Source organism: Rousettus aegyptiacus, unplaced genomic scaffold (genome assembly GCF_014176215.1).
Source record: "Rousettus aegyptiacus isolate mRouAeg1 unplaced genomic scaffold, mRouAeg1.p scaffold_m13_p_12, whole genome shotgun sequence".
Taxonomy (NCBI): Eukaryota; Metazoa; Chordata; class Mammalia; order Chiroptera; family Pteropodidae; genus Rousettus; species Rousettus aegyptiacus.
The window spans coordinates 11,508,554-11,648,283 of record NW_023416287.1 but is presented as its reverse complement, the minus strand read 5'-3'; the positions used below and the strand labels follow the sequence as shown (position 1 = coordinate 11,648,283).

The window sequence follows — 139,730 nt, the reverse complement described above, 5'->3', positions numbered from 1 at the left end:
TTTGAGCATTTTCCTCACTGGAGGGCCTTTTGGAATCCACGTGGGCAAAAGAGAAGAGAAAACCAAGACGACAAACAGAAACAACATGCTGTCGTGTCGGCCGCATCGTCGCAAATGTGGAGCATGAATATTTCATGTGGTTACAATCTCCTTCCTACGTGGAGCTTGTCAGAACGCGGTGATGACTTAGGCAGTTTAATATCGACTCCTGCATCTACATGGGAGAACACAACGGCATGGTCAGATGCTACGCAGCCCGAAGTAGCAAGAGTGCGAGACTTTCGGTCCTTCTTCGGAGGCGGAGGCTCCCGCCTGTCCCCTCATCCCTGCACCAGGAGCTCGAGTCCTCTGGAAATGTCCACATGCCCAGGCTGGCCTCTCAGCCACGAGTCAGGTGTCAGGGGGCTGCCAAGTGGGTGTGGCTCCAGAAAGTGGAGATGGAGCCAGCGGCCAGTGGAAGGTTCTAGGAGGCTGGTTTCAGGGCCATGGAGCAGACAAAGCCAACTACAGTGAACGCTGTTATCGGTACCCCGCCTAGGTCCTTTGATTGGCCAATGCCCATCTCCCAGCCTTCGGGTGTTGGCTGTGCACTGTGCACAGCTGCCCACTGTGCCCCAGGCATTGCCCTTGACCGGGATGTGATGCCCCAAGCCCCAGAGCTGCCCTCAGCTCATGACCAAGCACTGCGGCAGCCAACTCTGTGGTACCATCTACACTCCAGAGAGCTCCTGGTGGGATCGGGCTGCAGCAGGTCACCAGCTGCAACGGCGTCCTTGCTCGGCAACTTCCCCGCCCCACCCCGCTCACCACCCTCCGCTTCTGAGTGAGCGCATCCCTGGTAGATCACTCGATCCAGAATCCCTGCCTCGGGCTCCGCGTGTGTGTAGGGAAACGGACCTGTGATGCCAGCTGGGCACGATGGGGCCACATCAGTAATGTTTCCCTTTCACTGGCTCCGGCCCTACCTGCGGATGCAAGACTTTCAGCTCCTGGCACTAACCCGCGCCCGGCCCAAGGGGGAGCGAGGGCAAAGAAGTCCTCTCCCCTGGGAACCGTGTCTGCAGCATTCTTTCTATTCCGTCCTGTGATGGTGTGGCCACAACCCATGGAGCCACCAAGAGCCCAATGTCACGCCCCTGTAAAAGCGCTGAGGCCTCTGCCACAGATGTCCTCCACTCAGCCCCTGTGCTCCCAAAGCTGCCGCCCTGGGTTCCACAGCCTCATGAAGGACTGGGTACCGCTGCAGCCAAGGCACCCCCAATCTGCCAAGGCCACGCTGTGCTCTGGGCCCGCCACACCTCAATGACACACGCTATTGTCTGGACCCTACAGCAGTGCCCCTGACATTGTGAGGGCCCTCAGGTGCGGCCGGCAGCCCGCCCATGGTCCATGGAGCTGGCCCAGAGACCAAAATGACTTGCCCTTCCCAGTGCCAAGCGTCTGCTTCAGGCTCCTCTATCTCACAGCCCCCCACCGCCTGCAAATGCTTCAGAATCTTCACGGGAGACACAGGCTGGGCAAAGGCTGAGAGCCGCTCAACCCAGAAGGACGGCATGGCTGGTCCTAAAATCACCCAGCTGTAATCCGTCCCTCCAGGGCCCCACACATATGCACAACAGATCTGGCCTGCTCTTATAGATTCGGAGTTGTTTTTTGTTTGTTTTTTAATTGCCCAATACATCAGTTATTACTTAGCTCTGCTCTCCAAATTGCCCCAAACTAATAACCCCCAAACCCACCAAACGTTGAAGGGCCATTCAGAAGAGGCGGTATGGGTGGCGGCGAGGAGGGAGTCGGGGAAGGGCACAGCCTGCCTGAGAGAACATCGACTCTGCTGCCCACATGTTGTAGGACCTTGGGCAAGTTTCTTACCTTCTCTGTCTCCGCATATGGAACTTGGAGAGAGTAACAGCCTCCTTTTCAAAGGGCTGTTGTAACGAGTTAACACATCGAGTTCTTCACACAGTAATTATCACTATTATTATCTTGTTGTTATTTAATCTCCACACCAGAAGGTGAAGTTTCTTGTATCGTGGACTAGTCAGGACGTGGTAGGTTTTGCCACAGTCACAGCAACAACTCCTGACATCTCGGCGGCTCAACACAATAACCTTAAAACTTCATTTCCTGCTCACTCTGCCCTACTGTGCTGTGGATCCACTGCTGCCTTCCAGGGACAGGAAGGAGCCAGCCGGAGCACAGGGCAGACAACGGCCGCTGAGAAGCAGCGAAAAACCAGTGAAGAAGTTCTGGTCAGGAGCGAAGGGACAGAGGCCAGCTGTGATCTGGCTGCTACTCTCAGCTATGGCCTAAACCGTGTCCCCTCAAAATTCACATATCGAAGCCTAATCCCCAGCTGGTATTTGGAGGTGGGGCTTTGGGATGTGATTAGGTTTAGACGAGGTCATGACAGTGGGGCCCTCAGGTGGCATTGGTGCTCTTATAAGAGACACCAGACAGGGTCCCCTCCCCTCTCCTCCCCTCCCCTCCCTTCCCTTCCCCTCTCCTCTCTCCTCTTCTCTCTCTTTCTGACCCCAAATGGGGACACAATGAGAAGGCCGCAGCCGTCTGCAACCTGAGTTCTCACCAGAAGGTGGCGACACCTTGATCTTGGACATGCGCCCCCCAGAACCGTGAGACAATCGATTTCCGTGGGTTAAGCCCCGTCCGTGGTATCTTGTTCTGGCGCCCATCCGAGCTCACTCATATTCCCTCAGAATTAGCTAGGGCTCGGGGGGACGCGGAAAGGGGGGCAGGACCCATGGCGCTTGGAGCACGCAGGGCCCGGCAGGGCTCAGCAGCGTCAAGTCGCGACTGTGGGACACAGACGCAGTAATTTCATGCTGTCTTATAACGCCAATTAGCATCCACACGGGAGGGAGGATGTTCATTTTCAAGGTCCTTGATTTCAATTTCGAAACTTCAGTACGACGTGCACGCACTTCAGAAGTCAGACTGCATTATGCGGCTTCTAACGACGCGGGGCTGTCCCTTGCTCTCCACGCCTCCCAGCTCCTGACGGCGACCACGACCCGGTTAGCTGCTCTCTGTTATTTAACGAACACCTACTGCTATTTCTTGACTTACCCATTTTAAATATTATTTATGTGCACCTTTCATCTCCCATCTAAGGAAGACCTACAGCACTTACTGAGGGCCTACTATGTGCCAAGCATTTTACATACCAAGTCCATTTTAATTATCACGACAACCCTGCGAAGTAGTTGTCAGTGGCCCCATTTTACCGGTGAGAACACTGAGGTGCAGAGAGATGGAATAATTGATCCCAGGACAAGTCAGTGGCAGAGCCGGGGCCCGCCCCCCCCCCCCCCCGAGTCTGCTAGCCTCCGTACTCACGCGTGAACCACGGGGTTCCTCAGCCTTGGCGCTATGGACATTTTGGGCTGGATAATTTTTTGGTGGCGGAGGGAGGAGGGCAGGGAGAGGCGGGGTCCTGTGCATTGCAGGATGTTGAGTGGCATCGCCGGCCTCTGCCCACTAGATGGCAATAGCATCCCCCTCCCCCAGACATTGCCATGTGACCCCTGGAAGGCAAAACCACCCCCAGTTGAGAACCACACGTATCGGAAGCTTTGGCTTCCGGTGGCTTCAGAATAGTGCTGCCTTAGGCTAGGACACCGAGCGAGCGTGGCTGGCATCGGCCTTTTGAGGATCCCTCTCCAGCTGCTGCCTTCCCTACAGGATGAGGGGTTCGTGGAGCCAAAGAGACGTGCCACCTGGAGCGCTCCACCTTTCTGAACCACATTGCATTTTCAGGGCCTACGTGGGCCTGTGGCCGGTTTTCCTGGCTGCTGGAGTCTGCACTCCTACTCCTGAGAGGTGGCCGAGGGTGTCGTCGATGGGGGAGGGAGGTAGACAGAGCCGCACATGCGAACTAAGTGGTCTGGACACAAATGTGCATGCAAGCTCCCCCCCCAACCCCCCTCCCCCCTCCACTGCAGAGGATGCCGGAGGACGGGAGAGAAGGGTGGTGGGCTCCGGGCAGGGGTCTCTCTTGTCTTCGACTCAACCCGCAAATATTAGGGCCAGGCTGCTCCAGACCCTGGCTGCTGGCATCGCTGCTGAGAATGTGGTTCTAGGTCACACATTTCTGACACATCAATTTGAGGAATTTTTTCACTTCCTTTTGAGGAAAACAGAGGAGTTCATGCTCGTACACCTCCGTCTTTGCCTCTCCTTCCTGTCCTCCCAGTGAAGCTCCATAATAAGTGTGGCCGAATCAATAATCCATGTTTACATCATTATTATGGTATAAACCATTATTATGGTATGACTGATGGACCGACCTGTATTCTTTATATTTCGCCCTTGAATAAATTCTGGTTTTGGTTTTTGTGCTCCATGTGCTTCATTTTCTCCCATCACTCATTCTTCCCCAAATCTCACAGAACCAGGAACTCGATCTGCAGATAGTCAGATACTCAATGTTCCGATCCGCTCCTTTTAATGTTACTTAGCAAATCCCTTTGCTCTGCTCTGCTGCGGGGTCCTCTCCTTCCTGGATCCCATCCAGCCCTCTTTCTTGTTTTGCTTCCTTGTTGTGGTGGAGCACATCTGGCAGTAGCTTTCTAAGAAATGAATCTGCAGTTCTACAAATGTTTTTACTCTCCCCTCACACTTGGTCGGCTGTTTTAATGGGTGAAGGCACCTAAGTTAGAAGTAACTTCCTCTGCAAATTCTCACAGCTTTGCTTCATCGCCTTCTGGTCACCAGCATTGCTGTTGGAGAGTCTAACGTCCCTCTGAGTCCCACTTCTTGGTACGTTGCTTGCATTCTCCCCTTTCTCTGGTACCTTTCACGTTTCCTCTTTGTCTGCTATATCTTGAAATCACACAAGGCTGTACTTTTAGGGGGGTCATTTTTTCATTCCAATCTGAAGAGTGCTAGATGGCCTCTCCCCTCCAACTTCTTCTGTCTTCCTCCTAGACAGTAGCGATGAGGATTGTGGTCAAGTGGAGAGAGCCCGCCTTGCCAAAAAGTATTTAAGTTCGATGTGTTTTAAAGCACCGTGCTGGCCAATACAAAACAAGTTTTCCTGGAAAATGCAGCCTTCAAGCATCTCGTTCGTGCCTTCCGTTGAAGATAGGGGCTTTGAAGGCGGAGAGACCTAATTCTGAATCTTAGCTTCTTATCTGTAAAACGCAGGCATGTTTCAAATCACAGAGCTGTTGTGGGGAGCACATGAAATAATGCGAGTAAAGTGCTAACTGCGGGGCCTGACACATAGTAAGTGCTTAATTTATAGTAACTGTTATTATTGTAGTGAATCAGAGAACAGTGATGGTGATGAATTTTTTTTAATAGAAGCAGCTTTCTCTTGAGCCAATTAAAAGGTCACTGGTGTGGCAGTATCGCCATCTGGTGGTCAAAATTGAGAACTGCAGTGCAGTGTAGCAGGCCTAACAGAATGGTTAGGAGCCAAATTAGACTTTAGGGTCAAACGATGTTATTCATCGTCCCAGGAAAGGAAGCCAAGAAGGTTTGAGATGTGAAGGGACAGAGACAGGATTGTAACCACGGACCTGATTTCAGAGCTATTGCACCAAACCACACCACTGTTCTGCTACAACGTAGCGCAGTGCCTGACCCACAGCCACCTGACTCCACTGAATGTGCAGTCGCTCTTCTCTTGGTAGACCAGCAAGACAGAGGCAGAGAGCTGGGGGAAGGGAGAAGAAGCTTGGCTTCTGTGGACACCGTCAGAATTTTGCACAAAGAAAAAAATTAAGTTTATTTTAATTTCAGCATACGTGCAAATTTTGTGTTGTACAGTTTAGGTACCGTTTTTTATTTTGACTGACATATTAGAGAGTGTTCCATATAACTTTTTCAGGCTTGAGGCCTCCAAAGGGTGTCATCTGGCTGGTTTTTTGTTACATGCAGCCAAAAGCATCCTGAGCATCTCTCCCAGCACAGCTGGATCCTCTGTGGGTCCCACAGAGATTGTGAAAATTCCCTTCTAGCCACGAATCCCAAATCTGAATCCCACAGCTCCTGGGTCCCCAATATTTCTCTGCCTTGGGAGAGTCCTGCTGAGACCCCAAGACAGTTGTTGGTGACCACAGGCCCCGGAAATATCCCAAAGGTGGTTTTAAGTTTCCCCGTGCTCGAGGACGGGACATACTGCCTAGAGCCGCAGGTGGCTGATACTAGAGGAGGCGCCAGCCAGGCTGCACTGCACCTGGGCCACTAGAAGGGCACCTGCCTCTGATCAATGTCACCTGACGCCCAGGTTCCAACTAGGGCTCAGGAATGAGCCTCCCTTTCAAGCCATCCCAGGCAATTCTAATACAGCTAGCCCGCTGCCCCCCACCCCTCACTCCTGTCTTATACACACACACACACACACACACACACACACACAGAGCCAGTCAGTCTGCACACCGGCCACATGGCTGGTTGCCCACCCCCTTCCTCAGTGAGTTTTATCGAAGCCTCTACAGACTAAAACGACTCCCTCTTCATTCCCACTCCCACCCCCGACCCTTGGGCTCCCTCCAAGCCCATCCTTCTTCCTGGGCATCCCTGGATTATTCCGGGGTTTTGAAAAACTCCTTACCACCCATCATACACCTCATTTGATTCTCACGACTGCACTGCCTGTGAAAGCAGCAATGGGCAGAGATTGTGGTCTCCTCGGCAGAAGAGGAAACTGAGGCACAGACAGAGGCAATGACTGACATGCAGCAAATCAGCAGTAGCACTGGGGAGAGAACCAGGACACCGGATCACCACATCATCCCGGACCTGCCTGAACCCGAGCCTACAGATGGGCGGGAACCCTCCCCCCCAACCGTCTCGCCAGGGCTGCACCTTTGGAAGAAACTTAACGGAAAGTGTTTATTCACGTGTCAGAACGACTGCTGTCCTGCCACTGACTTGTGTGACCTTGGGCAAGTCTCTTCTCCACTCTGAGCCTCTGCAGAGTATGAAGACAAGCTCTGGGTCCCCCGCCGACTGGGAGATTCCGTGACTATTTGCATGGGGCCTGAATCATTTCCACTCCCTTGGGGCTTCTGGGATCTTCGATCAAAATGCAAGATTACTCACAGTACTGTAGTGTAAGCGCAATAACGATACAGGTCTCCATTTCTCAAGTGCTTTCTGCAGCTGGGCTTTACATAAGCTTCGGTGTTTAATGTAATCCTCACTACAAACCCAGGAGGTATTATTATCTTCCCCGTTTTGTAGGTGAAGAAACTGAGGCTCAGAGAAGTAAAATGGATAAGCAGGATTGCAGCCAGGAAGACCCGACCTCAGAGGGCAGGCTGTTTCTTCTACCATATGTTACTTAAGCAAGCTTCTGAAAGTCAGCTCTAGAGATTCAGGGTCTGCCCTAGAAAGTCTGTGGTCTTAGAGCTGCCCCTCACAAGGCATTATGGGAACTACGAGAGAGAGATGGGGCCTGGACCAGCACGACCCAGAGGCCCCCAGCCTCTCTCACCCTCCCTCAGCCAGTCCCTCGTCCTGGGCCCACAAGCAGACACTGCAGCCCCACCAGAGCCTGTGAGCAGATGCAGATTTATTATTGCACAGACTGCAGCATCCTGAACCCTCGCCCCAAACCAGGCCTGGGAGCTCTCCCCTGGGCCAGACCAAGAAACCTGGAACCCATCGGCCCTGAGCAGCACCCCAACCACCCCCCCCCAAAAAAAAAATCCCCTAGGAGTCCAGAAAAGCCCAAACAGATGCAGAGCCATGGGCCTTGGCCAGTGGAGGATGTGAGAGTCTGCAGGCTTCTCTTTGCAGAAATGCAGTCCAGGATTCCAGCCAGCCAAGAGGAGCCCCCAGGTCCACAGAAAGAAGGCAGTAGAGTAGCTCCCCCTCCAGCTCTGCCTGTTTGCCATCGCCACATCCTTCCCCGGGCTTGAAGGGGCCTGAAAACCCGTCCCCTCCATCCTCCCAGGGGCAGGGGGCCACCAGCCCTCAGTCTCTACCCACCCCCAGTGGGGACAAGGGCCCAGAGTCCCAGTGTGGTACTGAGCTTCTGTAATGAGCTACATGCAAACACCCTCTTCTGCCACACAAGCCAAGGGGCTTATTATTACACACACTGTGCCGGGCGGGAGCCCCCGACTTGCTCCTCTCTCCCTGGGAAATGCTTGGTGACAAGCAGCCTGTCCTTAGCACCAGCCTGAACATCCATCTGGGCCCAGGGAAATCCGCCTGGTCTTGCAAGCGCTCCCATGCTCACGCTTCCCTGAGCCTGTGGTGCGCCCTGGTCGGGGAGGTGGACGAACCAGCTCATGGGGCATCCCAGGAGCTTTATCTTACCGGTCCCAGGACTCCTGCAGGGTGACCCCTCAGCATGCTGAGAATGCCAGAGGCCCTAAATGCAATGCCAGCCTCAGGTTCAGGCACACACAATAAACAGGGGGCCAATCCTATGTGCCCGTTAGCCTTTCTTCGCACCCTACCTCCTGGCCACCTAGTCAGTGGCTTCCCAGCCAAAGACCACAGTCCCTAGCATCTCCCTCTCTTCTATTGGTCCAGAAGGGAAGCTAACTGGACCAGTGGGAGCATACCCAAACCGAGCATGTCCGTTTCCTCTACCGTCATTCAGAACAGCTGTAAGCAGGGGACAGAGTGTGTGCTGGGTCAAGACCGGGAAAGGAAGGGCCTCGGCTCTGTCTGAGAGCATCTCCCTCATTGCTCAGCACAGGGATCGGTTACTCCCTTTGCTTGCTTGGGAGGCCTCAGCCCAGCAGCCGGAGGTTAAAATAAAGCAGGGGAGAGGTAGCAGGAAGGGGCCTGGGATTTAATATTAATATTCTGGTTTGGTGACTTCTCCCAACACACACACAAGCCCGGGGAGGGGGTGACCTAGAGGCAGGAGAGGGAGTGGATAAGGAAGGGGACAGGAGCAGATCGGGGTTTTCCCTGCCCCAGGTGGAGAGCTCGAGGAGGGTTTCCAGCACATTCTATTCCTCTGGGAACCTCCACCGCGCAGCACAGCACCACAGGAGGCCTTAAAAGTTTGCAGTGTGTACGTGAGCTGGAACCCGGGCTCCAGGTCCAGAGGCCAGTGCTCCATGGCCACCCTGCCTGGCACTGTGGAGAGATGGATCTTCTCATCCTCGGCAGGAACTCCTGGCTCTGCAAGAGAGAGCAAGAGGGTCAAGGTCAAGAGAGACAGAGGGTGCATGGATGCTGGGCCGGGTTCAAACCTCAGACCTGATCTTCTCTGAGCCCCCAACGTAGCTTTGCCCCGCAGCTCTGACTCGGTGGGATCAAACGCGCGCCCTCACAAGCGACCCGCTTTATTTTACCTCTGGATGTTGCCTCTGCTTATTTGCAAGTGCTGTTCCCTTTGCCTGGCTCACTGTTCCCCGCCTTCCTCCTCTCCCACTGTCAGCTGGCTCACCTCCTTCCCTCTTCAGGTCACTAAGTCTTCAGTCCCTGGAGTGATCATTCCCAGATCCCCTATGAAACAGACCTGGCAGAGCGCACCACTCACCCAGGGCATCGCCTACCAGACTAATACTGTCATTGGCTATTTATACAGTGACAGCACAGGGATTCTGTCTCCTCTGGGACTGAGTTAGATCCTCCAGCCCACACTAAACTAGGATCAAGAGATGGAGGCTTTAGTTGCGGGGGGCGGGGGGGGGCAGTGTGGGCAAGAGGCAGAGACTGTTAGCATCCCCGAGCACAGGATCTGCTGTGTAAAGGCTGGTTCTAGCAGGGGAAAGATTTTATTTGTCTTGTAGATACTTCACTCTGAGACCAGTGAGGGCCACTTTCCTTCAACTCAACCCGCTTCACCTCTTTCAAGGGACCTTAACCAGAATCCCCACCCAGCTCCCCCTTAGAGAGAAAACCAGGTGATGGAACTAATTCAGGAAGAGAGGACTGAGGGAGGGGGTAGGGGCTGAGGGGCAAGAGAGAAAGTGTGGGCAGAGGGAAGAGGGTCATCTCAGGTGAACTCAGCTCGGAGGGCCTGTGGGGAGGGAGGCAAGAATTGTTTTGCTTGACATTTGAGCTGCAAGACTTTTACAGGTAAGTTGAGGGTTTCTTCTCCTTGTGCTCGCCCCATTTTTAAGGGCAGGGGTGAGTCCCTGCTTTATCCCAGCAGAGCAGCTGTCCAGTAACTGTTGGTCAAATGAATGAATAAGTGAATGAATGAGTGAGCAAAGCCCCCAGGGCTTACCTGAAAGAGCAGGTGCTCCTCAAGTGTTGATCTAATAAGAGGGGTGTGTGGGGGAAGGGTATGACCTATCAAATCTAGATCCCTCCCTCTGCTGGGGATGGGCCTCGATTAACCACAGGACCAGGGTCCGGGAGGCAGCGGGCCCTTCCTCCCATCACCCAGGTGCCCAGAACTCTACAGGCTCCCACCCCCACCTCCCAGTCGCACCTGGTAGACGAGGGTCAGGTCAGGAGGTGAACAAAGAGGATGGCCAGGCCAATGTTAAGCAGGATCACCATGCAGATGAGGATGGTGTTGGGGACCTGGGAGCAGTGGAGAGAGGCTGCCTGAGTCCCCACAACCTCTGAACCACCCCCAAACTCACCCAGATCACAACAGGCCGAACAGAGGAGCAGGAACTTCTGGAAGGACCTCCCTAAGAGAATCCCCCTATTTTGCTCACCACAGTGTCCAGCTGGAAGGATTCTTGGAAACAATAAACCAAACAGCTCAGGGTCCAGAGAGGGCAAGGACGTGTCCCAAAGCACACAGTGGGCTGTGTGAGGCCTGGAACCCAGGCACTCGCCTTCCCACTAATTCCTCTGGGGTCCCATTCGTCAGTCCCTCAGAGCCTAGCTTCATGCTTTGTTGCTGCGGTTCCTGGCTCCCAGCCTCCTATAAGGAGCTCAGAGGTCCAGGATCCAAGCCCCGCTGGGCCTTTCCTCCACTCCCAGGAAGCCCTCCCTGCTGCACCTTGTAGCAGATGCTACTGGTGCCCAGGCCGAATCCCCTGGCCCAGCTGGTGCACCCATGCACCCCGCCCCTGGGTGCTGAGGGCTCCCAGACACCTCCTTCTCCAATAACTGACCCCTGCTGACCGGAAAGCAAGCAGGTACAAAGTCAGGCCTCCTGCGCCACAGTGGAGGACTCTGCGCTGTAATTTATGCTCCCAAGTCACCAGGGGATCAGGCTACACTTGACCCAACCCACATCTCTGCTGGGGTTCCCAGAAGTGCCATCACCCTACCCCCAAAATCACACACGCAGGAATCCCGCCTGGAGCCCAACCACCCATAGGTAACCCGACCTCGGCCACCTGCTTGTGCCCACAGCCTCACCTCCTCCACCTCCACGTCAGCCTCGGCCACCAGCGCTGCCTCCTTGCGACCCTTCCTCTTGGCCCCGCCCTTGGTCAGCCCTCGGGCCTCAGTCTTACGGGCCTTGGCCTTGGGCTCGGCCTTGGGGATGATGGGCTTGGGCTCCAGCTTGGCGGGAGTCTCCGGCGCGGGCTCGGGGACGTGCAGCGTGGGCGGCTCCAGCGGGGCGGTGGCCGGAGACGGCGGCGCGGAGTCGGATCCGGAGACCTCGGGCTCGGGCTCATCTTCGAGGGGCGGCGGCGCGGGCGGCCCGGTGCGCACGGCGTAGCTGTGGTAGCCCCGGTACAGCGCCACCTCGGGCTCCTGCGGCGGCGCGGGCGGCGCCTGCAGCGCCTCGATGGCCATGTGCTCGGTGGGTGGACGCGCCGGGCTGCGGCGGCCCTCGGACGGCGTGGCCGGCCGGCTGCCCTCGGGGCCGGGCTCGCCGTTCCAGGCGCCCGGGCTCAGCAGGCCGTCCTTGGTCGTCCCCGGGCGCGGCCGCTTGGGCTGCGGGGGCGTCCCGGCCGGCGACCGGGCGCCCCCCTCGGGCCGCGGGGTCTCGCGCTCGTGCAGCTGCGGGCTCTCACGGGGCAGCTGCGGGAGGCCGGCGGCGCCGGGGCCGCGGTCGGGGGGCGCCAGCAGGCTCTCCGAGTTCTCCAGGATCTCCTGGAGCAGCCGGCGCTTCTGGTATTCCGGACCTGCCACGCACAACACCGGGAGGTGGGTCAGAACCCGGGGTCCGCTCCCGGGTGATCATGGGCAAGCTGCTTGACCTTACTGAGCCTCCTTTTTTTTTTTTTTTTTTTTTTCTCAGCCACCCATTTATTTACTCAGCCATCTACAATGTGCGAAACACTGTTCTAAGCAGTTTCCAAATATCAACTCATTTAATAGTGTTAATATCCCGAAAGGTCCATGCGATTAACCTCCATTTTACAGATGAAGAATGGGAGGTTTACCCCAAGTCGCCCCACTGACAAAGGGCAGAGCCAGGACTAGCACCCGGGGAGTCTGGCTCCAGACCTCACGGTCCTCACGGTGCCACTGGTCTCTTTCCATTCCCTCATCTGAAAAATGGGGCTGATCATACCTATTTCATAAATACTAATAGAAGGATTCATTGAGTAGGGGAAAAAAATGCATGTAAAATGCAAGAGTTCCGTGCCTGTCACAGTGACAGAGGCAGAGGGGGCCAGCCAGTGTCAGCTCTTCCTGGGATCAGCAGGGGGAGCGCTGGGACCAGAAGTGACCTGCCCTTCCAGGCACGGGTCTGTGCTCCAAGCTCTTCCACCTAGGCCGTCTACCCTTGGTCTCCTTGCTGCGGCCAGAATAATGTTTAGAAAACAAACCTAATCATGCCACTTACCTTAAAACCCTTCATGCAATACCCCATCCCAAGGGACTCCCTCCAGTCTATCCAAGTACAAGTTCTGTATCAAAACTGGGAGGCCCACCTTACTTGTCAGCCTCATTTCTCAGAGAGAAGAGACAGCCTGGAGTGGGACCACTCTACCACTGGTCACCTTCCCCCACCTTGTCCTGCTTGTCCCCTCCTTGGCTGGCCCTACCTGGCTGGTAGAAGTCTGGAGCCAGCTCCCTGGCCAAAGTGCGGGCAATGTTGGACTCTTGGTTGGCGGCCAGGGCAGCCTGTTCTGCGGCCTCAGCTTTGGCCTTGGCATGGCTTGTCCTAAGGAGACAACATGGCAGAGACTCAGGATCCTTCCAGAGAACCAGCCCTCTGCCTCTTCTCCCCAATCGACCAAGAGACACCCTGGACAGAGCATTCATTCACTCAGGCTGTCAATGAATATTTGTTGAGCCCTGTAGCCCAGACAGCTGTGCATTTCCCAGATTGTTTCCTTTTTTCTGGGCACACAGATAGACTACATTTCCCAGCTTCCCTTCCTGCTAGATGTGGTCAGGTGACTGAGTCCAGGTCAATGCATTATGGGAAGATGTGATATATGCCATTTCCAGGCCTGGACCAGAAAAACCTCCCCTGCGAGCCTCTATTTCTTCTTATTCTCCTGGTCCTGGTAAAATGCAAAGGAGGCCAAGGCCCCAGAACAGGGTACTTAGCTTCTTTTGTGTCACAAAACCCCTTTGGCATCTGGTGATGCCTATATATCCCTTCTCATAATAATGTTTTAAAATGCATAAAAGACATAGGATTACAGACGGATGGAATTATATTGACGCACTGTTATCATAATACTTAAAAGAATGAACTGGTAATATAATATGTCCTTTATTAACACATCAAACAAAATAGCAGGTCTATTAACTACTATAATTTTAAAGTATAGATAAGCATAAAGGAAATTTCAAGGATACCTACAACAATAGTAATATGACATAAAAATACATGTGATTTCTATCAGTGACAAAGTCACAGATATTGACAATACTGCTGTAGCTTATTGCCTGTTTCTATAATTGAAGAAAATGCTAAATTTCAGTTTAAAGTTAGTAAAAATAAAAAATGTAGTTTTCCTATCTGTTGTAGATGCTTTTGATGCACGGCCCAGATCCCTTTGTTAGGCAGATGCACCCACCCTTAGGTGCCGTATTGGCTCATTACTGTCTCAGAGAATTGCAACCAAAAGAAGCCACCTCATTCCAGAGGTCAAATCCCCACCCCTGCCTCAACCCAGGAAGCCCAACCAATGACCGATGACACTGACCCACCCTCTCTTGCCCCCGAGAGGAACCAACTCTGTGGTACAAGTCAGGCTCCAGAGACCCTGTGGGATTAGGCTGAAACAGACACCAGATAAGACCACCACATCCTTGCTCAAATACTTCCCTACCCAACCCTGCTTCTTTCGCTCCCCTCTCCTGCGAGTCTTCTCTCATTAAATCGTGTGCACAGAAATCTCCATCTCATTCTCAGCTTCCAGGCAATCTAACCTAAGGCGGCATTTAAGTTCACAGAATCCCTGAATTACATCCACAGAAACCCCTGTGGACTCTGGGTTAAGACATACAGTGGAAGGAAACTGGACCCGTAAATGATTATTGCAGAGAGTGATGTCCCCGCCCACAGTCCCACATTGGAATATGGAACATTTAAGCATTAAATTTAAACAGTAAATGTGGAACATTTAAGCCTAAGCCTTAAACATGTATTGTGTTAAGTACCCGAGATTCTGGGGATGTTTGTTTCAGCTGTTAGTCTAGCCTGACTAATAGAAGCACCTACTAAAATATTAACAGCCCCATTAATGGATGGGCCAGGCACCATTCTAAAGGAATTATGAAGATTATCTCATGTAATTATCACGATGGCTTAGGAAGCCGATGTTATTATTTTCCCTATTTTACAGAAGAGGAAGCTGAGGCACAGAGAGGTTAAGTAACTTGCCCTTGGTCACAGAGTCACTAAGAACAGAAGCTGAGAGTGTGACCCCAGGCAAGATGACTTCAGAGCCTGTGTGCTTGAGTGCTGCTCTGGGGCATGTGCCTCATGTGGTCAGGAGCTGAGGACAGAGATCCCTGTGGACAAGACAAGCCAGTCCCTGACCTCACTGTCAAGTGAGGAGATGGGTAGTAAACAAGCAACAAAAATGATTTAATAAAATGCAATTAAAGAGTAAGTATTGCATCGCGATTGTGAGAGGTGCCATGAAGCAAGAGGAGAGAAAGTAATGGACATGTAAAACAGAAAGATTTGACAGAGATCAGTGGTAGAAGTGAGGTAGTCGGGGAAGGTTTCTTTGAGGGTGCGACATTTAAATCGAGACCTGAACACACACAAATTAGGCCCATTAGAGGTGAGTTGGAGACGGAGAGCCAGGTAGAGGGAAGAGCATGTGCAAAGGCACTGAGAGGGGGTAGGAGCTCGGGGCCTCGGGGGACCGAAAGCTCAAATCAGCGTTCACGTATGGAGATGAGTTAATTCCTTGGGGAGCTGATGTGCCTGTGTCTCCATATCCGTCTTCGTCCCCAGCACAGAACTGGGTTCCCAATGAGGGAGGGAAATTTTATTAAGCTCCTGTCACGTACCAAGCAAGCCCTTTACCTGCATTATCCCTTTCAACCCTCAAAACTGCCTGGAACGGTTTTTGCTATCCCTATTTCACAGGTGGGGACACTGAGTCTCAGGTTTCTTGCTCAAGGATGCAAAATAATAGTTAACACTTGCAAAGTATTTACTACATGCTTTACAGAAATTACAGAAATTAACTCATTTAATTTCCCCCTGATAACACTATGTGGCAGATGTTATTACCATCATCCCTCTTTACAGAGAAGCAATCCAGAGAACAAGAGTGTTTTAAGGATCTCACCCAAACTTACACAGCCGGCAAGTGGTGGGGTGAGATTTCGAACCAAGGCATTCTGGGATCTTGACTCTGTGCCCTTAACCGTAGGCTATACTTCCACCCAGCCGTGAGTAGTGGAGTTCTAGCCCAGAACTGTCTGATTCCCAAGCCCCTGCCCTCTCCACTCTGCCACACGGCCACGATAACGTCTCCTGGAGGAGAGAGCATTTCACAGAATGAAAGAATACATTCATGAACACACGTGAGCACACATGCACACAGGTATGGACAAGGAGGCGGCGCGGGGAATAGTGAGGAGCATGGCTTTGCAGTCAGCAGGCCCGGATCTGAATTCCAGCTCTGCCGAGCCCGGGGCTAGGGTGAGGCGAGTGAGACATCCACCTCAGGCTCGAAATTTAAAGGGACACCAGCAAACTCGGTACTCGAGATAAATATGATGGTTTTATTTTAATACGATCTTTTAATATGATATTTTTAAAAGTCTAAATTAACACCAAAAAAAAAAAAATCCTTGATGAAGAGACTATTATCAAAATTTAAATAAAGTTCGGATCAGACCCAGCATGAGTCATTTTGCTCACTTCGTCCCCCTGTCAACCTCTCTGGGACTCCAGGGCCCTGGCTGAGTGGCTTGGCCTCTCTGTGCCTCAGTGTCTTCATCTATAGGATCATAATTCTCCCCCTCTTGGAGGAGCTATGAAAACTGAGAGGCAGCTTATGAAAGTGCATCGCCCAGGATGGGCTGAGCGATGGGGACGATGGGGGCGATGGTGGAGGAGAAGGAGGAAGAAGGCACGTTTGTGACATCAGAACTGTGTGTGGTGTAGGCGTAGCCCCAGGAACATATCGGCTTGTCCACGGGTATGTGTGATTGAAAGTTCTAAACTTTTCAGAGACACTTCCCTGGAAACCTGAAACCCCAGGTGGGGGGAGGAGGGAATAGGCTGGGCAAACCTTCAAACTGAGAAAATGTCCTTTTTTGGTAATGTAAGCTGGGTGAGGCTTGTTTCCTGGTGCCCTGGGAGGACGCTGTGCTGCAGGACTTCTCAGGCAGGAATGACAGCCTTCGCGCTGACCCCTGGAAGATTCTGGGGGTTCATCTGTGGACCCTTCGGGGAGCCAGAACAGGGGTTGAGAGCAGGGCGGACACACAGCCCAAGGAAGGAATTCCTCTGCCCATGTCCATCGGTCTCGCAGACTGATCCCCTTATCGGCCCCCTACCAGTGCCTCCGATTTCAGGACTGGTTCCCCAGCACCCCAGTCTTCAAGCCAGGAATTCCAGTATTCTCCCGCACCCTCTTTCCTCATCTCCTTTCGATCACCAACCCCTGTCTCTTGTGATCTCCGCCTCTTGAATTTACCCATCTCTCCATTCTTCTCTCCCTCCTCCTGCAAAGCCTCCACCCCAATCACTGCCTCCAGACTCGTCCCTATGACCAGTCACGCTCAGGGGCACCGTGGTGTGGTGAGCTTGTTCAACTTATACATCCAATAGCATTGCCTCTTGCTTAAAATCTTTGTAAGGCTTCCTATAGGGCTCAGAATAAGTCCAAACTTAGCACAGCCTTCAGGGTTTGCTAGATCCTGGGCTGAAGCAGTCTTGATAGGGTCTATCTGGCAGCTCACAGGGCAAAGGGGAGGCCAAACTGCCGTTGCCCGGAGGCTCTTGCTTCTAGTTCAGTGGCACTCAGAGTGTGGTCCATGCCCCTCTCCCCAGACCCCTCATCTCCTGTGAGCTGGTTGGAAAGACAGATCCTCAGGCTCCACCCTGGACCTACTGAATCAGAATTTCTGGGGGAGGGGGTGAGCCCAGGAATCTGTGTTTTATAAGCCCTCCAGATGCTCACTAACATTTGAGAAGCATGTGTTGGACAGATAGAGAGAACATCCAGCTCTGTCTTGGGCTGTTCCCAGCCTGCACAACACCCCCAGGAGACCCGAGTGTTTCTAAGCACCAGGATCCCTCCCTAAGTCCAGGTCCTGCTAGGTGAATGCAGGAACCATTTCTTCTCCTGGGACCAGTCACTGTTTGCACTGATGTCTCTGGGGGAGGCTCTCCTAGGAGGTCTCTGACTCTGCTGGGGAGCAGGGAGGGAAGGAGCAGTAACTGGGGCAGGGGGAGGAGCAGGGATCAGTCACACTTCTTGATTTCATTCGGATTATCTTTTGTCAGCAGGGTTAAAAATAAGGTTGGCGGTTGGGGAATAGGGGCAGGGCAGGATCCCCGCAGAACCACTTCTGAGAGCATCCACCCCCTCCTCTGCTTCATTTCCCCACCCCTAGGCCCCTACGCCTGGTTATAGCCGGCCTTGCTGTCCAGGTGTCTCCCTCAGGCACTGACAGCTTCGTTGGGCCAAAGGGGACACCCGCTGGACTTATCCCTGATGCCATGCCTTTGCTCAGGCTGTTCCCCTGCCTGGAATACTCTTTCCCCTCCTTCCACCTCCCCTCCCTAAAGGCCAGCTCAAGATCCTTCTACATATGGATTCGCTCATTTCATGCAGCTTCGTGGAGTACCTGCCACGTGCCAGGCATTCTTCTCGGCACTGTGTATACAATAACAAACCAAGCATCAGAAAATCCCTGTAGAGCTCAAGAGTCTCTTGCAGGGAGAGAATTACGGTGACGAGCCAAATCCAGCCCACTGCCTGTTTTCATACTGCCCGTGAGCCAATACTGGTTTTTATATTTGTAAATGGCTGTTAAAAACAAACCAGAAAAATAATACTTTATGACACATAAAAATGATGTGAAATTCAAATTTCAGTGTCCATATAAGTAAAGTTTCCATTGGAACATAGCCACACCCATTTGCTTATCATCTGGAGTTAAATAGTTGTCACGGGCCAAAAATGTTTACTGTCCGGTCCATTATGGAAAACGTTTGCCAACCGATGTTCTAATGCATTCACTCAATGACTGCCTCTCCCGCTACTATTGTTAATAACATTAATCTGTTCTTTGTTGTGCACTCTGTGTCCAGCTCTGTGCTAGGGCCACCTTTACACATGATGGCCTCAGAGAGGTAGAGTCGCTTTCTCCAGGTCACACAGCTAGAGAGTGAATCTGCCCAAGCCACTAACTCTAGGCCAGGTCCTCTGTGTGCTGGGACCAGGATGGGGCTGGCAGGACCCGGAGGCCTGACGCAGCCTTGCCAAGTCAACAATGCAGCATCTCAGAAAAGCAGCAAATGACCAGGGGTGCGGAACAAGGCCTCTGAGCCGCGTGGTGGAGTGGCTATGAGGGGGCCGACTCTGGCCGGGTTGCCCGGGTGCAGGTCGTGGCGCTGCTCTTTATATTCTTGGGCAAGTCTGTGTCCCCTGAGCCCCAGTCTTTTCATCTGTAGAGTGGGCATAAAAACAGCACCCATCTGGGAGAAACGGTGTAAAGAGTAAATGAACGAACAGTCGTGTCATACGGCTCTTAGAAGAGTGGCCAGGATGCAAGAAGTGCTATCGAGGTGCTTGTTACTAAAATAAATAAGAAGCACAGGTTGGTTGGTTGGTTTGTTTTGAGAAGACTGAAAGAGAAATCCTGGGTATACTTAATGCCACTGATTTGCTCACTTTAAAATTAAAACAAACAAACAAACAAAAAACAACAAAAAAAACACCCTTCAGAACGAGGAGCCCGTGGTAGATCTGGAGGCCAAAGGCAGATCATCAGAGTCCCCAGCTCAGGCCCCTGCCAGCCTCTCTGGAGACTGCCGAAGTGGATGACTGGGGCAGTGCTACCAAGTGTCTTCCTGAGGTGGGGGATGCCTCAGATGCCACTGCACCTCCCTCTCCCGAAATAGCCCCTCACTCCGGCCCTGGCTGGCCACAGCCATTTCTTCCAGAACAATCAGGATCAGAGCGAACCCGCGGAGGAACCGCAGCTGGCATGTCCAGCTGTCTTCCCGGATCACTCCCGAGGAGAAAGCACCCTGCCCGCCTAACGTTCTGACTGACAGGACCTTCCTTCCCACCCCAGCCTCAGGACTACATACATTTGGCAAATGTGCACTAAGCCCCTGCCTGGAGGCCCCTCACCGGAGGGATTAAGGACACAAGCTCAAGTCCAGATTGTAGCACCAGCCAATTCTAGGCGTCTGACCTTTGCTCTCTGGCCTTAGTTTCCTCAGCTGTGAGATGGGGATAATGATAGTCACCTGATGAAACTACTAGGAGTCTGAAATGAGATAACACATAAGTGCTTAGCATAAATTAAACACATAACAAATCTTAGCTATCATTATTATTACAGGTTTGTTATTTTTATAACAATGCTTTGCAGCAATTCCCTTCCAAAATTCTACAGACTGCCAACCAATCAAGATGTAAATACACATTCTTGTAGAAGGATGTGTTATCTAAATATCGTTTCAGAGTTCACTCACATTGTAGTATGTGTCAGTACTTCATTCTTTTCTGTGGCCAAATAATGGTCCATCGTGTGGATAAACCGTATTCAGTCGACCTGTTCATCGGTTGATGGGCGTTTGGTTTGTTTCCACCTTTTCATTACTGTAAATACTTCACATACAAGTTTTCGTGTGGATGTATGTTTTCATTTCTCTCGGGTATACCTAGAGGCACAATTGCCGGGTCGTATGACAACTCTATGGGTGGCCTTTTGAGAAACTGCCAAACTGGTTCCAGAGCGGCTGCACCATTTTACAGTCCCATCGGTAAGATGTGAACATTCCAGTTTCTCCACGTCCTTGCTAACACTCGTTATTGCCAATCTTTCTAATTTTAGTCATACTAGCAATTTGTGAGATGCCATCCTACTATGGTTTTGATCTGCATTTCCCAGATGGCTAATTATGTTGAACATCTTTTTATGTGCTAAATAAATATCCATTTACACTTCTTCTTAAAAGAAATGTCTATTCAGATCTTTTGAATATTTTGAAATTTTTTTTTGTCTTTATTATTGAGTTGTAAACTTACTTTATATATTCTAGATAGGACTCCCTTATCAGATACATTATTTGCAAACATTTCTCCCATTCTGTGAGTTATTTCACTTTCTTGATGGTGTTCCTTGAAGCATAAAAGTTTTTAAGTTTAATGAAGTCCAATTTATCTATTTTTTTCTTTCACTGCCTGTACTATTAGTGTCATAGCTAAGAAGGCTTTTCCTAACCCAAGGTCATATAGATTTACTCCTCCTATATTTTCTTCCAAGAGTTTTATTTTTTTACTTATTATATTTAAATCTATGAACACCGGTTCTAATAAGAAAAAACAACAACAACAACAAATAACAGGAAACAACCTCAGGGTTCATATTGCCCTCTGATGCAGGTACCATTTCACAGATGAGGAAACTGAGGCACAGAGAGGTTCAGTCACTTGCCTATTATTATTATAATGAATATTGAGCCAGACATGGCTCCTGCTCTAGAAGAACGTGAAGTCTGGTAGGAGAAATAAGACAAGATGAAAGGTCTTGGGAGTAGAGCAAACAGAAGGCTACAGGGCAGGAGAAAGCCAATCTGGTGGGCCACATGTTCATAATTTGTATTTTATCACTTTCCTATTATATATTATAAACATAAATGTATAAAATATATAGTTTAAAATAATATGGCTTCGTCATCAAAAATTTGGAAATTTAAAAAGAAAAAAATTGCTGTTATGATTCTGCTATTTTGAGGTGGTTAGGGGAACAGTTGTATGAGCGTGACTTGCAAAACTCCTCTGTGCTTTGACTTTTTTCATCTGTAAAATGGGGATATGAATGACCCCTACCTCATAGGGTTGTTGGGATTACAGAGCAAATTAATGTACATAAAGCATTTAAAACAGGGCCTGGCATACAGTAAGCTCGATGCAAGCCTGTTAAACTTTGAGGGGGCAGAACATGGGTTCTGAGTCTCGGGGGCTGTGCCACTCCCTCAGGCCCTACAAAGAACCTCCCCACCTTAGAAGCCCAGCCTGAAATCCTCTTCCAGATCGTGTTTTATGGTGACCCTTCCCTCTTTCTTAAAGAAGAGTGCCAGATTAGCTAGGAAGTCTCCTCCATGTATGACAGAGTGTGTGACCCTACCACCCCAGCCTAGAAACGGGGAAGCAAAGTAACAGAGTTGCTGTTTACTGAGTGCTAAGTATGTGCCAGAAATGCGACCAATGTGGTCAGCCAAATAATGGCCCCAAAGATATCTCTGTCTTCATCCCTGAACCTTTGAATGTGTCTTTATATGGTCAAAGAGACTGTGCCGATGTGATCGAATTGAGAATCATGAGATTTGGGGTTTGCCCTGGATTATATCGGCAGGCCCCAAATATAATCACAATGTCCTTATAAGAGGAAGGTGACCACAGAGGTGACAGAAGGCGATGTGATGATGGAAGCAGAGGCTGGAGCGCTGCACTGGGAAGGCAGAGGAAGGGGTCACACGCCGAAGAGTGGAGACGGCCACTTAGAAGCTGCAAAGTCCAAAAATCAGGTTCTCCCGTCAGAGCCTCCAGAAGGAACGAGCCTTGTCGACGCCTGGACTTTAGCTTGGTGAAACTGATTTCAGACTTCCGGCCTCCAGAATGAGAAGAGAACAAATGTGGGTTGTTTTAAGCCCCACCCCCCATTTGAGGTAGCCTGTTACAGCAGCAACAGGGAACTAAAACAATGTGTGTGATCCTACGTCATCTTCTAGACAACCCACTTTGCAGGAGAAGAAATGAAGACTCAGAAAATCATCTGCCCAAGGCTCAGCGTCACAGCCAGCAGGAATACGAATCCGGGTCTTTCTGGTCCCAGAGCCTTTGCTGACCCACACGTCTGCTGTGCTGCTTAAGTTCAAGCCCAGAAGGGCCCAGAAGCTGGGACTGGTCATGGCCTAGCTTCTTCTCCGCAGGGCGTTGAGAGGCCCTGAGTTCTATGGTCCCAGCGTTCACCCTGCCTGTCTGAGAGGGCCCCAGGCTAGTGGTTACCAGCTGTGATAGCCACTGTTTCTCAAAGAAAGACTAGTCTATCAGGTCCTAGGACTCACCCGGAAGATTATATGTGATTGAGATCTGCCTGTGCTTTGGCAACCAGCCAGCCAACAGGGAGGGGACCTCAGGCCTGCTCCCTCTTCTCCCTACATAGGACTGGGCCCTGCAGTCCAGCCTGGTACCTACCTGTCAACCCTTTGAGATCTTCTGAATATGCGTATAGTATATCTATTCTAGAATAAGTAAATAACATAAAAATTTAAAAACCTAGCACCTATTGGTGCCAAGACTTTTCGAGGTATGGTTTCATTTATTCCTTACAGAAACTCTAAGGGGTAGGTATTATTATATCCACTAAATAGACAAAGAAACCAGACTCCAAGAGGCAGCACGACCTAGGGGCAGCCACACGGCAGGAAGTGCAAGGGTTGGCGCTGGACCCCAGGTCCTGGCCTGGTCCCCACGCCTGTATCGGCCCGTGCAAGACGGACCCTGGGGGGCGTTCCAGTCTAACCTGCCACACTGCCCCTGAGACGGAGGATGAGGACTGAGTTCAGATGAGGCCCCTGAGCTGTTCCTGCTCTATCTGATGTTCTCTAATGTCTTTCTGGAGCTGGAAGGCTTGACTGAGATGGACCAGGGTGATATTAAAAAATATCTAACCAATGCTATGGGGGTGCAACCAACGAATGAGAATGATGTGGAGGTCCCCCTGTTGTGCCAGGTGGTTGACCATTCAGGTGCTAGGTCCTGGGGAAGACAAGGACCTGGGCAAAAGGCCGGTGGATAGGACAGTAACGGGGCATGGGGTAGAATCACTTAGGCGCCTTGGGGAAGCCGCTGGTTACCAAATGGTACGAACCGGAATGTTTCAGACCTTAAATAACGGGCATGACGTTACTGGGATGCCCAGCTGGATCCTAACCCTGGATGTAAGCTTTCCTTCTTATGTCCTGTATAGTCCAGGAAGCCTTCCCCAGAGGCCACCCCCAGTAAATTTGATCTTGACTGCCTGGTTAAGACTCCACAGTGCCCTTCCCAGTGCCTGAAGGGTAGCATGGATACATGTATACGACTTTCATGTTCTAGCTCCTGCCAACCGACTCCAAACTCAGCCCTCCAGACAGCCAGAAAATTCCTGTCCCTCACGCGTGCCTATTGTTCCTACCTCTGGAGCTTTTACACCCCCCGTTTTCTCTCCTGGGAACTCTTGTCCCCCTCTTCCTTTATTTCTTCATTGGGCGAACTCTTCTTCATCCTTCTGGACCCTTGCTGGGGAAAGCGTACCATGACTGCCAGCTCTCTGCTCTTGCAGTCCCCGGCACGTAGCTGTCAGGTCACATTATGTCCCTCCGAGTAGTCTGTGAGTCCTGCAATGTTCCCTAAGGTAGATACCACTATCAATTACCATTTTTACAGGTGCAGAAACGAAGGATGAAAAGGCTATGTAACCCATCCAGCTCACAGAGCCCGTAAACGACAGAAGCCAGAGATTCCAGTGTGGTAAACACAACAGGAAGAGAGAAGCGTTGGTTAGCGTTGGAGTCAGAAGACCTGGTTTCAAAGCCCAGCTCCCCCACCTCCAAGTCACATGACCTTTGCCAAGGCATGGATCTGCGAGTCTCAGTTTCACTCTCTGTAAAATGGGTTAATAATAGCACTTAACTACCACTAGAATTGTTGTGAGGATAGAGCAAACTATGGCATGTAAAATGTATATCTGCTCAATCATGACAAGCATTTACTAAGCACCTACTGAGAGCTCGGTCCTGGGCTAGATCTCAGGGTACAGCAGTAAACAGAAGAAACTCACCTCCTGGAGCTTTACAAACTAGCCTAGCACAGCGCCCTGCACATAGTAGGTACCCCATGAAAGGTAGCTACTATTTTTGTTATTATCACTTAGAAAGTGATTTTTCTCCCCAGGGGCTGGGCTTCCCACCCTGGGGTTCAGGGTCTGCTGGCACTGAGCTGACATGCTAAATGCCCACAGAGTTGGCTTGGGACATGCTGTGCATCCCCCAACCTCAGCCCACCCCGCCCGGTGAGCCAGCCTGCCATGGCATCCCACAGGCCCAGTCAGCAGACATCTCCTGCCTAAATAAGGACAAGGCACCCAGGAGAGCTTTCTGTGAGCCTGAGGAATGTGACAGCTGAGCCCTCCCTGCCCAGCACCCTCCCCCGCCTCCGGCCCCTCCCCAGGTGGGGCTCCACTATGGCATTCCAGCTTTTTCCAGAGCAGCCCCCTCTGTCCCTAACCCCTCGCACCCCATTCCAGGCTGCTCTGAAACTGATAAGGAGCCTCGGAAAAGAATTCCAGGCAGCTACATCTGCTCCTGGGGGCTGGCATCCCGGCTGCCACAAGGACTGGAAGAAGAAACTGCGGGGAGGCGGCCAACGCCTCGGTTGGAATAGCATTTCCAGAGGTTTTATTTGGCTCCAAGCCCTGTGCCAGGCATGAGGTCTCCGAGATTCTGACTCCTGTCTTCCTGTCACAAAACCACGTCACAGCAGTCATGACTGGGATAAGTCCATGGCCCCTGGTGGATTGGACACTCCTAGCCCCGAGCATGGGGTCAGGGTAGGCCTCTTAGAGAAGTTCTTGCTGAGGTAATGGTTGAACAAGAGAACTCTGGCACCAGATGACCTGGGTTCAAATCCTAGCCCTGCTCCTCCCCGACTGTGTGACCTCGAGCGAGTTACATAACTGCTCTGTGCCTCCATTTCCCCATCTTTGAAATGGGAGACTAACAGCACCAACCTCATAGGGTTGGGAAGATTAAATAAATTGGTATTTGCAAAGTGCTTAGAGCAGTATGAGGGGTTATATCCTCAGGCTTTGTTTAGGGTGACTGGAGAGCTTATCATTCAAACCAGGGCACCCAAGGGTGAAAGGGAGGCCCTTAATAATTGTACCTAGCAGGAACCAGGGTTGTCCCAGGCACACTGGGCTTGCGGTCATCACAGCCTTGACACAAAGGCACCAGCTGAGGTTGAAGACAGCTATATATCTGTCATGTTGTGAGTTCCAGAGCAATGAGCACCATACCCCTCCCCCACACACATAGTAGGTGCACATGAGGGCTACTGAGGTTTCGTTTGAACAGATATGACCTTCGGTTCCCAGGAAAAATAAATAACTCTTACGATGAAAACATTTAAAACTGAGACTTGAGCTAGAGGCCAAGGAAAAATTAAGGATTTTAATGCATTAATTAAGAAGTATTTATTGAGCCCTTCATGTGGGTTCGTGCCTGGGCCCTTGGGTGATGAGGTAATGGGGAGGGGGAAGAGGTGTCTGAAAGAGCAAAAAAAAAAAGAAGCAAAGGGTTCTATTCTCGGTGACCAACCCTTGTTGGTTAGATAATGGGGAAGGATTTGAAGACAGGGCTAGAGATACAGACAAGACAGCATCAAGGAGAGGGGTTGGTGGATCTGAGGGATGTATTCACAGGAGCAGAACAAATGGGGAGAGAGCACCGTGAGGGAGAGCATGGGGAACAGCTTGAACAAAGGCAGAGGAGTGGGCAGGAGGGGGCCTGTGGGCAGGGGAGGGCATGCCGCGATGGCTAAGAGCCAGGCCCTGGGACCAGATGCCAGGGTCCAAGTCCCATCTGCACCTCTTAAGCACCAGCTAACCTCTGGCAACTCATGTGACCCTGTTTTGCCTTATTTCCCACAGCAGTAAGCTGGAGCTAATGATACCTTCGCCCTTCAGGGTTGCCCGGGGAGCAAATGAGAAGGGGCCTGTGATATTCAGTTCAGTTCGTGGCATGCTGCAAATGTAGAACATAAAGTCCATGTGGGAGGGATATTTGTCTGTTTTGTTCATTGATGAATCTCCAGCACCTAGAACAGGATCTAGGCCATAGTAAATGCTTAATAAAAATGTGTCGAATAAATAAGCAGTAGCCATTACTATTATTATGATCATAAATATTATGCAGCGATAGTCCTGGCTTGGCTGGAGCAGAGGAAAATAAAGGAGACTGTTTTATAGATGAGGAAACAGGCCTGGACAGGTGAAGGGATTTGCCTGAGATCACACTGCCAACAAGTCACAGAGCAGGAGCCGACTCCTTGGCCAGGCTCTCCAACCCCACCTCCTTCCGTCCTTCTTCCTGCCTGCCTTCTCTAAGCATTTCCTAGGCGCCTACTTAATGTAGGCATACAACAATGCAACAAGGAAATAAAAAACTTGGAAACCAGAATTCTGGCCATAAAAGCTAATAGAGAAGATCTACAGGAAAACGATCCAGTTTGGAACGTGCAGGCTTCTGGAATAGGGAGTCCAGAAGAAAAAGGAGATAGCGCACTTCCCTGCAGACGGGACCTCTGAGCTAGAGCTTGAAATTCAGTAGAGATGGAGCAATCCAACTGGGTGCTAGGAGTGAAGACTGTCCCCACCCCTCCAGGCTTCTTACAAGTGTCCTCTCCTCTCCCTGTGAGTAGTTAGTTCTTGGAAAATGCCAAAGTCTTACGTTATATTCTGAGGCCGTGGTCTTATTTTTCACATCCATGTGAGCTGGTCAGAGAAGAGAGGAAAGAAGAGAGGAAAGGCCGTTCTAAATAGAGAGAACTGAAGGAGCCGAGGCACAAAAAGGTGTGAACACACATACACGCATGTGCATGTATACACACACGCAGCACACACACATATGTGGATGTTTAAGAAACTGAGAAAAATTCAGCCTCACAATGTCACGAGTGAATGAAGAGACAGGATGGAGGCAGATGATGAAGGATTTAGAACCCATATTCCGGAAGCATGGCAGAGACCAGCTAGCAGTCCCCCAAACCTTCTTCCGGTTTCCTCTTCTTCCCCAGCACACACCTAGACTATGTCCCAGCCTCCCTTGCAGGAAGGCGTGGCCACGTGACTGGATTCTGGCCAATGGCAAGTGAGAAGACATGACGTGGCCTACTTCCTAGCCTGGCACATAACAACCTTCCACTTGCATCCTTCCCTTTTGTGTTTTCCCTCCTTCCTGGCTTGATGCAGAAGAGCATGATGACCTCGGAAGCCCGGTGTTGAAGACAGCAGAGTCACAAGATAGAAGGAGGCTGTGTCTCTGAGTCGTTGCTTGAAGGAGAGCTGCCCACTGATGAGGCCCCCATTTTGGACTTTACATGAGCGAGAAATAAACGTGTGCTTGACCTTTTCTACATCTGTGTGTTTGTTTCCTACAAACAATGAAGGAATGGAAGAAGATGAGGGAAAGATGGCAAAGGTGGTTCTCTGGCCCTCCTGCCTGCTCTGGGAGGCTCCCATTCCAGTGCTCCACCGGCAAGCCTCAGCCATTTGCCACATGAGGACAGTGAGAGGAGGGACATTTGCTCTCTTTGGACACAATTCTAGAAGCATCTGTTAGTCTAAACACCTGTCCTTCCTTCATAAGAGCCCCTCAGACCCACTGAGTCAGTCACTGACGAGCATTTAGTGAGGGCCTACTGTGTGCAAGGCCTGTCTAAGCTTAGATGCCTCTCACCCAGGACTCCATAGAGTCTAGTTCCTGGAGCACAAGTCCTTCTGAAGATTGGCTTTCCCTTTCTCTGAGGCTCTGGGAGGACAGAGAGGAGAAGTCTGCCTCTCAGGCCAGGGTCTCTAAAGTACGGAATGCTTACCACTGGTAGGATCGAAACTGATAGGGAGTGCTGGGACATTCATCGAGTATCACTGATCCTTTAAATTTAAATTCAACCATCCTGATTTCCCCAGTGAGAAAGTCTCGTTTTGTGCTTATATGTCTTTAACGCATTTCTTACTTTCCATTTTTTAACAGAGAGCAGAGCAGCAAGTAGCTTTGATTCGAGCTTTTAGTGAGCAACAGTACTGAGGGATGGTTTAATGATGTTTGCATCATTGTATTTTTCTCTTGTGTGTGTGTGTGTATGTGTGTGCATGCACACTGTTTTTTCCCTGTATTTTTTTGTGTATGTCTAACTTCTCTTTATCTAACACTAATTTCTATTTATAGTAATGAACTAAAGTTCTTTTGTAAAAATAAATGTAGGTTTAAAAAAGTCGAAATCCTTTTTTTAAATAACAACGCAATAGCAACCCAGATGGTACGCAGATACGGCCTGGCTCAGGAAGGTACCTCAGTGACCGGCATTTGGGAACTCTGCCTCACCTCTGTGCCTTTGCCCATGCTGGTCCCTCTGCCTGCTCTTCCGTGCTGACCTCACCGGGTTGCCTTGGCCTCAGTCGGGGCTGAAGTCATCCTCCAAAGAAGCCACGGCAACAATAGCAGCACATGGCTGGGGCGTGGGAAAGGCCAGACCAGGAGGCAAATCTGGGACGGCTCTTTTTCCCAAGGACAAGGCAAGGAGAGCGCAGTGCTCATGGAAACAAAGACCCACAAGGGACAAGACCTCATCCAAGGTCATTCAGCAGTGAGTGGCAGAGGCTCTCTCATCCTCACAAAGTGCGGACGGGATAATAAAATGGGACAACACTACAGAGAGCTTTTGATCAGAAACTGTACGTTGGGGGGATTTATCCTGGAAATAGACTGATTCATGGGTGAAATGATGAGTGTACGGCTTGATCTGACATAGCTAAAGTCTAGAAACTACCCAGACGATTCTGTTCAACAACAGGGGCCCGATTAAATAAATTAAGTAGGTAATGGAATACTACACAGGTATTAAAAAAAAAAAACCAATGAAGTTCTTTATTTGAAAAGATACGGTAAGATTACAGCACAGAGAAAAAAAGCAAGGTTCAGAGTAGTGTGTATAATATGCGACCCTTTGTATAAGAAAGAGGAAAATAGAAATCTAAATATGCATTTGCTTAAGTCAGGTGGAACTGTACGAAATTGCCATTTTATAGGCTAACTATTAGCAATTTCGTAAGTTCCACCTTACTATATGCGTGAAATCACTCTAGAAGGGGAGAAACCGCAAACGAAGGTAGCCTGTGGGGCAGAAAGTGGCAAGAAGAGGACGGGACAAGGAGATGGACTTTACATTTTCATAACTGTGGGATTTTTAACCAAGTGAACGTGTAATCTATTGAGAAAAATAGAGGAAGAAATCATTCAGGCTCCAGCATGGCTTTTCTGCCACACGATGCTTGTCTCTCTAACCTCCCCAGTGGGGGTGGTCAGGGAAGAACGGTGCAGCCCGGGAGCCCAGGGTGACTGCCCAGCTTAACCTGTGACAAATTCCCTTCTCAAGATCTGCTCTGAGCATTTCCGACGCTCTACCTGGTGGGTCAGAGCTCAGGGGCCCCCACCTTCGGCCAGGGCTCCTGGCAAAGCTATAGCAATTCCTGTCGGGTTATAGTTTTGGCAGTGGGCTGCCGTGACCTTGAGGTAATACCCCCTTCCCAGATAGGGTTGCAGGAGCCAGGCTGATGGGGACAGCGCTTCAACAGTAACGTGATAGCCCCTGCAAGGGATGTGGTTTGGTAAAGGTGGCTTTGGAGATGGATCCCCATTGCAGCCCCTCCCTCCATCCATGGCCCCTCTCCACATAAAGAGAGAAGGTCTCCTCAGTGTGACTGCTGGGATTACGGAAACACCACCACCATCCCAGCAGACCTCACTCAGTCTGAGCGCTGGTTCTTCATGCACCAACACCGGAAGGAATCACTGAAGTACGAGCCATAGTTATAATGATAAAAATGACAACTGCCCCCATTGAGTGATTACTGGGTGCCAGGGATTGTGGTTGGTACTTTATGTGGGTTATCTCATTTTGCCCTTACAAGACCTGCAGCAATAAAAACTATACTAAGTTCCACCACATTCCACATCTGGGGAAATCGGGGCTTGGGGAAATGACTTGCCCAAGAAATCAGTGTTGTCTGACTCCAAAATCTGTGCTCTCGATCACTACATGATGTCTGTACCTCTGTTTCTCCATCTGGAAAATGGAGAAAGTGAGAGAACTTGTGAACGGAGGCTGAGGGAAGGGACTGGAGGAGTTTAGATCAGAAAAAAAAAACTCTTGGGGCTGTTAAGATGACAATATCCAAATACCTACAGGGATGTCAGGGGCAGACATTGCTAGCTGCTCACCAAATATCCATTCTCTCCTTCTTCCCCACTAAGAGCACCTTGTTTAGAAAAGATCAGTGTCTGGCTAAAAATGTTCACCTCCCAGACTCCTTGCATCTGGAGAAGGCCGCATGACTCATCCTGAAGAATGAAGTCGAAACCCCCGAGTGGGCTCTACTTCCCCATGAAGAGACACTGTTGCATTTCGACCTCTGCCCTGTAATGCAGAGGTGAAGCTATGGGGGCCATCTTTGGATAAAAGGACAGAAGCCACACTCTAAAGAAAGCAGGAGGGAAAGACAGGTGGAGGTGGGTCCCTGAGGGCATCGTGGAGCCCTGCCTCTCTGATCTTTTTATGAGACGGTAAGCCCAGGGATTCATTATGGGTGGATTCTGTTATCTGTAGGGGAGCACGGTTCTAACAGATCCAGTCCCTGAGGGCAGAACTGGGACCAGCGCTTAGAAGCTACAGAGAGGCAGAACATTCTGCTGGCTTTAGCAAATCCAAAAGTCAAAACTGTCCAACGTCAGCCTGGACTGTCTCAAGAGGTGGTGAGTTTCTGATGCCTGGAGATATGGAAGCAGTGACTAAAGGACCGCTTGGCAAGGGTGCTGGGAAAGGCATTCTGACATTGTCTGGGGCTGGACCAAATGGCCTTGCATGCTTTAATCATACCCACTTTGGGAGGTGAGGAAAGGACCCCAGGATCTGTGCCCAGTTATGTGTGGGCGAGACTGTCGTCCTACAATGAATGACCTGCAGGGCCCTACGGAGGCACGTCCACTAGGATTTTGAGCAATGAGGGAAGTGGTCTATATCTGCGCCATCCAATACGGTGGCTGTCAGGCACTCGACACGCGGCTCCTGCGACTGAAGAATGGAACTTTTAATTCATTTAATTTCAAGTATTTAAAATGTAAATTGCCCCCTGTGTCCAGAGCGTCCCACGCTGGCACGGCGATCTGTCCGTGCGCCAGCCCACACTCTCTCTGTCCTCTTCTACCGTCCTCCTCGCTCACTCTACATCAGCCATGCTGGTCTCCTCACTGTCCCTAGAACATGCCAGGCACGTAGTCGCCCTGGAACGTTCTCCTTGCTCTGCTCTCTGCGGGGCTGTTCTTCCCCCCAGATGCCCCCGCGGCTAGCTCTTTCAGCTCCTTCATGTCTGTCACTTTCTCAACAAGGTCCACCCTGACCATTTATTTAAACAGGCAGCTTGCTTCCTGCCACATGCTTTGCGATTTATCGATTATGTCCGCCATGCTGTCTGCCTTCCCAACTAGAATGTCAACCCCACGAAGGCCAGGATCTGTCGGTGTTCTTCCCCAGGAGCCTAGAACAACACTACCTGGCACATAGCAGGTGCTCAATAAATACTTGTTGAATGTGTTTGAAGGCTTCAATGAGTCACATGGAGGGTGCCTCCCATTATGAGATGTCGGAGACCTAACATCAGTCAGTCAGCAACGCTCCCTGACCTTTGCCTCACATATGTGTTATATGCATCGTGCTAGGTGCCGGTCGCCTGGCAATGAACGCGGCAGACAGGGTCTCTGTTTTCAAAGGGTGTATGTACATCCTAGTAGTGGAAATAGAATGAATAAAGACAATGGGGGGGGCAGTTGAAGCAGGGGCACACCAGACACAGGAAACCCAGGCTAGAAAGGAACTCGAGCTTCCCTGAAGAAGAAACATTTGAGCTGGGTGAGGCCCAATGAATGAGATGGCGCTAGCAAGATAAAGAGTAAGGGGAAAGCATTTTAGGCAAATGGACCAGCACGTGCAAAGGACCATGGGTAGGAAAAAGCATGGCCCTTTGGAGCAACTGCAGCCGAAGGTGAGAGGAGGCTGGTGTGGAAAGCCGGAGCCAGACGGGAGAGGTCGTATGGCCAAAGTAAGGAAGCTGAAATTTTTCCTAGAGGCAGATACACTTGATGCCCTCACCACATCTCAATCGACCCCTAATTTCTGTGGAACGGCTATGGAGGGCTGCTCCCCTGGCACTGCCAGTATCTCAGAAAGCTTTCCGCTTTCTGCTCAGAGGCTGCTCTGAGGCTGCAGGAGGCCCCTTCGCCCGCACCGCAAGCGCAAGCACACCCAGAAGCATGGGGGAGTTCATGCTCCCAGGAAAATCTTCAACAAACGGGGGACTGGAGCAAGCAGATAATGCTTTGCCCACCCTCCCCCCAATCCTCCAGGTACTCAATCTGGGGAGTGCTCTGTACCGAGGTCCCAGCCCTGCGACTTGCAGAGATGCCTTGGAAACACACACTTGCATTGGCTTTTCCTTCTTCCCTATCTCACTCTACCCACTCGCTTCCTCTCGGCTACTTCTTCCCGGCATCACTTTCCAACTCAGCTTCCTGCACCCGAATCCTTGTCTCAGGCTCTGCTTTCAGGGGAATCCAAACTAAAGACCACATGAAAGTTTTGCTCACCAGAGTGGCATGGTCAGGCTTACATTTTTTCAAAGCTCACTTCAGCTGTCGTGTGAGTAAGAGCATAGGACAGAAAGAGGAGCTGAGCGGGGGCCCTGACAGTGACACAGTGAGAGAGGTTGGGGCCCAGCACTGGGCTGGTGGCAGTAGAGGCAGAGAGACGAGACTGGAAACAAATAAGGGGCACTTGGTTGCCCCTCAGGACCAGAGGCTCAGCGGGAAGGTGGGGTGACGTGGAGGCTTGGCCTGGGCCTGCCTGGCTGTGCCAACCAGCCTCGCCAAGTTTCATCCCTCAGCCCTGGCCTGGCTCCCAATACTTGTGGCAAAAGTGCTATTTTTAGAGAGCTGGGTGTTTACTTGAAGGATTTGAAGGCTGGGCTTTATTTTTAACTCCTCTCCCAATGGCAGGGCCCCACTGGTATGGACTGAGGAAGTCAAGTGGAAGTTGGACTGGGCTTTGGACGCCCAGGGGAGAGAAACGGCCTGCACACAGCGGGGAGGATGAAGCTCAGAGGTGAAGCCTGCTGGGCTCTCCGTGTTCCATGCACCGGAGTCTCGCGGTAAGAAGAACGATGATAAAACTGGCCAAGGCCTCTCCTTCCCGAGCACCCACTGAGCTCCGAGACCACACAAAAAGTTCTCTACATACATCGTCTCACTTAGTCCTCTCCATAACTGGGGAGGCAAGGTCGTTACTATCCCATTCTACAGACAAGGAAAGTGAGGCTCAGAAAGGACCAAGGACACGTGGTCAGCAAGGAACAGAGCAGAATTTGTACCTCAGTTTCTCAGTCTCCGCAGCCTATGTTCTCAACGGCTCTGCCATACGAAACTATGGCCAGGCGCCAAGGTTGAGGCATGAACATCAATGACTGGCAGGTTAGTCACCTGAAGTGTTGGAGGTCAAAGACTTTCTTGTCCAACAGTGGTAAAGTGGGGGTGGGGGAGGTGGTGAAGCTGAGATCAGAGAATCTGAAGCCTCACTCTGTCAGTTATTTGGGCACTTGGGGATAGTTTCCTCATCCGTGGAATGGGTTAATATGATAAATGGCACCTCCCTCACGAGAGTTAAACGAGATGATGCAGTAAAGGGAATTAGCACAGGCCTGGCACCCAGGAGCGAGAGCAGGGCACTGGGCTGTACCCGGCCCTGTCCCAAGCACTTAACCCACTCGTATGCCCCAGGAGGCGGGTTTTCTCACGATCCTCATCTTAAAGATGAAGAAATGGAGGTATAAAAAGTTTAGCGGAAAGTCATCTGCCCCTGCAGCCAGCAAGTGTCTGGGACTGGAACCAGGCATCCTGGCTCTGCGTCTGAGCCCTCGAGGCCTTACCGACGGCAGTCGCCATCATTCTCGTTATTACCGATATTCCGACACCTCTGTCTGGGCCCTTCTGGCATTGACCTCTGAGTCCCTGGCACTGCTTGGGGCCAAGCATTGGCTTCAACTGGTCGGACCTTTCCCTGGGACGTGGGGAAACCCTGGCATTGGGGACAAGGGGTATTTTTCTCACAAAGGTGCAGGCTGTTGGCCTGTCTGTTCTGACTCTGATATTTTGGCTAAACGATCCAGCTGGAGAGGCTTTGGAGCTGGACCGTAGCAAAGTTAATAGGTCTGGGGTTCGGGGAGAGAAAACATTCTGCCTCCCGGAACTCTATCCCTTCCTAGCTGCTGACTTAGTAAATGTGACCCAGACACCAACCCAGGTTGTATAAGAGCCCTGTGGCCACGCTCTTCTCTCTGCTGTGACCTTGAGTTGTGGTCCTTTCTTGGCCTCACTTTCTCCATCTGTGAAATGAGCACATTGGGCTGCGTCCTCCTGAAGGTGCCTTCCAGCTCTGACCAGCTTTTTCTGGGGACCGATGGGAGCTTGTGGGATCTTTTCTCTGGTTCTCCACTCTCCAAGCTTGGGAGGCCTGGCTCCCCCAAACACATTGTCTTTATATTTGAACATCTCCCTGCTGCCAAGGAAGCCAGGCAAGCTTGCTCTCTCCCCAGACCTCTCAGCTCCCAGTGGAGTCACAGCTGCCTCGTGTATGTCACAAGAGTCCTGCTCTGACAACTGGGACATTCCACTCACCCAGGTCTTCAGTCTCTGGGAGCAAAAGGATTTTATCCATCTGGTAATTCTCGCAGGAGGGATGTGATAGAGGGCAGGAGTCTGGGGTTGGGGACCCTTCCAATGTTTCAAGGCTGTCCCCAGGGAGTTTAATCCCCCTCCGTGGAACCCCCATACCCAGGAATCTCAGGAGGAGAGCCAGGAACATGGAGAATAAGGGCAAACTTTTGCCTCCATGGGCATGGGCAGTCAAAGGTCGTCACTGGGTTAATAGAACACCTGATTGTCCTCAATTTGTCAAAGATGCCAAAGACTGATAATACACAGTGTTGGCAAGGGTGTGATAAAAACTGCCCTCTTATACAGAATTGGGGTGTGTGTGTGTGTGTGTTTGCGTGTTGGGAGCGGGTAGGTTATAAATTAGGTGCCACTTTTGGAAGGTTAACTGGGGTTTTGATAATAATTACAATGCAGATTGTTTTTGACTCAGCAATTCTACTTCTTGAAATTTAACTGAAAAAGTAGATTTGTGGAAGCCGGGACGGACAGAGATGTGGGAGTCCCTCAGCAGTCTAAAACTTGTGCCCTTTGCAATAGTTATTATTTTAAATGCCTATTGAACATATGCTGGGGGGGAACATTACATAAGGGTAGTTTGGAGTTTTGCTTGTTTGTATTAACCCACTCAGTGGTACTGTTGACCTTGTCAGGAGAGAGACCACTAAACTTACATTGTGACAGTGAAGGTCAGGACTCGACCCTTGTAAAGACCTGGGTTAATCGGCATTATATTTCCAATGTGTTCCAATGATGCTTGATGGTGTCTGACAGGTGTCTGAGCCATCCCTTTAACCAGCTCCATGAGCAAGAATATGATGTTCACCGAAGTCTCGTTTGTAGTCATGAAAACATGAAACGGTTTCAATCTCCATCAAGAGAGATCTGGTTAAATAAATCATGGCGCATCTGAACTGTGAAATATTATGCAACTGTTAAAAAGAATAAGACAGATCTACATGCATAAAAGATAAAGATCTCCAAACACTGCAAGTGCAAAAAGCAAGCTACAGAACATTATGTAGGTAGTCTGGTTGTGGCGGGGGGAGGGGGAACCCCACAACAGCTAAATGAAAGAACGCTCTAAGTGCGTTGTTAGCAATGGTTTCTTTAGAGGTGCGTCTCAGGTGGAAATAGGAGGGATTTTATTCGTTTTTGACTGTTGTGAATTTCCTTAAAGTTTAACAAGGATGTTGTTCCGAACAATATAAAAAATGAGAAAAAGAAAAGAAAGAAAAACAACGCAAAGAGAAAGGGAGAAGCCGACTAAATCTGCGTGGCAGAACACTCCGTGCGGGGCCAGAATCTCAGGTCTAGCCATCGCTGGCCGTGTGTCCTGGGATACATTTCAAAAATCTCTATGTGCCGCAGTTAGAATTAGATGAGTGAATTCAGCTGAGCGCTGAGACTAGTGCCCACCACATAGTATATTTGAAGCTCTTTAACCTGGCATTCAAAGCCCGTCCTAACCTGGCCCAGCCTCATCTCTAATCTCTTTCCCCACCCATCCCAGCATTCCCAATGACTCACAGCTCCCAAAATACACCACACACGTTCCTACCTCCATGCCTCTACCTGGAACGACCTTTCTCTCCCTCTTCTCCAATTGGCAAATTCCCAATCAGTGTCAGCCGCCACCTGCAGGGAGCTTTGCCAGACCACTCCTGGGGCCGTCAGTGACTCTGCTCTTGCCTTCCCTTAACCCGCCACTGATGATGTTGACCCCTGTCTGCCCTCGCCACTGAGCCAGGAGTCCCCCAGGATGCTGACCACACCGATCCACTGGGTGTCCAGTGCTCCAGCACAAGCCTGGCACAGAGTAAGTGCTCACCAAAGCACTTGGGGGTGGGGGGAACAGCTCAAGGTCAGATCACGGTTAAGAGCACTCTAGAACCAGGTCTTCTGGCTCTGGAGTCTCAACTCTGAACTTTGCCATTACTCAGCTGAATGACCTTGTTTGAGATACTTAACCTGTCTGCGCCTCAGTTTCCTCCTCTGTAAAATGGGAATAATAGTACCTTCCTCAGGGATGTTTTAAGGATTCATTAAGTTAAATACATAAGGTACTTAGAATCTTGCCTGGAGCCCAGAAATAAGGACTATATGAATGTTCGCTAAATAAAATCAAACAAACAGGCTCGAACACGAGCAATTAGCAAGACTCACCCTCAGACCCAATCCAGGGCCAGGCCCTCTTCCCCCTGGGTGGTCCACATATTCCGGTGCTGCCGGAAATGTTGTCAGTGCAGGTCACAGCTTGAAATGGCCCTGGTTCCACCCTTCTTGCTGGTCAGGAACAAACCCTGCTCAGGTGCCAACGACTCTTTCGCACCTGTCAATCTCTTGCCAGTGTCTCTTTTTATCAAAAAAAAGATCAGGCTTCGGGCTCATGTGCCTTTGGAATTAGTAGTTTGACCTTAGACTTGAATAACATTGTTCTGTTGTCCGAACTTCCTGAGATATTGGCCTCCCATTTTCAACAGTGACTCCGATGTCTTTCTTTTCAATAAATGTACATACGTATTTTTAAGTAAATTGATTTAAAGATAGAAATTAAAAGGGTAAGTAGAGATGGTACGGGCATGTAGCAAAAATTGGGGTTGTGGCGTACAGAAATGCAAGTTTGCAAAACAGAGGTGCGGGGTTGGTGAGAGAAGAGAGGGCCTTCCCTCGGGGCGATTTCACTCTCAGGGTAGACTCTCAGATCGCTACAGAATGACATATGATTAATAACAACAGCTTATACCTCCCTGCACGCTTTCAAAGCACAGGCCCTTTACATGGCCTATTTCTTTTATTCTCTGCAACAATACTTTGAAGGAGAAATTAATGTACTTCCTATTTGAAAAATAAAGAGGAAAGTGAGGCCCAGAGAGGTGAGGCAACTTGCCTAAGGTCACATAGCTTATAAGAAGCTGAACCCAGATTTAAACGTGGGTCTGTCCAAAGCCACAGCCCAAGCTCTTATGGCTACTGTATCTCAGTTACTGAGAAATTCACCTCCCAGTAACTCATAAAGCCAGCTCTAACCCCTGTATTCAATTAGGGAATATCCTGGGAAGGAGATAGGTGAGGGGATGGAGGAGCAGAAGACAGGTCAGTTGAGGGGACGCTGTCTTCAGGACCACACTGATTCCATCTTGGTACACAACCCAAGATGTTCTGAACCTCACTCCCTGAGGCAGCCGAGAACTCCTGCAGGCCAGCCCTCCCTCTGCTGCGGGGCACAGTTAGAAGAATTCTAGACAACGACAGTAACAATTTACATTTATTGAGCGCTTCCTGCTCCCAGCCCTGTGCAGAGGGCTTCATATACAGTCTCTGATTTAACTCTCGTGAAAACACTTCGAGGTAGGTATCATTATTCTCTTTTCAGAGACTAGCGAATCGAAGTCTGGAGAGAAGACAAGATATGGTAAGCAAGAGGCAGAGCCAAAGCCCTACTCTTAACCACTCACTGTGCGCCTTCCAGATGAGAAGGGCGTTGGCATGACAACCAGGAGAGTTTAGACACCTCCCCAAACCTCCCAGCTTCCTTCCACGGCCCAGTATCCATGACCTTAAAAGGCGTTACCAAAAGAGTTCTTAGCCACGAAATCAGAAGACATGAGACTACTTCCCCATCAATCACTTAGTGACTGTGGGTATCTCTTTATCCTTTTCTGGACCTCGATTTCCCCATCTGGTCAGTAAAGGAGAATGGACTATCTCGTAGGGCCCTGAATGGGTCTAGAGCAACACCATCCAATCAAAATATGATGTCAGTCACACATCTAATTTTTTAATTTCCCAGTGACCACATTCAGAAAAGTAAAAAGAAACAGGTGCAATGAATTATAATAATCTAACCCAATACATCTAAAATATAATCATTTTAACATGTAATCAATATAAAAATTATTAATAGGTTACTTTAGATTCTTTTCTTACTAAGTCTTCAAAAGCCAATGTGTTGCATACCTACAGCACTTCTCAGTTCAGATCAGCCACATTTCAAGAGCTCAACAGCCACATACAGCTCGTGGCTACCATATTGGACAGCACGGTCCAGAATCTTTTTGAATCCTTAGCCCACTTTAGAGGGACAAGATATCTTGGCTTCCTCCCTTCCCTCTGTCCTGATCCTCTGTGGCCCAATTACTCACCAAAGTCCTTGGGAGGGAGACAACCCTGCATTTCCTCCTAACCCGAAGATTCCCTTAATTGGAAATTCAGTCTGAGCTTAAAACCCAGCCAGGCAGCCACCCCCCTCCCCTCACTCAGCACCAGCCCTGTGGGCTCACAGGATGTATTCTTCAGACACACGAGGAATTCAAATGTCCCCTGTGCTCCCCTCCCGGTAGCACAATGTGGAGCAAACAGAATACCACCTTCTTACTCCGGAGCCTCGGTTCTCAGCTTGGGCCTAACAGCCTTCTCAGGAGCTCAACAGGTTCATGTTCAAGGGCAAAGGGCTCAGAGAGAAAGGACAAGGAGGGCAGGGAAAGTAAAGGGGCAGAGAGGGGCAGCATTTTGCCCCCAGCAGGGGAGAGCTTGGGGAAATCCCTCCTTATCCCCAAGCTCCCATTTCCTCGTCTTTGAAATCAAACATGTTAGATGATGACAATGACAGCTTTGACTGCTGGCCACTCTGCCAGGCATTTCATAGGCACAGAGTGGCTCATCTACTCCTCAAAACAGCCCAAAAATGAGAGACGATCCAAGGTTCAGAGTGGCGAAGCCACTTGGGCGAGGTCACACAGCTCTTCAGTAGATGAGCCAGAATTCTAATTCATAATTTTCTGACTCAAGAGCCAAAGCTCTTACCTACTCTAAGCTCTGCCATGTCCCAGGGTGGCCCATTGTAACTATATACACTTGGCATAACAATTTTAAATGTTCCCTTTGAAAGAAAGGACAGATCTTCCTTACAGAAGAATTCCAAATATTGTATGTCAATACTCCCCACCCCAAAGGTGGAGCTTAATTCCAGACCCTTCTTCGTCTTGGGCATGGGCTGAAATTAACATCTGGATTTTTTTTAAAAAACAAACAACAACAAAAAAAAACAGAGTGTGAAAAGGGGGAAATGGTAACTTGACAGCAGAGAAACCTGGCAGACACCACCTTAACCAAGTGATCAAGGCTAGCGTCACTGGTGATAAGTCATGCTGAAATCATGTGCCCCTGGTATGACGCAATGAGAAGGGCACTTTACCCGTATGGTTTCCTTCCTCGAAACCTATAACCTCAGTCTAATTATGAGAAAAATATCAGATAACCCGAACTGAGGGACATTCTACAAAATACATGACCAGTATGCCTCAAAACTGTCAAGGTCATGAATAAGCCAAGACTGAGAAACTGTCATGACCAAAGGACACTAGGAAGACTTAACTAGTAAATGCAATATGGGATCCTGGAGGGGATCCTGGGACAGAAGAAAGACTCTAGTGGAAGAACTAGTAAAATTCAAACAAATATATTTGACAAATATATTATTGTCATGTAAGAAGTTAACATTAGGAGAAACTGGGCAGGGAATATATGGGAACCCTCTGGACTATCTGTGCCATTTTTCTATCAATCTAAAATTATTCCAACATATGAGTTTTGCTTTTTTAAACATGCCCCCTTTAACTCATACAAGTGTCCAGGTTTGGACAATGAAAAACATGATCACCTGGACCTAAGTCTGGCTTTGCCCCTGACCAAGAAGTTTTTAAAAAATTACCCATACCATCATCATCTCAATGATACTAACTGCACGCACATTCATAGCAATTTAAAGTTTACAAAGTTTAAAGGTAGCAAGATGTGCTGGTTGAAGCTTTGGAATCAGAAAGCTAGGGGCTGACACCCTGGTTCTCCCACTTGCTTGCCAGGTGGTCTTGGCATATTACAGTCTTTCTCTGGGTCTCAGGTTGAATTCATTATAAAATGAATTCATTGAATGACAACCAGGACAAGTAAGGCTTATTGAGGCTTTGCTACGTGTCCAGTACTACAACAGATACTGTGATATGTCACCCAGTTTCCCCTTCAGGACTGAAAGACTTATTTCTTCACCACCCCCCACTGCTGTGCTCAGAGTGCTGCCGGCTATCAGCCTTGCCCAGGGATTGCCCTGGGCTGAAGAGGACCATCCAGCCCCAGGTCATGCTCCTTTTCGGAGAGTAGCCTGCATCCAGTGCAGAGGATGTAAAGGTCGGGCTCCCTCACCTCACCTTGGACAACCCGGAAGGTTGTCTCCACTGCAGCACACCCTTGTGGTCTGCTGAGGCGCTGGTGGAGACTGCACTATGGCCCACCTCCCTCTGCCATAGTGCAGTCCTGCTTACTACCCTTCCCCACAAGTGTTGATACTGAAAGCACTCTGCAGAAACTTCCTGCACACTCATTTCCAAAGACAGTGTCCCAGAAAACTTGCCCCACAATCGGACTGAATCCCCGGATCTGCACTATCTTTCTTGACCTTCAGACCAAGCCCACTGTAATAGATGACACAGCTGATGTTGAAGAAGAAAACCAATTTGGCCAAGAACATACAACTAAGAAACGGCGACTCCACAGAAGGGGAAACTGAAGCTCACACAGGAAAAATGATTTGCCAGGTCTCTGAGCTAAAAGACAGCAGTAGAGCCAAGATTTGGCCCTAGGTTTGCATAATTCTAAGGACCACAGCGCCACAGCCTCTAGCCCAGGCCATTCAGAGCGACCAGCAGGATTGCTATAGGCACCGGGGCAAGCGAGCGCCTCTACCATTGTCCTGCCACATCACCGCTGTCCCTGAAGCTCTCTCCACATTTGCAAAAAGGAAATAATAACAGTACCTACCTCATTAAAAACTTGTAAAAATTAAAGGAGTTAAGATATGTAAAGACCTCAGAATGGTGACTGGCACATACGGTGCCCTCTATAACTGGTAGGTTAAAAACAAATCACGTAAGCAGCGTAAAGTTGCTGTGAGACGTTCTGAGAAGCCGATGTGCTGAGTGAGAGGCGGCCTGTGGCAGGAGGCTGGGCCTCGCCAGCTTTCAAAGTGAGTAAGACTTGACCTGAGCTCTGAAGGAGGAGTAGGAATTAGGAGGCTATAAGAAGAAGGAAGAGCAGTTCGGGCAGAGGAACCAGAAGGAACAAAAGCCCTCTGGCAGGAGAACTAATGAAAGGTGATACAAGGCCAGCATGACTAGCACAGAGAAAAATCCAAGTCCAGGGCAAGAGTGGTACAAAATGAGGCTGCACAGGAAGGTAAGAATCAGATTATAAAAGGCCACTTCCTACCTGAGCAACTCGGGACAAGTCACTTTATCTCTCAGAGCCTCATTTGGCTCATCTGTAAAATGGAAATAGAAATCGTATGACTCCTATAAGGTCCTTAAGGAGACTGAATTAGCCAATATTTGTACACCATTTAAAATCGTGCTCTGCACACAGAAGGGGCTGTAAATGTTTGAAGACAACATTAGAACTTTTCCCAAAATACAATGAGAAGACATAAAGACATCTGAATATGGATGAGAGGTGAGTGCTGAATGCATAGGAGGGTGGATGGATGCAGGGCTGGTAGGTGGGTAGGTGGGAATGGTTAAGTAAAAGGAATAGTGGATGGATTGATGGATGGAAGTATGGTTGGGTGAAGGAGGAGCTTGAATGGACGGATGATGGATAAGTGGTCGGGTGATCGGGTAGGTGAGTGCGAGCGCATGCTGTTACAGTGGATAGAAGCATGGCTGGATGGTTGGGCGGGTGGCTCGATAGATGGAAACGGTTGAGTGAATGTGGGTGGTTGGGGGACGAAGGAATGGATGAGTGGTCGAAGGGCGTCTGGATGTTTGGACGGTATCGGGTGGGTGGATAGGTGGTTGGTTGGTTGGTTGAAGGATTGGATGGTTAGTCGGGTAAAGGCATGGAAAAGTGCATGAGTGGATGGGGGTAGATGAGGAGATGATTGGGTGGATGGGTGATTGGATGTTAGACACGCCGAGTGACTGAAGGTGGCTGGACAGAGGTGTTCAGTGATGGAGGGGCCGTTCGGGTATGTAGTGGAGAAGTTAGGCGAATGAGGGGATTGGGCGAATGGATGGATGACTGGGTGGTCGAATGGGTAGTTGGATGGATCATTTTGGTGGAGAGATGGTTGTTCAGGCGGCTATTAGAAAGGTTGGGTGAATAGAAGGGGTAAGTGTATGGAGGAGTTGGTGAATGAGTGGGTGGGTGGGTGGGTGGATGGACGGACGGACGGACAGGTGACGCCAGATCCTGAAATGCAATCAATCCTCTAAGAGTCACGGAGGAACCACTGACGGTTAAGGAAGCAGAAACCAGCTTGGAGATAGGGCCTCCTAGGTGGCCCGGTCCCAGAACCTCTTCCCTGAGAGGGCTCATCCCCTCTGCGCCCAGCCCGGGGGTCCTACCTGGAGGCGGCGATCTCCGCCTTCTGGCGCGCTATGGCGGCGGCGCGCTGGGCGCCCTCCATGCTGTGCTCCACCTTCTGGCGGACCTTGCTGCTCTTGAGGGGCAGCACGCGGCGCTTGGTGCCTTTGACCAGCACGTTGTGGCGGTATTTGCCCTCTTCGCGGTGGCCGTCGGGCAGCGTGGTGCAGCCGTAGCCGTGGCGCAGGTTGTCCAGCCACTCGCCCTCGTAGCGGAGGCCGCTGGAGCGCTCGCTGACGCCGAAGCCCGAGCGCTTGTCGTTCTTCCACTCGCCCATGTAGGTCTCGGTGGTGGTGGCGTCGATGTCAGCCTCGAAGGGCGCGGCGTCGTCGGCGCCCTCCGCGCCCTCGCCCAGGCTGGTGGTAGAGGCAGCATCGCTGGCGCCCGAGCTGAGGTCACTCTTGAGAAAGCTGACGCGACTCCGCTGGCTGCCCAGGGACGTGCGCGACTCGGCCCTCCGCAGCTTGCCCAGCAGCGCGCCCCGCTGGAAGAGGCCCCCGCCCTTGGGCGCCCGCGTGGCCGCCTCAGCGTTGGCCAGCAGGCTGAGCGCGAAGCCGCCGCGCGGGATGGCGGGCGAGGGCAGCGGCGGGCCGTCCGAGGCCGGGGAGGTGGGCGAGTCCGGGGCCACTGTGCCGTTGCTGTGCTCGCTGCGTAGGGACGAGAGCGACGTGCGCAGAGGCGAGCGCACCACCACGGCCATCCCGTAGGGCACACTCTGGCGCACCCCGTAGCCGTGGCGCATGCCGTTTGTGAACTGGCCTTGGTACGTCCCTGCGGGTGAGGAAAGGGCGCGTCAGTGGGCGGCAGGACGGGCCCCTGCACAGTGACCAGGGCAGGGGTGGCCAAGGCCATCTGAGGGGCAAGGAGTTGCAGTTATGGAAGCAAGCGAGGTTCTGAGGGTGTGAGGTTACCTGAATGTGCAAGAACATAAGTGGGCAAGCCAGAATGAGTTTACATGGTGGTGTGAATATTTCTGTTGGTGGGAGCATGACATGGTCACAGGTGTGCAAGACAGTGAGGCTGTGTGAGCCAGAGCATCAATGTGTGAAGTTATGTGAGCAGATAAGGCCCTGGGAATGTGCAAGGTTGAATTAGTGTGCAAGAACATTAATGAATAGGCCAGAAGGAGTTTACATGGTGGTATAAATATTTCTGTTGGTGGACACACACCAAGGTCTTTAGTGTGCAAAACAGAGCAAGTGAGTCAGTTTTAAGTGTGAAGCAGGATGAGCAGGTGAGGTTCTCTGAGTGTGAATTTAAATGAGTGTGCACAGATTTTGAATCACACAAGGATATAAGTGGGCAAGACAGTGAGTTTATGTAGTAAAGTGAATATTTGCATTTTGGGGGGCAAAATTAGCTTATGTTAGCATTTGAGGTCTTGAGTGTGCAAGGAAAGGCAAAGTTGAGTGAGGATTCAAGACTGTTAGAGGGTAAGTGTGTAAATTTGGGTAGCAGGCAAGGCTCTGTCTATATATAAGGTTAGATGCATGTGCATGGTTATAGTGTTCAAGGTGATGTGAACGTCCAAGCTCATGAATGAATAAGGCAATGAGTTTGCACAATAGTGTGAACGTTGGAGAACCTGGGACTGTGTTGAAAAGCATGAAAGAGCATGAATTTGTGCAAGGCCATGTATATAGAAGACTTTCATGGGCATGCATATCAGTGTCTTTTGACCATATGAGATCATGAGTGTGCAATGCAGTGTGTACACAGTGGGATGAGTGCCCACTGGAGGTGACATTATGGGTGTGTAAGAAGTTCTGAGTGTGCCAGGACATTTGAATACTCAACCACAAAGTAACATGAGGCATGCTAAGAAAAATGAGTGTGTGAGGTTGTTAGCATTAGTGAAATTGAGACCACATAAGACCACGTGTATGCAGGAGAGTGGTGTATACAAGGAGATGTCAGCAAAGGCCTTGCGTGTCCATGGGTAAGCACGTGCACTCCTGGGAACAAGGCTCTGTAAGTGGGCCACCATGTGAATTAGAGGTAGCGCAGTAGTGGTTAGGAGCACAGACCCCAATGCTAGGCTCCTCGGTCCAGATCCTGCCTCTGCCCTTACTAGCTGTGTAATATTGGGCAAGTGACTTAACCTCTCTGTGCCTCGACTTCCTCGTCTGTCAGAGATAATAATTGCCTCTTACCTAAGGGTCGTTCAAGGTTTAAATGACCTAATACTCTGAAAAACTCTAAAAGAGAAGATATATGATTGATATTGTTGTTCTACAAAGTTGAGCTAGTGTGTGAGATCACCCGAATTGTGTGAATAAATTGACACAATATCTCTATACCCTGCCTCCAACCTACTGTGCTCACCTCCTCCAGGCGCCATCCAAAACCCCTTTGCATCATCCCTGGTGTTTTTATACCTGCCATCTATGTCCGGCTGACCCCCATCAACATACCCTGTATCATCTGGTGTTTTTATACCTGCCATCTATGTCCGGCTGACCCCCATCAACATACCCTCAACCCCTTCCCCTCCCTTCTATAGGTCCGCATGGCAGCTTGGAGATGGAAGCCCCCCTGATGTTACACAGCCACCTCTAGCTCATCATCTCCCCTCGCCTCCCACACACCTCTTCCGCTTCCTTGGTCTTTCTTTGCCAGGCAGCACCACTGAGAGCCAGTTCTCTGCCTTCATCTTCATGCCTCTAGTATGCCGAACAGTGTCTGGCACATTGAATTGGAGCAGGTGGTAGGGAATTCAGAGTCTTTGTTTTGAATACATGCTGATACTTTCCCCTGGTTAACCAAAACGACCAAATGGTCTTCTCATCGAATCTTGTTCAGGATGGCTGGGTAACTGAATAGTCAGCAAGTAAGGGACCCCTAAGCTCGATCCGACAGCCATGCTCCCATCCAGGCCTCCACACAGGCTGTTCCCTCTGCCTGGAACTCTTTTCTCCAGTAACCTACAAGTCTTTGCTCAATAAGCCGTACCCTGACCACCCTATTGAAAATTGCAATCTGCCCGCACCCCCACAAGCACCCAGATATCACTGATCTACTTTTACTTTATTTCTATAGCATTGATCACCTTCTAACATATTATATGACGTATTTATTATATTTATTGCTTTGCTCCCCCTGCTAGAATAGAAGCTCTATGAGGGCAGGGATCTCTCCTGTTTTTTCTCCAATGTACCCCTGGCATCTGGAACAGTGCCTGGCCCACAAATACTCGCTGATCGATTGGCTGAACCTGTCCAGAAACTCCATCTCATCGTTTGACCTTGAGCTTCTCTTCCCATCTTAAGGCCTCCATGGCTGCATCAGTAAATGACTTGTTGGCTATGAAGCTAATTAAGGTTTGGCTTAATTTTGACACATAGGGCTTGTAGAAATGGGGACCCTGTGACTCTGGAAGGGAAGGACAGCACATCCTCATGACCCTGCACTGCCTAGTCCCTCCCAGCACAGGCTGCTCCAGCTCAGGTCCCCACTCCTACCTCGCCCTGGCCTTTACACCATGAAAGGCCCTGTTGAGGACCATGCACAGTGCCAAAGGCTCACTTAAACCTCTCAACAGTCCTGTGAGGTGGGTCCCATGATGATGCTCGTTTACAAGAGAGGAAGTCAGTGGTCTGAGAGGTTAAGCGACTTGACCAGGAAAGCAGGAAATAAACTCAAATCTGACACCCAAAGCTCATGCTCTGAGTCCACTGTTCTCAACCCTGACTGCCACATTAGAAGCTCTAAAAATAACATAGAGATCCCTAGGCCTCACCACCAGAAACTCTGCTTTAATTTGTCAGAGAGGTCTGTACCCTCTGTACAGCAGGTAGAAACAGCCAGAGGTAAGAGGGACATCAGGGCCTCCTCCCTTCAATGACCAGCCACAAAAAAACCACCAGTCATGGAATATCAGCTAGAAAAGGGCCAAAGAGAAACTGAGAGAGGCAGAGAAGGGGGAGAGCACTGGGCACAATCCAGTAGAGGAGGATACATATATGATCTCAGTTTCACAGGGGGATTGATGTTCAGAGAGGTGATGTGGCTTGCCCAAAGTCACACAGTGAGGAAGGAGCAGAACCGGAATTTGAACTGAGGCTTGACTCAAGCTGCGGAAATGGGCAAATGGGATTGTGTGGCAGGTGCAGAGAACGGAGAAATGAGAGTCTGGTGCAAAAAATGAAAAAATGAGGACATGGATAGATGGAAAAGTGATATGTTCCATTGCCCAAGTTCATTCACGTGTGGCCACAGTTGCGTGGGAGGCAGAAGGACAGAAAGAAACGTGGAGTCAGAGACAAACTGGTTTCAAATATCAGCTCAGGTGGGGAACCTTGGACAAGTTCCTTCTGATATTCAATTTCCTCATCTGGAAAATAGAAAAATAATACCTGCTTTCCAGGGTTTTCAGGAAGATTAAAAAAGAGACAAAAAAAAAAAAAAAGAATGGGAACAACGTAAAAAACGTCCATCTCTGGTGAATAAACTGTGGTCAACCACTCAGTGAATGCCTGTTATCAGTAAAATGTTGCAGACTGCTCATGCACACAACATGGATGGATATCAAAAAATTCTCAGTGAATGAGGCCAGAGACAAAAGAGTACAAACCGCATGATTCCAATTGCATGAAAGTCTAGAAGAACTAACCTATCGTGACAGAAAGCAGATTTGTGGTTACCAGGGGCTGGAGGCAGGAGGGATGCACTACGAAGGGGAATTTTGACTTGATGGAAATGTTCCAGATCTTGATCGTGCCAGTGGTTACACAGGTGTGCACTTGTCAAGAGGGTACACTTAAAAGTATACATTGTATCACATGGAAATCATACCTTGATAAAGTTGATTTGATAAGTAAATAAGTAATTTGTAAATAAACTTTTAAGAAGGAAATAAAAAAAACCATTCAGTATGGAGTCCTGAAGATATTCCTCAGGAAATCTCATCAGCTCTACTTCCCATGTGAGTCTAGAATCCAGCTGCTTCTCACCGTCCCCACTGCTACTAACTGGTCGTCTGACCCGCCATGGTTTCTCCTGGATTTTCATGATGGCTGCTACACTGGTCTCTGCTTCTGGCCTTGACCTCATCTATCTATTCCTAGCATACCAATCAGAGGGGCTCTGTTCAAGTATAATAAGTCAGCTCATGACACTGCTCGGCCCCTTCTCACTCAGAGGAAAAACCAAAGTTCTTAGTCACCCACGAGGCCCTAACTGATCTCATCCCCATCACTTCTTTGTCCTCACTTCCTCCCGTTCTCTCCTTTCCCTCGCTCTGCTCTAGCCACAAAAGCCTCCTTGCCGTTCCTCCCACATACTAGTCATGGCCCTGCCTCAGGGCCTTTGCACTTGCTGTTCCGTCTGCCCGGAATGCTCTTCCTCCAGAAAGCGTCACGACTCCCTCCCTTCATCGTCTTCAACCTTTACTCAAATGTCCTCTCGCTGAAGCCTCCCCAACCATCCTATTTAAAATCATAACCCCTACCTGAGGTTTCGTGTCTCCCTTCTTTGCTTTCCTTTTCCTCATAGCATACCTACTATAACGTAGATTTTCTTTTTAGTTTCTTTACTGACCATTGCCCTCACTGGAACGTAAGTTCCATAAAGGCAAGAATTTGTTCTTTTTTGTTCACTGCTATATTCTCAGTATCTAGGATAGTACCAAGTAGGTATTCAATAAATATTTGTTGAATGAATGAATGAACAACCTTCATTCCAAAACTGTTTATTCTCTCTCCTTTCTGCTCAATCCATCTGAAAACAGCTCTGTGAAAATGACCACAAAGGTACGTCATGGTTTCCATATAAGACTCACCCAAAATGACACAGCTAATAAATACACAAGCAGCAAAACTCACATCCATGTCTAGCTTTGCTCCTTCAACTTGTCTCAGAAAAAAGAAGAAAAAAAAATAACATGTAAAGGGAAAGTGGACAAGCAAGCCAAAAAGATGGAAAACTGGGGAAAAGAGAAAAGACATCTAGTCTCTGGGTTGGACAAGTTTGAAATTAAATTAACCCATCTACCTTTAGCTTAAATTTGGCGTGAGATGGGCTGACATGGTCCCTTTAAGCTCAAGAAGAACTGAGATTGCAACAGGAGAATGGTTCTTGGCCATCAGTTGGGAAGGAAATGGCCAGGCTATATTAGGAAACTTACAAGCAAGTGGCAAGAGGCACAGACACCCAGGGGAGGCTTGGAGTGACGAGGCCCTGGGAAGGGGGAAAAGCCAAGTACTGGGGCCATCCCCAGTCTGACTCTCTCTAAGACAGGCTAGTGCTCCCTAGGGACAGGAAGGACACATTCAAAGAGGGAGAGAAGAAGGACCACGCCTCCTGACACCCTTTGGGCTGGTCCCCTCGCCTGGTCTTGAAAACACTGCAGGGCTTCCCAATTCCCTCAGGGTAAGAGCAAGATTCTCAGCAGCCCGCCAAGCCTGCCCCCCTCTCCTGACTCACTCTGAACAGCTCTCCAGTCATGCTCGCCCTCCCACCTCAGGGCCTTTGCACATGCTTTCCGTCCTCTTCTTGGCATGCTCTTCTCCTTCCTCCTCCAGTTATTCTATACTAAACCAGAAGGGCAACTGCAGGAAGAAGGCAATATTCAGATTTTATTAAATTTAGGACCCTGGTCGGAGGGACAGGACTGTATTGGCCATGGTTATGGCCCTCACCAGCCTTTACCAGTATCCTAGTAACTGAGTGAAGACCTGAATGTGCTTGGCAACCACTGCCAATCACTACTGAGAAGATGTGGGTCCTGCCCCTGGAAGAATGTATCAGTCAGAAGATACAGATTCATCAGAACTGTGCTAGATGCTGGGATCATAGCAGCAACAACCAGACATGGCTCCCACCCTCTTAGAAGCCAAAGTCTGATAGGAAAGGCTCACAGTGAATGAATGATCATAGTTATCTAACTGCAATTGGGGAAAGTGCCAAGAGGAATTCAAAATGACATGACGTCATGTGGGAGGACGCAGGGTGGTGTAGAGTTCAAGAAATCTTCTTGGGTGATGTCACATTTAAGCCCAAGCTTGAAATATCAGTAGAAGTTGGCCAGGGGAGAGTTTTAACCTTAACTCTGATACTGAATAGTTCTGAAATGGGCCTAAATTATTTAAGTCCACTGAGCCTCAGTCTGTCCTTCTGTAAAATGGAGGTAATGAGACCTCCTTCGTATGGTTCATTCCTTTGAATTCAACAAGTATTTGTTATGGATCCTGCAATCTTGATGCTAGGTGCTGGGGATACAGTGGTAAATAAATAGACGTTGTCCTTACCCTCGGAGACTTAGAGTCTAGCACCAGGGTGGACTAGATTTAATCGACCGTCACACAGATAAACTGCGGCCACAGCAGTGGTCCAGAGAGTCGATGGGCCAGGTCTTGGGTGGCACCAGAATGGGGAGGGTCGGTTGATCAAAGATGACATGAACTAGTTGTGAGGCGTCTGGCATGCAGGAAAAGTGCTCAGTGAAGACTAGGTTTCTGACAGGTCAGAGTCTGCTCAGAAAACCTGGCCCAGAGAGGATTAACTAGAAAGATGTAAAGGAGCCAGATAAGACCAAGAACTCAGAGGGGGAGAACGAGAGCAGCTCCAGCCTTCTGCCTCGGTCGGCTCGCCCGCAAGAAAGCGGGCTCGTGTCTGGTCACACTTCTGACTCAGGGAAGCCTCGGAGCTTTCCTACTTGGGAGGAAAAAAATGTGGGGGTCTGTTCAACAGCGAGACCTGCCCCCACACTCCCTAAACACGCATGACAGCGTCGTTTCTGGAAGCCGCATCTATAGTACAAGAGCCACCCTGCAGGATAGAGATTATGACTTAATCGATGTGGATACTGGAGACTTTTTAAGCACCGCAGATGATTCTAATAAGCTGTAACAACGCTCCACTGACCTCCAATTACCCAACATGCTCTGTTCCTTCTCTCAAATTGTTAACTGACGCCCTTAGCCCCCCAAGGTGCCCGGCTGGCAGACCATACTCCAGGAAGTCCACATACTTCTTAGCCACATGTGGGTCGTATGTTTACTTAAGACTGTTCCTAAACCTGTTTACTTCTGTGCTTATTACTGATATTATGTGGTTTATCAATAGTTGTTATCTAAACCAATGGGCTATCAAATTTTAAAAAGGGTTTTATTGCTCTGAAAACAAACCGAGTGCTTTTGGATGTCCATAAAGGAGAGTCCCTAAAATAGTGCCCTCGAATTCAGTATGAATACCTATACAAGATTGGTAATGAAGTTATAAAAAAATCTCAACATTTTCTACACTCAGATTGTTTGGCAGATGTCTTTAGCTTCTCACTCCACTTTAAAGAAACCAACAAAAACTGGAAGTTGTAGATTATGTATTATAAGAATGCAAGAGAGGAGATGAGAAAGCAAGCCATCAGCTCAACCTGGTGAGGTCAGGAGAGCAGATACTGTGCAGATACTGTGGGCTACCCAAAAGCAGTTCTCTCCTTTGCTGATCGAGCCCCAATTCTGTTCCAGGGTCCAGACTCAGAGGAAGGTCCAGGGGTAAATCCTGATTGCTCCAAACTGGCATCCAGTTCTCTCCATCTTGCCAACTATTAGATCAGATATGAGCATCTGATGAAATTGGGCATTGAGACCTAAGGAAAAGTGGGCCAGAGGGGTGGGGCGAGGGAGGCGGGGAAGAGTTCTTAGCTCCCATAAAGACGACTATGCAGAGAAACATACTCCCTTCTGCTGCTGGATGTTGCTGCATGTGAAGGTGACCGCTGGAGCTGTGGCAGCCATTGTGGGACCATGAGGTGAGCTAGCCGACCACAAAGCTGGCACTCTTTGGGCGGCAAAGCGTGAGTCCTTGTTGATATTGTTGAGCCTCCAAATTAGCCAATCCGGAGACTGCCCCACCTCTGGATTCCTGTTTATGTGAGATCATAAATATCCTTATTGTTGAAGTCTGTGCTGTCCGATATGGTAGCCACAAGAAAAGTGGTTATCGAGCACTGAATTTCAAAGAATCAGTACGAAAAAGAAGGTAAAATATCTTAGTAGTAACTATATATTGGTTAATGTAGAAATCATAATACTTTGGATAAGGTGTTAAATAAAATATATTATTAAAATTAATTTCACCTTTTACAATAACTAGAAAATTTTAAATCACATATGTAACCCATATCATATTTCTGTGGGAAGTGCTGATTTAAGTCATTTGGAGTCAGAGTTTTCTGATACCTACGGACCAAAAAAAAAAAAAAATCCTAACAGATTGTAGGTATTATCGTTCTGATTTTACAGTTGGAAAAATTGAAACAGAATTTAAACGACTCGCTCATGATCACACAAGCATAGCAGTTGTTGGAGGTCACAGGCAAGTATCCCAACTGGTGCTTTCTCCTCTGCACTGCTAAGAATCTGAGAACACCCCTTACAAGTTAAAGGCTCAGAAGTCCTCACCCAAACCTCAGCTCTGATGCAAGCATGACCGTTTCAGAAACCCAAGGGAGGTCTAAGAGATCCCGAGTCCACTGTGAGGCAGAGAAGAAACGTGTGGGCCAGAGCAGGGACTCCGCCTCCAAATAGAGAATGGACAGTGAGAACACCACCTCTCCTGGCCAGTGACACCTGCCTATTTCTAGGAAACTGTCTGAGGTCCAACCGTCGGTGTCCCTGGAGAACTGCACAGAGATGGAGAGAGAGGAATCAGGACTAGCCCCTCCCCAGGGGTCCCTACTGCCTGTGGCAGTCCTTAGCTGACAGTGTCTTGCTGACCTGGACCCAATTTACCTTCTCATCTTTGTCTTCCCAAACCTGTCAAAGCCCCGTTGCAAAGCCACCTCCTTCAGGAAACCTCTCCAGGCCACCTTCCTTCCTCCAAACTCTCATTGCTTGAGATGTTCATCACTTCTTACCTCCTGTGGCAGCTGTCTTGTCTGTATCTTGCTTATTTTGTCTAACAGCCATCCCTGGTCCTTCTCCATGTCCTCTCGCACAGTCTCAGACATTAGCGCAAGATCGCCAGGCAAGACTACAGAAGCGTCATCAACGGATTTCAGACAGGGTTTAAGATAGAGCATGGCAGGTGGGGAAGTGAGCATCAGAGGGTCCAGGGGTCAGTAGCTCCCGTACACGCACACCTAAATCAGACCAGGTAAACCGGGAATGCACTTTTGGTGAACATGCTTGCCAACGCCACAGACACCCATACAGATCCTCCCGAGTATAGGGCACCCACCCTAGCTTGGGTCTAACCCACCTGGATAAAGACCATGGACCCTGTGTCCTGGAGAAAGCAATTCAAGCCTGAGACATCTTTAGGGGCAAAATAAGGAATAAAGGAAATTGCTTGGGCTTTAGAAACAGATAGATCGGGTTCTGAATATCCCTTTAATTCCCCAGCTCCTCTTTATCTCCATCCACCCATCCAGTCCAGGCCACTTCAGTCCTCCCTGGTCAACTACAACAGCATCTTCCCTGGTCTCCCTCCTCCCCTGATGCCCGCCCGATTCAATCCACGCTTCGCTGCCACAGAGTCATCTCCTAGATAAGATGCAGATCTGATCCGGTTACTCCATTTAAAACCCTGCAATGGCTTCCCAGTGTCTGGAGGGAGGATTGTCTTGGGTCCCTAGGAAACATTCTGAGACCGAGATTACATGTGAGTGATTTGGGGGGCCATGTTCTCAGGATGAATACCTGTAAGGAAGGAAGTAGGATTCAACGGTGAAAGTTGAATAACCAAGGCCTCAGCTGATCCCATGGGGATCTTTGGAGCTGGCCCTTCAGAGTTGACGAAAATCAAAGCAAGGAGGCCGGGTCTTTATACTCCTGTATCTATCAGTCATTAGCTGTGGGTCGCCCACGGGAATGAGGCACCGCCCTTCGACAGAAGAAAATGCCCAGCTATGAGCCACCAGCAGTCAACACTCCCAGCGGCTAAGGGAATGAGGCCCCTAATCTGAGGGGTGTCCGAGGGTGTCCCGCAGCATCTACCATAACGATGACTTCCGAACTCTTCATGGTGCCCCACAAAGCCCTCATGACCTGGGCCCTACCAACCCTCCAGCCTCATCCACCATGCTTCTTCGGTCTCTGTGTTCCAGCCTTTTCTTGAACACAACAGACTCCATTCCCACCTCCAAGGCTTTGCACTTTGAATGTTCCTTTGGCTCGGCCCACTGTGGCTCTTTTGTCACTCGGTTAACCCCTATTCATCCTTCAGATCTTAGCCTCAACATCACTTCCTTAAGGGAGTCTTCTCTGACTACCCGACCAGGCTAGGTTCCCCATTATCAGCTCATAAACTCTTCTATTTTCCCTTCACATTATTTATCTCATGCTGTAATTAAATAATTGTCCGATGCTGGTCTCTGACGTTAGACGTCATGCTCCTGAACGAGGTCCTGCCTTGCATACTGCAGCATCTTCAGCACTCAGTGTGATGACTGGCACATCTGCATTCAGCAGATACTGTCGGTTGAATGAACAAGGACATGGCCTTGGACAAGTTCTCTCTGAGTCTACTCCGGTCAGCAACATAAGCATGGCAAGTTTACTTTGCAGAGTTGCTGCGAGTACTATATAGGTTATCTAGCAGAGATCTCAGACTCTCAACAAATCTCAGTTCCCTTCGTTTCATGGAAAAGGATTGCAGGGCGACCAGCATCCCAGTTTGCCTGAGACTGAGGACCTTCTGAGATGTGGAAACTTTGGCAAACCTGGGATGGCTGGTCACCCTAAACCTGGGTGAGAAAGAAAAAAGGGCATTTCTTATTAGGACAATGTTCATTGGTACACTGGTAAAACAGCTGTTTGTGAAAATAAAACAACCCTGATTGGAACATTAGTCAGTTTCCAGCACGGAAATATTTCTACATGGCCAGTCAAGCTACCACCAGTTGAACAATTGGCTTATAACTTCCTGAAAATTTAACAATGGGCTCTCATGAGCTGGTGGGAGCCAGCGCCAGCACCCCACGCTTAATACAGACTGTCGTGTTCCTGGTATCTGCAAATATGTCACACATTCCCATACGACCTCAACTTGGGGGTAAGTGAGGATAGCTCAGTGCCGAGAAGGTCACAGCTAGAGTGGACCTTGGAGACCATCTAGTTGAAGGCAACAAGTAATCTGTCACATGGGCCACCTTTTTTCTCGCCCTATGTCTGCAACAGACGCTGCTAATCAATCGTAATATGGCCATGCAGTCTCCCCTCACCATGTCTGCGGGCAGCCACTGTACGTTAGCTGGTATTGCATATGAGAGAAAATTGATTTAACCTTAGGAGCAAGTGTGATTTGGCCCCCTCGTTATACAGAGGAGGAAGCTTGGCAGAGAGAGGTAGAGGGACCTGCCTAAGGCCACATAGCCAGGCAGTACTAGCTGGGACTAAAGAACAGATCTCCTGCCTTGCTTGCCCTTTCAATCCTGCCTTGCTTTGAAGAGCCGAATACCTCAGAGTGGAGAGAAATGAAGGGAGATTATTTGGGATCTGAATCCAGATTCTAGAGAATTCTGCTTAGAGCCTCCAAATGCTTTTTGTACCCTGAAGGCTCCTTATCATGTCTGGGAGCAGGGCACTTCTTAAAAATTTACAAAAGTCATATGTGCTCATTGCATAAAATTCTAACAATAGAGTAGTATTGTAAATAAAAAACCTCTGTATTCTCTCCCCCAGGGCAATGCTATTAACAATTGAGGGCCTTCTGGACTTTTTTCTACTCATTGACAAGCCTATCCAAATAACAGCCTAGAAGGTTAGCTGCTCCCCACTCCACCACCACAGTCACTGAGAACCCCGCCTGGCACACATTAACCACTCAACAAATATTTGTCGAATGGCTTTCGTTCACTTAAAATGTCTTAGATTCCTTTCCATATGAGTGTAGGTGGGTCCACTTTTGTCTTTTTAATGGACTCATTCTTGATGGCATGGTTGGACGGTCCCTTTGGGTGAGTATTTAGACTGCACTCAGTTTTCCCCACAACAATCCCAAGGCCTCGCTCTCTGGCTGGCCTGCAAGGTGGCACCAAGTCCCTTCCCATGGCTCCCAAATGCTGCCGCCCATCAAAGCTCCACTGTCTCGGGTTTCCCAGGATCAATGCTGGGTGACCTGAAGCAGAGGAGCTGGTGGCATTTGTAACCAGCTCCCAGGAGCAGGGTTGGGTTGCAGCAGTGTATGGCAAATCCCATGGCCTATAGGGCTCCACCACCCCCGACATCCAGAGGCCACTGCCCCGGATGAAACCCCACGGTTTGTACAAGAAGCACAGGATTAACTATGAGACGCCGCCTGGGTGCTGACAGCCCAGGGTCTTATGGCCTGGGCAAAGCCCCTTTGCCAGGCACTGGATCAGTTCTGCAACCCTGCAGGCCTCGGAAACCAGAAATAATTGGGCGTGTGACAGAGGGGGGAGGGGGCAGGTCCTCATGCTCACATGGCCTAACAGGCATCTGTCACCCACGAGGTGCAACACTGAGCTCCTACCCTTCCCTCTTCGAACCCTCATCCTGTCTCAGTTCACTCAGGACGATGCCGTCCTTCTGTGGCTCAGGCCAAAGCCTGGGATCCATCCTTGACTCTTTCTCTCGCTCCCACCACCAACCTGTCAGCAAAATCTCTCGGCTCTACCATGAAAATAGATTCAGATTTCAATCACTTCTCTCCACCCCTACTGCGACGAGATGGTCCAAGACACTGTCGCTTCTCACCTGTATCACTGCATAAGCTCACTAATTGGTCTCCCTGCTTCTACCCCTTCTGTATCTGCGCTTCTCCCCACAAACAGTCTCTCAACACAGTAGCCGAAGGAACCCCTTTAAATGAAGTCAGATCATGTTACTTTTATAGTCCTCATTTTTCTCAGAGTAGAAGCCAAGTTCTTACAATGGCCTGAAGGCCCTGCAGAAACTACCCCCTCTCCACACCTTCCTGGCCGGAATGTTATATAGGTGATGTCCTGTCCTTCCCTATTCATCCTATCCAGGGCCCACATGGGCAGGTTGTCCTGTTGTCCATGATGCGAAATTTGATCACTCTATGAAGATGGTATCCACGAAGGATTTCCATTTAATTTAAAATAATAGGAATAAAAAACCACAGCACATGCCAAACCTCTTCCTGCAGCCCTTGTTGTGTGGCCCCCACTCCACACTGTCCATGCTGCTGACATGTGCCTGGACACTTCCAGTCGCAAGGAGCTCACTGTGGGGCAGAGGGTTCTGGAGTTCCCACTGCCCTTGGACAGCTCTACAGATTTCGTCACCAGTCAACGATCAGTTACACAGGAGCGAGTGGCGTTCCTGGATGCGTTACTCGGGACCAGACCTAACTGCCCACCTGCTCTGTGGCTCCAGCTTGGGAAGGTTAGGAGAGAATGAGGATAGCTCTCTGGTCTACGGCAGGAAACAACCTCCTCACCCCGCACCCCACCCTGAGCCAGAGTCCTCAGAAAATGACACTTGACATTCCTCTCAAGGGAGTGGCAGCTAGAGCTAGTCCAGGGAACAGCTGCTGGGGACACGGAATTAGCAGGCCCTGGAAACAAGCAAGCTCAATGAATCCCAGAGGACCAGACTTGGACAGGGGCACGTCTGGGGGACGTGGCCAATTAGACACATGCATCACAGAAAACAAGGCCACAGAGAGGAAAGAGTAATTACTTCCACTTCCCTGTCTTGCTGAGGGTCCACTCTGCTCCCTTGGGGTCCCAGTTAATGCCAAGAAGCTGGCGAGACGGCATCTCAGCCACTGTCACTCTGACCCTTGGCTGTGAACTGGGACATGAGATTTTCAAGATGAGGTTAAATTATGCTGATTCTACATTCGAAATGCAATCGTGCCTGGCATGCGGTCCGTCTACACTGGCAGGACTTAAGGCAGAACTAACGAAGCGTTGTTATTAACTGCTCCAAAGTCAAAAGCTAATTTTTGTGCTGCAACATTCTCCCCAAAACAGGAACGGCTATGGTACAAGCCATCCTGAATTAGGTTGCCCTCTGGGTTATGTAGGAAATACAGAAAGGAGAATATATGTTTCAGCATTTTCTAGGTGACAGGCATTATGTTAAGTACTTTTAATGCATTATCTCATTTTGTTGTTTCAACCATATTTTGAGGAGGATTTCGACATCCTTAATGGAAGAAAGAAAACAGCAGCTTAGAAAGGTTACATGATTACATGATGTGCCCACGTTCATAGAATTAAGAATTGGCACAGCTGGGATTCGAACCCGGATCTGGCGACTCTTGACCCTGAGTGCGCAAGCTCCGCATGTCTCCCTTTTGTACTATCAGACTCTCTTAGGACTTCCACACTTGATTTTTAGCAGCAATCAAAAAATTTTAAATTAAAAGATGTTTCTCTTGTATCTGAAAAAACAAAAACAAAAAATCCCACTACAACTAAGAAATTATTTCAGTAAGGTGAAAGGATTCAAAGTCAATATATAAACGTAATTGTACTTCTATAACCGAGCAGTGAACAATTGGAAAAAAAATCAAATTGAAAATACCGCTTACACTATCATAAAAAACACTTGTTAATTTTATTCGACAGAAGATGTGCAAAACACTGAAAACTGCCAAATGTTGCTGAGTGAAATTAAAGAAGCCTTAAGTAAATAGGGATATATACCACGTCCATGGATTAGAAGGTTCAATGATGTTAAGATGTCCATTCTCTCCAAATCAATGCATAGATCTAATGCATTTTTAAATTAAATTCCAAGCAGGCTTTGTAGTAGAAGTTGAAAAGCTGATTTTATAATGTATGTAGAAATAGAAATGTCCTAGAATAAACCAAACGCTCTTGAACAAAAAGAACAAAGTTGGAGGATTTACTTTGATTTAAAACTTAACTGTAAATCTCCAGTAACCAAGACAGAGTGATACTGGCATAAAGATAGATCAACAGAAAAAAAAAATTTCCTTTGGGAAGCAATTAAATAAATAAATATGGAGCTTAAGTTGCTTTAAGGAACACATATCACAGATTTAAATAATGTTACACTATATTGGGTATTGCTCAGGCCTCTATCCTGGCAAATTTATTTAGCTCCCCACATTCAGAATCAATAGGGCTAAAATGAGCTGAAGTCATCGGCTTTGGGCAGGAGAAAAAAAGTAAGCACACTTAGGGCAAAGAAGCTTGGGCTTTTGACCCAGTTATCATTGTTAAACATAAAAAAATGTCATCTTTCCAGCATTTAATAATAATAATAATTAAAGCGCTAACCAGATGCAAACTCTGTTCTAAGTGTTTACATATATCAAGGTAGTTTAATTCTCTCAACGAGATATCAACAAGATAGAATAATATTTCTATCAACGAGATCAAATAAAAGAGAAAATAGCAATTAATGCGTATAGAAAGGAAATATTGGTTCATAATAATTTGTTTCAGTTTTATATTTTTGTGCCCGTATGCATAGAATTACAATGTGAAATACAGATCTTACAGTGGGTTGTAATCGTAAACATTCAAAAGCCACTATTGTAGTAGCTGAGAGTTGTTAAGAAGCCTAAATAATATAATGCATGTAAGATTCTTAGCATAGAGCCTGGCACATAGGAAAGACTCAATAAATGGGGTTACGTATCACTGTTGTCAAGGCCAGCTTCATGGGCATTCAACCTGGGTCGTCACACAGGGCCCTACACTTAGAAGGGTCCTGCACTTGGTTTAATGCTGTGCCGTCACCATCCTGAAATTCTTAATGACTCTGAAGAAAGGGTCCTGCGTTTTCATTTGTCACGGGCTCGCACAAATTATATAGCCAGTCCTGACTATTTTGTATAGTTATTATGTATTAAAATACTTATAATATGAAATATTTAATTATCACTTATTATTATCAAATTCTATCTTCGCCTCTTATTAGCTAGAGGACTGTGAGTGAGAATACGCAAAGGATCTGCCTCTCAGTTTCCTCTCTATAAAACTGGGGCAATGGCAGTACTTCCCCATGAAGTCGTGAAAATTTAAATAACACAGCGTGTGCCATGTGCCAAGAACACCTGGCGCACTCCGAAAACGTTAACTATTTTTATTATCAGCGTTACGAAAAAAAAAAAACGTCAACCTTGGGCCTGGTTTCTCCGTGGCACATTTGAGGGCAGGGATTATCGAACTAGACTAACGGTTGGAGAACTTGTTAGAACACCAGTTACCTTGAGAACCTGATGGCTCGCTGAGGAAACACCTCCCAGAAGAACAGACAGTCCATGTGCACACGCACGCACATCCTGCCTGCGGCTTCAGGACAGTTATGTGCTTCTGAGGCCAAACAAGCCTCAGACCCCAGATCAAGAACCTCAAAAAGCAAAGATCGCTAATCTCGCCCCTAGGCCTGGAGTCTGTGGGTCTCTGGGGTGGGAGTCACTAGGCAGCAGCCACACAGGACATTACTACTTAAGGGTCCAGTGTACGTTTGCTTTGGAGTTTTAAGTCAGCAGCTATTTTTAGCTTGGCTATATATGGCCGGGGGAGGGGGGGTCGTGGAGGAATGAGGGCTATAGGAAGGGGAGGGGTGCCAGGAGGCCTATGGGAGGGTTTGGAAAACCTGAGCTCCTTTGCGTGCCCCACTTTCCCTTCCCACAAGAGAACGGGAGAGCTTAACCTCCAACCAAAGCGACAAGCGTGGAGGAGAGAGAGGGTCTGACGGCAGGGGCTTGAATGAAGATGCTAGGTCGAGTCGCTTCAGGACAGCGATTTTCACACTTTTTTGACCATTTGACCTGTAGTGTGAAATACACTTGACATCATGACACACACACGAACACACACTATACATATGCATACATTTTCAACTGAACAAACATTTCAGGAAACGATATCTTACTCTCTGCGAAACACCGATCGTTTCTGTTTTGTTCTTTCGTTTCTTAAAAAATGCAGGTCATGAGCCACTAAATAGATTTCGCCACCTATTAATGAGTCAATACTTCCAGTGTGAAAAAACTGCTGTTTTCTTTGGATTAGAGCAGTCACCTGTAACATCTGACTGCAAGGTAAGGTGGGAAATGTAAGAAATGAGACATATAATCTCTTTGATCATTCTTTCTCAAAACTGGGAATAAGATGCAAGTTTCGGTTTGCTCTCCAGCTGGACAGCAAGTTTTGGACCTGCTGGCTTTGTACACTGTTCTCTTGACCTGGATGACTCGTCTTCCATCCTTGTCACCTGGCTTGCCACTTACTCCAGGAAGCCTCCGTGAATGCCTACGTCTGGTTAGCTGCCTGCCTCTTGCCCCCTCACTCCCCGGTAGTACTCCCCTGCCTCGCAGCCAACACACTGCAGTGCGATTTTGTGTTAGATTCTCCGGAAGGCAGAAATCTTTTCCATTCTGTCCATTTTTATACTCTCCCCACTGCCACCACCACCCGGTGTATGTTGCGCTGGCTTCATAATAATCACTCAATAAATATTCATTGAATGAATTAATGATAGTCAATAGTAATAATAGCAACTACCATTTATTGAATATCTATTTATCCCATGAGAAATCTTAAGAGAGATCAAGATAAGTCCATTTGATGGATGAGGAAACTAAGGCTCTAGAAGACTAAATAATAGGGTAGGGGCAGGCTGTGTAGTAACCCAGAGCTGCCCAACTCCCAACCGTTTCTAATCACAGGATCTTATTTGTTCATATTCCCTTCAGCGCTACCCAGGATGGGGCAAAGTTCAGGTCCTTACAAACCCTAGGGGAGCTGATGACAGGTTGATTAAAGAGATTTTCCAAAGCAGTGGCCATATCTAATTTTGGAGAGTCGCACCTCGTGTGTGTCTCGGGAGAGGGGATCTGTGAGGTTTCCAGGCCGCCTGGATGTGGGGCTGTCTCATTCAGGAGAGGAGTCTAGGCCTCTGGAAACCAGAGCGGCATGTCTTCTGGTGACCTGGGCACACCTGAGATAAAACCCAGGGCCCTGCAAAGCCTCCGCGATCCGGCCCATGCCCACAGCTCCAGCGCCAGCCCAGCCTGTTCCCCTCAGTCACTCTGTTGCCGACACCGCCGTTCTTGCTGTTCCTCAAACACGCAAACCCGGTCCTGCCTCAGGGCCTTTGCGACTGCCATCCCCCCAACTGGAAGTCCTCACTCCCTGTCTAGTCCACTCTACCCTGCTCCTCAGACCACCCCATCCAAAAACATCACCCTCTTCCCTCTCCGCTTTTTTTTTTTTTTTTCATAACGTTCGTTACGTTCTGGAAATTAAACATGACTTTGTTTTCCAGTTTATTTCTGTCGTCCTCACAGCACAGGGAACTCCCTGAGGACTTGGCTTGTTCACTGCCCTGGTCCCTGGAACTCACTGTGAGATGATGCCTGACACATAGTTGATGCTCCACAATATTGGTCACATGAATGAGCGAATGGGTTCCCCCACTTTTACACATACTGGGAGATCAACCCATAGTTTCCCAGAAATGTGTGTCCCTGTTACTCACATCCAGTCCCTACCACCCCCCCCCACCCACCTACCACACATACACCTTGGTTAGGAGAGAGGGAAGAGGAAAGGGAAGAAACATTTGGCACACGCGTACTGTGCACCGCTTTGCAGAGGTAACTGACCCCTGGCAAGCACTCGAGGATTACCTCCATCTTACAGACAGAGAAACTGAGGCTTGCGCTCTGCTTGTCCCCAGTGCTTAGCGCAGTGTAGGACATAAACATCTGGCGAACTGAACTGCAGAAGTTCAACAAACGGCTCAAGGTCACCGAATTAGGAAGCGTGGCGCCAGAATTCATCCTCAGCGCTGTCCAGTTCCAGCCAGTGCTATGTCACCACCATTGCACCAACAGAAACTCCAGGGATACATCCTCATTAGCATCCAGACACATGGAGGGCAGCCCAGCCGGGAACCCAGCCGGCAGCTCAACCTGCACAGGAGGCGGCTCTCTATGTGCCCAAAGGCTGCGGCTTGAGCAAACCTTCCACCCTGGGCTGACTATGCCCCTTCCTGCCCTACCCCAGCCCACTCCCAGACTGCCCACTTCCGTTCTCCACCAGAAAGTGAGCAGACTAGTGACAAACATAATATACTACAAATGCACTCTGACATCAAACATGTAGTTTTTTTAATTAGCCATAGTTTGGATTAATGCGTGTTGGCGCCTCTTCCCAATGGGGCATGTGAGGGACACTTCACAGAATTATCCTGAGCTGGAAGGAACCCGAATGAACATTTAAAGCAGGAGCTGGCAAACTTTCCCCATAGAGGCAAATAGTAAATATTTTAGGCTTTGTGGGCCAAGAGGCAAAATTGAGGATATTATGCAGGGACATTCATATAATTTTCACGTTACAAAATAGTGTTCTTCTTTTGATTTTTTTTCAAACATTTCAAAATGTAAAACCACTCTCAGCTCACAAGCTGTATAAAAACAGGCAGCAGGCCAATTTGGCCAGCAACCTATCGTTTGTAAGCCCCTGATTTAAAGCAATACTTCTTAAACTTTAACGTGCATAAAAATTGCTGGAGAAGCTTAAAGCAGATATCTGGGCCAACTCTTAGAGATTCCAATTCAGGTCGTCTTGGAGGGGACCCCTGAATTTGCATTTCTAACTGGCAGACAATGATGCTGCCTATCCACTGAATACATTTTGAGCAGTACTGATAATCTAAAACACTCCACTTTACGGATGAGGAAACCGAGGTCCAGATAAATGATATGTCCAAAGTTACACCCAGTGGGTAAGGTGATGACATCTGCTCTGCCATTTCCCAGGGCTGTTTTGACATAGAAAATTCCTCTCCATTTCCTTAACCCACTGAGTCCTCTCACGCTTCTGAGCTTTTTACTCATTCTTTTCTTTTCTGCCACTCTACATACTTGTGTATAATTGTCTACAAGCCTGTCTTTGAAGCCATGGGCTGTGTCTTATTCCTCTTTGTATCTAATCCTTTGACAAGGTCTGGCAAAGAGGAGGTATCACAGAAATGTGCACTGAACAAAAGGATGAAGGGACACAAGGGTGGGTGGGTGGATGGACGGATGGATGGATGAATGAATACGTCATGATCTATTGTTTTAAAGTAATCTGCAAGGCGAGCTTGAGCCTAGATCCCAATTCTTCTAGAGCACAGGCTATATATATTCCACGGCTGATCGTACACCTGGCATGCAAAGAGTAGCAGTTACGCCTTACTGAATGTGTGTTGAGTGTGTATTTACAAGGCAGGCCTTGTACTGAGCCCTCCTGCCAATCCTCTCAGGAGCTCTGGTATTGGCCCTACCTTTACTAACAAGAAAATGGATGCTGAGAGAGGTAGACCAACTTGCCTGAAGCCACACAGCAAATGACATCCGGGCCTCTCTGATTCCGTCCGCGGCGGCCCCTCGCTCCTCCCTCCCTCCACCAGTGTACCTCACCCGTCTGGCCCCAGGCTGGGCTCACCTCCGTCGGCATAGGTCTCGGTGCCATAGCCATCTTGCAGGCCATTGTTCCAAGTGCCCTCATACTTGGCACCGCTGCTGCTGCTCTGCCGGGTCCCATAGCGCCCCTTGAAGCCGTGTGTCCACTCGCCCTTGTAGAGCCAGCGTCCCTTGGTCTCTATGCCCAGCCCGTGCCGTTTGCCCTGGCTCCAGTATCCCTCGAAGGTGTTTCCGCTGGGCCAGGTGTAGACGCCCGCCACTTCAAAGCCAAAGTTCCAGGAGCCTGAGTATTCGCCCTGGCCCTTGGGGCCCGTGCACAGGCCGTGCCCGTGGGCCTTTCCGTTCTCCCAGCCCCCACAGTACGCCCCGCCATCGTCAAAATCAAAGCGGCCCCCGCTCATCTCATCATAGCCCCCGACAACCTCACTGTCCTCCAGCTTGGGGGGAAAGGGCGATGGGGGCGCCAGGGACACTCTCCAAGCTTGCTCAGGACGGGGCCCCCCACTCACCACCACCGCGCCCCAGCACGGGGAAAGCAAGATGCCACCAGAGGCTGACTGAGCCCAGGAGCCAAGTCAGCACTGGGTCGGCTGGTCAGTGCCATGCCTGAGAGGCCCCCACTCAGTCAGCCAGAGGACGGGAGCCAGCTGCGAAGGAGGCGGGAAGCAAAGATTCAAAGTCTCCACAGAGCGTCCCAAGTCTGGCTTCCATGGAGCCAACGGAAAAACGCTGTGATCCCTTTAAGAAGCACAGGGAAAGGGTCGAGTGGAGGGGTCCCCAGTCCATTTCGAAGAGGGGAAATTCCCCTCGGTGACAGTCCCAGCCCCCACCAGGCTGAACGCCTGCAGCCCGCTGGCCCCCTTCTCCTCCACCCCGTGGGCGTGCGGGGCTGTCGCTCTCCCCGCCGCTGCCCCGCCCCTCTCCAGTCCTGCCCTCCTCCCGGACGGAAAGGTCAGTGTTGCCCTAACAAGGCCATTGGATCTCAGAAGCTGCTCCCAAAATAACCCCCTGGCCAGCCCGGCCTCCTTCAACGCGGGAGGGGTGTTTCAAATTGGGCTCCTGCTTCAGACCCTGGGAGCGGCTGGAGGGACGAGGAAGGGAGCTGAGAGCGAAGTGTAGGCTGCTGGGGCGTTTGGTGGTTTTTCCTGCCCCTAGGTGAGAGCTGCCTTCCACCTGCAGGATCCCCCTGAATCCACAGGAAGGGGCGGCGGGGGCGGGGGGAGGGGTCGGGTAGAGGAATCGGGAAGGGAGGGGGAGGCAAGGCTAGCAGAACACCCAGTCCTGGTACACTTCAAATCCCCCAGAGCAAATCTGAGCCCCACCGCCACTCACACGCCCTCCCAGGTCCGAGGGCCGTGGCGCCACTGCCAGCCCCAAAATGGAATCGAGTGACCTAAAGAGAAAAGAACGGGGCCTGGTTTCACGTAGGCTTTTGAAAGCAGAGGAAGATCTCAGGAGGGGAGGGGAGGTTCCGGAAACACTCTGGAAGATAGAGCAAATCTGAGTCCTGTGCTCATGCAAAACCCCAAATCCTCTCCACCGAGGAACCCTGGGGGAAATCCTAGGAAGAACCTAGTGCAAAAGGCACCAATCTCTCCCTTTCTCTCTCCTCCAAAGGATAAATACCTCCTCTGAAAGGCAAGGAGTCTGGCCTCTATCTCTGAGACACAGGGTTGCCCATTGCATTATAATGAGTTCATCTCCGAAATACTCAAGGATCATGATTTTTAAAAAAAACTTTTCTTTCCAAGTTCTCTTTCACTCTGGTGCCCTAAGAGCCCGTGAGGCCAGACTTCATAAAGCTCCTGAGGCAGGGTCAGGAGTGAGGGGCCTGGGTGGATTCCCAGCACTCGGGTTCCCACTGAACTCCAGTGAAAGGAACAAATAAATCTTCACGACACGAAGCTGTGGCCAGGGCTAATGACTGGAAATCCCAACTGAACCCAGGGTTAACTGGAGCATAGAGTAGTTCCGGGAAAGGTTGGAGCCACCAAGGACAGAAAGCTCTGTGTGCGTGTGTGTGTGTGTGTGTGTGTGTGTGTGTGTGTGTAATGGGGGATAGAAATCACTAAAAAGCAGGAGGCCTTTGAGAACATCAAAGTATTATCTGACTGCAAAGTTATCTGGCCTAAATCCCAGGATGATGACTTAGGCCACTTAAAGTCACCACAGAAATTTTGTTCATTTTAGAAATGGATAGAAAAAGTTCTCTTCTTTCCCCCCAGCTGATATCCAGTTCTTTAGACTTGGTTCCTTCATCAGCCACAGCCCCCTGTCTTCAAGAGCCCCTTCTGTGTTCACGTGTCATCCCCAAGTGAAAACACGCAGTCTCCGAGCTCACTATCACAGGCTGTTTTCCAAGCTGGCAGGGAGCAAATCGCAGTGGATAAAATCTGTATCATCTGGTTTTTGTCTCACCACCCGGCCAGGCTGACTGACAGCCCACTTTCACAGGTCACTACCAAGAACACCTCAGTACCAGCCCCAGAGGGTTCTGTGTGTGCCATTTCTCAAAATCGCAATGACAGATCACGTTTCTAAGTGCTGCTCTCAAGGGGAGAAGAAAGAGCATCTCAAACTGGAAGCCAGAGGAGTTTGAGTCGCCCAGGTTCAATACCCTTTGTAGTTAAATGCCGGACAAATCACCATAATCCTATTCTAAAGCTAGGTGGCTGCTGTGTCCTTGTGAGCTGTTCTGCCTGTTTAAATTTAGGCACTGTTCATCCGTGCAGCTCCCTGTGGCGGTTCCCTACCAAGGGCCGGTGCACGTAAGAATCATCTGTAGAATTTAAAAACGCAGATTGCAGACCCCCACCCCATCCTCGACCTACTGAATTCTATCGTCCTGGGGGAAGTCTGGGGCAGTTGCATTCTTTTTCAAAGTTCCTCAGATGAATCCGATTGTCATTCCTGGTTAAGAACAACTGTATGTTTTCAAATCAAGAAACTGTTTCTTAGTAACATTTACATATTCATGAATCTAGTCACTGACCATGGGCTGTAGGGGGTGGATAGTTGTGGTGGGAGATGGGTGTTCGAATCCCAGTTCTGCCCCTCACAAGACGTGTGACTTTGGACCTACTGTTAATTTCTCTAAGCCACAAATTCTTCATCTGTGAAAGTACTTCTCTCAAAGGATTGTTAGTCTTTGGGACAACAATATCTACCTTATATGGCTGGGTGAGGATTATGTGAGTTCATGCTGTAAAAAGGCTTAGAACACACTAAACCCCTAATAAATGTTAGCCATTATTATTATTATCTTCACATGATAAGTTGCTTTTCAGTCTGTCATGCTCGTAGTCACCGAAACGGGGAGAATCACCTGGTAAACATTAAATAACTTGACCCTGAAGCATTCCCTCTTCTTCCCAGTACGTGTTTATGTGACTTTATTCTGTGGTTTTTCATTTTTAACCTGATAAACTATGTTATTGCTAAAGGGACATTTTTATTTCTTAAAAGTTTAATTAAATCCTTTGCCAAAGTTGCTACTGGCCTTACCTGACCCGTGGTAAGCTTTCTGGGCCACCATCACTTTTTGGCCGCACCCTTTAAACCAGAGCATTTTGGGGGAAAGGAGGGCCTCTAGTGGCCATGTGTACATTACAACAGATTTTCCTTAGGAAAACCAATTTCCCCGGAGTGGAATTTACTAAACTTGGAATAACTTTTAAACTGTGTTTAAAGGTATCTGTTCCATTTGCTCTTTTCCCTGGGTCTTTTCTCGCTCCATCTTTGGTCGGATGGGGCAGTCAGCTTCTCAAACATGACTGCTTCCTAGGGAGCCTGGGGGAAAAGGAACTGAAAATCTAGAGAGAGGACTCCGTAGAGAAATCCACTTGAGTTCATCTCAACATTGAAGACTCAGCTGAAGAAGCCTCACCTCCCCAGACGAGATGCCTGGCTAGGGAAGGTGCCTTCCCACTCAGCGGCTCCTCCCCCAAACTGGGCGTATGAAGCAAGAATTACCTTCATTCCAAAACAGTGCATGAACACCTACTCCCTGCCTGGAACTTTGGCTATCTTTGCATTTCCAGTGCCTACACATATGCTTGCCCTTGATCTCTCCTTTGTAATAGTTGGCTGACAACTCCCTTCTTAAAATGCTTTTTCACTTGACTTCTAAGATTCCTCTCTTGGTTTGACTCCTGTCTCGCTGGCTGCTTCTACTCAGTCTTTTGCTGGTTCCTCCTCATTCTCTTGCCCTCGATACTTCGGGAATGTCCCAGAGCTTGATCCTTGGACAGATTCTTTATCTACAATTGCTTCCTTGGTGATCTCCTTCAGTCTGATAGTTTAAATAAAATCCATATTTTGATTGCTCTTAAATCTGCATCTCCAGCCTGTACCTCTCTCGTGATCTTCAGTCATATTTTCAACCAACTCAACATCTCTACATGATATGTCATAAACATCTCGGACTTGACAAGATCAAAACCAAACTCCCAATTTCTCCTCTCAGATCTGCTCCTCCAGCCAACTCTCAGCTTATTAAACTCTTTGGCGTCATCCCTAATTGCAATCTTTGTCTCACACTCTATCCATCAACAGATCCTTTCAGTTCTATCTTCAGAATAACTTCAGAATACAACTTTTTACCTGCGCTGACAAGTGTCCAAGCCACTAGAAACCGATGCCCAAACGGCTCCCTCTCTCCTCAGGAGTCAAAGCCTCTAAAATGGACTACAAGGCCCTCCATGATTTGCCCCTGTCCTATGCTTCTGTGACCTAACCCGCTCTGGGCCACAGATATCTTTGCTGTTCTTCCTGCCAGGAATGCCCTCCCTGCAGATACCTACACAGATCCCCGACTCAAATGTCACCTTGTCACCGAAGCTTCTCTAACCACCCCAAATAAAGTAGCAGCCCTTCCCCCTGCCCCGGTCCTTACTATCTGCTAACCCTTCTCTCTCCATAGCACTTTTTCTGAGGACAAGGATGTTGTTCCCAGCACCTCCGATAGTGTGTCTGGTGCATTGTAGACACAGATATTACTAAGTCCATACTGAACTAGTAACTAGCAGGAGTCTCTCACTACTTGTTTGGAGCTTTTCCAGTAAATTGCCTTCCCACCTCTTCCAAGTACAAATCACCTATTTGAAAAGCCCAGATCCCACTGTCATGAATCAACCCAATCAGTGGTACTTTTTAGTAGAAAGTAAAACTTATTTTGTAATCTAAATAAAACAAACTTTGCTAACATAATGTTAAAACGACTGGACAAATTTTCACTAAATTTGATGGGTATGCTTAGGATGGGAATAGTTATATGGCATATGTAAAATTCACTTTGGAGTCACCTGAAAAAAAGAGGGATTCACCCTTCAACTGAAATTGAGGATTTTTTTTTTTTTTTTTTTTTTTTTTTTTAATCTAAGTTTGGAGGGCATTTGGGATGGCTGGGCAGAAATACAGGATACGGTGTGTATAAAATTCTCTTTTCGGGTTGCGAGGGTAGGAGGGCAGTGCGGAGATAACATCCATCCAGGACATCTGAAACTGAGGTCCGAGATCTACATTACCACTGACTGACACGTGCCGCGTATGTTAAAATGCCAGAGCTGGAGAAGATGCACACTGGTTTCCAGCATCGGCCCCTCCCTCCAACTGAAGCGGCCTCCTCCAGGCTGCTTCCAGCCAGAGAAACTTCCTGTAACATGTCTCAAGGTGAACAGAACCAGCAGAGGTTTATTTACTGATGGTTAAGGATTCAAACATAGGGCGGGCCAGCTCGTTTACTCATACTGAATCTAAACCTTAGATCTCTGGCTTAATAATAACATAAGAAACCTTTACAGACACAATAAATTTTGTGTTAAATGAGAGATAGTTTAAATCGGTCATACGACTTCTAATATTCTGGGCTGGCAACTACAGCATGACAAATGTTCAGTCCAGTTACAAAACCACATTTCATTTTATTGGCCACCAAATCTTAAACAGATCTGAAAAACGCGCTGTTTTACAAAGGCTTTCACCATATACCCACTGCTACCAGTCAAGTAATTACGGTTTCTTCATCTCCCAGGAGCATTTCTAAATGAGGTTTTTCTTTGATCTGCTTGCCTTGGTGAGTATGTAAGAACTCAGAGAGTACGTTTAAAGAATGAAGATTAACTGAGATGCCAAGAAAAGTTTTTATTGCAAGCACAGTGAGCAGGAGATGTCTTCTGACACAAAGTGGCCGCCAGGTCTGCCAATAACTAACTCTCTGACAACCTTTCATTGGTTTAAAGCATATTAGTTAGCTTCTTGCTATCAGGTATACATCATTTCTGCCATGTGGGACATTTTCTTGGGAATATACAAGTAATATTCCATGTAGCCTGACAGGTCCTCAATGGTCACATCATCCACATAGACTCGAGCTTGTTCTGAGCAGGAGCGGGGGGAGCCAGACAGAGTTCTGGTGTGAAGCGACTGAGAGTAGTCCTCAAGCATGGATCTCCGTTCTGGGGCCAAGGGAGGGACATTCTGCAGGCCTGAAAAGGAATACACTTCCATATCATGCCACCTCTTACACTGGCATTCCTGCCCTAGGCATGCACATGGCTGGCCCTGGTTTAGCTTGGAAACGGATTGAAAGTCAGAGAGATCATTGGCCTTGAGACTTGCTTGGGAGACTTGAGCAGCATCAGAGGAGTCTTCCTCCTTACCCTCTGACGGGAGCCTTGGAACCGAAGTTCTCAAAGGCTCGACAACTGCCCCTGTGTGATTAGTATCAAGAGAAGCGGAGCACTCTCCTGCATTAAACTCGTTAGGGGCCGAAATTCCCAGCCCACTGCTGCCATCGGGTGAGTCAGTCTGGCTCTTGTGCTTGAGCTGGCTGCTGGAAGAAGCAGCTATTGTACTGCAATGTATAAACTTTGGAGGATGAAGGACAGGAGACTTAGAACGTCGACGACGCTGAGTTCTCACGGCTCCTCGTGAAGACTTCCTTGTAGACCTAAGAGGGAAAAAACGCACAGTGTTGGGATACAGAGCTCTCCTAAACAGGTTCTTTATGATAGCTGGAAATTCGCCTCTTCTCAGGCTTATGAGTCTAAGGTTCTAAGTTTCCCCCAGAGAGGTGCCTGCCTCCGTTTACAAGCCGCCTGTGCCTCTTGTGTCTCAGAAACTTCAACACCTCCATATTATCAAGTTACAGCACCAGAGAGTTAAAGGACAGTTTTTAATTGCATTTTGTGGGCCAAACATTTGGCGCAGAACACCTGCTCTGTCCCAAAGCTCGGCTCAGAAACCTTTGACCAGTGGGTCTGAGGAAACACCTTATACAGACAACTAACTGTGGCCACGGCACCACGACTGCTAGAGCAGGAGAGTCAGGATTCACTTCTATCACTGCTAACAGTTAGATTTGCTAAAGTTTTCAGATATTGGCAATCATCAGATACACTACATAACTTTTTATAAAGTATTTTAAAAAATAAAAGAACTGAGTGAAAAAAAAAAAAGAGACTCAAAACTGCTAAGCAATCTGAAAACGAGCAAACAAAACATTAAGAAATATAAAAATTTATATCTAAATTAAGTGGGCTAAACAGCAGAATACATATAATTAAGGAACGGGAAGATAAATGTGAATTATTTATAACAGGGATCAGCCAATTCTGGCCACTGTCTTTCTGTACAGCCCACGGACACCGCTCGCATGAGCTAGCCCTGTGAGCCACAGAGGTCAGGCTGAGGTGTTCCCCTCAGCCCACTGCCCCTCTGCTCCCCGCACCTGCCTTCCTGGCCAGCAGATGTTTCACACCACTGCTCAAGGCCCACGCTGACTGCTGTTTACATGTTGGGGCTCTGCTGTCGGCAATCGTTGGGTCAGGAGAAGCCGAATCTCAGGCTGAGAGCCTGGCCTGTGCCGGGCTCTCTGGAGAAAAGGACATGCTGGGTGTCTCTAGGGCAAAAATTAAAATTGACCCCAGCACTGCCCCCTAAACACCCATATCACCAGGCCAGTCATTTCATCCTGAGACTGTCTCAGCAACTGAACAAAGTATGTCCACCAGCCAGGACAGAGCGCATCAGGCAGGCAGGTAGGCAGGAGTTTTCTCACTTATGTAAGTGCCTACACTCAGATCTCATCTCCTGCCTTCCAAAACCTAAAATATTTACTATTTGGCCCTTTACAAAAAGAGTTTACTGACCCCTGGCCTAGAAAGCAACAGAGAGACTTGGAAATTTGGGAAAATGTAACAGTTAAGAGATATGTAAGAATAAAAGTCTGGAGTCTCTGAAAATAAGACTACACAGAATGGAAGACAGTGATTTTTCTTAAACAGATAATGGCTGAGAAATTTTCTAAATTAATGAAAGAAAAGAATCTACAGATATCGGGAGCACATTAAAGCAGGACAAATAAAAAAGAAATCCACATCTAGACACAGCAAAACTGTAGAATACCAAACACCACAGGAACATCGTAAGAGCAGCTCGAGACTAGACAGATTATTTCCGAATGAACATGTAGACTAAAAGAAGGCTTTTCAATGTCAACATGGAAACCAAAAGACAATGAATAATACTCTTCAAGTGCTGAAAGAAAATAACTAGCAACTCAGAACTATGATTTCACATATATCAAATCAGGTATATCTTTCAAGAATATGGATAAAATAAAGACATTTTCAGATAAATCAAAGCGAGGTCTGTTTCCCAAAAGAACATGATATGAGAAAACTCCAAGAACACCGAATTTATCCTATGTGGATTTCTGTAACACAGAGGCCCTATTTGCTACTAATAGACCTTTATAAAGGAACTGCTGAGGAAGTACTTTAGGACGAAAGAAAGTGGTCGTCCTACAGAATGTCTGAAATGCAAGACAGTGACGGCAAAGATAGTATAAATGAGATAAATCTAAACAAACACTGTCTATTTAAACAATAATAAAGTGGATTAAATAAAACCTAATTTGTGAAATGAAAAAGCAACAGAACTAAAATTTTGGGCAACTATACCACATGGAAGTCATGAGGTCAGAGTAAAAGGGTTTTTGTTTTTGTTTTTGTTTTTGTAACGCCTACAGCACCGGTCCCTCATTCAAGTACTAACCAGGCCCAACCCTGCTTAGCTTCCAGACAGGATCGGGCGTGTTCTGGGTAGCATGGCCTTAGACCAAAAAGGGTTTTAAAAAGGAGAGTTAAAATATTAACTTTTGTCTTTGTTAAGCATGTATGGTAAAATTTCAAGGCTATCTACAAAAAGAATATAAACAAAGTATACAACTCCAAATCAGTAGGAGGAAAAATAGGGGGGAAAACAAACAAACAAACAAACAAACAAACCCATTTCAAGCAATTTTTTAAAAGGTAAGGATGAGAGAGAAAATGAGAAGGGGAAAAAAGGACAAAAGCATGACAAATAGCATAAAGAACAATAACAGAAACAAGTCCAAATAAATCAATAATCAAAATATGTGCAATAACTTTAGCTTGGCAGTTAAACAAAACAAAATAGGCCATACGTATTTGAGACATACCTAAAATTTTAAAACTTAGAATGGTTGAAAATAATAGGAAAAGATACACTAAGCAAATACTAACTAAAACACAAATGGATTTGCTACATTAATTCCAGACAAAATAGACTTTAAGACAAAAGCCATTATGAGGAATTAAGAAAGTCACTATATAATAAAAGTCTCAATTCACCATAAAGAAAACATTCTCAACTGGCATGAACCTAGGCTGTATGAATTTAACAAAACAGTCTCAAAACACATAAAGCAAAAATATAGAACTTAAGGGGAAAAAAGACAAATGTGCTCCCATGGAGGAGATTTCAATATACCTCTCTCAATTATTGATAGGTCAAGTGGACAAAAAATTATTTGAAAAGATTAAAAAAACACATTTAAAAGCTTAATTTAATGTACATTCATGGAACCCAAGAATAGAAAAGATCCATTCTTCTTAAACACACAAAGAACATTTATAGAAATTGACTATGAACCAGGCCATACAGAAAGTCACAGCAAATCCACAACTGGGAAGAATGGGCCTTCTCTAATCCTTGCGTCCTTGGTTCCGTATCATAATATACTCATTTCTGGATAGCTGGGAAAGAAAATCCAACAATATTTTAAAATATTGGGATAAAAATCATCAGGGATAAAAATCACATACAATAAGAAGCTCTTACCCATGCCAACTGTCTTTAGATGCACATGTGGTTTTAGGTTTGGTATCATCTGCTGCTGTTCTGACTGATGCTCTGACACTTGGGCCTTCTCCAACAGACAGAGATGCTATGGACCTGAAGACAAGAACAAAGTTTACCTCTACAGAAAACCGTGCAAGGGGGAGAACTTACTGCTTTCTCAAATGCAAACACAACTTGTTTTCTTTCTAGTTTGAGATTCTCAAAAACTGCTCAGCTTTTAGTGAAAATTTTCCTCCAAAACCAAATTTAGAGGATCCCTAAAATCCCACTGTTGCAAAATCACAAGCCAAAGAATGATTCTTAAGTATAACCAGCAGCAGGATATAAATAGACTTTTAGGCTGTTTATCTGGGGCAGATCAGGCCTTATGTCCAGGGAGAATGTTAATGACACTGACCACTTATTTTATATGGGCAAACCAGAACTGGAAACTAAGTTTAGAAGCGAAGACTTTAGGAGACCCAATCTAATTTGAAATCATTTTCAAATACTATACAACTTTAAGAAAAATATTTTAATTTTTACAACTAATAAACTTGAAATATTACTCAGAGTTACATCTTAGCAATTTGAAATTACGCAAGGAATATGGGTTCCTTGAGTAATTTCAAATTGAAAAAATTTAGGAGAAAAAGAATCATATATAATTTCACAACCAAGAGGTTACCAACATGAACATTTTGTTATAAATCCTTTTAGACCTTATCAATATGCACATACACATACTCACTGGGCTCCCTCCACACATGCTGTGGTACTCATTAAAATCCTTTAGAAGTAAACAATCTACTAAAGTAAAATAAAAAGATGTTTCCTGAAATATAATGTAAAATAAAAGTAACTGGAAATAAATGTCCAATAACAGAAAATACTGTATTACATAAATTATGGCACACATATATAATGGATTAGGAGTTTATTAAAATTAAGTGTACAAAAAACTTCTAATGACATGAGAGAATACTTACACTGTTAAGAGAAAACAGCACAGTTATGCTAACTATACATAAATTATGATCTCAACTAAGTAAAAAAAGTATATGGTATTATATACAGATGATCTAGATATTAACAATGGTTATGGTAAAATGTAATGTTTACTTTTTTTATTTTTTTTGACTTTTTCTGTAAAGAACACGTGTTATTTTATAGTCAAATAAAAAGGATTATGATGTTTTATAATAAACATATACAAATGTGTCTTGATAAGACAAATACCATTAGAAATCAAAACCTGTTGAGCAAGATCATGTTAAATTCCTGGCAAGGCTTGGTCAGTTTATGAGTCAGTACCTCAGATGTCCCATTTGAAAGTCGGCAACAATATGAAACAACTAGAAATGTCTGATACACTATACAAATCTTATTCCGCTTAGTCATGGTAGTGACTCACTCCTACGCTTGTTTGGTTTTCTCAAAAAGTTCTCTCCACTGTTCCATCTCTTTCTATAATTTTACTCAAAGCAGATCACATGCTACAAATAAATAATATTTAGCCATATAGTGTAGAGACAGCTTGAAAGTTTTTTTTAATGTTGCAAGTAATTTTTAGGGGTACTGAAACCGCTTAATTTTATGTTCCAACTTCTTAAAAGACCAGGAAGAGTCCGTATATCAGTTGCTTATATAAATTTATATACTAAGAAATTTATGTGTGCATGTGTACATGCATTCCTAGCATTTTCCTGCTTAAAAAAAATTATTTCTACACCCGAAATCACGAAGGCATACACTACGACCACAATTTGGGACTGTTTGTCTGCTTCTGTTTCCATTTCCCAAAAACGCTTACAAAGTACTAATCAATTTTAATGGCAAGATGACCTCCACATTGGAAAAACCATTGGGAGGAGAAAGATATTTATTTGTAATATCATGGAAGCAAATGTAAATACCTGTAACACCTATTGTGCAATAGTGTATTTAGTATACATCAATCTACTAACATAAATCTTCTCATCTGGTAGGCCAAAATAGTGGTAGCAATAAGCTTAACAGCTATAACAACTAATAACTATTTAATTTTTCCTATGTGTCAGATATTACATGCATTTCATGTTGTTTTCAAAGGAATGGTCAAGAGCACAGGTTCTAGATACAAACTGCATGGGTTCAAATCTAGTTCCACCACTTCTTACCAATGTGACCTTTATCAAGTAATGTAATTCATCTGTGGCTCATTTGTACACTGGAATTAACAGTAGTATCTTATCTTCTAAGTTGGTAATAAGGACTAAATAATGTGTAGAGAGTACTTAAGCCAGTGTCTAAGACATAATAAGTAATAAATTTTAGTAATTATTATTACTTGTTGTGGAATGTTCTACTCTGAGTTTCCAGTGTTTGGTTTTCATTTATGAAAAAGAAATATTCTTACAGCCATTAAAAATATGAGATTTCTTCTGGCCTGGGGCAAAGAATAGGGATGAAAAGAGTCCAGTACAAAACTTTTTGCAAAGGGTGAAATATTAACATTCAGACAGCAGCTGGTCTATAGGTGCTCTAATTAGTTTGGCCAAAGGGTCCAAGATTATTGATCTCTGTGACAGTACCTTAATGAATAGATGTTTCCATAGTGATAGTCTCAGCAATAGGGCCCATGAAATTGACAACATCTGCATATATTTCTATTGAGCCAATTCGCTTTTAGTGAAAAAAATAATGTGATTCCCTAGAGATGTACGAGGAAATCCTTGATGGGACACAGCTTGATAATGTTTGATTAAAAAGAGAGGGGGGCAACTCTCCTCAAAGTTAAGGAAAACCAAAACACCCATCCTTGGAGTACGAAGGAGCTGCGACTTTTCAAAATTTAACAGAGGAGTTTCTGTTAAGTAATACAATGCTATGCAGAATTTGGTAGAATGTCACACTGTTAGCATTGATATCTCTTAGGAATAATGAGAAATATTAGGAGAGAAAGAGCTCTTCAGAGGAAAAGGCTATTTAAACCTAGTAAACAAGTCCCAAATAAATATTATGTAATTAATTACCCTGATGCATCCACTCTTAATTTCTTGAAAGCAGTTTGTAGACTCTCCTCCTCTCCATCCTTGGCTTCAGATTTCATTGCGAAACTTTTTATACTACTATGGATGTTCCCGTTAATACTAAAAAAGAAAATCAAAAGAAAATGAGCCAAGTGAAAACAGGTGGGTTCGAAAGTATACCTTTTGTTAAAATCTTTATTCCTGATATTTTTTTTTTAAAAAGTTGTTTCTAAAAGGAAGTTTCAGTGCAGACAATTAGGAAACTAGGTTTTCTTATATTTATTATGAAAAAATTTAAACATCCAAATATTTGATGTCAATATTATAGTTTTGGAAACTAGATTACCTAAAATCTGGGTTTCAGTATACTTTTTAACAAGGGAAAAAGTCTCTCCAGTTGTAGACGTCTAAATGCCTATATACAAAATGACCTTTGCATCAGAAATAAAAGGGGAAAGCTCAACCAACAGCACTCTGATCATTTAAAATGCTACAGAGTATTTATCTAGTCTAACCTTAAAAATTGCAGTTAAGTATAACCTCATGACACATGACAGCATTTCTCTAAAGTAATCCTGACTCAAATATCAATATTCATATCCAGATATCGAATTGTTACCATTTTTAAAGCAAGATTACAAAAATGTTTCGATGATTACTGATTATTCCACTCTACCTAGAAGGTTGATACCTTCAGGTTTTACAACTTTGCACATGTTCATTATTACGGAAGAAAGAAAAGAAATGAAATATCCTTGCAACTCAAAAAGATGAAAAGAACAAATTTATCCAAAAGACGTAGGCTGTAAACAAAAAATAGTAATTACTGCTCTATAGGTATGCCTTTAAATGATCTTCACTTAATCAACTACCCTGATAAACCAAAGTTCTTCATTTCTTCCACCCTCATTATTATATTTAAACAAAGAAAAGGGGAAGGGGGACCAACCTAAGCAACAAGAGACACAACTAAGAAGTCTGTTAATAAATTCTTCGAATCTAGTTTCCCAATTATTCTTTCACTCAATGTAAAATATTAGTTAATACAAATTCCTGAACAAAAAATAAACCAGTATCTATGGTATCACAGAGAACCAGAAAAAAAATAAGTAACCCCCCAGCCCCTCAAAGAAGAGATGATGATGATGATGATGATGATAAACTTTTGAAGCCAGGGATTCACTTTACCTCTTTATTTCTAACTTGCTACCCCAACCCCATTCCCCCACCCCTCCCTTAGGCACTCAGAGGGAGCAGTGCCTCTCTGTGGAACCTTGGATCCTCTCTGAGTCCCTACCTGCTCATTTCTCAGGGGTGGGTTTGATGTTATTATGAGACCGCTAATATTCCAAAGGTCAGGGTGTCATAATATGTTGGATATAATGTAATCATGTAGTACCAGTGGCAGAATAAAGAAGCAAGGAATCAAGATTATTCATTTCCTTTTCATTTATATGTAAAGGAAGATATTTTAGGCAGCTGTCTCAGGGGATTGAAACACCCAACACTGAAAATAGTCTAAAGAATTCAGTCAGCTTTCACTTCAACTTCTTAAGACCAAAAATTTAAATATACTCCCCACATATACTTTGCTGGTTTATTTAACCAGTATATGAATTTGAAGGAACATTATCAATTCCATAGTCCACTGGTTTCTAATTCTTCTGGATTTAGAGGAGGATCCTTCCCCATGCATACAACAATGTCCTGCAGACCTGGAGAGAGGAGTGAGCAAAGACCACATTCTAATACTTTTAAAGCTCTACAGCAACTAAAAGGATACTACTGCAGGTTGTAAACAAATTCTCCCTGCTGGCAGAACTAAAATAAAGTTTGTTTTATAGTTTTCAATTACTTTATGACCTGTCAGTCAAACGTTCAGACTAGTGGCCCTTATAGAGTTAAACCATCTGAGCCTGTCTCCCCTTGCAGACCCCACACAAACCCTCTTCAGGCCTCTTTGGAAATCAGTGCAACATCATAGCTAAATATACACTGCTGAATTCTATAGAAATTCATTCCTTATACAAATACTTATAGAATTCCTACCACAGGCTCTCGCACTAGACTGGGTGCTAGGGACATAAGGGTGAACCTGACACTTACCAGGACTGTGACCCCTATTCCTGTAAGGACTGGAATCTCCTTCCTGTCCTAACACTGTGCTAAGAAGCTCTGTACCTAGATATGTAACTTTTAATTATATGGTGCTAACTTAATAGTACTGCAGGTGACCTCTAGATGTTAATACAAACTAAGTTAACATTCTTGTTGACACACTGAAAGTTAAAAACCAAAACAGACCAAAATAAAAATTAGCTACGTAGACTAAAACTTTAGGAATGAAGTTCCATCTCAACTATTTTCAGACTTTCAGGATTTTGATTACTCACCTTTTCCCTCGGTTATATTAAGCAAAGGTGAATCTTAGGTATGACCTTAAGAGCTAAATCAGAGCATGTTTGCAATCACAAAAGCTTTACTATGCTCCTCTGTATTCCGGGCTTCCCATCCACTGAAATCAAGAGCTGTAGGACTAACTCCGGGAAACATACAATTGGCTTGCCCCTCTTCATTGATATTAAATTTATGGGAGACTTTCTTGTCGTTTTCACTGCACTGACTTCTTGAAGTTAAAAATCCTCCAAAAGATCAAACTTGTAAAGGCCTATTAGAAATTACTTTGTATTAAGTCAAATCACAAGAGGCAACTTAACTTTGCCTCGGATTTCCCCCCAATCTTTCAAAAATGACAACTAAAATTCTTCTAAGTTCCTCAAAAGGAAGAATTCCTGGTTTTCTCTTGACTTTCAACAAATAGCGTGTGTCACCGTCTTATTTATATCTCGCAGTTTTAACCAAGACCTCTTTGAACCTCAAGCTTAGGACCAAATTTCCAGGACTCTGGAAAGACCTGAGAACTAGCTATAAAAGATCCGCGCGTTAAGCGTGTCATCACAATGTTAAGGATTTAGAAACTCTCCCAGCCCACCAGGAAGCGTGGAGTCCAAGAGAGAAAACCCTGTCCAGCAACTCTAGAAGTCGCCAGCAAGACTAGGTTGAAACAATCGGCCCCGGAACAAAACACATTCACACCTCTCTTTACACACCCACTCAATCTCTACACTCTCGGTGCTAGAGCCAAAGCACGACGTTATTCTTCTCATCCAGAATCTGGATCGGTCGCAGTTAAAACAGGATCAGAAGGAAAGGTCAGGAACCGGGGGACTCGGAGAGTGGGGAGTGTCCAGGGCCCTAGTTCTGGCCGCTCGGGGTCTCTAGTTGGGAAGTTGCCCCTTCGGGATACTCCCGGGCCAGATCTGAGACGTGTGAGTCGGGCCAAGGCGCCAGCGATGCAGGAGGAGGTGGGAGCGGAGCCGAAGAGGCAGCCAACAAGACTAGGGCTCAGGAACGAGCGGGAAAGGGCGGGAAGGGGCAAAGGGCGGCCGAGGAGAGCGAAAAGGGGAAGCTACAGCCGGGCGGGAGACGGCGGAGCAGCGGGACGGGGCGGGGGCTGCGAGAGAACAGGAAGGCGGGAAGGGGAGAGAGAGCGGAGCTCCAGCAGGGCCGGGCCGGGCCGCAGCGGCCGAGGGGGCGCGGAGAGGCCCAGTCTCGGCCCGGCCCAAGCAGTCAGCGCCCGGGCACTACGCGACCGGAGGCGGGCGGGCCCACAGGACGCCGCCCGCGGTCCAGTCGAGCCAGGACGCCGAGACGCGGTGCCGCGGCCCCTCCCCGTCGCGTCAGGACTCTCACCTCCTCGCAGCTGGGGCGCTCCGGCGACCCACTCCCGTCGGTTCAGATCGTCTCTCCCGATCGCCGCGCCTGACTGACCCGGATCCAAACCCGCGGAGAGGGCGGCCCGCGCCTCCGGAGTCGCACTGCGCCTGCGTCACTCGCGCACGCGCCCCGCCCCCTGTTCATGCTCCTTCCACCCCAGTGACTCGGCAGCGCGGCCGGCGGCGACTACGCAGGCGCAGGCGGCGGCCGCGCCTCCCAAACGCCCCGCACCCGCCCCTCTCGGAAGCACGTGCGCCGACGTCATTTCCTGTTATTCTCTTCGCTCCCTCCTCCGTCGGTAGTGGGTTTCTTCTGGGCCGGTTTTTGGGGCGTGTCCTTTTCCTCTAAGTCAGGTGAGTGCATAGGTGTTCCTCGCAGTGGCAGAGCCGCTTACACTTCCTAGAGACCCCTTGTACATGCCTCTCTACCTGGCATCACCAAGGCAACGGAATTCGTGGGGTGAGGCCAGGGTGGTGGAATCTTCGCGGCAACGGAGCCCCTCGGAGCGCTTGGCCCGAGTCTCCTCGGCGTTAAAAATCTGGACCGCCTGCGACATCTTCAGGATTTGGTCACCAGCACCCACTTCCCGGGGATCTTTCAAGGCCTGCCGAGAAGCGCCGCGGTATCGAACAGAGCCAGGGCTATGAATGTGAGACCGGCATTGGAAATGGAAAAGCTTTCGTTTTAATGCCCCTCTTGTTTGATTTGAGGCAACTGCCTTTACCTGTCTTGGCCTCAGTTTCTTCATCTGTTATGTGAAGAATTTTAAAAGCGAATCTTGTTTTTTTTTTTTTTTCAGGCACGACTCTTAGAATCTGATGAGAAATGTAGACCCTCTCGACAGAGAAGCGAATGTAACACTAAATTTTGCAAAAAAAAAAAAAAAAAAAAAAATTTAGGCAGTTCATCTAAGCAGGGGATTTTTAGGGATTTTTTTTTCCATTTTTATGATTCTGATGGATGCTGCAATGGCGGGCAGGGAAGGGGTGAGCTGTGCAACAGCTGCCACCCCCTGCATCACCGGACTGGTGCAGCTGATCTAGCTGTCCCTCTCCTCATTCACCGAGTCCCAGCTCCGAGTCTGCACTTCCTGCTTTATGGGAACCAATTCAGTAGAATTGGTTCCGGCACAACCTAGGTTCTGAGTTGTTACCCGAACCCAAACTGAACCCTCCCACCTCCACTCCCTAGTACTTAGGTATGGGCGCCTAACCAGATAGGCTGCTGAAAATAGTTTAGCATACCGGACTTGACTGCAGCCAGACCTTGGAATGCCTGACCCATGTCTGGAAATGGAATCTGCGGTTCTTTGTATAAGGTTAAATGTAAATGTAGTGAGCCCTGGGTAAAACTTGTTAAATTCCTTCGTTCATACCAGAGGCTCAGTTACTGACAGGGGACGAAAGAATAGCTGTACGTTGTAAAGTTCCAACATCACACCTAATGATGCTAATAATAATGGCTGCCTCTATTGTGCAGCAGCGATGTACACGTTCTCATCTAATATTCAGCTACTTTACACATATCACAGATAAGGATGACTGGGACGTTGAGAGATTGGATAACTTATTGCAGCTCTCCTTATCCTGTGTTACATAGTGCTAGTAAGTGGCTGAATCAGAATTTAATCCCTCTAAAGCCTGTCCATCCACTGCTGCCTTGTAGAAAAGAATATAAAAGGAAAATACGATGCATTTTTCTCAAAAATTGCCAGGTCATTTATGTCAAAATCAAATACGTGTTTTTAAATTATATTTTTAAAATATTTCTTAAGATAAAACATATATCCTTGAGAGCAAGGGCTGTCTCTAGATCAGTAATGAATTCCCAGAGCTTAATAACAGTTCTTGGAGGTTAATAAGTGATACAGGTTAATACGTTTTTGATGAATTCTTCAATTTACCTTATTTTTACCTATTATGGCTTTAAATACTAAAAACCAAAAAGTTTTTTAAAGTGCTTCATGTAAGCATATGTCTATCATAAAGTCAGACGTTTTCTGAGAACGTGGCTCATTACTTGGGGAGTATTTGAAAGGCAAAACCCTCTTGGAAGGCCAGTAGGTGGCACCGTTTCACCAAGGAGGGAAATTCAGGAAGCCAATCCAAGTTTGGGGACTAGGGAGAGAGTTTAGTTTTGGACATAAGCAGTTTGAGGTACAGATGAAAGCAGGAATCAGGTCACAAAGGGCCTCAAGGGGTGTATCATGGGGTTTATTCTAAGAACCATGAGGGCCGTAAACGGGAAATGGCTTATTTTAGAAAGATTACTCTGGTTTTAGCCTGGGTGGCGCTATGATCCAGGCCTGAGATGATACAGGGATCAGTCAGCAGGTGGCCACAGGAATGGAGAGTAAGAGATTGAAAGTTGTGTAGATCAGGCTTTGGTGAGAGATCGAATGTTAACAGGACAGGCAGTAAGAGAAAATGGGCAATAACGATTCGCTTTCTAGTTTGAGCAACTGAATTGTTGCCTATTTCTAATGTAACTATTGAATCCAGTTGACAGGGAAAAGACGGAGAACAACATTTAAATGGAAGATAATAGTAAAAGCTTAGTACTTTTATAGCTCTTACTATGCATCAGAAAACTCATTCTAATCCTCGCAACAGTCCTAAAAATTAACATTATCATCTTCATTTTCCGGATGAGTAAACCAAAGCAAAGAGAAGTAAAGCAGCTTGCCTGAGGTCACACAACTAGTAACTGGTGGAGTGAGAATTAGAACGTAGGCAGTCTGGTTAGAGTCTGTGCTCCCACTCTGTCCTTATGATGAGATGCCTCTAAGTGACAAGCCCAATTTGGACACATTGAACTTGAGAGCTGTGGGGTAGCCGTGTGGAAGTATCCATGGGACAGGAAGATCTGTGAGTCTGAAGCACAAATGAGAGATGTGGACTGGAAAGAGATTGTGGAGTCAGCATGCGAGTGGCCATCGAAGCCGCAGGAGAGAGTGAGAGCCCCCAAGGGAAGGGTGAGGAATAACAGGAGGAAAGAAACAAGGAGAACCCTGGAGGCACAAGCATTCCAGCTGTGGGAAGGATGTATTCCCTTCTGCAAATGAATAAGTTGGTGTCCAGTTTATAGATCATCAGTATCAAGTGTACTCCCTTGAATTTGACAGCCTGGGTAGGCTTCTTGGACCCACAACTAGAAGGACATACCCTAGGTGGTGATAGCCCTTCCCACTCTTCCCTACCACATGATTCCAATTGGTGGCCTGTCGGCCTCCCTGAACATTTGTTTCTTGCCTCTCACCGCAACTGAAGAGCCTGTAGCTTCTCTGTCTACCACTTGCTAACTTTATCAGCCCTGGACTGCTTCTCATCTCTAAGACTCCAGAAACACGTCACTTGGGACTTCATCAAGTGCCTTTTGAAGTTTTTTTTTTTTTTTAGCCTTTAATTCGTACATTTCTTGTGTTTCCAGCTAGATTCTAAGCTGCTGCAAAAAGTGTCTGTTACATTTTCCCCCCGACTTTCCCTCCTTCAGCCCCTGTCCCCCAGTGTAAGTTAAATGCCCCTATGTTGTGTGCTCCTAAGTGTGCTTCACACTTACTCCATCATAGCAGGGGCTGCATCTCGCATCCCTGGTACCTGGCACAGAGTCTGCCACTGTATGTATTGAATTGAGTGAGTGAGTCCATCAGTAAATTGATCGATCATCTCCGCAAATTATTACGTTGCCCTGTGGCTTTTTTTTTTTTTAATTTAAAAAATTTTTAAATTCTTTAACCACATGTTTGATCCCTTTTACCCCATCTATCTCCTTCCTCCCCCTTCTCCCTCCCATTGGCTTTTTAGAACCATAACTGGGGACTGTTGACTCCTTTGACAGTTGATTTTAGCAGCAGAGCCTTTCACAACAGTCTTGTTTTGGGGCGAATTGGTGGTAATTGGGGAAGAGATTAACTGCACTTTCCTGGTATTCTCTTCATAGCCCCAAAACTATTATGGTCTGTTATTTGATAGTTGCTTTCATGAAGTGTTGGGTAACAGAATAGGGAATGAATGAAGACTTTGGGATGCCTAGATAAGTGACCTGGCCATATCCCTCTGTGCTGGTTTGAGTCAAGTCTGCAGCAACTTGAGTCCCATAACTCAATCCTGAGCTCCAAGAAGAAATGGGAGGCTTTTCCCGGTAGCCACTGATAACCTGCAGAGGGAGCCCTAGGATCGCAGATTCTCTCCTTAGTTGTGTTTTACGGTGGGTTTTCAAAATTTGAAGACCTGGGGTTAGTGAATCCCTTGCCTTCTCTCAAATTTTCATTTATTTGAACTTTGTAATTTAAACTCTGTGATGACATCAGGAAGGTGTTATAGCCAAAAAATAGAATCGAGCTGTAAAGCTAAAGGGGAAAAAAAAATATCTAAATGATGAGGACTAGAAGGGAGTATTGAGCAGGGCTTCTGGGATGCCAGTGACATACTGTCTCTTTGATCTGATGTTGCTTGATTCTGAACGTGGTCTGACACGACATGGCCCCCTTCTGAACTCATTCTCCTTCCGGCCTCTGTGGCCTCTGCACCAGGAACGTCCTCTCGGCTTCCCCTTTTCAGTCTCCTCCTCAGACATCTCTTCCGTTCATCTGGTGGTCCTCAGAGGCCTCGCCTCACCACTGTCCTCATCTCACCTTCGCTTCCTGGATGAGCCTGTGTCAGAGAACAGAGAAATCTACTCTGACTTGCTTGATTGGAAAAGGAATTTTCTGGCAGGATATCAGAAAGCTGCTTCAACAAAAGGGAACACCCAGCAAGCAGGCCTTATTATACTGGGGGCCAGAGCCTTTCCCAGGTGGCAGGAATTCACAGGCAGCCTCTGGGGCATTGCTGTCAGAGTGATTCAGGCCCTCACATTTTTGATCTTACGTGTTCCTCTGTATGAGGTTCAGGTTCCCAGGAGAGAGGCTCTGGTTGGCCCCTGTGGCAGAGTCAGATTTTATGCACCAACCCCCCCCCCCCCAACTCCCAGCTACTCAGAGGCGCAAAAATAGCACAACCTCTCTTTCAGCTGATCTCGTCTGGCTCTCAAACTTCTAGTCTCCCAATTTTAGGGAGTATTTCAGTCTCTTCTGGTTTACAGCACTCTACTTTGCATAAATTTTCAACATTTCAAGGTTTTCTCCACTCCCTCTTTTTCCTCCATTCTCTCTGAGCGCTGGTGGAAGAGTTGTGTGGTTCCCTTGCTGTTCCCTACACTTTGCTGGTCTTTGCTTAAGACTTGTCCTCAGGTCCTATGGACGCTGGTGGAATCCACCTGATTTAGTTCCCGAGCAGAAACATGAAATTACTTAGCATCATAAAAATAACCAGGGTTTCTGGTCATGAGGTCCCCGTGGGCCACAGTCCTGACAGCTTGTTTCCTGGTTTTCCTCGTCCATCAGTCCACTGAGCATATCCACAGAAGTGTACCCTTCCAGATCACATACAGGCACACAGGTCAAGGGGGATGGAGCCACTGTTGTCCATCCCGTCAGCTCCTGGGGCTGCTCTTACAGCTTAAGTGCCAACTCAGTGCTGTGGCGCGGCTGGCGTGGGGCTGGCTCTCCCTCGGCTCTGCTCAGGGAATGGGCGCCACTGTCCCCCAAGCCTGTCTAGGTGCTTCTCAGCCCCACGCAGGGAATTTGACCTTAGAGGAGGAGGGACCAGAACACCAGCATCTGAATTCTTGTCCTGCCTTTTCTCCTGGGCAGGCCCAGAAGGCTTTTGTCCCTTCCTGCAGCGTGGGAACTTCTCTTTTATCTTACCGTGCGTCATCTCTACTCTGTGGCTCATAGAAAAGCTCTGTACTCTCATCCCCCAGTTATACTCTTGATCTGCAAAGAGAAGGGTTTGGAAATTAGGAAATTTTTTTTTTTTTTTTAAACAAAGCCAGATTTAAGACTTCTCTCACTGTGGGCTCAAGAAAACTCAGAGCTGAGTGATGGATGCCTGAGCAGCAAAGGCCATTTATTAAATGGCTGGAGAGCTGCAGGCTGACGAGGAATTTAAAATTATCAGCAACAAAAATATATTGGTTTTGATCTCAAAAAGTGTTCTCCTTTAGCCTGACAGATGTCCCCACCTCTCGGGTGGCGGGACACTTTGACTGTCTCACCGAGACCACATTAAATGGGCAGGGTACTTCTCCAAAGGAAAAATTGTCTTGCTCTTACCCATAGGAGTGAGGGAAGGGCGGGCAGAAGCAGTAAATGTCTTCCACAGCTTTGGTGATATCTGCTTGCTGTTGACACAGCTGGATCTCCAGCCTATGTGCCTTCTCACCGCCCTCTGTGTCCCTTATCCTAGTGGTCATCTCCGCGTGGATGTCCCACAGACACCTGGTGAAATGCAGTATATACAGAATGGAATGGGTTATCTTCCCCTCTAAGCCTAGTCTGGTTTTCTCTGGTCCCTTTCAGTATAATGAAATCAAATGGAATTTAATTCATCACCTCCCATCCATCTGGTTCCTGGGTTATTTAATCCACTCCCCAATACTTTGGAGTGTTGTTAATGTGTTCATATATTATTTTTGTAATAAAAAAAAATTTAACAAAAAATTAACTCTGTAGAAATTTGGGAACTATAAAGAAGAAAATTGTCTGTCGTTCAGCCCTCGCACGTGGCAATGACCACTGCCAGCATCGTGCCGTGATGTTGGAATTCCTGGGAGCCGGCCTGGCTCTGTTAGAAGTCCTGCTTCCCCACGCCCACTCCTCCGTGTGGCCTTGGACACTCTGCCCAAGCCCTGTGCCTCTCTTTACTCCTCGGAAAAGTGGGGTAATGATATTACTCATCTCAGCGAGCCTGAAGAGAATTGAGTAAGTCATGTGATAGGACGCTCGTGGCTCGTAGTAAGCATCCAATAAATGTTAGCTGCTATTATTATTTTATTATTTTAATGTGTATATTTTAATTGCTGATAAACTACAGTTTTATATTCTGCTTTTTTCATTAACTATTAGCATTTTTCGTGTCACAAAATAGTCCTCAACAACATGATTTTAATGACTGTATAATAGTCCATCATTTAAATATATCCATAATTTCTTCTGTAGTTAAGCATTTTTTTTATTATTTTTGGACAGTTAGGGTGTGTGTATGTGTGTATGTGTGCTATAATAAAGAACTCTGAGCTGAAAATCCTCGTTGGTATGTGTATATACATATAAAAATGTATTTGTGTATGTATTGATGTACATCTTACCATGAGTCTGATTTTTTTCTTAAAATAGAATTTTACACCTGCAACCCCTGGGTGAGAAAATATGAACTATTTAAAGTCTCCAGTAATGCACAATAAAGTGCATAAAAGAAGGGTTACCAACCATTCACACACACGCTCAGGGCCCACGCCGCCATGCCCCCTCCAGCAGCAACATGAGCTTGTTTGAGTCTACCTGTTGTTGCTGCTGTTCCTTTACTGTGTTGCCTTTACCAAATTTCACTGGGACGGTAGATGATCCCGAGCTCGAGGTGCTCCTGCATTTATTGCTTTTCATAATGTTAATAGATTAACTGAGCAGTCTCATAAACATAAAGACTTGCTTCCTGCCAGGTCCATTTCCTGTGGGTGGAAGTGTAACCCATGGGGCTGGTAGTCCTTTAGGTTTCCTTGTTTCCCTGTTCCCCCAGCTGAAAATGTTTAGCATTGTGGTATCTCTTTCTGGTGACAGCACAGGTACCAAAGTCCAGTAATCAGTTCTAAAGGAACCTGGCTCAGGTAAGGTATGAGCTTAGACGGACTCACCCGTTATCTGAACTGTGTGTGTGGCCTTCTCAACATATGTCGCCGAATTTCAAATGCAGATTTCCATTCAGTGTCCTCCAACTCGTACTCTACCAGTGTTATTCTAGCTCCACAGAAAGAGCTAGAACTTAATTTTGTTCAAATTAACTAATGTCTTTCTAAGTCCTTTATTATGTTACAGAATACATCCACATATATGATTGCTTTGATTTTTAAAACAGCTCCGGGAGTTTGGTATGTTTATCTCCATTTTACAGATGAGGCCCAGAGAGGTGAAGCTTCATGTCGAGCGGAGGAGCGGCAAGGCCCATCTCAAGTCCCCGGTCTTCGCAAAGCACGATGTCTTTGGCAAAGGGGAGCTGGAAGGATGGAAATTACTTTGGGAAGAAGATGGATACCAACTTCGGTTGAAGGAGTAAGAGCTGAAGAGCTGACAGACGAGAAGGCACAGGTAGGAGTGCTTAGCCGGCAAGCATGTCAGGCCCGTAGTTGTACGAGCCTGTGGCCGGACCTACTCCCATAACTTTGGGGGACACACGGGGGAGGTCGATGGGATTCCAGAGACATTGGCTCCCTCTTACTCTCTCCAGGGCCACCACTTCCTGCTGGTGGGCCCTTGGGCAAGTCACTGCACTCTGAGTCTCAGTTTCTCCATTTGCAAGAGGGAAATAATTACCCCTCTCTGCCAACTTAGAATAATTGCTTCGAGGATCTGGTGAGGTGGCACATATGCCTGCTGCCTCGGGGACTTTAAAATGTGAGCACGAGGAACCCCTAAAGCTGGGTTTACTCCAGGAAAAGGTAGATAGGCTGCCAATGAGGGGCCCTCTCTTTTTCTGCTTTTTTTCTTTTCGACTTATTTTTATCTTTATTGTTTTACAGTGTCCTTGTTGTAAAATGATGCAAGTGATGCTGAAATATTTAAAGTAGAAATAGAAAATTCCATGTGCTCCCCCGTGCAGCTCTTCATCCTGCTGTGGTTTTGAGCACCTCCTTCCAGGTTTTAAAAATATACATACATACATACATACATACATATAGATTTATATGTATGTATTTTTTCATTACATATACACATGCATACACATGCACTTGTTGGTACAGTTTTGTTCTTTAAATTTTACAGAAATGTCCTCTACACTGTTCTGCACCTTGCTTTTTCTTTTTAACAATTTTATCTTGGCGACCTCTCTACATCAGAGCTATTTAATCCTTTTCTATGTCTGGGCATTTTGCAGATATATATAATTTCCTACCACTGTCATTCGGATCATTACCACTTTTTTAAAATATTGCCAGTGGTGCTGTGTGAAAATGCTTGTCAAACCAGTTTGTACTCTTGTAAATGTATTTTGACGTGAAGTTGCCGGTGACACAAATTTTAATATTGGAAATGTCAAACTGCCGGATTCCGCTCCCACCGGTGGCGCTGGGAGTGCCCTTTGCCTTCTCAGCCAGCGCTGGTTTTGCACTCACGCCTCAAGGGACATTAACAATGCCTGTGGTTGTCACAGCCTGAGAGGTGGTGATGAAGATGCTACTGGTATCTAGTGGTAGAGACCCAGGGATTCTGCAAAACATCCTTCAGTAAGCAGGACAATTCCCCACAACAAAGGATTGTGTGGGTTGTGCTGAGGTTGACAGACCCGGGACCACACCCTCACCAGGGCTGGATATAGACATTCTTTTTTAATCTTGCCAATCTGGTAGTTAGAAAAAAGGTACCTTATTTTCTTTTGCACCTCTTTAGCAGAATGAAGTTATTTTTACTTCTTACTTTATATATTATTTAAATTTGTTATAATGAATATGTATTACTTTTATATTTTTTTGAAAAGCCATTGAAGATTGTGAAAAATCTATACCTCTCTGATTATTACTGTGCAGTCTATTCTTGAGGTTTAATCATGTAAGTGCCTGCTTGTTTTTTCCTGTAAAGGTGTAGAAAGAAGTCCTCAGTACTGGCTTTGAGAAGCTGTCAATACTTCAGTTCCAAGTTTCCTATCCTCTGGCCTTCAGAATTTCTCTATTGGTCTTTCAAAGCACCTTTTCCCAGTGGACACCCAGACCTGGAGCCACTTCTGAGAATCATCTTAGCCCAGAGACACCGCTCACCACAGACCAGGGCTCCAGAACAAGTGTTTCCTGTGCTGACCCAGAACGCCCACCACGGACTCGTCTGCCCAGACACCAGAAGAAAAGCCTCATGCTCATTTCTCAGCTGTGAAACCTGAGATCCATGCGCCCTGTGAATTTCCCAGGCCGTCACAGCCAAGCCAAGACCAGCCCCTGGGGCTTCTGCGAAGCTTGGAACTGCCGACAGAGGCTCTGGTGCCGCTCGAATATGTTCACATTCCCTCCACTAGGTCCTGCCAAATGGGAAAGGAGTGGAGCCCAGTCCTCAGCCTGCCCAGCATGGTGAGCAGTCCTGGAGAAGTGCCCCGTTCCTTCCATTTGGCTCAGAGCAAGCCGGAACCAGCCTGGAGGAAGTGTCCGTGGAGGACTTGTCGATGATACCTGGATACTCCCAAGAAAATGTCCCACGTGGCAGAAGCGGCATGTACTCACCCGCAGCCTTTGCAGCTCGCCCAACAGCAGACTCTCAGAGCGGGCAGACAGCTCCCCCTGGTGCCAGCAACAGGAATTCTGCCAGCAGTTCTGTGCATGCATTTGATCTGCAGCCTGCCATGGCTTTCCAATAAGTAAAGGCACATGTGGAGGCTGCCTGGTCTAATGGCTCTCTCCACTCTCTGGAATCTACACAAATCGTGTCAGTGCAATGGACTGTACATCTCTGAAGCCATGAGCGCCCGAGACACCCCCGCATTGCCGACTCAGAGAGAAAGCAGTAAGGAGTTCACGGTGGGAAGGGGGTAGTGACAGAAGGGAACGAACACCCACCTGTGCGCCAGGCCCTGGGTTCTCCCGCCTTCGTGGACCCTGGGACAGGTCAGTCACTCTCCTCCTTTGGGCCTCAGCTTCCTTGCTAACTGCTTATTAGAAGCATTCATTCTGTTCTCAATTTGAAGTTTTCTCAAAAACATTGCCAATTAGATAAAGCTGACTAAAATGAATTCGAGACTTAAAATAAGAGTTAGAAACAGTCCACTTCCAGTTGGTTAGTTTTTCTTACTTGAAAGTAATAGATGCTCAGAACAGAAAAAAAAAAAAAGTCATGAGAAAGAGCAAAGCAAAAAGTAGTTCATAGAGAACACCCGTAATTCGATCCACTCAGAGACCATGCTGTTGGAGTCTCATTGGGAGTTGTACAGATAAAAAGTTCTTGGATCAGTGGGTGAACTTTGGGGGAAAAGAGCCCCTGAATGACTGAATAAACCCCCTTTTGTAGGCCATTTAGGATTTTTTAGTTGTTTTACCTTTACAAAGAATTCCATACAGATACATAAGCTGGATGAAAAAGTATAAGAACTTATGAGAAAACAAGAAAAACACAATTTGAACACTTGCCAAAAATGAATTAAAGGGCATGAAAAAAAAATGAATAAAAGGAGGCCAAATTATCTACAGTGCATAAAAATTACCAGTGAGAGACAAGGGGTTAATGCTCATTTTCGGCTGTTTACACTTAAGTAAACATTTACTGGGGAAATGCTGTAATATGTCAGACCCTGTGCCAGGTGCTATGAATTCCACAGGTAGCCCGACCACTGACCTCACTGAGCTTTCAAACAAGTGGAGACCAACGCAGAAATTATCTCATGCACGAACAGTAGTTTGTGTTTAACCAGGCTGCTTTTGTGACTGACTGGCATGGTAGAACTCTGAGTTATCTCACTGCCTGTGCTCTTCTCCTTCCTTGCCCCAGCCTGCCTGCCTTTTGAGTGACCTGCACGTTTCAGCCTTGAGTTGAGGCCTCTTTCCAGCTTACATCCAATCCAGAGGCTGCCTCCGTGCCCCTGAATCAAGGCCATTCAAGTTCTGCTTGTTCTTTTCAGAGAACAGGAAGCTTACTACCCTCAGTGTGATTTCTCCCTGCTGGTTTGAAACTTCCTGATATCAAACTGCAACCTTCCCCCACCCCATGACATCCTCTGCTTGGTCCCAGAACCTCACAAAACAAGTCTGTCGTCTTCTCCAACCTGCAGGTCTGAAGTGCACCTCATCCCATGGTCCGGTCCTCGAGTCAGTACCCCGCGTCTGTGATGTCCTTTTCTGGCAGGAAGGGCCTGCAAGGCCCCTGTTGATTCATCAAACTGTGTACATGCCCGGAGCTTCCAATGGAGTATCCCTGAACAGATGGCCACGGCACAGGGGCAGCAAGGCCCAGACCTTTAAGGACAGACTATGCTGGGGACACTTGAAAAGGTTCTGCAGTTCGAAGAGATGAGTGGGGCTGGGAGAGAAGATGAACCAGCTCTGACTGGAGGACCTAGTCTGCTGTACACCACAGAAAGAGCCTGCGTGCATTAGATCAGTACCTCTCACAACAAGGTGTGTGCTAACGTCCGGGGGTCTGGTCTAGTTAAACTGTGCATTCCAATTTAGCGGATCTAAGGTAGGGCCTGAGATTCTGCATTTCTTACCAGTTCCCAGGGATGTGCTGATACTTCACACCATACTATGAGTAGCAAAGCCCTAGGACAGTGGTACCGCAATCCTTTTGGGGTGCTCTAAAAATACAGAAAATTTGGCTCACCCAAACCTACTGATTCAGAATCTTCTAGTCCATTCATTCAGTAGGTCTCCACCCAGACTGCACATTGGAATCACTTGAAGAGTTGGGGGTTTTTTTGTTGTTGTTGTTGTTTTCTTTTTGATGCTGATTTCCAGAGTAGAGGCTCACTCACTGATCTTTTCTTTCTTTTCTGCCTCTTTCTTTTTCTCTCTTCCTCCCTTCCCCGCTTCTCTCTCCCTTTCTCTCTCTCTGCTTTAGTTTGAAAAGCTCCCACAGGTGACTCTGATGGACAGTCCAGTTTGGTGTCCGAGCAGAGACAGTGGTTCCCAGCCCTGGCTGCACATCAGTCACCTGGTAGTTTTATAATATGTCGGGCCCGTCCTTCAGACCAGTTCAATCAGAATTCCTAGGGGTTGGGGCCAAGAGATTAGCATTTCACAGAGCTCCCCAGATGATTATAAAGTGTAGCGGCTGATATAAAATCATCTGTGATTCTTGGTGAAGTACAGATTAGCACTCTCCATCCTGAACATTCAGATTCAAGGTTTGGGCCAAGGTCCAGCAACCTATCTGTTTAACAAGTGTCACAGCCAATCAGGAAACACTGAGGTAGCAGAAAGGTCCCTGGACTGGAGGCAGAAAGACAGTGCTGGCCGTGTGACTCCTCACAGCTTACTTAGCCCCCCGAGATTCCTTTCTTCATCTGTAAAATGGAGATGATAGCTGCATGAGGCAGAGATGGGTCGCCATCCCCCAGAATTCTGTGTGCCGGTTCCACAGGATAGAGTTGTTGGAAAGAGGCCGCCACAGGCCAGGGACTACATTTCCCAGCTCCACTTTGCTCTCAGGTGGGGCAGCCACAGGACTAAGTTCTGGCCAATGGACTGTGGGCAGAGTTAGGAGTAATCACATGGTCCTCTGCTCGTTCTTCACAATCTGCACATTGGATATCAATGCCCACTGGATATCAGTGCCCATTGGTTATCAGTGCCTGGGCGATCTTGGAAGCCACATGGGAAGTTGAAAGAACTCCCTACTCCTCACATGCTGCTAATTGGACTTTATGTGATTACAAAATAAGCTTCTGTGTGAAGCTGCTCGATCGGCCAGTTTATCTGTTACAGTAGCTAGTGCTATATTAACTAACATACTCCCTCCATGATGGCAGCAAAAATGAAATATTCTAAAGCAGAGGCTGCAAACTGACAATAGCAGGGTTTAGATCCCATCCACAAACTCACAAATAAGTTTTGTTACACTTGCACTGGGGTTCTGTTTTGTTAAAAAATTTGTCAACAGATTTTAAAATGAGCAATTTCTCAGCAAACATCCAGATTCCCAGGTTCTTAAAAACCCAGAATGGCTATTGGCTGTACCCAGGAGCAGCCGAAAAGAACAAGTGCTCTCTTCGCCAGCCTCCGCCACACCCTGTGGACTCAAACCTGGTCGGCCTCACATTTACGGCACTTCTCTGGTCTCCGTAGCTTCTTGAGTCCGCAAGCCCTGATGTAATAGATGTGGAAGTTAGATTCATCAACTAACTGTTAGGGCTTTTCACAGTAATTCCTTCAGGCAACTCCTAACTCAGAATGATTCATCTGACCAAAACTTGGAAGCAAAATCTCCCAAGTGAGCCTTACACTCTGAAGGGTATCAGCCATGTTCGCCCCGTCCACGTCTGTGACCATTTCAGCATCTTCTGTGTGGAGACAGTGGTATGAGGAGAAGAGAGCTCGGGTGGGTCTGGGGCGCGGCTGCTTCCTAACTTCCTAGTTTGATTTTGAGTCAAACATTTCATGTTTTCTGAGCCTCAGTTTACGCATCCGTCAGGTGTGGACATTAGTACCCTTCTCATGGGATTTCTGTAAAGGGTCTGGCTAAAGGACAGTCGGGCTATATGAATTCCTTCCCTTTCTCCTGTTGTTCAAGGACCGGGGCCAGCTTGCCCCTGAGAGTATGAGGTAGAAATCAAGCAGTATATTTTTTCAAAAACAACTTTGAATTCTTTTTAACAGATATAAATAATGCACTTTCATTGTAGGTGTAGAAGTCCGCTCAGGCTGCCATAACAAAATATTGCAAATTGGATGTCTTAAACAACAGAAATGTATTTTCTCGCAACTCTAAAAGTGGGAAGTCCAAGATGAAGGTCCCACCAGGGTTGGTTTCTGGTGAGACTTCTCACTGGCAGATGTCACCTTCTCACTATGTCCTCACATGGCCTTTCCTTGGTGCTTATTTGAAGAGAGATCTTGGTGTCTCATCCTCTGATAAAGACACCATTTGGGGGGATTTGGGCCCCACCCTTATGACCTAATTTAAACTTAATCATCCCCGTAAAGGCCCTGTATCCAAATACTGTCACATTGGGGTTTAAGACTTAAACATATGGATTTTTTGTGGGGATGCACAATTCAGTCCACAACAGTAGGAAAACCAGAAAATTTAATTTTAAAAAGTCACTTATGATCTCCTTGCTCCAGTCTAACCACATAAGTACTTTTATTGACAATCTGTCTAAATTTATATATTTTAAAAAATTGAACTGGACATACTTTTCTGGTAACCACCTGCTTTTTTTTTTTTTTTAACATTTTAAAGATTATAATAACCTGAGCTAAATAGGATTTTTAGAGTAATATATAATTGCAATCTGTTTTTAATTGTGATCTTTTCATTGTAACCTTTCTCATTTAGTGGATATAAATTGTTTCATGGATATACTCTTATTTACCTAATCCCCTATTGTCTGGACACTTAAGAGTTCTATTTCTATGGACTTGGGCGTTTGTCAGCTCTTGACTTTGGGCTAATAATAGCTTCATCCACCTGAGCATCAGTTTTCTCATCCGTGTTATCAGAGTAATAATTAAAATAATGACTGTAAGCGCTTGGCATAGTATCTGGTACATGGAAACCCTCATGGCTGTTATTGTATTATAGTGCCAATTATAATCGGCCAGTAGTAGATCCAAGGGAAATATTTCCCTAAGACTCCTATCTCACTGTGTCAACTTCACATTCAGTGATGACCTTTTGGTGGCTGAGTCCATCCCTACTTGCCATGGAGGAAGGGCAGGAGTAATCCCATCACTGGTAAGGAACACCAGCACCTAGTGTGAATTAATACATGGGAATGTTGGTATATGTACTTCAGGCCTTTTCAGATTTCCAGCACCCAAACTGGATGTTAATCCCTGATTAAACTCTCCAGGGACTCCCCAGTGTCCTCAGCTTATGATGACACCTGAAGGTGGCTTAACAGGCCTGGTATGACCGCTCAGCCTCACCTCTTCTGCCTCCAGACAGAGCCCTCAAATACACCACTCTCGCACTCACCCCTGGGCCTTTGCACCTGCTCCTCTGCCTGGAGCACATATCCCTTTCCCCGTCTTCTCTTCAGGATCTAGCTAATTTCTCCCCATCCTTAAAGTCTCTACTTAGAGGTCTCTGAGCAGATGTTTACAGTGCTCTATCCGTGTCCCCCACTTTTACCATTTCACTGCACACTGGCTGACCACCCGCTGACAGCACCCACATTTATTGCCTGTCGTCACTAGAACCCATTCTACCAACTGCAGGGCAGGCCTGAGTGCTGGAGAATTAATACTCTCCCAGGAGCAACCCTCAAGCAATGACTGACATGACAGGGTATATAAATACCCCAGCTCTCTTCCTCCTCAGGTGGAATAATGCCCAGGTGCTTTATACCTGCCTCAGTTTCCCCATGGGGATAAACTCCAGTCACCTTCAGCACTAACTTGCTTGACAACACACCTTCCTTGACTCCCTTTCCTGTCTCGTTTCCCAGTTTTCCTTCACCTCCCAAAGTAACTGCTTGTCCTTGAATTCTTGTCTCAGGGTCCGCTTCAGAAAAACCCAAACCGAGAGCCTCCCCTGTCATGTCCTGCACATGGGGAGGCAGGGCAAGCTCGATGTTCCTTCTCACCTCTGCCACAGCCTGTCCTCACCTCAGTCACAGCACTCATCACACTGTGCTGTAATTGCCCAGGTCCCCAACAGAAACATAATCTGCTGGGAAAGAAATTAAAACGGCTCTTAAACATTTGAAAAGATGGTCAACTTCACTCATATTTAATGAAATTCAAATAAAGAATGCCAGTTGATAAATGCAGATTTAAAGATAAAACTAGAGAATCATTTAACAACCCTGACAGTTGATTCAATCAAGGACCATCAATGGATGAGGAACTGGATGCCCACAAGGTTCTGGCGGGAAGAGGAGAAATGGACATTTAAAATGGAGAGGTGGTTGCCACGTTAACCTAGTAATCAGACTTGGGACGGTAAAACATTATGGACCTCCTGATGAGGCAGAATGAAGCACATGGCACCACTCATGAAGTATTAATTAAATTCTTGCCCCCAAAATGTTTAGCCTGAATCTAATCAAATCTTTTAGATTTAAGTACTAGTTTATAGGAAATACAGGGGAGAGTATGACAAGTTAAGTGATACCTAGATAACCAATCAGATCCCAAAGTGGAACATTGTACAATCAACTGGCCCGGTCTCTTCATGAGTCAATATCATGGGAAAAAATAAAGAGTGAGGACTATTCTAGATTAAAAGAGACTTAAGATGTAACAACAGAATTTACTGCATGGTCCTTGATTGAATCCTTTTGAAAAGAGCTGTGAAGACATTTCTGGTACAACTGGAGAAATCTGAATATGAATTAGATATTAAAGCTTTATGGTTAATTTTTTAAATGTGAAAGTGTTTTATGTAAGAAAATGACATGTTAAATAGAAAGTATCTAATACTGAAGTATTTGGAGGGTGAAATATGATGCCTACAATTTGTTTCAAAATACTTCAAGCCCTCCTTCCCCAATTAAACAAATATGGCAAGCTTTTTAGAATGATTATATCTATGTGATGGATATATGAGTGTTCATTGAGCTATTTTGTTTGCTGTTTCATATGTTTTTTTATAATAAAAAGGCAAAATAGAAGCAAATAAAAATTATGAGATACCATTTTTCACCCGTAGATTCAAAAAGAAAAGAAAATGTTTAAAAATATGCTGTTGGCAAAGGTGTGGGAAAATGGGCGCTTTCATGGATTGTTAGTAGGGATTTTAATGGGGACAGCCTCATCAGAAGGAACTTTGGCAATGACATTTTCTTTGAGCCAGCAGTTTCATTTCTAAGAGTTTATCATACAGATTGTTCTCAAACGTGCAAAATATATACGAATAAAGATATTCACTAGAGCATTGTTTTTATAACAAAAGATTAGAAACATTATATCTGTCCATAAGTAGGATTTGTTAAATGGATTATGGTGCATCCATACAGTGTAGGCTGTTGTGAAGTATAGGGTAGACCTGTGCTGATAGGGAGCTCTTTCCAAGATGTATTGCTAAGTGAAAAGTGCAAAGACCAGTATCTGTCTTATCACTATCCCCTGTGCCATCAAAGTGCCTAGCACATAGTGGGGACACAATATTTGTTGAGGGGATGAATACACATTGGAGTGTGACTGCTGTGAATCTGGCTCCCTGGATACATTCAGGTCAAAGACACAGATGGGTACCAGATTTTCCACCTTGATCAAATTTCTAAGATCTCACTCCTCTGATTTCATAGACATTTGAATTTTCCATCATATTCTTTGCAAAATCAAACTGCGAACAAGACACTTTGAAAAAGAGAATTCGTGGAACCAGGGAAGCTAATGTTGCAACTGGGACTTAATAGAAAATGTAGCTCCAAGCCTCTGGCAGTCAAAGCAAGAAGGGAAACCCATGGGCTACAGAACTTCAGTAGAAGGAAGGCCACTGATTCCTCAAGGGCCATGCTTTTCAGTCCGGGAGAGTAATGTGCCTAGTAGGAGTCCTTGGTAGCATGACATGGGGGTGAGGGAGGGAGCAAACTGAGAAGCTTATGTTCCTGATGCATCTATTTTGCTCAGTGGTAAATTAAAACACGATTTTTAGTAAGGGAAGCAAGCACGTACTAAGGAACTTTAAAGTTCCCATGAATGTTTGGGATAAACTATGTGACAGCAAAGGCATTTTAGGCTTTCTTTGGACTCCTCTAGTTTTGTGTCAGTTTCCTAGGGGGTGAAGATGTGACCTTAGACCAGCAACGCGACACATCTCTGAGCCTCACCTTCCTCATCTGGGAAAAAGTCGTCTGTGGTTGAAATGAAATAATACATATAAAGTGCTTGGGGTTGATAAATGCCGTGCCACTGATTGTATTACTATCTCGTTATTATGACCTTAAGGCTAAGAGCACATGGCTAAGACTCTGGAGCCACACAGCCTGGGTTCGAATCCCAGTTCCACTCATTAGCTAGCTAGGTGACCTTGGGCAAGGTCGCTTAACCTCTCTGTACCTTGCTTTCCTCCACTGTAAAATGAGGCTAATAGGATTAGGCTAAATGAGTGTGAAACCCTTAGAACAGTGCCTGGGCACACACAAAAAAACATACTTTGTTCCCTTCTGCCTTTAGAGAGATTCTTCAGGAGAAAAGTTAGAAAATAACAGTTTCAAGGAGAAGCTATTTCCAGACACTAATTTATAAAGGAACTGGATCTCTATAATACCAGTTGTCCTAAAGAAATATTTGCGCCTTAGGAGATTGAGAGGCAGAATGCATTTATAATGGTGGAATCACGGGCAGGTGACTGGCCAGATATGAGCTGTTTGGGATGCATGGCCCGCTTCCCCATGGCTCCGTGGAGCCTGACAGAGAGGACTGGGGGCGTGTCTGGCGCGGGCCAGGGGCGGGCCAAGGGGAGGAGGAGGGTAGGAGCTCCCGGGATCCCCTTGCCCCCTCCCCCACTCGCCCAGTGAGTAATGACATTCACGGAGAGGGGAGGGAGGGAGAGAAGGAGAGGGGCAGGCTCGGCGAGGCCATGTGATGCTGGGCGAGAGAGAGCCGCCGCTGCCGAAGCCTCCTTCTTTTCTTCCTCTGATTCCGGGCTGTCATGGCGACCCCCAACAATCTGACCCCCACCAACTGCAGCTGGTGGCCCATCTCAGCGCTGGAGAGCGATGCGGCCAAGCCTGCGGAGGCCCCCGACGCGCCCCAGGCAGCCAGCCCCGCCCATTGGCCCAAGGAGAGCCTGGTTCTGTACCACTGGACCCAGTCCTTCAGCTCGCAGAAGGTACAGCCGGAGAAAGCAGGGAAACCAGATGCGCTAGGTGGCTTGGGGGAGGGTATCCCGGGGAGCTGAAGGGGTCTGAGGACCTGGCGAGACACTGTAGGGTGGAATCTGGGGTTTGGGGCCAAAGGACGGGAGACGCCGGGCTGCTCTCCCTGGAGGTTACTGGCCCTGTCTTGGGCCCCAGGAGCGCCAGCCCCAATTCTAGGAATATCCATCCTCATTCCCTTCCAGCAAAACCCAGTCTCTTAGAGGGCTGAGAAGAGAGACAAAGGCAAGGGGAAGGGAATGGACACGGCCGGCAAGGCGGCCTTTTGGAGGGGACGGCTGCCGTGGGGAGCGAGGAGGAGCGCTTCCTGGGGTCCGGCCTCCCGTCCCGGTAGCCCATCGTAGGCCCTCCCTCCTGAATACTACAGGCCCTGTAGGTCGCAGCTCCTCTGTCCCTCTGCCTGGCTGGGAGCTTTCCTCTGGCTGGGGCATAGAGGGTCTATTCTAGCCCCTCCCCCACACCTACTCTTGAGAAGGAAGGAGTTAACGCATCTTTTCAGACCTGCCGGGTCGTAAGATCTATTTTGCTCTTAAAGGCACAGATGGCCTCTCAGCCCCTTCTCAAACCTAGGGAGACGTGGGGCGGGGGGCAGTTGGGAATCCAGCTGGTGCTAAGTTATTGGGGTTCCCGCTTCCTGGGAGTGAGCATGGGGCACCGCGTTTGTAAGACAGGAGTGCCTCTAGGGGCGCAATCTCTCACCTGGGGCTGCTGACCTGTTTGCGGGGCACGGATTCAGCACCATGGCCAGCGCCCGGAATTCAGGCCCCATTGATTGCCTGAGCCTTGGACTCCTCTCTCTGGAAGATCTTTTTGTTGCATTCACTCATTTTCCAGATGGAGAAACGGTGTCTATAAAGAGAAAGAGCCCTGGGACCAAAAGACTTGAGTTTCAGTCTTGATCCAGGCTCAGTTTCATCATCTGGAAAGTGGGATATTGATAATAACAATAGCTACTTCTTCGAAATCCAACCTCTTTCAGTACTAATGAGAGGCTTGTTGATGAGGTGGTATAACTTAGTGTTCTAGATGAGGACTACTCAAACTTGAGTGTGCATTATAATCACTGCATGATCGTGGTTAAAGCACAGATGGCTGGGTCCCACCCCAGATATTCTGACTCAGTAGCTCTGGCGTGAGGCTCAAGATGCTGCATTTCTCAGAAGCTACCAGGTGATGCTGATGAAGCTGGTCCAATCATCTCCCTCCTAGTAACCCCATGTTAGGGTATGAACTCTGAGGCCAAACTATCCCCAGTGGAAGAGCCATCTTCTCCAAAAAAAACTTACCGTGGGGCTTTGGACAGATCACTTTGCCTCTCCAAAGCCTCAGTTATATAATCTGTAAAATGGAACTAATGGCAGTGCCTACCTCAGAGGGCTGTTTTGGTGAAACGAGATGATGCACACAAAGTGCTGATGGCAGTGCCTGGCACAGAGTCAAGACTCTAATAGTGGGTGTTATGATGTCGCTGAAGTGCTAGGTAAAGGAGAGGTCAGGTTAACCAAGGTCACACTGGGATTTGTCCATGAATTTTACACATGCGTGCTGAACACCTACTGCGTGCTGGGCTCTATGCAAGTTGCTAGGGGTTCAGAGATGAATCAGTCTGACCTCCAGATGCCAGAATCTCCTGCCTCCCAGAACCTCAGGCACCAGGCCTAGTGGCTGGGACTGGATGGGAGGCAGAGGGATGGCATTCCCCATTACCACCCCCTGAGAGAGCCTCTTGCACTTCCCCCAATTGACTATTTTTTACCCAGCCTGAGCTCAGAGCCAAGGTGGTCCATTAGTCAGGACGAGACCACTCGCCACAACTCAATTTGTGACCAAGCCTCTGACATGCCAGCCAGGGCCTTCCTCCTGCCCAAGGGCCCATGGTGGGTTCTAGAGGCAATGTAACCTGGCAGAAAGGGCATGGGCTTTGTACTCAGATGGTCTTGAGTTCCAGGCTCATCTCGGGTGCTACTGGCTGTGTGACATTTGACAAGTCACTTCACTTCTCTGTGCCTCAACATGCACATCTGTAAAAGGGGACTACCCTGCAGAATTCTCAGGGGATTGAGAGGACATGGACACATATTAAGTGCCCAGCATATAGTAGGAGCTTAGCAGATGAGTTTCCTTCCTTCCCTTCAAACCTGAAGGGTCTTGCCTGATGCCAGGAGCATGTGGAGCACGTGAGAAGTCTGTCCTTAATGGCACATGAACTATTAGTAGTAGAAATATCCCACCCTCAGGCATGGCGATGGCTTCATGAGGAATCTGGGGACTACTCCAGAGCCGGAGGGTGGCAGGACAGGGAGGGGTGCAGAGCCCAGACTCTGTGGCCAACCTGCCCAGGCTTCAATCTCAGCCCCACCACTGACCAGCTGGGTAGTCCTGGGCAGGTTGCTTAACCTCCGTACCTCACTTGCCACATCTGTAAATTGAAAATATTAATAGTGCCTCCCAAATAGGGTCTTTGTGAGGATTCAGCAAATATATCTGTGTAAATCACCTAGCACAGCACCTAGAATCTAGCAAGTGCTCAGTAAGTGTAGTTACACTTACCAGACATGAGGTCAAAGTTGCCACTTTCCAGCTCTGTGACTCTGTGTGCAAGTGTCTCCACCTCTGTTAAGTCTCAGGCCCCTCATATGCTTAGAAATGTGCAGAGGGTTGTGAAGATTGAATGATGTACATGGTCACACACTTAGCTCAATGCCTTAGAAAACTGGATGCTGATAGTGAAATTTCAGGCACCATCACAAGTGATCATCCAGTGGAGATGGTAGGCTATTCCTGCCTCCTGCCCCTTCTGAGGCTGTTCCTGCCTCCTGCCCTTTCTACTTTGGGAAGATGAGGTTTGGAGAGTCAAAAAGTGCAGAGAGGCAAGAAACCAGCATTCTCGTGCTGGCGCTCCCGCTCACTGGCTGTCTGACCTCAAGTAAGTCCTGCCTCTCTCTGGTTCTCAGTTTCCACAACAGGAAAATGGACAACCTGCCTCCCTCCGTCCCCAGGCAGGAAGAACTGTTCTACCTCTGTGTGCCTCCAGCCCTCTGAGCATCCTTCTGTCCTCATACCAGTCAATTAAAAAAAAATCAATATTGCTACTTACTACCTGTGCACCTGTTTACACTTATAAAATGAGCATAATGCTAGTACCTACCTCTTTAGGTTTTTGTAAGCATTAATGAGTTAATACATGTAAAGTTCTCGGAAGAGTGCTACGTAAGAGTTAGCTATTATGAATGTTGTTATTTCCACCAGAGTGAGTCTCAGAGAACCATCCCTGGCTCCCCACAGCAAAGCCGGGTTCAAGGTTCCCTTGCCACATCCTCTCAGGCTCTGCCCTTGTCTTGGATGTACCTGTGTGGAGCCCCTGGCCCAGCTTTTGGCTGCCAGGAATAAAAAGCCTAGGTCTGGGCACTGCTAGGGGCCAGTCCTGACACCCAAGACAGAGCAGGTCTCCCCAAGTCCTCCTCTCAGACACGGCAAAAAGAAAGCAAGTGACTTCTACCTCCCACCCTGGCCTGGCCTTTCAAGCTCTTGGGCACTGGCCCCCAGACCTGTCCATACTTCTGTACGCGACCATTTACCCCATTCCAGAAGGCCCACAGGTGAGAACTGCAGATCTCACCACTCTGCTCAGAGGCCTGCAGTGGCTTCCCACATCCCTCAGGGGAAAAGCCAGAGCCCTCACAATGGCCTCAGGCCCTCATTGCCCCTCATCAGTCTCGGGAAGCCTGTGGACCTTTCGGAATAATGTTTTCAATTGAATATAATAAAATACATAGGATTATCAGACTAGAAGGGAAACCAATGATACTGAAGTACAGCTATTGACACATTTCAAAAACAATTTGTTATATAATGGCATATGTTTCCATATTAGCCCATTCTATAACATGATGTCTGGCAGGGCTGGTAACTGCCGTGATGTTGAACTTGGGATGAGTTTAACTGCGACAGTTGTGAAGTAAATGAAAATATCTGATTCCTAGTGCTGACAATATAACAGGCACTGCTAACACTACCATGCTGCACTCAGACTTGAAGAAAAAGAGCTGCATGTCACTTTGAGATTACTGAAAATTAACATGTAATTTTTCCATCCTAGTTCAAGGACTCCCTGAACTTACTCGTGGACTCCTGGGTCTGAGAGTCTCGATTATAAGTCCCTGTGCATGAGCATTCTGACCTCCTCTCCCTCTTCTCTGCTCTCCCGTCCACCCTGCTCCAGCCACGCTGGCCCCCGCACACGTGGCCTTTGCAGACACTTTGGACACGCTCCTGACCCAGGGCCTTTGCCCTGGCTGCCCTTCCGCTCAAAACAGTCTTCCCCAGATCCCTTAGTGGACCACTCGCTCGCTTCATTCGAGCCGTTGCTCAAGGTCACCTTCTCAGAGAGGCCAGCCCCGACAGATCTCCCTATTGTCACCTGTCTCTCTGATGCTCTGGGATCCCCAATTCCCCTTACTCTGCTGTATTTTTTTCTTTTTTCTGATGTGCTCATCATCTCTCGACATACCCTATCATCTTAACTGCTTATCATTGGTCTGCCGGGATCTTCCTTCACTGCTGAGTCTTCCATACTTAAACCAGGACCTGGCAGAGTAGCCACTTGATAAATAAATGTTAGAAAGTGGTGAATTCATAAGCCATATGAGTTACATTAAAAAAAAAGGTATTTGATTCTGTAAACCTAAAACTGCACTAAGATACAAGGTTTATTAATTTAAAATAAGGTATTCGAGATAAGTAAACCAAGGCTCAGAGACTCTAAGTATCTTTTACAAAGTCACACAGCAACTAAATGGCTGGGAAGAGACACGGACCCAACCCATCACAGTTGCCTCATAAACAGGGGTTTGGGTGAGGAGAGAGAGTGCCTGACTATGACAACGAAATACCTATGGGTGGAATTTCAGGCAGCCACAGGGAAGGTAGCTTGACCAGAGATGGTTGATGTCTGGTCACACTGAGTGGTGCCCACCCAGGAGGCAGAGATGGCAGATGGCCTTGGTGACTGCATGCCCTTCCCTTGGGCCTGGCTTCCTCCCATACGCCCTTCCCCCGCAGGATGGCACATGGCTCTGGCCTGCAGCTGAGCTAAAGGAGAAAGTCTCCTTGGCCACTTGCCGACGTGACCTGAGGCAGCTCCAAGCAGGGCTGTTATGCCTCTAAAGATAGTCCCCTCCCCAGGGGGCATTCCCACCTGTCATCCTCACTGGAGTCCCAGGGCTTATGAGTGGTCCCGGGGGGCAGGTGCCCTGCCGGACAGAGTCCAAATGTCTGGACCTGCCAAGGGCAAAGGCTTAGTGTGGTTTCTGTTTCCATCCATTCAGAGGCCCCAGTTTGGCCCAGAGGCTGGATGACTGGGCGGAGCCCGATCTCTGAGGCAGGAGGATGCCAGGATCGGCAGGAAGGGAATGGGGTGGTTTGGCTTCAGATGAACTCCAGGCTGAACTGCTCCGGGGCTTCTCCAGGGCATGGTCACCACCCGTGAGCTCAAATATCCACACATGCGTGTGTTCACACAATACTTGAATATTTACACCTCCCGGTACACTCATCCATATGCACCCACACTCATGCACACATATGCACACACAGACATGCACACACATTTGCTCATTCACACAGTCACCACTTACACTCAGGCAATCGCACTCACACACTGACACACCCAGACCCAACAGATGCCACCCCCGGGTGCTCACTCTCTGCGACAGTTCTCCCCCTGTCTCAGACAGACACAGAAGTTCCCTCCCTCGGCCCTGTCTCCTGTGTGGTCTGAATGTGGTATCAGCTCCCAGCAGGTCTGCAGCCTCTCGTTTTAGTAATGAGGAAGAGGAGACTCAGGAAAGGGCAGTGATAGCTCTAAGGTCACACGGTGTTGCCGTGGCAGAGCCAGGGTGAGGACCTGGGTGCCCACCTCCCAGTGCCGTCGGCAGGACCTGCTTTTGGCTAATGGAGCAAATGAATCTGCGAATGAGAGTTTGGGGTTTGAGAACTAATTATCTCTCCCTCCCAACAGTTCACCGAACAGAAGAGGGTGTTCTTGTTAGCTGTGAGCTCGGGGCATGAAGCATGTTAAGACATCAACCAGGGGTACAATGCAATCTGTGTGTGTGTGTATGTGTGTGATAATAGTGATGTTAGAATCCATGTACTAACTTTCTGTGCTAGAACTTTACCCACATCATCCCATCTCAACCTCAAGCCAGCCTTGAAGGAGTGATTACAGTCCTCATTTCACAGAAACTAGGGATCAGAGAGGTCAAGTGACTTGCCCCAGGTCACACAGCAAAGAAACAGTAGACCCAGGCTTCGAGTCCAGGTCTGTCTAACTCCAAAACCTACTCTACTGCAAGTAGCTAAGGCACATTACCTCTACTGTATGCCGGACACCATTCCACAGGGACTAATTATATAATTCTCACATCAGCCCTCTGAGGGAATTGCTAGTGAAACTCCCATTGGACAGGTGAGGAAACTGAGGCACACAGATGTAAAGCTATTTGTTAAGCCAAGTCACCCAACAAGTAAGTGCTGAAGCTGGAATCTGAAATGACACAGTCTGGTACCTAGTGAAAGCTTCTGAACATGACCCCATACTGCCCCTTTTGAGGTTTCAACTCACAGCATCCGGGCAGGATGCTAGGGATGCCCAGTCCCTGGAGCTTCCACCTGGGTGTGTGGGTATGTCGATGCTCAAAAGGGGTGGAGTCACTTGCCATCTTTTTGCTGGGGAGCTTGGACAAGTGCAGCCTTCTTTCTGAGTCTCAGTCCACAGGAAGGGAAACATTGGACTAGGTGATCGCTGTTTTCCAGCTCAGAAATGTTAGGCTGAGTCAGGACATGCCCCAGCCTCAAGGTTCTGCATTGGCTTCTACTGGCTGAAATGTTTGTCTGTGAACCCCTAGAGATGTAGGGGGAGGCTAAGCGGGGAGCAGGCCCAGGACTCCCTGGAAGGAGCCCCCAGGGCAGAGAGCACTGGTCTGGGAGTCAGAAATCAGTACTTCCAGGTTTAGGTCTGCTGCTAAATTGCTGTGTGACTTCGGGTAAGTTACTCACCCTCTCTGGACTTCAGTTTTTTCATCAAGAAAAACAGGAAGTTAGTTTCTGTTCTGCTCTCCTCTTGGAGGCAATCGTGAGCATCTAACAACCAGATACAAAGTTGTTTGGGGTGGGGGGGTCAACCTATGTTAGCAAATTACTTTTCACCTCATTTTCTTTCTCAAAAAATTTGAAAAGTTTCGCTGACGATGATAAGAATTTCTGCAAATTTTCTGGCCAACTCCAGCCCTACCGGCCAGGTTGAGAGTCTAATCATGCTAATGGTAATTGTGAATCGAGTGCAATTTATATACAAGACACTGGGTTGGTACTATTAATACTTCTGTTTTGCAAATAAGGAAACTGAAGTTCAGAAGGTTTAAGAAATCTGTCCAAACTCACACAGCAGAAACAGGAATTCTGCCCTGAGCATGTCCAGCCGTGAAACCCAGCTCCAGAACCACCAGGCCCCAGACCCCTGAGAGATAGCCCCCTACCCGGCTGCCCAAAAATGGGTTAGAAGCAACAGTGTCCCCTCCTGTATGTGACCTCTGACCTCCCTCCCCCATATGCTCCATCCCACCTGGGCAGAGTGTCCCCGTGTGTCCGCCCGCCTTCCCCTCTCTGACCCTGGCGCCTGCAGGTGCGGCTGGTGATCGCGGAGAAGGGCCTGGCCTGTGACGAGCGGGACGTGAGCCTGCCGCAGAGTGAGCACAAGGAGCCCTGGTTCATGCGGCTCAACCTGGGCGAGGAGGTGCCTGTCATCATCCACCGTGACAACATCATCAGTGACTACGACCAGATCATCGACTACGTGGAGCGCACCTTCACGGGAGGTACGGCCACCACAGCCACCAGGGGCCCCACAGTCCCAGACAGGGTCGCATGGCTTTGGGAAGCCTGGGGAAACCTGGGGAAACCCACTGGGGCCATGAGCAAGGCCCAGTCTCCCCCAGAAGGAACCACGGGGCTACAGGCAGGGCTCAAATGCCCTCTAGGAACTGCATAGTTCCAGATCCCTGGGGACCCCACAGACACCCACCTGCCCCTGATCCCTGTACTCTTGGAAAAGAACATGGTCCAGACACTGCCCCCTTTAGAGCTCTGAGCTCTAGTGCTATAGCCTCCTTCCTCAAGAACTCTAGAGGCCATGTCACAGGCATGGCCACAGACAGTTGGGAGCCCCTCAGGCATGAGCAGGACCCAGGCCTCCTTCTAAGTCCCCACAGACAGGGCCCAGATCTCCTAGGGATGCCAGGGTACCCACAGGCCCAGCCCTCTGGAGCCCTGGAAACATAGTCAGGGTTATAGACTTCCAAGAAACCCACAGACATGAACCTAGAACCCTGCAGCCAGGAGCAGAACCCTACAGAGCTCTGTACCCCCTTCTCTCTTCCTCCACTGGCCTTGCTCCGTGGGAGCTCCCTGCCCATGGCCGAGCTGCAGACAGCAGCTGAGAGGGGATCAGGGCCTAGACACGCACCGTTTAAAAAGAATATGAATTCATCGCCACCATTTCAAAATCCAGGAGAGCTTAGTTTTGAACATCCAGGTTTCCAGCTTCTCTTGAAGTTTGTCAACAAGAGGCCCAGACCCCCACCTGCCCCTCAGGGAACAGCTCGGAGGGCTCCAGTGAGGCAAGGTGGGCAGGCTGGACCACTAGGACCCCGTCACTTGGGTGGGGACTTTATCTCAAGGAGTCCAGGAAAGGGGGTGGGCCAGGGACTGCCGAGCCATGACATGTTGGGGTTCCAGGATGCTGGGGTCGGGGTTTATGGGGTGCCAGAAGCTATCCTCTCTGAATCGGGGGCAGGTGGCCGAGGCAGGGCCTGTGCCCCCAGTCTAGTCCCAGCTGTGCCTCGCAGAGCATGTGGTGGCCCTGATGCCCGAGGCGGGCAGCCCGCAGCACGCGCGGGTGCTGCAGTACCGTGAGCTGCTGGACGCACTGCCCATGGACGCCTACACGCACGGCTGCATCCTGCACCCCGAGCTCACCACCGACTCCATGATCCCCAAGTACGCCACGGCCGAGATCCGCAGTGAGTACCTGGGGCGGGGCGCACCAGCCCCCCGACTCAGCCCCTTCTTGGCCTCTCCGTAGGAATCCTCCCTCCGCCTCCTCTTGCTCCCACTCGAGTCTCTTGCTCTCCTTTTCCTTCCTTCTTTCTCTCTTCCCGTCTCTGCCTCTCTCTTTTTATCTCTGTAAATCTCTCAGTCTCTCTCTGTCTCTGTCTCTGTCTCTCTCTGTCTCTGTCTGTCTGACTGTCTCTCTGTCTCTGTCTGTCTCTGTCTGTCTCTGTCTCTCTGTCTCTCTGTCTGTCTCTCTGTTTCTCTGTCTCTCTGTCTGTCTCTCTGTCTCTCTGTCTATCTCTCTGTCTCTCTCTGTCTGTCTCTCTGTCTCTGTCTCTCTCTCTCTCTCTGTCTCTCTCTGTCTCTCTCTGTCTCTCTCTATCTCTCTGTCTCTCTCTGTCTGTCTCTCTGTCTCTGTCTCTGTCTCTGTCTCTGTCTCTCTCTCTCTCTGTCTCTCTCTCTCCCTCCCCGCCCCTCTGCTCCGCCTCATGCTTGCTTTCTCTCCACCGCTCTCTCGGACCTTCCATCTCATTCATCCTGTTTTACACTGACTGTGTCTTCCCCTCTCTCCGGCAGTCTCTCCACTCCCCTCGCCTGGCCCCTTCTCTCGTCCTGCTATCCCATACAGAGGCTCCCCAGAGGCTTGTCTTGTCCATGAGGAGCTGGGGCACCTCCCCACAGGAGTCCCAGCCCCAGACACCTGGGTCAGGGGCTCAGGGAGGTCAGAGCTGTGGGTGGTATCCCAGGGCACTGAGTGACATCAGGGGTGGCGTCGCCAAGGAAGGCTGCCCAGATAGGGCAAGGCCCCCGATTTCCGATTCAGGCATCACCAATGTACTGTCTTAACTGCCCGCCCATGGCCCAGTGCATCTTTTTGTTCCCAGCACCCGGTTAATGGGAGTTGGATTAAATCAAGTTACCCATCGGCCACTGTTTACAGACTTTGGTCCAGGCTCTGTGCAGACACCACGGGGTCCTATAGACAGACGAGGAGGGATGGTTCTAAGTAGAAAATAGGTGCTCGGTAAATAGCCGCTTCCTACGTCGCAAAGGAATGAGGCTGACGTTCAAAGGCGGGAAAGGGACAGGCTGTGGAACTCAATCTCGTCCCTTTAGAGTGCCCTCAAACGAGACTCAGAATTGATCTATACTGTCTTGTCCCCATTCAGTGGACAACATTTATGAGGCTCCTTACGTCCCAGGCCCTGGTCAGGGGACAAGGGACAGATGGGGAAGGCACAGCTTCTACCATCCCAGGGTCATAGTTCCGTGGAAGTAGAAAGACAAGTAACTAGGTAATTACAGTGTGAGACTAAGTACATTGGAACAACCTCCCAGGAGGGCAGTCTGGCACTCTGTACCAAGCATAAAAAGACTCACACCTTGGAGATTCTTCCGCGGTTACACCGGATGCGTGCACCGAGAAGTTCAAGGACATTCATTGCAGCGTAAATGGTCATAGCGAGAGGTTGGAAATACCCAGCTGTTGGGAAACTGGGTAAATAAATTCTAGTACTCCCATGCAGTGGAATGCTGTGCAGCAGCTTAAAAACTACTAAGCATTTGGAATACTCTCTGAGATATATTAGTGAGTAGGAAAAAAAGCAAAGGCAAAAAATGCATCTAGTGTTCTATCGTTAATATATTTTAGAAAGGGTTAGGTGAATACACAGGTGCTTGTAAAAGCTCGAAGTATTTCTGGAAGGATGTGTGAGAAGCTGCCAATAGTGCTTGCTGTGGGAGAACAGAACTAAGGGAGTACAGATTGAGAGGAGAGAGATTTACTCCTCACTGTACTTTCTTTCATGTTGATTGAATTTTTAAACAAGTATGCATGCATAAGCTGTTCACGATCAAATTAGTTTTTAAAATTTCAATCTAGTATCAATTAGTGGTATGATAAGGGGAGCGTGAGGGCTGTGGGACCACAGAAGACGCCCCCGAGGGTCATGGAAGGATTCCAAAATGCAGCAACATGCAAGGATGACCAGGAGTTGGAAGGAGAAGGGGAGGGAGAATCCTTTCAGGTTCAAGGGCGGGAGAGGGTGTGCTGTGTTCTGGGAACCGAAGGAAGTTCGGTGGTTGAAGTGTCGCCCAAGGGGGTAGAAGTGGTTGCGGTGTGAGTCTGGGGAGTAGGTCTGGCAGAACTGGAATTTTATCCAAAGAGCAGTGGACAGACAGTGATGGGAAGTGACATGCTCAGACCTACATTTTACAAAGATCACTCAAGTGAGAGAAGGGAAGGATGGGTGGAGCAGTTAGGAGGTCCTGACTGTCATCCAAGTGAGCGATAATGTAGGCTTGGACTGGGTGGAGGCAGTCCCTAAGTGTTTCTGGGCCTGGAGGCATTCCCCCTTCCTTCCCTGAGCCATGCGAATGTGCCTAGAAGACAGTAGGGCTCAGCCTGCTTCCTCCTTTGAGGAGACAGAGAGGATCTCAAGGCTCCAGCCTAGCTGAGTAGGTGGGAGGAGAGATCTCACAGGATGCAGAACCCTCCGATTGTTCTGCAGTGAACCTCCAGTCAGTCCAAGGTTGTCCCCCTTGGTCTGGTTTGCCCTCTTTGAGTCTAAAGAGAGCCACATAGGCAGCCCCGGTAACTGGCAAGAGAGAAGATGCTGTACTTGACCTTCACATTTATAAAACATCAATGCGGCTTAATATAGCACCAATCCAGGGGTCACTTTTCACACAGACTAAAAGATCTGGAAATGTGTTTATTGAGTTTTTATCAGGCCAGGAGATAGGGTGGTGAACGGTGAAATCTCAGCGGGAGGAGCTGAACATCTGTGGTCACTTATTTGCTCGCTCGTTCTATTCATTCATTCATTCATTCATTCATTCATTCAACATTCATGTTCTGTGCCAGGTCTGTACTGGGTTTTAAGAGAACAAAGATGAGTCTGCGGCATGCTCTCCTGAACAAGCCTGATCCCAACTGATCTCGGAAGCTAAGCAGGGTCGGGCCTGGTTAGCACTTGGATGGGAGACCACCTAGGAAGACCAGGTGCTGTCCGTATAAAAAATTAAAACAATAAGAGATCGTAAGCTGACAAGGTCCTTGCAATCCGTGAGGTCAACTAAGGCTTACCCTGGCTAAAAAATAATAATAAGAGAACAGAGATGGATCTGACATAGCCACTGCTCTCCAGAAGCTCAGATTCTAGTGGGAGATGTATACATCCAGAAATAAGTACATTAGCATCAAAATCTCCATGTACAGCAGTACACGCTGTGCACTGCGCAAATCGGGAGTCGTTTTTCACATAGACTACAGTGTGAATGGAGTTGTGCAACGGCACCTCTAATTAGTGTGTTTGAATTCTCTGACAGAATTCTGTACAGCATACACTGGAGGACAAAGGCACGGATGGAGTGGTCAGACCTCCTAGGGGCTCAGGCAGGGCTTCATGGAGGAGGTGATCTTGAGCTGGATCTCGAAGGAGATTTTCAGGGAATGGCAAGCATTTGGAGTGGCTGAAATGTTGTCATCTGGAGACAGGGACAGTTGCAGGAACTCAGTGAAACGTGGAGTTGGTGAGGAGAGAGGAGAATGGATCCTGCTGGGTCTTTTAAGGCAAGTTGAGAAGCTTGGATATTAGCTGAGGGCAGTGAGGATCCAGGGATGGATTTTAAGTAGGGGGTGGCATGGTCGAATGTATATTTGAAGATCTCTCTGGCAGAAGGGGGGAGAAGGGCTTGAAGGGAAGAGAGTGCAGGTAACAGAGGGCGGGTCAACATCATCCAGGCAAGAGATCAACAGGGATAGTCAGAGGGTTGAAAGCGAGAAGTGAAATATGAGGAAATTTATATTTTTCTCTTGTAAAACCCACAGTTTACCATTAGACTTTCAAAGATTTCCAAAGTTAGATGATAGAACACTTCCTCTTTCCCATTAGGAATCATTTTCAAGGTGTGGCTTCAAGTCCATCATTGGCCCATTTTCTGTGACCCTTACCTTTTTGGCATCAAGGCCAGTTTTCCTGGGAAAGATGGTTCTCCGAGTCCCTAAATCTTCAGGAAACTTGCTCCATCAGACGTGGAAGTTTCAGGATGCCAAAGGTCTCTTACAGTTTTTCTTGCAATGAACAAGTTTTTCCTTATGGGTAGTGAGTGAGAACTGGGCCAAGAACCAGGCAGATCCGGGTTCGAAACCTGTTTGTCATTTCCCAGTGTGGAATGTTATTTAGCCCCTCTGAACCCATTTCCACACTGCGAAGGAGGGTTGGGGGAGACACTCACCGAAAGGCGAGCTTGTTCAAGTATGGAGTTACATCCATTTCTGGAGAACTACTCATCCCCGTGAGTGGTGTCCTCAGTGAGGTTTCTTGGTGTCTGTGCCTCAGGCGGGTGGCCCTCTGGGTCCCACAGCGTTTTGTGTCGCCCTTCACTGCGGATTGATCATGCTGGGTCATAGAGATTTCCTTATGTGTCCGTCTCTCCCACTATCCTGAGCCCAGGGCAGGATAGCATCTCATCCATCCCCATGTTGCAGCCCGTTACGCCTACTAGGTGCTGGCTGTTGATAGTGTTAGTTCCCAGACCAGTGTTTGGACGGAACCTACCCCAAGTTTGTGGGGGAAGGGATGCGACAATGGGTATCAAAAGGACAAGGACTTTCCTATTCTTTCCCCAGGACATTTAGCCAATGCCACCACGGACCTCATGAAATTGGACCATGAAGAAGAACCCCAGCTCTCTGAGCCCTACCTTTCAAAACAGAAGAAGCTCATGGTGAGTGCCTCCAAGCCTGCTCATCTCTCTTTCCCACCATCTTTTCCGTGATAAAAAACAAGGAGAAGCTGGTTCTAAGTACAAGATCAGCTGCTAACATGAAATGGAAAATCCACTGGCTTTCTTTACCAATCCTCTGTCATTTACTGGCTATTTGGCCTTGGGCAAGCCACTGTCCCCCTGGAGCCTCAGTTTCCTCATGTCTTGGGTTGTGTCTCTAAAAGCAGAGTATTGAGCAGAAGTTCTTGGGTAAGTGTGGTACTGAGGGAGTGCTCTGAGGAGAACCCAGTAAGGATGGGAGGGGTAGAAAAAGGGAAGGGGCCAAGTTCACCTGATCCCACAGGAAGCTCTTGAGTGTAAGTGAACCATAAAGTCAACCCACCTTGAGGCAAGGGGCCAACCTTTTATATCCCTAGTCAGTCACTGGCTACAGATTGCCTGGCAGAGGAGTCGAAAGGCTGAAGGGTGTGGGATAACCTCCCAAGTATTTTTGGACCGCTCTTTATTGGCCAAGAGCAATTCTATGGAGAAGGGGCAGCTATGAACTACTATTAACCAACCCTCACAGCAGCTAGCATATGAGAGTACCAGCCCCATGAAAGGGATCTGAGCAGGACAGCCAAGCTCACAGGACTGTTGTGAGTGCCAGATGAAGGCGCTTTATACCTGCATGGCATCCTATACTCTTGAGAGGATATTTGGATGCTGGGTTTGCAGAAGGGGGTTACACCAAGCTCTAGTCATCCCAGCTCTATTGAAACCTATCCTGCCCCCAGGCCAAGATCCTAGAACATGACGATGTGAGCTACCTGAAGAAGATCCTTGGGGAGCTGGCCATGGTGCTGGACCAGATTGAGGCCGAGCTGGAGAAGAGGAAGCTTGAGAACGAGGGTGGGTACCAATCTTGGTGTGAGTGGGTGCTGGCTCCCATCCAACCCACCCTGACCCTGCCCAGTCACAACCTCTTTTGTCCCCAAAGATCCCACAGGAAGCTCTTGAGCGTAAGTGGACCACCTGGGAGGTCGTTAGGATTGTGGGTCATGGAGTCAGAAGACCTAAGTTTAAGTCCTAGCTTGGCCGGCCACTTACTAGTTGAGTGACCATGAGTCAAGTACTTCATCTCCCTTAACCTCAGTTTCCATCTATAAAACGGTGATAGTAAAAAGACCTTCTTCAGAGAAATGTTGAGACATTGCATGAAATAATATATGTAGAGTGCTTAGATCAGTCTTTAGCACATAGTAGGTGTTTAATAAAGGTTGGTGAAGGTGATAATGGTGGTGGTGATGGTGACCTTTCCCCTGCTCAAGGATGTGTTATGGCTTATTCATGCTGCAGCCAGACATCCAGGCTCATGCAGACTCTGACCTTGACTCTGTCTGTTCTCAAGTGCACTCTTCTCTGGCCCCTGAGCATTCCAGCTTCATTCCCACCTCCGCACCTTTGCCCCTGCAGTTCTTCCAACCCGGAGCACCCTCTCGACACCACTCGGCTCCTTTTTCCTTTGACATACCATCTTTGCCACGGCCCTTCTTCAAATGTCATCCTGTACTTTCCCCTTGCTCTGTTTTAGGCTGCCTGTTAGTCTTGTTTATTCAACTATGGAGCCTATCCGACATGTGCTGCTACCCCCAAAGCTACACATACACACGCCTACTGTGTGTACATGGGGAAGTTGTGGAGCACAGTGTTCTAAAAGATGGGTTTGGCGTCAGACGGATTGGAGTTAGAGTTCCAGCTTTGCTGCCTGTACTGTGTGACTCGGACAAGTTGCTTTCCCTATTGGAGCCTCCGTTTCTTCATTTGTAAAATGGGATGACAATCATGAAACTTAAAACCTTAACCTCACCTTGTTGGACTCTTGTAAAAATTAAAAGCACTCGGCACAGCGCCTGGAACATACTAGTTTAACACACATGACGGCTAATTCTCCAGACGAGAAAACCGAGGCTCAGAGAGGTGAAGTGACTCGCTCAAGGTCACGCGGCTTGTAAGTAGCATAGTTAGGGCAAGCGCGGGTTCCCTCTTGATGGGTCCAGTGTTCTTCCAGCATCTCACAGCTGAGGCCTGAGCGCCAGGCACACGCAGATACCTCAGGCCTGAGCAGGGACGTGAGCGTGTGTCCTGAAGCCAGCCGCCTTAAATCCTCTCTAGAAAAAAAGCATGATGACAGCTAAATGAGGAAAAATAACACATACCTCAGGAGGAACTTTCTCATTTCCGTCAGTGAGGGTGCTGAAGGGAGACATTACAGAATAATGCTCAGGGTCCAAATGGCATGGTGGTTCCAAGACTGGCCTTTGAGGTCAGACAGAGTCCCGGCCCTGCCATTCTCTCACGGGGTGACTTTAATTCTCAGGTCTATCTTATATATTTATGCATTAATTTGCCAAGGCCGCCATAATAAAATACCACAGACGGCATGGTTTAAACAACAGAGACTTGTTTGCTAATGCTTCTGGAGGCTGGGACCCTAAGATCAAGGTGTTGGCAGGTTTGGTTTCTCCTGAGGCCTCTGTCTTTGGCTTAGAGATGGTCGCATCCTCGCTATGTCTTTGCTGTGTGCATACCTGGTGTCTGTGTGGCAAAAAAATGTCCTCTTTCTATAAGGACCCCAGTCGGATTGGAGTAGAGCCCACCCTAACCACCTCATTCTAACTTACTCACCACTTTAAAGGCCCTTTCTCTAAATACAGTCAGTCTGAGATACTACAGGGTTAAGGCTTCGACATATGAATATGGGCAGGGAGACAATTCGGCCCATAACAATTTATACATTTAACAACCCTTACTGTGTGTCAGGCACTATTCTAAGTGCTTCACATATTTTAATCCATTTAATCCCCATAACAACTCCAGGAGGTAGGTAATATGAGTAACCCCATTTAACAGGTGAAAAAATTAAGGCACAGAGCGGTTCGATGACCTTCTCAAGGTCACGCAGATAGAAGTGGTGGAGCCCAGATTCAAATGCTGACTCTCAGAGTCGAGTTCTTGAACACTAGTTATGGCATCTCTTCTGTTTGGTAAAAGGGCGATAAAATGAGCATCTACTTCACAGGGCTATTGTGAGAATCAGTGAGAAAATGCGTGTCGGGGGGCTCAGCACGTGGCCTGGCATATGGTATGGAAGTGTTTGCAAATATTAGCTGTTGTCGTGATTGAGGGAGACACAGGGTCTGACCTGGGCGGAGGCCGGAGTTGACGGTCCTGGAGAATTTCTGTGGATAGGCTGCCCTCGGGTGATCCTAGCCTGGGAGGCTCCTGCCCTGTTTTGTCCTGAGGTCTTCCAACAGGCAGCGCTGCACCGCCCGATGACCACGAGGCTGGGGCTGGTTAACGTGGAGAGGTGTGGGCAGACCTTGTGTCCCTCTGGGGCCGGGGGTGGCAGCAGAGGCCCAGGGAGGTGCCTGTGAGTTTTAAAGTTCTGACTGGCTGGGCCCACATGGTCTCTGTCACTCATTTACCCAGCAGGGTGTCCCCAAACTTTCTGGGGGGAATGCTCACACCCTCCACTTCTCTCCTTATGGGGCAGAGCTGGGGGCTAGGAGGTCTGATAATGTCACAGTTAAGACTCTAAATGAAGCCACTTCCTGATATGGGCGGAGGCGTACCAGGTGTTCAGTTTGAGACACAGTGAGTTTGAAATGCCTTTGAGAAACCCAAGGGGAGATGTCACCTAAGCCATTAGATATTCCAGTGTCACTTTCAAAGGAGATAGAGACTTGCGAATCTTCAGCATATATTTGGTGCTTAAAGCCATAGAATTGGATAATTTCACCTAAGAGAGAGTGGAGAGAGAGACTGAGACCTGCCGTATTAGTTATGTATTGTTACGTAACAAACCGCTCCTGAACTTAGCAGCTTAAGCAGAAAACATTTCCTGTATCACACATTCTCTGTGGATCAGGAATTCTGGAGCAGCTTAGCTGGGTGCTTCTAATCGGGGCTGTGTGGAGCGGGCTGCAGTCCAGTTGTTGGCCGGGGCTGCAGTCCTTAGAGCCAGAGGATCAGCTTCCAAGACAGCTCATTCACGGGGCTCTTAACTAGAGGTCCCAGTTCCCCACTGCCTGCTGGCAGGAGACCTCGGCTCCTCACCACATGGGCATCTCAATAGTGCTGCTTGAGTTTCATTCAACACGGCAGCTGACTTCACCCTGAACAAGTGATCCTGGGCGGGGGCGGGGGGTGGGGTGGGTGAGCAAGCAGAAGCCACAATGGTTTACATGACCTACCATTGGAAGCCACTGTCATTTCTGCCATGTTCTCTTCCTTAGAAGCAAATCATGAAATACGATCCATATTCAAGGGGAGGAAAATTAGGCTCCACCAAAGGGAAGAATATCTGTAGGCATATTTTAAAATCCCACACCTGCCCTGAGGTCTCCCACGTTGAGTGAGGGGTAGAAGCAGAGAAGCAAACGAAGTCGACTGAGATGGAGTGGCCGGCAAGGCGAGGCAGGACGACCTCAGGTCATAGGAACCCAGAAAGTGTGCTGGGAGGCTGAGTAAACCAAGGATAGGAACGTGCACCGCAGATTCTGTTTCCATGGCTGTTGGTGGTGACCTTGCTAAGGGCAATTTCATTGGAATGTGGGGGCAAAAGGCCAAAGAGTGAATGGGAGGTGAAGAATGAAGAGAGAAAGTATAGACCACTCTTTGGGGGACATTGGGCTGTAGAAGGGAATAGAGAAATGGGGTGGGGGCCGAAGAAGGGTGTGGGGTGGAGGGAGGGGTTTTTCAAAGACAGGAGGTACCAGAGTGTGTTTTCAGGCTGGCAGAAATGACCCCGTAGAAAAGAGGAAGCAATGGCAGGCCCGACGATGTCAAGTCGGCGAGAGGACAGGAGAGCCGTGTGGCTCTGACAGGGCCCCCACAGGAAACGGGGCCACCTCGAAGTGAGTAAACCGGAGCAGGCTTAATAAAAAAAAAAAAAACTGTTTACAGATCTGTGGGCAGGGTTCAGGGAAACCACAAGGAAAAGCGTGGTACCCCGGGCCTGAGGTCGTGAGCGGTGGGAGCAGTTTCCAGAACGTGGACAGAGAGGCTGTGTGGAGAGGGCCACCCGACAGGAGCCGTCGCTTTCATGCTGGAGGTAGAGCCAGTCCACGGCAACCCACAGAGAGGAAACGGAGGGGAGTCAGACTCCGACCTCACGCTCATCACCCTCCTCTCTGCTGCCACTGCTCCCCATCAGCTGAAACCCACGGAGCCAGAGCCAGGGGGCATGTATCCATCAAGCCGTCCTCCTGGGGCACAGAGCAGCGTAGAGAACAGAAGGCAGTGGGTCTAGAAAGGCAACAGGAAGATATGCAGCATGTGACAGACTCAGATAACCGCAGAGGCCTGGCCCCGAGAGTGTGCGGATCGTGCCCGTGGTCGTATCAGGAGGGTGGCACAAGGCTCGTGTGTGCGCCTGGGTGTGTGGCTTTCACGGTGGGGAGTGAGGGCTTCCATGTCTGAAGGCTCCTGTTTTCTGAATGAAGCAAGAGGTGACGTCATCGGCTGAGAGAGAAATGAGGCACGAGGTGAAAAGATGGAAGGTGCGCAGTCGTCTTGACGGAGAGGGGGAAGCGGGCCCGTTTGAAATCTATTGCAGGACCCAGCAGCGCTGAGCGCCCTCTTGGGCTTCGCGGTCATGAATTTAAAGAGTAACTGGTCAGTGTAACTGTTTCCAGCAGACTCGGCTGGCAGACTCAGAGAAGGCACAAGATGGAGTTCGTCCAAGGCTGGGATTGCCAAGGGCTCACGCAGCTGGAGGAGGGAGGAACGGAAGGGGTCAGGCCCTCTAGTGACATGCCAGATAGCTCCGCATGTAGGCTTATCAGCGTTAGCCTACCAACACGCACACAGGCACCGGCATGCTTAAATAGTGACCCGAGCAGACATGCTTAGGGACATCCGTCTGCAGGCGAATGGCCGAATGGACGTGGGCGTACACCCCATACAGTATACGCGTGGTCATCTGCACACCACGGGGACACAGACGCCCATGTGTGCGGATATCCACATGCATATACAGCACCGGCTGCACAGATTTGAGCAGACGTACGCACCACGCTTCATACAGACACAGACGGCTCTGCCGCAGAACGCACCCGTCGCACAGGGCCCGCGGGTAAGCAGAGATGCACGCGTGCGCCCCCGGTCACCGGCGTGTCGAAAGCAGCAGTGTAATGTGGCGACAGCGCAGACTCTGCAATCGGACAGCCTGTGTCAGACTCTGCTCTGCCACTTGCCTGCTGTGCGGCTTTGACCAAGTTACTTAACCTCTCTGCGCCTGTTTCCTCACCCGTAAAATAGGGAGAACGCTAGCACCTACTTGACAGGATTGTTGTAAGGATTAAGGGAGTAACACTACATTCTCCTGGTTCGTCTCCCGCCACACAGGCTGCTCCTCCTCGTGCGCCTTCACGTTGCTCAGTACCTAAGCCTTGGAGGGCCCCAGGGTTCAGTCCTTGGTACTGTTCTTGAATCTGCCTACACTTATCCAGGCTGTAGCTGGGGACTTCCGCCCCTCGATCCTGCCTCCATCCACTGCCCTTCACCCCATCACGCTCACCTCCCTGTGTACCTGGCAGTAATTCCCTGACTATCATGAGCCCTCCCTTGCCTGCACCTTCTACTCCCTCATCCCTCTCGTGCTCCATCCTACTCACTTTGCAAAACCTCAAACCAGGATAAGTCCAACTGTTCACCTACTCAGCATCTGTGAACCTGAACGTGGCTGGAGAAACACACGGGATGCTGGCTGCTCTCACTTTTAAGTTATGACCACTAACCTTAGATGGACTTCTGGCTTCCCTAGGCCTCCCACCGTCCCTTCTCCAGATGACTACTTAGTACCTTCTCCTTTCTCTTCAACCCTCCAACCACTTCGCCCACATCTTCACTCTCGACTGACCACTTTCTTTCTACATCACTGAGAAAATGGAAGCATTAGAAAGAGATCTTCGCAGCTACCTACCCGTCACCGTTAGTGTACATATGTACACGGTGTTTCATCAATTCTAAGATGCATCTTTGCTAAATCATATGCTAACGTCTCTGAAATTAGAATGTGTCTCACAATCAATATTTCAGTTGCCATTGTTTGTCCTCTGTGGGTGCATGTCTTATATTTGACAGCGACTTAGACTTGATGGACTATGGCACCCCCACACTCCCACTGGAGATGAACTGTCCTCAACTAGCTAGGACCAGTCCCTTTCCTTGTGTGCTCGGTGCCATCCACGGTCGCCCGCTCAAGGACACCACATCGGTAATTCTCTCCACTTGCTCCCGTGGAGTCGTTTCCCCCTCTCTGCTAGATCAGTGCCATTGACACGTTTGTTTTCCCTCCCGACTTACAAAAACACTCTTAACCCGTCTCAAAGTGCTAGTGTGTCCTTCCCCTTACAGCAAAACTCCTTGAAGGGGTGCTCATTGTTCACCGGTGCCAATTTTTTTCCTCCCCCTCTCTTTTGAACTTTTTCCAAACAGACGTTCATTGTCAGCATCTACTCCAACTGCTCTTTTCAAGGTCACTAGCTGCCAGATGCAAACGCCATTCTCAGACCTCCTCTTCCTTGACCTCTCTGCAGCATCTGAGCACAGCTGAGCACTCTCTTCCCCTTGGGACACTTTCCCATTCTGACTCCCAGGACACCCCACTCTCCTGGGTCGCCTCCCACATCCCAGGCTGCTCCTTCTCAAGCTCCTTCCCTGGTTTCTCCTTGTTGCCCAAGATCTCAATCTTGAAGTCCCAAAGCTCAGTGCTGGCACTTAAAAAGTCAGTTGATTTAAAGAAAAAAAAAATGATCATAGGGATAGCATAAGGATATGGCAGAACTCATTAAAGTTGTAGAGGAGTGAATGCCATTGGAGAGACACTGTCGCAGACGAACATCAGAGGAGTCAAGGAGAGAGGACTGAGAGCAGAAGGGAGAAACGCTGATGCCTCCCGCCTCCACCCCCGCCCCATCTCCTCTCTCTTCTTCCACCCTAGGGCAGAAATGTGAGCTGTGGCTCTGCGGCTGTGCCTTCACCCTCGCTGACGTCCTTCTGGGAGCCACCCTGCACCGCCTCAAGTTCCTGGGACTGTCCAAGAAATACTGGGAAGATGGCAGCCGGCCCAACCTGCAGTCCTTCTTTGAGAGGGTCCAGAAGCGCTTTGCCTTCCGGAAAGTCCTCGGTGACATCCACACCACGCTGCTGTCGGCCGTCATTCCCAACGCGTTCCGGCTGGTCAAGCGGAAACCGCCATCTTTCTTTGGGGCCTCCTTCCTCATGGGCTCCCTGGGCGGGATGGGCTACTTTGCCTACTGGTACCTCAAGAAAAAATACATCTAGAGCCAGGCCCGGGCGTGGTGTCTGACTGTCGGTGTCTCTGTGCTGTTGATCCCCAGTGAGCTCTCAGTCACGCACTGTCTCATGAACACTTACTTGGACAGTCCCTCCCCACCCCTCGTTCAGAGTAATTCTATCGTCAGTGTGAAAATATTCCATAGTTTAGAAGTAGACGTCGCCAATGCCACGGCTCTACTAAAGGAGAGAAAGAGTGAGAGAGAGAGAGAGAGAGCAGAAACAAAACACGAATGCCTTTTCTTTCGCTTCAAGGTCTCAAGATGGAACTGTGGGGACTGGTTAGGATCCGAGGTGAGTCCCAGGCTGTTTGACCCACTAAGGCCCAGATTCTAGGAGGTGCTGGGGGCTCGGAGGGCCTGACCCCTCGCCTCCCCTTCCCTCTTGCCCAGGGAACTCTTCCACAGGACAAAGCCAACATCAAGACTCAACTCTTCTAAGTGGTACCTCCGGGTAGTGGGGGGTGGGGGCCTAGAGATCCAGAGACCCCGTGGGGAGCCCCTGAAGATCGGCAGGGGCTTCATTCTTCTCCTGGATGAGGACTGAAACAGTGCTGGCTGGAACCAAGGCGGTGGCATCCAACCACCAGGCCATGAGTGGGCCTGACACCACGAGCACACCCTTACCCCCCTCCCGATGCGGCCAGTGAGTCTGGTTTGGCATTTCACCAGTAATCCCTGAAGGCAGCATCCACCATTCTCCTCCCGTAGAAGGTCAGTCCTGGCCCAAGTGCAGGGGTGGATCTAGAGGCAGGTGAACCTCGAGTCCCTCTCCCAGCCTCCGCCAAAGCCATCTCCTTTAATGCCCACCTTTCCCGTCACTTGTGGAGCTCCCCACGGGCCCCACCATGCCATGCAGGGGGTCTCTGCGTCCACGCTGCCTGCCCTGGTCATGTCTCACTTTCCTGTGCCTTTTGCATGTTGGGAGAGGGTCTGAGTGTTACTGCCACTCATGCTCAGAAACCACTGAAAGCCCCCAATAAAGCATCCAGGAGAAGCAGTTGCTTTTAATTTCTAAACCTGTGTTGTCCATCAAGCTCTCATTTCTAAAGGCTGGGGCCAGAGAGAGAGAGAGAGAGCTCCCACAGAGCTAGCGAGAGTTGAGTTCAGGTCTCAAGTTGCTAAGCATACTGATGGCTTCTGGATAGACTTTGCAAAGTTTTGCCCTTGACATAAACCCACTTCACCTGGACACAGTGCTTCACAGTTTACAGAGCATGTTCACAGACATTTACTCATGGTAACCTATACGTAGGCTTCCAAGGGGCACCCAGGGCACATGCTCCCACAATTTTCCCAGAGAGAAAAAAAATGTATTTAAATTCCCCAGGAATATGAAATCAGGAGTATAATTTGGGGAACATAGAGAATGGTTTTATTTATTTTACAAAAATATATAAGAATTTGCCTATCCCCCCCCCCCCCCATCAAGATGTCTAGCCAGGGCCAAGACAGGGCAAGCACGAATCTTGGAGACCAAAGACACTATCCGGCACGGTCCACCCCTCTGGCTACTCAGACATCCACCCACTCGCACTCATAATTACATTCCACCCAAGAAAAAAAGAAAAAAACCACCATGCTTTATCCTCACAGGGCCAACAGCTCTCCTGATATGAGGACACACCCTCTTAGCCAAACATGAGAGCCCCAAAGCCCCATCAGTCAATGATGGCACTCTGGGTGACGCCAGGTTCTCGTCTCAGTCCTCCGTTAGTCCCAGAGATCACAGGCCTACCCCAGTATATATACTGTAATATGCAGATTAAAATGTAAATTCAACCATCACCAGCTTGCCTTATACGCAATACACACACAGACGTAATAGGAAAGGAAACACTCGTAGCTGCTCAAGCTCTCATTTTCTGTAATTGAGTCCAAGGGCATGGCGATATTTATCATTTCTCTTTTCTCACTTGCTCGTCTATGTTCTCTTTGTCCTCAGCCAGGACCTTGTGGTTGAAGTATTTTACTGGTGAAATGACTCAGACTTTAGTGATCTTGGGCTGCTGTGGTCTTCTATTAATCTTTTACTGTAGGACGTGGAAGTCCGACAGGGCACCCAGAGAATCCTCTAGTTCCCATATACGGTCTTCCATGCCACCACTGTAGCGGCAGCCTGATTTACCCTTGATCAGGAGCAATCATGCCAGCCAGCAGAGTAACCTACTCCTTCGCCTGTCGTTTCAATGGTGTGATGAGCTCAAAACGGCCAAGTGGCAGTCTCAGCTTCTAATTCAATCGATGTGTTCCTTAATAGAAATGGTCCTCCCTTGGGAACTATAATCTCTAAGCCATGGAAGTCCAAAGTTTCAGGGATGGAAAGCAACGTTTTGGTTATTTTGCACAACCGTCAAGTAGCCACTCCCATTTCTGCCTCAGCTTGCTGGATCCATGTTTTCTGGGTGTAGGAGAAAGAGCACTATGGTTGATACAAAGTATGTACTGCATGCTGTAGGACAGAACTCCAATATTGCAGTGTCTCCCGGGTGGCCCTCTAAGGGAGCCTTCAATAGGCCAGTTCAATGTTCTGTAAGTCCAGCTGCTTCTATTAGACTATGTGATGAGGCCAGAAAAGTCCACAGGCATAATCAATCACACAAGCTGCATTTCTTTTGCTATAATATCAACTCTCTGGTCAGAGCGATGTTGTATGGAATACCAGGACTGGAACCAGGATGTCCATGGATGGTGTGGTCAAAGAGGGCAAACCCACATACGGAACATACAAAATTGCGCTCCCTTCCTGATGGAAGAGGTCCATGTAATCGACCTGCCACCGGGCGGCTGGTTCTCACAGGGAACGGGTGCCGAATCAGGAATTCTGTGCCAGTACGGCCCTCAGTGGTGGTTTTAGCTAAATCAGCCTCGTTGAGAGGAGGCCTATGCGGTTTTGTCCACTTACAACCTCGGTCTCAATTACCATGGCCATTTTGTATGTGAGCCCATTGAGCAAGTATAGGATGGCTTGGGAAAAGGAAATGACTGACAGCTACGGAACGAGTCATCTCGTCCATCTCCTGAGAGTCGCTTCTGCAGAGGATATCTTTCGGGGGGATTTTTGCACGGAAAACAAAGATCCTCTCCTTCTGTGCCCACTGTTAGAGGTCCATTCGCAAACCTCCTTCCACAGACCTCCTCATTACCAATGCTCCAGTCTTGCTCTTTTCATGTTCCTGATCACCCAGACAGACCAGGCATCCTGTGAATGCTGGACTTCTGTCTGCGTCTGGATAAACTGGGCAACCGTATGTAGTTATCCCTCGTGATCGGCAGGGGATTGGTTCCAGCACTCTCCATGCATCCCCAAATCCACGATGCTCAAATCACTTATATCAAATGATGTGGTATTTTAAATCATAGTTAAATATTATAAGATGCTCAAATCACTTATATAAAATGATGTAGTCTTTTGAATCATATTTAAATATTATAAGATGCTCAAATCACTTATATAAAAGGATGTAGTCTTTTAAATCATGTTAAAATTATACTTTAAATCATCTCTAGGTTTCTTATACTAACACAATATAAGTGTTATGTAAATAGCTGTTATACTGTATTGTTTAGGGAATAATGACAAGAAAATAGTCTGTACACGTTCAGCACAGACCCAAACAGCAACCAATCATAGGCCTAACTACATAGCACACAGCGGCAACAATGTAGCCTTTTAAGGGAATATTTTCGACCTGTGGTTGGTCGGATCCGTGGGTGCGGAACACGCGGCTATGGGGGCCAACGGCAGTGACGCCGCCGTCCATTTCCGGTTGGCACCTGGCCTGAGCCTTCTCTTCCTCCATCAGCTGATCGCAGGGAATTTGCTACTGGGCCTTAGGTGTTGACTGGGGAAGAGGTGGCCACGTGGCAGGAACAGGGGGCATGATCTGCCCGAGCTGTTTCACTTTCACTTGCGGATAGAATGCCTGCCGCACTACACGCCTCGCTTCATGGCTCGAGGGAGCCGATGACACCTCGTTCGCGGTGGCAGCTCAGGTTGCACCGTCACTTCGTGTCTCATGCTCAGGTGTGCGGTCTCTACCGGGGCCCAGCAGCAAGCCAGACACTGGTTCTCGAAAGCACAACTGTTATTTGCAGAAGAGGACATGACTCTGTTCCAAGTCCTAGGGATAGGCGCTGAGGTTCTTCTATTAGGGCTTGCTGGACGCTCCTTACAGTGCACCTATGTCACAGACAATTTAAGCATCAGTGGATCTGCTGGGGTTATAAGTCTCCAGTTGGCAGAGCATGTTGCGCTGCAGCCTGAGTATGCTTTGGGACCCATTCAAAACGGTGTATTTTATGGGTTACTCAGTAAATAATTTGGTGCAGCACACACAAATGGGTGTCTGTCACCTTCCAAACCCAAAGAGGCCACCAGTTGCTGTGAATTTTTTCTTAGTGACAGGAGCAGCAACTTGCCTTTCACGAGGAGGGGATAACCTGACGTTTCCTAACCTCTGGGTCCCTAAAAACTTTACCGAGGTGCCAGACCTCTGGAAATGGGGTTTATATACCATCTCCCAGCATGCCTAGGTCTTACCAAAGCATCTGGTATACTTGCTTTTTCCTGCTCCCTAGGTACAGCATGATATCATCAATGGAGTGGATCAGTGTTTTGTTACGGATAATCAAGGTCTCTACAGATTAGATGATGACAGCGAATAAAAAATCGGACATAGCCCCTCAGTAAGAAAGTGAAGATGTACTGCTGCCCAGCCAATGGCTTTCAGTGGTCCTCGCTAGCTGATAGAGAGAATAACACTTTCCAGACCAAGAGCTGAATACAAAGTGCCAGAGACTGTGATGATTTGCTTTAATATAGAAACCACATCTGAAAAAAAAAAAAAAAAAAACTGTGGTCTAAATCACCACCTGATAGAGTTACAGTGTCCATTCATTGGGGAAAGAGAAATCTTTTCAATAATAAGCAGCCCTTGTAGGCGCTTGGCATTTTAAGGCTTATAAAATATATTTTCCCATCCATGATTTCATTAATCCAATCAAAAGACTAGTGAAGTAGAAGGCATTATCCCCATTTCACAGATGGGTAACGAACTCAGAGAGGCTAAGTGACTGCCTAAGATAACGTAGCTGAGTTGATAGGCAGGATTTGAATGCAGTCCAGTGCTTCTAATAACTCCAGTTGAGAGTCAGTTCATGCCCCCACCCGTTCACCCCTGGATCCGTTCCCAGCAGCACAGGGGTACCTGGCAAATGCAGCATGCTCAGGAAATGCAAGCAGAAGGCAAGAAGTGATGAAAGGAATGGTTGGGAAACGGGCCACAGCAGCTCAGTTGGGCAAGGCCTGAATAACTTTGTTCCAGAAATAAGATGCTAATCAGGGTGGCTCCCAAGCATCCTCACCTACTCACCTCCTAGGCACTCAGACACAGGTACCCCAGGCAGCCATGCCCTGGCAGAGAAGGCAGGGAAAGTGCCAGGACTCCATGGTAAAGCTCCCAGCTCAGTCCCCCAAAATACGCAGCCCAGAAACCAGGGTCAGGTAGCTCATGGATTGCCCGTGAGTAAACAGCACCTCAAACAGGGGGACCTGCTTTACGATGGCCAAAAAGACTCTATGGATACACAGATGTCCTTCCCTTTCGGCTCTTCTGGAAAACACTTCTCTTGCTCTCTCCTACCTCCTACTTAACCCTGAAACCAGACTGCAGTCTCAGGGACTCCATTCCCATGCTAGATCACTGGACGTGGCCTTCCACATTCACTGACTACATTTTAACTGCCTCTGAGTTGATTGAAATCAAAACACCAACATGTATGGGATTTGTTTGTCTTTATTTTAAAGTAGTATGGCAATGAGGACACATTAGGGACTTACTGTGCACTTGAAAGACATTTATATAGCACCTCACCTATACTAGATCCTATTCAAGTGCAAGTATCAATTCATTTAATCCTAACAACTCTCTGAGGTAGGTACTTATATTATCCCTATTTCACAAATGAGGAAACTGAGGCTGAGAGGTTAAGGAACAGACCGTGTGTATGGGCAGAGCCAGAATTAGAACCCAGGCGGTTTGGCTTGGGGCCTTGCTCCTTTGCTTTTCTAAGTGTGCTGGCTATATTTATATCATCTCTGCCTGAGCTGCGACAATGTTAGGGTAGGTTGGAGGAACACTCTGCTTCTCAAAGCACACTGTTTGGAGTTGTTCGTTTCATTGTCTGTGCCCAGATAGACAGTAACCTCCCCTAAAGGCAGCATGTCTCTTTGAATTAATGCTGTGCCTAGCACAGTGCCTGGTTCACTCAGCTATTGGGGCTGTGAACACTGAATGAGGTGAGGCATCCCCACCTCACACTTCAGAAACAGGTCAGAGTGACGGACTTGATCGAGAGCACACAGCTGTAGGTTAGCCAGCACAAACCTGTCTGTCTGCCACCAGATTCCATGCTAAATATAACACCATTTATTCTTTGTAATGATTGTGCTATATTCCTAATACAGAGTTACCATAATTTTTTTTAGCCGATTGGCATTTGAGTTCTTCCACAGTTTTTCACTACTACAAAAAGTTACAATAAATCTTTGTACTTATCTTTGCCTAATTCTACAAACATTTCCATGGCCCAAATCCCTAGATGGTTAGTTGGGTCTGCACAGTTCAAGTTTGGTTACTACTACGTTATCACCTAAACAGGTAGTACCAATTTACCATCCTTCTTCCCTGCAAGGTATGAGAGAACCAACTTTCCAGGCTGTGTATGTTCAACTTTTAAACTTGTTGGACTGTGTTAGGAGTTTCTGGGACAATTTACGAAGGTAACTATCCTATACAAGGTTTCTCTTAACAGAACCTACTTTCTCCTTAACAAGTATCAAAAAATGGTTTGATTTTGGAGACTTTTAAAAAATGCTTCTGAAGTTCATTCCTCTGGGAACTAGGTTCAGCTCTCCATGCCAAGTCTGTGTGAACCTATGCAATCAGGTCTGAACTACATTGCAGAGAGAAAGCGGGGTGGGAAAAGTGCACCCAGAGTTAGCCTCCTTCATCACGCACCGGGAAACCAGCTGCCACATCGGCTCTGAGTGGGAGTTTCTTCTCACGTCGTTTCCTAAAATAAAAGTCAGAACCAGCTTGGGAAGAATTTTTCATCAAGCAGAACAGAAAAGCAGAATAGAGTAGAAGAGTTGGCGAGATCATCCAGTCCACTACCATCATTTATCAGATAAGGGAATTAAGACCCAGAGGTGGTGAATGATTCAAGGTCACAAAGAAAAGCAGAAAAAGCAGCGGGAGAACCCAAAGGCATTTGGCTTGCGACAGACACTCCCTGGAGGTGCCAAGCAGGTCAGGCTGACACAGGAGTGGGCGCTAAATGGCACAAAAAAGCCCTCACATGTGTCCAGGCCTCCAGGGCTATGAGGCACTTTCAAAAATGACCTTATCCGAGTGAACTCTGTAACCGCTCTTTGGTGTTACTTCCATAAGGCTTACCTGTTCTGCTCCCGAATCAGGCCGATCCAGACCTCAGGACCCTCAGACATGGATATGGTAGAGGAAAGGAGTAAATCAAGCCAAGACATATATGACCAAACGTGTATTTAGTTTACAGGATTTAGGAGAAAAAGGAAGAATAACTACAGGCATGAAATACCTTACATATAATGAAGAGCTCAAGAAAGAATTACACTCTCATAAAGTGGGCAGAGCTTTACTGGTTTTAAAGGTATTAGAAAGGAACACACGAAACGCTGGAATGTGGGATTCATCTCCAGTTTACTTAATTTGCTTGTTTACACACACGATCTGTGTGTATATAACAGTGGCAAGAGCCATTCTCTAAATACAATCTGGTACTCAGACTATGACAGATGCACATGGAAAACGAGGCGTCTGTGAATGAACCTCAACACGGAGAGGCGAAACAAGCATGGCGGCATTCTGTGATCGTGGATACCTTCAAAAGCCTCTTGTTCAGCACCCGGGGACAACACACTTTTCAAAAGACAATACGAGGCTATTTCAACAGGAGACTCGGACCCCAAATGACACTCAAAAGACGTTCATTTCCCTTTCTTCTCTGGAGGAGCTAAAAAGTTCTTAAGGCTTAGTCAAGAAAAAGTGCCTGCTAAGCACATGGGCTGGGCGTTTTGCATGCATCATTTCCCTTCACCCTAACAGCATCACCTCCACTTGACAGATGGGGAAAATGAGGCTTGCCCATGGGCAGACAGCTCTCGGTAGTGGTGCCAAGCTTTGACGCCGCATGCCACGTTTGGCTAAGCCCAAACTCTTCCAGCTCTGCCATGCTGTCTCACACAGGGACAGAGGGCATGCTCTCAAGAGAAAGGCAAGGGTGCTAAGAAGGAACGAGAAATGGTGGAAGACTAATCAATGTGCAAGGCTCAGGAAAGGACACTTTCTGCAGAGTTAATTGAATGCTGAGCCTGAATCAGACCCAATGAGAGAAATGTCTAGAGAATTCAGTGTGACAAATGAACTTCTGGAGTCACCCTGTGCTTGTTGCCTTTTGGTGCTGACCATGAAGCTTAGGAGAGATTTCCATCCCTGAAACGAGCTCTTGCCACCTACCCCACACCCACTTCTACCCCACTTCCACTCCAGAGGGCGAAAAAAAAAAAAAAAATCATGAGGCCATCAGATCACGCCAATGCTCCCAAAGCACCATGGTGACGCCTCCGAATTCTCATTGCTGGCGTTTCTGCCACCTTCTTTGGGTACAAGGTATCATGCCTCACTTTGATCAATATAAGGTAACTTGCAGCTCAACTGGATACAGAGGATACAAACTACATATTTTAAATACATCTTTATATGAGATATAATATACCCTGAATGTTTTCCAGAGCTCAAGGAAACAATCTGAGCTTGAGTTAAGCCAGTCAATGGTAGTGCTTATCAGCTAATGCTATTATCAGGCTTTCCGACAGGAAGGGGGAGGGGGGAGGGCATCAAAGGAGCTTCAAGGATGATTATCCAAAATGCCAGGGACTGGCTTTGAAGGTTTAAGGAGATGGCCTGGGAGAGGAGGGGAGAATATAAGCATTCCTCCATGAGGCGGAGGTGATAGGGTTTCTAACCTGTCCCAGCACTGTCACAATGAAGACCACAGAACGACAAGGTGGGGAACTGAGAAATGCTGCAAAAGGTACAGAAAAGGCTGATTTCGAGACCAGCAGCAAAGGCCCAGGTTTGGTTTGCTTTTGATGGTGGTGCAGATGAGAGAAGGGCGGGGCTAAAGTCGCCCCACCATTTGATAAGAGTATCTTTGCAAGCAGGTTAGTTTCTGGCCATTGAAGGCAGTGGAAGACATTTTCCTTTACTTCTGAATTGTCATAATCTTGTCCGAAAGATAAAAATGGCTTGGGCCATAGCAAACTGATCAGTGTACTTATCATATGACTCTGAAGCACTGGTCAGTCTATACCAACATGTGGTCACGAAAGTTTCAGTACAATTTTGCGTTTTGTAAAAATTACTGTGATTGAGCTTAAAACTCATCACATTATTATTAAAATGTCTACTTTCTGGTTTCATTCTTAACAGACAGACAGAACAGCCCCACGAGGTGGAATTAAATACCATGAGTTTGGTTTATAACAAGTTTGTGTTCTAAAAAAAAAAAAAGAAAAAAGAAAAAAACCCAAAGCAATCTACACAAGTGCCAAAGTGCCATCATGGAGTTGTGAGTTACTTTCATGAGTTTTGTCGACAAAGAACAAATGCCATAGTTGTTATTAAAAACTATACAGCATTCATTCAATATAGAAGGGAAAAAAAAAGGTAACCTTATTGCTCCAAACACCAATATATAATAGACAACATGAATGAAAAATTATCAACGTTCATTACATAAAATCATCCAATGTTCAGTCTCGGAGGCACTCCAGTTTAACTGTTTTGGTAGCTAGTCACAAGCCAATTGTAATATTTAACAACCCAGAATGAAACAAATACTAAAACAAGAGACTGTCTTTCAGGCAGCGGGTGGTTGTTGTATAAAGAATCCTGCTGGAAATAAATGCTTACGCAAAATTGACCACAGCGAAATACTGTTAAATAACAATATTAATGGCCATTGAAACAAAAGACAGCTAGAGTCAGGGAGAGAACCATGGCAGCAGAGAGGAGTCCTGAGGCCCTGGCCTCCCCTTCAGCCACACGATACAGGCCTTCCTGATTCTGTCTGCTAACTGAGCCTTAGCTTTGCCCTGTAGAGACAAAAAGGACGGTCCAGATTAAGATCAGGTCTTGCCAGAAACAAAAAGTGCCTCACTGGGAATGGTGGTGCTTGTGACACAGGGTGACGCCACCAAGAACAGCCTGGGAACTGAACTCGCTCCCCGACTACACCACCACCCACCAAAACTGCCTGGCAAGCTTCCTCTCTGAAGTAGGACCAATAATTTAGTCAAATAACTAAGAAAAATAAATGAAAAATATATTAGCTATTATCCTGCTGTCACCCTTTCTGTTTCTCTTTTATTTCTTGTAACTGTCCTGCTTCAAATTCAAACTAGAGCTCTGGGGAGGAAGTCCTGGGGAAAAAGATTTCAGATACCAAAATCCATATGTCCCATACCAGCCCAGCAAACCGAACAGGGTGCCAAATACTTTATGAGACAAGTTGTGGAAATAAACGGCCGTGCACAGAAACATCCACACCCAAATGAAGGTCAGGGAGCCCAGGGCGACGACCAGGGTGGTTATAGCTGTGTGGAGGCAGTGGCTTCGGTCCGTCTTCACCTCATGCAGCACAGCCATCTCCTCCACAATCATGAGGGCGCAGAAGGTCAGCAGGAAGGAGTGGCCTGAGATGTCAAAGCCATGCCAAAAGCCTCCTTCCCTGTGGCACTGCTGCTTACTCTGGTGCTCCTTTCTGATCCCCTCCAGGGCTGGTGACTGGTAGCAGCTGCCCGTGTAGTGCTCGATGTTGGAGAAGATGGCTGTGCAGCCATACCAGATGGCTGTGCCCACAAGCAGGGTGCTCAGTCGCCGCAGGACCAGGCCGGCCTTGCCTGTCAGGTGGTAGTTGGTGAGGGCGATGAAAGGCAGGAGGAGGCAGAAGGTCCAGGCCCAGGCCACTTTGACAAAATACCTGGCAGAGGAGGAAAGTGGAAGTGAAGAGAGGGGACGTGGTCACACGCAGACAACCAGCAAGCACGGCTTAAACCAAGATGTGCCAGCCCCAAAGCCCATGCTTTCTCTGCAACATGGTTCTTTCCCACATGGCGGAAATGATCTTGGAACAGAACTTGACCTCATGCTCAAAGACCCAGATTCAAATCCTGACTCTGGCTTAACTTGTTACCATACTCCTCTAGGGCTCAGTTTCCTCAGCTGCTACATAGAGCTAAGAGAATCAAATGACTTTTTAAATCCCTTCCAGAGCCAGTGATTCACTAGTTCCCTTCCATGAATTAGCATCAAGGCTTGGAACAAAATGCCAGAATCCATGGCTACCAGCAAACAACAGCAACTTGTCTGCCAGGCTGCTTGGCTCCCAGCTTGCACAGGCCAGATAAAGCAGCGGCCGCCTTGTCTGTCTCCCCTGAGCTCATCAAAGGTGGCTGACCTGGAAACCAGCTGCAGTAAACTCACATTCAAGAGGCTTGGGGCCACGACCACGCTCATAAGCTATTCTTAGCCCAGCCTCCATGATGGGTGAGGAAGGAAGGTGGGCCAAGGACAGAATGACTCTTTCCTGGGTCCCAAAGATTTCTTGGACACCATTCAAGGGCCTGTCTAAAATTCTTCTGAGACGAACATGCAAAGATCTTGCCAGAGCCAAGACCTGTCAGGCATTTGATGAAGCTGCTAGAGAGAGAAACCAGGGTTTTAAGTAGATAACGAAAGTTGGGCTGACTTTCAGGAGATGCTGCTGACACTAATTCTAAAGAAGAATCTAGGCCCATATCAGGGAAGGTTTTATCTTTCAAAGTGTCCCTTCGTCATTGCAACAGTGTTTTTGTGCAATAAATTTAAACCAGGGCTTTAAAAAAAAAAAAGAAAAGAAAAGAAAAAAGAGTGGGTGGAGTTCAGGAGATGTCTCCAAGGCCCAGCTAGAATTGCTTTCCTGGTCCACAGCCATGAACTTGGCATGGCTGAAACAAGTCCAAGGAGATGCAGGGGAAAGGTCATTGACTGGCGAGTTCTGCTCCTCTGCAATTGTCTTGTCGTGGGGTTCTGTCATAGGCTGGGACGAGGCTCTCAGAGGCTGGGGAGTGGCGAGAAGGAAGGCCTTTCACAGGTGGTAATGGGACAGTCTCTAGCTGGGAGGATCAGGCGTATGGTGGAGGCACAGGGGCTGACGCAGCAGGCAGGAGGCCCCCAAGGCAGGGCCAACCCCTAACTCCAAGGGGCGTTGAGGGGAAGCAGCGACAGAGGCTGGTCCAGCTCCCCTTCCCACCCGGCACCTCTACACTCACGCGCGCACACACACGCGCGCGCGCGCGCACACACCCCTGCTCGTCACTCCCGGCCCCGTCCTCCTCGGGCTGTCTTGTTTGGGTGTGCACACGCGAACTACTAGCGACACTAGCTATCCTGGGGGTCCCTCCGTCGCAACACGCGAGCAGGTACTGTCATGAGTGGGAGGCCTTCGCCTTCCAACGACTCGTCCATCGGAGCAGCTAACCCCCAGCTCTCTGGACGAGGCGACAGCGACTCGGCTATGGCGGGGACGGGGAGAACCCGGGGCGCACTCACACGTTGAGGATGTTGCGCTTGTTGCTGAGGTAGCTCTCGGGCAGCGGGGAGAGCTCCTTGAGGAGGGAGCCCGCCAGCATGGAGGTCGCCAGCGCCCAGGGCAGGTAGCGCCTCACTGCCGCCCGCACCAGCGTCCCTCTGAGAAACCACGCGCAGCGCTCCAGATGCTCCATGCCGGACCTCGTCGGCCACCGTCCGCCTCCCTGCGCCCTCTCGGCCACCGTTCTGCCCTTCGCCCAGGCCGGCACCGCTGCCTCCCTTCGGGCGCATGCGCGGCTCCCGCAAACCCCCCCCCACCACCTCTGAGGAGCTCTCGCGCTCCCCCTCTTGGCCATTGGTGGTGTCTGCAGCGCGCCGGTCTGGGAACTGCTCTCTCCCTCCTGTGGCTTTTCTCAGTCCCACCGCAAGCGGCGCGTGCGGAGCGTGTTAGGTGCCAGTTTCAGCCTCTGCGTCTTGCTCTGGTTTGGGAAAGAGCGCCTGTGGGAGTACTTGCTGGAGGTGGAGAAGAAAAAAATGTAACACTGTGATCCTTAGAGGAGTAGTCACAGCATCGTTTAGTCTCTCTCGGAGACATCTCCGCCTGAGCCTTAGTTTTCTCTTCTGTAAAATGGGGAGACAAAAAATGAACCCTTCCCCCGAATTAGTTTATGAACTAGAGGTTCGTTATAGTGATTCAGATATGGGGACATGAGATCAAATTTCATTAGAAAATAAATGCGTCGAATCATTATTAAATTTAAATTTTAAATTATTTTTACTTTTAAAACACCTATTTGTATTGAGTGAAAATGCTGGAGGGGGGTGTGGTTAATGGAGATCACAGGAGGCTGTTGGAGACTCAGTCACTCCAATTATCACAGCGCTAAGTCTTCTCACTCCCTGTCATCACTGGGTGTCTAATTAAGCACGTCCCAACCTCAAGTCATTGCTTTGCCACTGTGTTAGTTCCCTAGGACTGCCATAACAAAGTACCACAAATTTGTTGACTTAAAACAACAGAAATTTATTCTTTGACAGTTCTGGAGGCCACGAGTCTGCAATCGAACTGTGGACAGGGTTGGTTCCTTCTGGAGGCTCTGAGCGGGAATCCCTGCCCTGGCTCTCTCGGAGCCTCTGGAGACTTGACCGCCTGGGCATCCCTTGGCTCACAGCCGTCTAACTCCAGTCTCTGCCTCTGTCTTCACATGGACTTCTCTCCTCTGTGTCTCTGTGTGTATTCTCTTCTTCTGTCTCTTTTCAGGACACTAGTCATTGGTTTTAGGGGCCACCCTAAAGCCAAGATAATGTCCCCTTGCGATTCTTAATTATATCTGCAAAGATCTTATTTCCAAATAAGGTCACATTCCCAGGTACTAGGGGTTGGGACTTGAACATACCCTTTGGGAGTCACCATTCAACCCATTACAGCCACCTTAATTGCTTTTGCTATATCCATATACCAGTACTATTATTTACTAAATGTTCTTTAATCAACATACATTTAAAATTTAAATACCTGCTAAATAGTCTCCCAGGCAAAAATATCTATGGAATCATGGATTCTGTGTACCAGTTATATTTCTTCTGTTATAATAAAACATTTCTATCAAAATGTTCGTCATCCTTAGTTGCCTTAAATTATCTCATGTACCCATACCAAGGATAGCTGTCACCTTTTGGGAAATAGTGGCCTGATTTATGCCTATAATGAGCCAATGTTTAAAATCCCTCATGTACAGAATGAACCAATAAACTAATGAGCATAAAAGTATTAATTCCTTAAAACTATCTCAAGATGATTTCTATATCTGTACATTAATTACATTTATATGATCAGAGTTTTTATGTAGCAAGATGTCTCTAGGCCTTCAAAATGTTAGGTTTAAAAAATAAAATTTAGTGATGATCATATCAATTTGTCTTTTTATGATTAGGAATAAAAACTACACAGCCAGAAATTGCGAAGGCAGCTTATAAATAGTATCTGAAACTATCAGTATTCCCTGAAGACTGTCAGGTCTAAATTCTTGTTACTTTCCCTAGCAAGCTGACTAACAAGAGCAGGGAATAGATTGGACATTATTATTAGACAAGTGGCTCCTCCAGTGAAAATCCAGATGCTGATCTTCCACCCCACAAAAAAGAGAAAGAGTGGTGACAGAAATTCTAGACATCACCTGGAGAAACTATCAAAAATGTACCTCCTGAATGTTTTAGGATTTGTATTTCTGTTGAAAGAAAATGGGTTTCTTCCATTTGAGACTAAACAACTTCATCCCTGGATTTATGAAGACTGGGTTAAACACCGACCTGAAAAATTGTAAGTATCTAGAGAAGTTTTCATCTTTTTTTTTTTCAACTTCAACCCGTATTAGGAAATATATATCTATGTTGTGAGTTTAATGGTATGCTGGAGCTAACTCATACAGATTGTTCAATTTTCAAGACTTAGTGTTAAATTGTTAAACATGTCCATTATTAAAAATTATATAAACTAAAACTCAAAATAATTACTTAAAACTCTTCATTTTCCAATTAATTTACTGTATTTTATTATCTGTGCTCTCGGGGTTACTTACATCTATTGTATCTGTAGTATGCTACTGTGCAGCTCTTCCCAACTCCATGTTTGGTGACATCACCTTGGTAGCCTGACATCAGGGAGACTGGCAAGTGCTACAAATCAGGGCTTTATTAGATTGGAATGCAACTCCATTTGTCAAAACATGGCTGAATTGAAACTGTAGTTTGGCTGTGGATAAGAGTCCAGCAAAAATCAATCAAAGCATTCTGTGAGAATTTCTTTACTATATATAGAATTCATAATACAGCGTATTCACATATTTCATTATCTGTAAATTATGTGCTACACATTATATTAAGAACAATTTATAATAAATTTATGTACATATATATATACATTTTTCTCTAGAGAACTAGTTGTTAAACATTTATCAACAAATCACTAGTTGCGATTCAATACACACATAAAAATATATATGTAGCAACTAAGTGAATATATATGCCAATAGATATATATATAGCTATAAATATGGCTTTTTGACAATTCATGACAGAATTTGCCTCTTCTTTGTGTAAGGCATTCTGATATTGTCTGTCCAATTATAAATTCAATTAAAAAGGCTGGTTATGTCACACTGAATTGATTTTACAACTCACTAATGGGTAGAAATCTATAGTTTGAAGAAAATGACACTAGATTTTAAGGCATTGGAGGGTGATGCTCCACTCTTGCCCACCAGAGGGAGATAGAGGACCACAAATTTCAGGGGCCATCCTTGCCGCAGACTGCAGTGGTACCACCTAATTGTTGGTTCTCATTCCTTCATTTATCTATTCAACAAATATTGGTTAGAAGTATACTGTCTCAGTCCTCAAGGAACTTAAACTCTAGTGAGGGTGATAATCATTCATTTATTCAGCCAACCAACGTTTATTAACTACTATGCATCAGACATTGGACTAGATGTTAGAACCTCCCATGTTTGGATAGCTAATTTTCCTTAATAACTGCAGATTCATCACCCTTTAAAAACACAATTTCCCAGGTTTGAGGC

The 139,730-nt window shown here is 47.8% G+C and overlaps 4 protein-coding genes and 1 long non-coding RNA gene across 10 annotated transcripts; 2 read left to right on the top strand and 3 right to left on the bottom strand.

Moving 5' to 3' along the window:
- Positions 1 to 7,523: 7,523 nt before the first annotated feature.
- JPH2 (junctophilin 2) lies at positions 7,524 to 66,009 on the bottom strand. Of its 3 annotated transcripts, XM_016152431.2 has the most exons (6): positions 64,827 to 66,009; positions 43,456 to 44,245; positions 12,855 to 12,973; positions 11,269 to 11,984; positions 10,379 to 10,473; positions 8,982 to 9,117 (listed from the first exon to the last, which is right to left on the bottom strand). In XM_016152431.2, the coding sequence occupies exons 1-5, from the start codon at positions 65,203 to 65,205 to the stop codon at positions 10,393 to 10,395; spliced, it is 2,085 nt and encodes a 694-aa protein (XP_016007917.2). In that variant the 5' UTR covers positions 65,206 to 66,009; the 3' UTR covers positions 8,982 to 9,117; positions 10,379 to 10,392. The 3 variants fall into 3 exon arrangements, with proteins under 3 accessions (XP_036085267.1, XP_016007917.2, XP_036085268.1); XM_036229374.1 differs by lacking the exon at positions 10,379 to 10,473 and having other exon boundaries at positions 7,524 to 9,117; positions 64,827 to 66,008; XM_036229375.1 differs by lacking the exons at positions 8,982 to 9,117; positions 10,379 to 10,473; positions 43,456 to 44,245 and having other exon boundaries at positions 11,617 to 11,984; positions 64,827 to 65,997.
- Positions 66,010 to 70,705: 4,696 nt separating this feature from the next.
- Positions 70,706 to 81,829, bottom strand: OSER1 (oxidative stress responsive serine rich 1). Of its 2 annotated transcripts, none has more exons than XM_016152429.2 (4): positions 81,715 to 81,829; positions 77,965 to 78,081; positions 74,951 to 75,064; positions 70,706 to 71,753 (listed from the first exon to the last, which is right to left on the bottom strand). In XM_016152429.2, exons 2-4 carry the CDS (start codon positions 78,039 to 78,041, stop codon positions 71,066 to 71,068), a joined length of 879 nt encoding a protein of 292 aa, XP_016007915.1. In that variant the 5' UTR covers positions 78,042 to 78,081; positions 81,715 to 81,829; the 3' UTR covers positions 70,706 to 71,065. The 2 variants fall into 2 exon arrangements, with proteins under 2 accessions (XP_016007915.1, XP_036085269.1); XM_036229376.1 differs by lacking the exon at positions 81,715 to 81,829 and adding an exon at positions 81,076 to 81,406.
- A 51-nt stretch (positions 81,830 to 81,880) lies between these two features.
- On the top strand, positions 81,881 to 99,732 carry LOC107514577. Of its 3 annotated transcripts, none has more exons than XR_001597806.2 (4): positions 81,881 to 82,091; positions 89,727 to 89,920; positions 91,409 to 92,418; positions 93,296 to 99,732. It is a non-coding gene; the product is annotated as an uncharacterized LOC107514577 (long non-coding RNA). The 3 variants fall into 3 exon arrangements; XR_001597805.2 differs by having other exon boundaries at positions 81,897 to 82,091; positions 93,576 to 99,732; XR_001597804.2 differs by having other exon boundaries at positions 81,906 to 82,091; positions 91,409 to 99,732.
- Positions 99,733 to 100,933: 1,201 nt separating this feature from the next.
- Positions 100,934 to 123,493, top strand: GDAP1L1 (ganglioside induced differentiation associated protein 1 like 1). Its single transcript, XM_016152428.2, has 6 exons — positions 100,934 to 101,248; positions 108,979 to 109,171; positions 110,201 to 110,374; positions 115,039 to 115,136; positions 115,913 to 116,027; positions 123,124 to 123,493. Exons 1-6 carry the CDS (start codon positions 101,069 to 101,071, stop codon positions 123,465 to 123,467), a joined length of 1,104 nt encoding a protein of 367 aa, XP_016007914.1. The 5' UTR covers positions 100,934 to 101,068; the 3' UTR covers positions 123,468 to 123,493.
- Positions 123,494 to 131,201: 7,708 nt separating this feature from the next.
- FITM2 (fat storage inducing transmembrane protein 2) lies at positions 131,202 to 136,411 on the bottom strand. Its single transcript, XM_016152427.2, has 2 exons — positions 136,174 to 136,411; positions 131,202 to 134,563 (listed from the first exon to the last, which is right to left on the bottom strand). The coding sequence occupies exons 1-2, from the start codon at positions 136,344 to 136,346 to the stop codon at positions 133,948 to 133,950; spliced, it is 789 nt and encodes a 262-aa protein (XP_016007913.2). The 5' UTR covers positions 136,347 to 136,411; the 3' UTR covers positions 131,202 to 133,947.
- Between the last annotated feature and the right edge of the window lie 3,319 nt (positions 136,412 to 139,730).

What these genes read in the sequence shown, in the direction of transcription:
- GDAP1L1 (XM_016152428.2), top strand. Translation starts at nt 101,069, where the DNA reads ATGGCGACCCCCAACAATCTGACCCCCACCAACTGCAGCTGGTGGCCC. An exon ending in GGAGCGCACCTTCACGGGAG is followed by an intron (nt 109,172 to 110,200) that starts GTACGGCCACCA and finishes TGTGCCTCGCAG; the next exon opens with AGCATGTGGTGGCCCTGATG. An exon ending in GAGGAAGCTTGAGAACGAGG is followed by an intron (nt 116,028 to 123,123) that starts GTGGGTACCAAT and finishes CTTCCACCCTAG; the next exon opens with GGCAGAAATGTGAGCTGTGG.
- FITM2 (XM_016152427.2), bottom strand. Translation starts at nt 136,346, where the DNA reads ATGGAGCATCTGGAGCGCTGCGCGTGGTTTCTCAGAGGGACGCTGGTG. An exon ending in AAGCGCAACATCCTCAACGT is followed by an intron (nt 134,564 to 136,173) that starts GTGAGTGCGCCC and finishes CTCCTCTGCCAG; the next exon opens with GTATTTTGTCAAAGTGGCCT.
- JPH2 (XM_036229374.1), bottom strand. Translation starts at nt 65,205, where the DNA reads ATGAGCGGGGGCCGCTTTGATTTTGACGATGGCGGGGCGTACTGTGGG. An exon ending in TCCAGACTTCTACCAGCCAG is followed by an intron (nt 11,985 to 12,854) that starts GTAGGGCCAGCC and finishes TGTGCGTGGCAG; the next exon opens with GTCCGGAATACCAGAAGCGC. An exon ending in CTGACGTGGAGGTGGAGGAG is followed by an intron (nt 9,118 to 11,268) that starts GTGAGGCTGTGG and finishes TCTCTCTTGCAG; the next exon opens with AGCCAGGAGTTCCTGCCGAG.
- OSER1 (XM_036229376.1), bottom strand. Translation starts at nt 81,128, where the DNA reads ATGAGAAGAATAACGTCGTGCTTTGGCTCTAGCACCGAGAGTGTAGAG. An exon ending in ACCGAGAGTGTAGAGATTGA is followed by an intron (nt 78,082 to 81,075) that starts GTGGGTGTGTAA and finishes TTTCTTTTTTAG; the next exon opens with TATTAACGGGAACATCCATA. An exon ending in TCTAAAGACAGTTGGCATGG is followed by an intron (nt 71,754 to 74,950) that starts GTAAGAGCTTCT and finishes TTTCCCTCTTAG; the next exon opens with GTCTACAAGGAAGTCTTCAC.